Here is a 144,179-nt window from a genome sequence, read left to right on the forward strand (position 1 = left end):
GGTGTGCTGGGGGTTATTTATCTTATGATCCACCTACAATCAACGAATAAGTGTGCATGTCTTCATTGCATACGAACCACTTCGCGCAGGTGGCCATGCACATGAACCTTTTTTGTATGACTTGGAGACTGAAAGACACGTGGATTTGCATGAGCAAAGCATGGTCAAAAAATGATTACGTATGAAAAGGTAAACTTTTAGAGCTTCTTTAAGAGCTCTTTCAGAACTTGATTAAAATGCCAGGGTTTTTTTTAACAAAGTAGGCAAGATTTATTGAAAAAAGAATCTCGTCATTATTGGTTTACAAATAAAAGTATGTTACTCTATATCCTTTTTTAATATACGCAGATATTTTCTCCCAGTAAGGCATTAAATATTCTATAGCGAGATGTGGATATATAGCTTTAAAATTATAATAATTTTTGAGACATTTTCTGAAAATTAAAAAAGTCTATGGTAATAGATCGTGACAACACTATAGGACGCGCCGCTTGCAGCTGTCATAAATGCGTTTATCATAAATCAGAATCGAAGGAAAACATTCATATTTCCAAAATTTTACTACGTTATAGTAAGTAAAATATGACACAACTGTTCTTTCAAATACATTAGTTTACATAGGAAATATTAAATTCTTTTTTCAATTACAGATGCTATTAAAAACTCAGTAGAAATGGACCAGCAATTTTCATTGTCTTGGAATAATTTTCACGGGAACTTAAGCAAAGGTTTCGCCGGTTTGCTCGGAAAAGGTGAATTCGTTGATGTAACGCTCGCTGTTGAAGGTCATTTACTTCAGGCACACAAAGTTATTCTTTCAATATGCTCACCTTATTTCAAAAAAATGTTCCAAATGAATCCTTGTCAACATCCTATAGGTATATACTTATTAACGTCATAAAATAAATATTTTTTTGTTAAACACATTCAAATATATTTGCAATATATCTAAGTTTTTTCAAATATTTGCTTTTCAGTTGTTTTAAGGGATGTCACCCTCAAAGCTATGAAAGACTTGTTACAATTTATGTATCATGGGGAAGTCAGTGTGAAAAGAGAAGATCTCACTAGTTTTATAGGTACTGCAGAGGTTTTACAAATCAAAGGATTAACCAATAAAGAGGTAATTGCACTATTTTAAAAATAGTATGGTGTAAAGTTTCGAAAATATCAAAATTTTTTAATATATAACAATGTAATTGTAATAATATATAACATTAACAAATATGTTAATGTTTAAGACAACATGATTTTGTAGCCCTATTACTAATATAATATACAAAGGAAAAAACTAGTAATTGGGTACATAAAATTTTATTTTTAAGAAAGTAAAGCCTCAATGCCTCAATGAATTCCTCAATTAATTTTCATTGTTACATAGTATAGTTTTTATAGTTATTATGCTTAGAGCCTCATTGTTAACATTCATCATAAAACTGTTATTAAAATTTACATTTATGTACCTAGTTCATTATGTTTCTAGTCAGAAGATGAAAATATTGGAAAAGGAAAGGAATTGCCTAAACAAAGCTTGGGATGCCAAAATGAAAGTCCAGGTCCACAGTCATGTACTCCTGACAATGTTGATTCCAGCCCTAATGAAATATTAGAAACCAATGAACTGGAGTTACTCCAACAGAGACAATTTATAGAAAAGCTTCAAAGACTTAGTCAACTTAAGAGAAAATCTGAAGAATTTCTTCAAAAGACATATTATACGGATATATTAAACTCTGAAAAACGTCCCAAGATCAATGACAAAGTTGTATACAATAAAGCAAACAATCACATGGTACAAAATAGCAACTATGATAATTTGAAGACTGTTTATGATGAACCTCCTGTAGATATAACTCCTACCTTAAACACATCTGTCAATAAACTAAGCACAGAAAAGGAAATTATTGATAGCTGTAAAGAGAAACCAGTAACAACCAATACAATAGAGTTGAAAACAGAATGTGATGATGTAGATATTATAGTAACAGACCCTGCTATTTGCACTACTCCAAAGAGTTTTGAAGGATGCAGAGATGGCAAAAACAATTCATCTATTGCATTGGACTTTCAATCACCACAAGATAGTAAGTATTATAACATATTACTCCTGTACATTGTTCATTTATATGGTAAATATTAGTTAACTTTAGCCTAGAGTAAAATATTATCTTTATCCAACAAATATTTTCTGATAAACATTTTCTTGTTATAATTTTTGCTACTATAGTTTTTTCCCAATATAATCCAAGACTATAGCATGCATGCATTCCTATGGTTAATTCACACTTTTACAGTCTAAAGGTACATTTTAGTGTCAATATACAGCTTATCATTACAAATTAACAAAAATGTATGAAAATACTTGTGTAATGCACATTCTCCAGGGATATTGCGAGAATACAAGTATCCTGGGGTCACTATAACTGGCTGTACCAATGTGTCTATTTTGTAAACAGTTTATCATTAGTCAGAATCAAAAAAAATAATTGTCATTGCTTTGTTTTACATAAGAAGAAATTGATGCTTAGATGTGCTATGACTATACGAGTATGAATTGGCCACAACTCAACAATCTCCAGCTTTTTAAATCTAATATTTGAAATTAGCTTATAAATGCTTATTTCACATTATCATTTGAGTGTCATTGGATTAATGATTGTGTTGAAAATGCAATCCTTTTTAATTTCAATATACTTTGTTGCATATTTTATTTTGCAAATCCTTCTCATTGCACATGTAAACACGATGGCATTTTCAACATTTTTACATCCTGTTTCACCCAATATGTTAATTTATTTGCAAATGTAATGAAAATGCCCATCGTGATTTCAGATTCCACAAGTCTAAACTCATTATTTTTGGACCTTAAAAACTTAGTCAATGGTAAGGTGACTAATACAATGTTAAGAATTAATGCTAATGAGGAATTTCCAAGGCCAGCATTAGAACACCGCCTAATTACAATCCCACAAAAAGAAGATGGAAAGAAGAAATATCCACAACGCTCCTGCAGACTTTGCTGGAAAATAGGAAAGAGACGAGATACCAGATTTATGTGTAATGCATGTGAACTGCCATTTTGCAAGTCTCCTTGCTTCGAAATTCATTTCAATGATGTCTTCAAAGTTTCACAGCTGCAGGGAGACTATTTTGCTACTTAAATGCATGATATTTATATTATATTTACAGTCCCTGGAAAGGCACTATATGTTAGCTGATAAACTATATAACAATAAGAAGTGATATTTGGTTAGAGCCACAAAAAATAAGAGAATCATAGATTCCAGAGAGGAAATTGGGACCAAAATTTCAATTCCTATTTTAAATAAGGAATATAAAACATTTATTTATCAAATAAAGGCAACTATAATAGCACTAAAATACTTAGTATTGATATAAGGATGACAAACTTTGCATTTATACAATATATAAAAAGATAATACTTAATTCTGTGATAGTTGTAATGTGGATTAAGTGCCAATTACACTGTGAACTAAATTGCTTTACTTCTGATGATATCTTTAATTACTACATAAAAATTCACGTCGTGCCATTAACACTCTGCCATATGTTAAAGACTTTTTATTGCTCATATTCTAGTCTATTTATTGTATTAAATTAAGTGTAAAACATTTAATATGTGAAATTACTTAAAGCTAACTAGATAGGTTTTTTTAAATATTTTTTACTGGTGTCTAATAAATATAATGATCTCTATGGCTTAGCAAGAAATTTATGGATAGAGCCAAATTATTTTTTACATTCCTGCAGTTTTGCTTTTGTGTCGGCTTGATTAGAATAAACAACCTAAATACTTGTTAGTATAAGATAAATTCCATATTTTTGTATTTTTGTGTGATGTATTGTATTTGCTTATTGAAATAAGGTGATTTATTTCTATAATAAAATGATTTTTATATAGTTTTAATTCATTTCATTATCCCTTATTATTTCAGTTGTATACACTATTTTAATAGCAATTAAATATATAGATCATAGTCTAAATATAGTTTATTTTACTTGCAGGCGCTCTCTCCCTAGTTATAAACGGATCTTGCGAAAACCAGCCACTGCCCGTTCGTTATAAATACATTTACAGCAGAAAAGGACATAAACAGTTAGTGCATATGAACTTTGTGTACACTAAACATTCTACCACACATGGGAAGACTTCGTGGCGATGTGTCCAGTATTTTTCTTTAAACCGATGTCCGGCCACAGTAGAAACGATAGACTCAATGATATATGCCGTAAATCATCAACACAACCATGAAGATTGTTACGAAAAACTATCAAGAAATAATATATATGAAATGAATGTCTCTCCTAAGTGAAATAGGGACAAGAGTAAGATCATTTAGTTTATAATTAGCAACATTTCATGAAGTCCGCATATTTAATTGTTAGATGTTAGAAAACTTGGCACAAGGCATGTAAATAAATACAACATACATGGATTTAGTCCATTTAAATCAAAATAGCTGATTTTAAATCAAAAATTTTTTAATACTTTTGTTCTAACGAAAATGTTGCTAGTTGTAAAATAGATTTGTAAATTGTAAAGTTCCTATCTTATTTAATACTCTATATATTTATTAAAAATAACTCATGAGTATGTTAATAACATACTATCACAGATATATTGGTATGTACCTCTGTTGTCTGTGAAAACTAGATATATGATTTTTAACTTCGAGTATTTTACCAAGTATTTTTATTATATAAATTATACCAAATTGTTAATCACATTACTGTACCACAATGTCTGTACTGAATGCTGAACTTTGTACTGTAAATAACTCAAAACATTACATTCATTTCTTATTGTCAATTATTTATTTTTTGATTAATATAAATAATTTATGTAGCTCTTACTGTGACTTAATATTCCTATACAGAACAGAGTAAAGACTTGTTCACAGTTAACAAGATACTCACTTTGTATCTATCTAGTCATGAAATGTAAAAAATAGTGCTTGAACGCATAAACAAAATATATGTATAACATTTATTTGTCTTATAAATATATCTATATTTCATAAAAATAAATATGATCTAAATTTTTAGATGTTTTTTTGATTCCGTTGAATCATTTGTACTTAACATAGCTGCCGTTCGCTTCCGTGGCCTATGTTTTTTGTTAAATCCAATACCTGAAAGAAAAGTGTAAAGTTAATTATGATATAATATACAGAAATATCTTTAATTATGGTTAAATCCGAAGAAATGACACCCGTGTTTGGAATTAAAACTTCATTTTATATACTGTATCAAAAACAGAATATCTTTTCTATGCAATAATGGCAAAGAGACGCAAACACGAGGAGGAAATATCGCTTTACATCTGGTAGGTGCAGATGCATTTTCTTGTTCTACTGTTGAGGGTTCCTATTTACCTGGCCTACATGGCAAGATGTCAGAGAGACTCATATAGAAGTATCTTAGGTATAAAACTAAAAGATAAATATGAAACAAAGACCTACAGGGAAGAACAACTCTTATCGTCATCCTGCCACTAATCGATCTTCAAAAATGGAGAAGGTGAACGGAGAGGTGAACCAATAAACGGGGCAAAACTATGATCATCTGGTACTCAAAGGACAGGCTTAGAAAGCGTATTCCAAAAGCCAGAAGATGGGAAGACAAACTTAGAACGACGATAGGCCCCAAGTGGCTCATGGAAACTGCTGACCCGAGGCTTTGGAAGCGGCCTTTACTCTAAGGATAACCGAAAGAATAGATATTTTAATAATAAATTTGTCAAACATAAAATTATAAAAGTTCAGAAATGAATCTATTATTGTTGTTTTATTAGTCTATAAACTCTCCCTAAATTGTAAAATAAAATACATCAATCATGACAAATTTAAAAGTAACAAAATTATATTAACAAGAAAAAAGGTAACAGTGAAATGAAAAGCAAATCTTATTTCTCAATGTTACACTTAAAAAATAGATCTAAACAGTGTTTAATAATCTGTTGTAGATAGACATTATCGATAAATTGATAAAATTAAACAATAATATTGTGTCCCTTAAGTCAAAAAAAATACCTAATCAAGATGGTTCAAAAGTAAAGTGTCTAGTGGAAAACTGTATTAAAGGTGTTATGGGCGGTAATAGAATGAGAAATACCATAACTTGGATATAATGACTAAAATCCAGCAATCAGAATAATAACAATCTTTGTATTAAATTGGATAGAACATCTGACGTTAACCATCTTTTTAATAATTATTTTGGGATCAAGAAAATAATAATTTTTTTCTCTTGTTTGTCATCCACATCCAATTAAATACAATTTTAATACTAATCTATTAATTGCTCGCCTTTGGAAAGAGTAGCCATGTAAACTCATCTTAACATTTCTTTACTATTGAGAACTCACTAGTTTCAAAACTTAATCATATGTCTCTTTCATTTGCTTACAAAAGTGCAGAAGAAGGAGTTCTGTACTAACTCTGTCCAGTGACATAGCATGTCAGATATTAAAATTACTTACGTATATCTACATCAGGTATACTTTTCAAACCAAATGATTTAGCTACAGCTTCCATGTCCAAGGTTAATAAATTAAAAATATGTTTTAACTTCTTTACTTCAAATGCTCTTATATAACCTTCAAATGCTTCTTCTGCTAACTTTTTGACTTCGACATCTTTAAATGCAATATCCAGCTAGAATACAAAAACAATTTAAAATGAAGTATATTTGAATTAACTGTAATAGTTTTGGAGTTTAATAGAACTAAGCCATCCCGATTATGCGATATAAGACCATTGGATCTTTTAAAGGGCTAAGATTAATTAATGAAAAAAGAAAAAAAAATAGTTTATACATATGTACATAAAGAAGCGTTTTAAAAATTTTGATTACAACATTTTAAATTTAATTATTGTTCAATTTTTGTCACTGCTGACTTTTTACTGCCAGAAGTTATTTACCACAGGCATTTGAATAAAAAACAAAATAATGTAAAAGTGAGCAATAATAAATGAACTGATTAGTTTATAATGTACAATACTGATAAATACTACGCTTGCGATAAAAAAATGTTCTTCATCGAATGTTTACTTTCTACAGGATGATTAGAAATAAATGTAAAAGCTATAAAGGTGTTTGCTGGCAATAAACTATATATACACCCCTTTAAATCTTTATATCTACAACCAATTACTCTGTGACTCTTAACAGCATATTAAACCATATCATAGAGCTAAAGCTCATTTGCTGTCACTGTATGGTATGATATTAATGTATGGTATGATTATGTATACCAATATGCTCGCCATAGTGCCAAAACATTACATAACGATTGTCAAACCGTAATCTTAAATGCAATAAAAAATGAATAATTTTTAAAATATTCTTTACCTCTATTTTGATTTTAACATAAAGTTCCTTTTGAAAATTCCACAAATGTAAAATCATATGGCTCTTACATCATCATCATCTTAGTTTCTTTTTGTGAACATTATTGTCAAAAAAAATAACATAATTTAGTAACAGTTTGTAGAATTATTGACAAAGCCACCTTTTTTACCATAAATTGAAAAAAAAATTATGTAAATTACCTTCTCTTGAAGATTAGACAATTTATCCCAAAATTCGTACTTATCTAAATAAACATTAGATTCAGTTAAATATTTAACAAAATCCTTTTCTTCTGGTCTCAACAATAATACAGCATTTCCAGCTGCCCCTAAACCTCTGGCTGTTCTGCCAACCCTGTGAATATATTCCTAGAACAAAACATTTTTTCATTAAATATGTCAAAGATTACAAATTATTAAACATTAAAGTTATATTAGTTTATGTTTAATAAACTAAAGAGAACCTTTTTAGATTCTATTTAATTGAATTTAATATAAAAATGTAAAATTGTAAAAAAAAATTCAAGAAAAATAATGACAACAGATCTTACATTAGCATCCGAAGGAGGATCAAATTGCACTATCCAATCAACAGAAGGAATATCTAAACCTCTTGCTGCTAAATCAGTACAAAACAACGCTAATTTTTCTGCATTATAAAAACTGTTGATTGTGGACGTCCTATCAGCTTGATTCATTTTACCCTGAAATAAAATCCAAAGACATTTTGTCATTCGTTCTTACTGTTTGCTGGTTACCATTTGCAACTTCTACCGATTTCTTGTGATAACTTAATCAAGACATATCTACAATAACTACATTCCGGGAGCAGTACTAACATAATTTATTTCTTTTATTGAGAGGCGGCCAAATTATCTCTATGATGGACCCTAATGGGATGACTATAGGCAAGAGCGCCCACTGGCACAAGGGGAACGGGCACTCGAAACGCATTTAGCATAGGAAAGCCTAAAATCCTAACTCACAGTTAATATGTTGCTTTATATTTTTTAAAATCAAGAGGTTAGTTCCGAAAATGGCTTTCAAGTACATACATTGTACAAAATACTTTTCGGTAAACACTAGACAATTGGATCTGCCATTTGGATTAACAATTTAGGATAATGGAGTAATACTATGCATTGTCCTATAGTCAGAGTATACATAGACCAAATAATTAAAACCACAAAGTCATTAATAAAGGCAGATGAAAACAGCCCAAATAAATCACTTAGCAACTAAAAAAAAATACTAAATAACATGTGTATTAAATATAAAAAATAAACTTATATTCAGAAATTAAGAATACTTCAAAAAATCTTATTCATTAATATATTGGTTTGATATTATAGCCATGTTCTGTTTGAGTGTATTTTTTGTCTTCAGTATCGTTTTTTTTTTGCTTTGTATGTGTTAATATATGTATGTTATTGTGGTGTGAAATAAATGATTATCCATCTAATTAGATTTACAACAAATATAATAAGACTGATAGGCTTTACAATCTTGCAATGTTTATACAATTATAAACAATAAAAAAACTTATTGTTTAATGCAATCAAAATTAAAACAATATTTTAAGTTAGAATCAACTGAACATTAAAACTCACATGTATACACAGCACTGGTAAAGTGCAATATTGGCTAAAAAATACATGATGAAAAACAACTGATTTGCAGCTGGAAAAAAATACCATTACTTTAAAATTCCGCATCTTCTTTAATAATTTATACAACCAACTAAGCCGGTATTCTGTTTCACATATAACATAACTGCAAAAAAAAACAATTTATTGAGGAAAAATTTACACAAAATGTGTTTATAGACAAATATGTTTTTAGTAGTTGGATTAATTATCTGGCAGCTTACAGGCAGAATTTGTTTTTTGTTTTAATAAAATACTGATATTATTCTTTGTAAATTGGTCATTGATAATTTTTAAATATTGAACATTGGGCAAAGAAATGGTGGAAGAAATCTTTAGCAATGCTTCATTGATAGGAAAAATAAATTGTTTACCCTTGTTTTAATCCTTCAACAGTTGCCTTCTCATTACCTGAATTTGTATTAACGGAATACAAATCATCTTTCATAACAGACTTGATTAATGCTTCGGTTGTTTCAGACTGAGTTGCACTGAACAACATAGTTTGCCTTTCTTCTACAAACAAAATCGATACAATTAATAACATCAAAATAATTGTTATACCTCATAGAGAACATTTATCATACATGAATATTCACCTAAAATTAGTGTTTGGATAATACTTTTGATAATACTTAACAATAAAAATACTGAAATGTGTATTGGCAATTGAGATAGACTATATATGCCCATGCCCATAAATAAGGGAGACAAAACATTGAACCTGTTTGGGTAATGGAAGACTCCTAAAATAGTTCCTTTGTTAATTTACCTATTTGCAAGTCATTACAGCTACTTTCATAATTTTTAGTAGTATCTAAGACACAGGCAAGGTCCTGTCTAGATACTAGAGATAACATAATAAAATAATTATACATAATAACAGCTATCTCAACTTGCTTATAGTAATATTGTTAAAATATTCATATTTAGATCACTAAAATAATTCAGTTTTAGTGGTCAATTTCAGTAAAAACTTTGTTTGTTTATTTGAGCTCTACAGCCACGCAATAAATTTATTCTTATTCTTAGTGAAAAGTAATTACATAAATATGCATACAATGATTCAATTACTATAAAGCTAAATATAAACCGAGATTTTAAGCAAATGGAAAGATAATATCAATTAAAACACAACTTACATGGTAAAAAAGTAAATAAGATATTTTGTAATAAATTTATGGCCTATATTGAATAATATAACTAACATAATAACAGGAATAACTCACTGGGAAGTCTTTTAATGATTTGTTTCAGGTCTTCTTCAAAACCATACTGATATATTTTATCTGCTTCATCCAATACCAAACAGTTGACATAACCATAGTCAAACTCTTTGCTTCTCATGTGATCAAATAATCTTCCTGGTGTCGCAACAACTATGTGAACACCTGAAACCACCTTGGTAGATTAAGAGGCTTTATAAAAAGCTATTAAGGAGATTAGCCAAATTTGTTCCTATGTAAAAGAAATAAATTTTTTTAACTCTTCTACTAACCATTACTAAGTTTGCAGCTTTGTGCTTTTCGGCTTTCCCCACCAATGACTAATGCTGATGTTAGTTCTTCATGATGTGATAATATCTGTTGAAGAACATCATAGGTTTGGGTTGCTAATTCCCTTGTTGGTGAGATTATAATGCAGAAGGTGCCTAGAAATATTATGAAACCACATCTAAATATTAAAACTTGTCAGCCAACTACATTACTGATAACAAATATATGCTTGACCACAACATAACTAATGTCCCTGATACATGGCCCTTTTTAAAGTAATTGTGGCAATGGTCACAGCATACTCTATATCAATGTTCCAATATAGTTTTTACTGACTAGAGCATCTGTTTCATTATAAGATAGTTCAATGGCAGCCCATAGCCCGCCATTAATAATCAAGAAAGAATTCATAACCATGCTCCGACAAAATTTTGTTATATACATAGAATAAAGAAAACATGTGTGCCGCAAAGAATATAAATATTTTCGAGTTAAGAGTCAAACAAAGCTGCAAATGTTATAGCAATCGACACTAAAACTTGGATTTTAAACAAAATAATGTCACGAATTTAACACACACCAAAATATCACAAATGTAGATAATTTAGTTTACCTTTACACTTATTTTTTATCTTTATAATTTTTTCTACAGCGGGAATCAAAAATGCCAATGTTTTTCCTGAACCAGTTTTCGCTGTTGCTACTATATCAGCTCCGGTTAAAGCCTTTGGTATGACCTCGCTTTGGATATCAGTCATATTTTTAAAACCCAGTTTTTTTATTGCATCTAAAGTATCTTGTGATACTTCATGCTTTAATTGTTTAAACTTCATCTTTCCAGTTTTTTTTTCCGTTACGAATCTAAATTAATATCACGATTTTCTATCTAAACGTCGTTTTTTGCCTTTGGGGAAAGATATAAAATTTTAAATATATCATTTTATGAATGAAAATTTTTACTTTTATATTAAATTACTTCTTTAATTTTCGAGTTTTTTTTTTTATTATAATAGATTTTTCACCATAACCTATTTAATGTTCTAAAAAAAACTATTCTAATAAAGGTTATATTGTTATTGGTTAAACAAAATGCCAAAATATTTGACAACCATAAGGAAAGTGTGCAATCTATGTTTTTCTAAGAATGCTGGAGTTTTTTTTTTGCTGATCTAAATTAACTCAACATATACAGATTAACATTACGTATCAATATAGTGATTACATAAAAATAATTATAAATAAATGTACTTAAACAAATTTATGAAATGGTATAGTGCCGAGAATAATAAGAATATTTAGAGAAAGAATAATAATAAGAATATTAAAAGTAACCGAGTGCAAAGGAATCTTTAAATTTTTTTGCACTTGTTATATCTAAAAACATTAAGCGTTTAACAACAAAATAACTGTTGGAAATATTTCTAGAAAAATTAATGCACTGAGTGCTGGAAATATTTTTTGTGTGATTAGTATAACAACTCTTTTGTTAATACAAGAGAAATCTAGGAACCTCGTAAATTAAAGATGCGTTGTTATTGTATAATCAAGAATATAAAAATTTGGTCTTTAATAAATTGTAATTGCCTTTTTTACTTTACTTAACTAAATATATATTTTCTGTTTTTGTTTTTAACCAAGTCATTTAAATGGCAACCCTAAAAAAATTTCAAAATTAAAAAAAATATATACTTCAATCCCACGTTGTGTACAAGTATAGGAACACATGTTATAATATCTTACAAAATGCCTACTCCCGACAAAATACTATTACGCAAAATAAAAAAACGGGAAAAAAAGAAATTGAAACTTATAGCTTCGAAAAAACAAAATGATGAAATTGAAAATACTACAGGTAACCTCGGTTTAGATTTTGAAAAAAATTAGCTGCTGCTTTATTCTCCAATAAACAATGACTATTTTTTTGATTTAAGTTCCAGACGTTGAAATAGTTAACAACAATTCAACTAAAAGACCATGTGAAAATTCTGAAGGAGATATAACTATATTACCTAAAAGTAAGTGTCCACATAGTGTATAATGTTCAAAAAAGCACACGAGTTCAAGGTTAAACAAATAATTCTTTTATTTCAGAAAAATCCAAAAAGAAACAGAATGAAGACACAAATTCAGACAAAATAAAAGAAGAAGCAGTAACAAATAATGAAAGCAAAGAGAAAGTTTCGAATGCAACAATTTGCGAAAAACAAGATGACAACAGTCAGTGTAAGTTTCATATCAAAGTTATCGAAAATCTGTTTAAAACCTCTTGTATGTAAAGTATACCCTTAATTACCACCTTTTATTTTCATGTTCAAAAATCCTTGATAGCATCACATTTATGTCATGTTATGAGAAATATTTTATATTTTTAGTACCTGGATCCAGCTTATGTCTTGGTATATTATCTGATCAGAAATTCTCATCTCTGGAAGGAAAAGTATGTGAATCCACTCTGATGGGTATCAAAGATATGGGTTTTACTACAATGACGGAAATACAAGCGAAAGCTATTCCCCCACTTTTGGAGGGCCGAGACCTAGTTGGTTCAGCCAGGACTGGATCAGGAAAAACTCTAGCATTTCTTATACCAGCCATTGAACTCATTTACAAGTTGCAGTTTAAACCAAGGAATGGTAAGAATCCTCACACTTATAAAGATTAAACAAATTTAATTTATGTACAGGATATATTACTTATGGTATTTACTAGTCTACACTTAATTTTTAAGATAACTTTTTTGAAAAGTTAAACACTTTAAGTAACTATTAAATATTTGATTAATTTAATTACTTTGTGTTAGTGACTGACAGGGCCGCTTAAATCCTTTTTATATTTTTTTATAATTTTTATTTTTGACAGTTTGAGTAGCTAAGCATCCTACATGTGCTTTTGTTTTGGGCAGTTTATTGTTACGCATCAATTTACTCTTACCTAGTTTTGTGAAATTATATTTAAATTACTACTATGATTTTAATTTATTTAATCTATTTATACTGTCCACATGTTGGCCAAGTACTTCAATCAAGAAAGTTTGGATTTTTTTGATTATATCAAACATTTTATTTATATATTTTTATTATAAATATGTACAAAATTTAACAGAAAATCTTTTTTGGTCAAAATTTAGGGAATATTATTGTAATAAAGTATTACTTCAATATGGTATCAATATTTAAATGAATTAAACCCTCATTGATAATCCATGAATGAATGGTTACTTTAACAATTTTGTTTATTACTTTTGTAATTTTAGTAACAACCATTTTTGAATTCACTGCCTGTACACATGCACATATAGTTTTTTAAATAACTACTAAGACAAGTAAATAAACTTAACTTTCTCGCTTACTGATTCACAAACTTTTAAGAACTTTGACATAAGTAATAATTTCAACTTTAGGTAAATCTGCATTCAAATAATCTTTTTCATAGACAATAGTGATTACATTGAAGTATTTTTGTAAAATTATTATTACTTGTTATGAAATAAGAATTAGTTTTTGCCTTTCAATTAACATGATGACTAAAAGGCGAATATGAAATAATGTCTCCATACATCCAATAATAATGGGTTATGATGATTAAAAATGAATTGAATCTCCAGAAACCCTGTTGAGGTACATTCATTTTTGATTTCATACACTCAGCTATTAGGAGTATGTTGAGATATATATAATGAACACAGAATGGATATCTGATTGCAAATACCATAATGTGCAAGAGAAAGTTTTTTTTTGTGTATTAATATTATTTAACATTACAAGGTACTGGTGTCATTGTTCTGTCACCAACAAGAGAATTATCCATGCAAACATTTGGTGTATTGATGGAATTAATGAAATATCACCACCATACATATGGATTAGTAATGGGTGGTGCAAATAGGAGTACAGAAGCACAGAAACTCTCTAAAGGTAATACAAATTGCTCATTAATGATGATTATATGCTTATAAATAATCTATTTTAATACATTTTATGCGGACACCATGTTGCTAGATTAGCAAAACTCGAAAATTTTATGCTAAATTTGATATTTAAGTAAATAAAGGTGACTTACTGAAAAACTGAAAATACTTATTTTAATGTTTTTTTTTTAATGTATTGCCTAGAAATATATTTCAAACTGTGTAAAAGTAAACTTACAATAAGTGGGCTGGTACATACAGATAAAAAAACAAGCAACCCCCATTCTATTGTCAGTCTATAAAAACATTTTTTATATAAATTATTACTTTTTATATAATTATGTTTTTCAAATTAAGCCCTTTTGAAATACCCCCTAATTGAAATGCTAAATGCATAATGACTGGTAGCCCATAGCCAAATTCCCTCCCTAACACCTGGTCATTTGTCGCCCAAGTAACCTATGATATCCAATCCACTTAAATGACTTGAGCCCATATTTCCAAAGGATCTATTGACTACAGTTACTTAAGGCTTTATTGACTTTTTGGGTTTTGCCTTCCCTAATCTATGGAAACTGCTAAATGAATGTGTTATTTACAAAGTGTATATCACTTTGATTAGTTATTTTTTTTGCTAAATGTATTATTGCTAAATTGATGTATGCTAAATAAAGACAAAATATAAATTTTCAGGTATTAACATACTAGTGGCTACACCAGGCCGATTGTTGGATCACTTACAAAATACACCTGACTTCTTGTATAAGAACTTGCAATGTTTGATTATTGATGAAGCTGACAGAATATTGGAAATTGGCTTTGAAGAGGAGGTGAAACAGATAATAAGACTTTTACCAAGTAAATTTTCATAATCTAAATTATTTTTATGATATTATTCAACCATTTCATATTATTTGTAATAGTTAATTTTTGATAATTTTTGCCAGAACGACGTCAAACTATGCTCTTCAGTGCAACTCAAACAAAGAAGACAGAGGCACTCACTGCCCTGGCTGTCAAACACGAGCCTATATATGTTGGTGTTGATGACCATAGGGAACAAGCAACAGTTGATTCTTTAGAGCAAGGGTAGGTATTATGATTAATTAATGCACAACATTTGTGGAATACTAATTAAAAATAACAATAATGAAAATAATTATGAATTAGTGTTTAAAAATTGTTCTGTGGATAAAAGAAAGATTTTGTAATAGAAACTTCATGATTTTTTTAATCAAGGCAATACATCTGCTTGCCCCCACAGGATGGGGGTATTGATCAACTTCTTTTAATTAAAATTGGCTATTGCTACTATGCTCTATATTCTATCATAATAAGGCTATTGTGCCGTAAATTTTACTTAGACAACAATAAAATTGTGGAAAGTAATGATTTTTAGTCATGGAAATAGAAAGAACATCAAATCTTCAATAAATGATGGTGATACTAATTTTTAAAATCTAAGTAGCATTTGTCAATAACAGTTTTAAGTGATGCCTTTTAATGCTTTATTAAAAGCTAATTAGATTAGTGTGTTAAAAAAACCTTATTGCAACAATTTACAATTCATACAATTACATTTCAGATACATTGTAGTTCCTTCTGAAAAACGCATGATGGTCTTATTCACATTCCTAAAGAAGAATAGAAAGAAAAAGGTCATGGTGTTTCTTTCAACTTGTATGTCTGTGAAATATCACCATGAATTATTTAATTATATTGATTTACCGGTTATGTCTATACATGTAAGTATTTCATAAGTTATTTTTTATTTTAGACTATGAATAAAGTATACATATGAAACAAAACTGTGTGAAAGACTTTATAGAAATGATGTTATTTGAAAATTAAAAAAAATATATGAATAAAAGTAATTATTTGTTATTTATTGCTATATAAAATTGTCTCAAAGTAATAGTAGTTCACATTGTTTTTTATGTTACTTTTTATTACATGTAGTTTTCACAGCATGTAACTGATTCTGGTCACTATAAGAAATTCTCAATAACAAACAAAATCCTACAGCAACAAAAAGTAAAACTTTTAACATATGCATCCTGCCCTACATTCATCAATAGATGCAAAACATGGCTATAAATATACCTCCATTAACTCAAAACTTGTTAACCAACTTGTTGTCGATGGTAAGAGCATGCTTGGAGGCTCAAAATTAGATAAGAAAAAAGCTAAGGACTTGAGGCAAATCACAAAACTAGATCCTATGTCAAATGCTAGAAAGGTGAAATGGGCATGAGCTGGTCAGAAATTGAGCAATATAACTGATAAGTGGATGCCTAGATGCCACATAATAAGAAAAAGAGGCAGACCCTATAAATGGTCTGATGACTTTAAAAGAGTTGCAGAACCATTGTGTACACGCTTGGCTTAAGACAGGGGTGGATAGAAGCAATTGAATGAGGCCCGTGCGACTGCAAGGTGCACTAAAAAAAAACAAATTTAATATGAAACTGCAATATAAAAATAATACAGAGCAATATAGGCTAAATGAATGAATATACTGTATACTCCTGTATGTTCGGTATAAAAATAATCTAATTTGTTAACAGGGAAAGCAGCAGCAAACAAAGCGTACAACCACATTTTTCCAATTCTGTAATGCAGAAAGTGGTATATTGCTGTGTACAGATGTAGCGGCTAGAGGGTTGGATATCCCTGCTGTGGATTGGATTGTCCAGTATGATCCCCCGGATGATCCTAAGGTAATCCTTATGTAGTAACTGACAATTATATTGTTATGAAAAGAGATAAGATACTCAGATACAAATTTAGGATACATTAAAATATCTCTTGTTTTAATATAACTTTTAGGAGTACATTCATAGAGTGGGCAGAACAGCGAGGGGTTTAGGTACAAGTGGACACGCTCTGCTTTTCTTACGCCCTGAAGAACTAGGTTTTCTCCGATTCTTGAAGCAATCCAAAGTTACACTGAATGAATTTGAATTTTCATGGAACAAAGTAGCTGATATACAACTGCAAGTAAGTTAAATTACAGTATTGAAAATTATTTTATAATTGCTTTTATTCTCATATTGTCTATTAAAACTTATAAAACTAATTTGAATTCGACTTTGAGAGTTGCTTTTTTAGTAAAATGTAATTTTGTTTCAGTTGGAAAAATTAATATCTAGAAATTATTTCCTTAATCAATCAGCAAAAGAAGCTTTTAAAAGCTATCTTAGAGCTTATGACTCACATCATTTGAAAACTATTTTTGATATTGATACAATTGATTTGGCGAAAGTTTCCAAATCATTTGGATTTACCGTTCCACCAGCTGTAGAGTTAAAGGTTACGCCTAAGGGACCTATGCAAAAGAAGAGAGGTGGGGGTGGTTTTGGATATTTCAAGTCATTAAATGCAGGACAAAAGAGAACAGATAAAACTAAGATATACAGACAAAAGGGTAACAATAAGCGAGCTGTCAGTTGAGTGCAAGCCATGCTTATTAATAAATAAAATTGTTAACACTGTTTAATTTTTATTATTTCTACCCCATCATATGCTTTTTTATCAGATTCCATAAAAACCTACAATTTCGAACCATGTGCAACTAGATTTGTTATAACACATTTCTCTGTTAATCTAAGAGATGTCTATTTCCAGAAGAGAAGTCTATTGAACACATTCTGGCATCTGCAGAAGACCAAAATATATTTCAAATAATAAACATGACATCTTTTAGAATACAGTTTATAATACTAATATTTTAAAATTAATTCTATATAGGAATATTCCCCAATTATATATGTATTTCTAATAAAACAATTATGTATCTAACACCAAAATTAAAATAAAATTTCTACACTAAAAGTAACTACTAAATTTTAAACGAATATCGGCGTAATTTGAATCTATTTTAATGATATTTTAGGACATTTTCAAAATGGCCTTCTGTGCATTATACCGTCTAATTTCTGTTACAAAGGAAATATCCAACAATTTCTCAAAATGATTTTATTTTAAAGCTTTATTTGTGATTATGAAGGGTGAAAAAGTTATGTTAACGTACTAAAATAGTATTTCAAAGTGTCAATCCTTAGCTTTAACGCACACTTTTTTTATGGCCTTTTTAAACGGTGACTGTATTAATGGCCGGCCCTGTTTGTTCGAATAGACCGCGGTCGGCAGGATCTCACGGTTATCAACAGACGTTTCAGTGTACCTTTGGATGGTACGATACACAAACATTCGCTTTTTTCAATGTATCGAAAATGTCGTGAAGATGCGCGTAATTAAGAATAGTATAATTCGCTGTAAATCTCACAGTACGGAATTATAACATCAACAGATCCCTGCGTTTTGGACCTGAAATATGACTTTCCTTAACTCACTCCTAGTTGTCAAACTACACTACAATTTGTTCTCTCTCGAAATATTACGTCACAATAGCCCCCTCGGAAATTTATAGACAATCAAAGAAAGATTTTTACGAAAATAAAACTTTAGCGAGGGAGATCTCCAAAATAAACGTATTTTATGAACGACTGTCCGCTTGTAATGCGAGGTATATAAAATCGTATTAAGCCTTTTATAAAATAACCGTGTTATAGAAGGGTATTGTATATTATATATATTTAAACTTTCATTTATTCTTCGATGATTTCAAACATGATCTTTTTCTCATGAAGCCGTTTTATGATATTGGTGTTCTTGAAAGCGCAGCCAGTGGTCATCACACGGCCCCTTGGCAATGAATGGCGAACATTGAACAGGCGTCTGGCTCAGAGACAGTCACACGTACATGCATATACGACGTACAAAAATTGTAAATTATATGTTTTCTTAGAAAAACGTTTTCATCAACATTTTTTCCCTTGAAAGTTCTCGTCAGATATACCGTTGTGCCGTTCTTTTAATATTCAAAGCACTTCAAAAACTATTTTTTGTGATCTCCTGAATTGGTAAAAATCTGTTAACATTACAACTTTTATTTAAGGTCGTCAGAAGACACTAGATGCGGGCGTCTTCAACTGGTCGATTAGAGAGAGGCTTACGTCCTCTGTGACATAAGCCTCCCCCATAGATATTTTAGATAATGTTTTGTATTGTATTTTCAATGAAATGAAAAAAAAAATTTCAATATTATTTTTTGTGTAATTTTCTTGGAGATGCTAAAAATAAAATGACGACGATGAATATACAGAAATTGTCGTTTTGGAAGCGTATTGTATTTACCACAATTACGTGTGATTGAAAAAATGTTAGGTTTGCCTGCGTTTACATATCATATCGGAGGCTATTCCTTTGATACATGTTCTTGTAACAGAGTAGGCTGTTGGATGATTTGGTGAGGGAATGAGATTATGGCACTCACGACGATTTTTTTCCTCTCTTACAAGTGTTAATATGTGATGGACGTAGAGAACCATCGAACCGAAATTAAGTTCTTTTTAAATTATTTACAATTCGAGCTAAAACTAACTAATAATGACACCAATCTAAGTGGATGGTAATTATATATAATGGAGCTTATTATACGAATTTGTACAATGTTTAATCAATTAATTTCTATTACAATTAATAACATTTTTTTCTCAAAATTAGTAATGATTAATTCATATAGTTATAAACAGTCTAAATAAAAAAAACTATGTAAAAATGAGGATAAGTATATTTAATATTATTTATAATGGTGCAAAAACTGCAATAACATCTTCATAGATTACTGTTTTCTTGATGTTTTCGTTTCTTCTTGATGTTAACTGTAAATGTTTATATTAAGGAATATGATTTTATTTTTTACTAAAACCAGGTGTCCGTAATGCTTCAATAATTGCATAGGGTACATAATTGATATTGAAAACGTATGAATGAGCCAATAAAAGCGACAAAGATTAAAAACGAATCATTTGAAAATATTCATTTGTTATTTTATCATTTGTGAAACAGTAGGTTACTTTCTTTTTTACGGTGAAAATATTTTAAAAGGATACGAAAATCAACATGAGGCCTGTGAAGAAATCCAAATGCTTTCGCAGCTGCCTCTAAATCTATGTTATTAATATCAAAGAATTTATTCATAGGGTGTTTCTTATAACACCTTAGAAAAGACAGATAAGCTTTTCTTGCTAATATTTTCATCACACCGTTGTTCTCTATTAAATGTTGTAACTGAAATATTTTTAAATATAAGAAAGTTATTCAAATTAAATTAAATAGTTAATTGAAAAAATAATAACATTTACCATTTGTAATACATCACTTGATGGTTTTTCAAAATTATATTTGTCCAAAAACACATTTTTTGTCTTAAGGAAATCTATAAATCCTTCTTCCTCTGTCCTTAACAATATAACTGCATTACCTGTATTATTCAAACCTCTAGCGGTGCGGCCCACTCTGTGAATATATTCCTGAAATATGAATATTAATTTATAATTATGGTGACTATTAAAATAAAGTTAAGTAGGTAAAGCCAAATATGTAAGTCAAGATTAACAATGAACAAATTGAAATAATCAAGTTATGATTCTAGACATTTGAATGCAAATTTTCATAAATTATTTTTTAGTGAAAAGTTATATTTGTGGTCTAATGGGTAAATATTGAATAAATAAAATGAAATATTTTTGGGATGTATATGCACTCATGTAGACAAAGTTTATTGTTTCTCTTTAAGCAGGTATCGCTAGCTGTCGCACTTGCCCTCTTTCATCCTGAGATATTTTAGACGGAAAAGTTTTTCATTCTGAGCCAACACTTAAAATTTAGGTTATTATGGATCCGTAGATACGATTTTAGGTTTCGATATACCTTCACATCAGTGGGGGGATCATATTGAACTATCCAATCAACACTAGGTATGTCTAAACCTCTAGCTGCGACATCAGTGCAAAAAAGGACACCCTTTTTAGCTTCAACAAACTTTCTGTAGGCTTCTTTTCTGCAGGATTGGCTTAATTTTCCCTTAAACAAAAAAAAGTACTTGCTTTATCTCACCAACGTTTAATAGCGTTTTTTTAAATAATTGCAGATCATTATTTAAAAAAAATTACATTTGAAAATACTTACATGGATGCTTATTATTGAAGTTTTACGTTGACTTTTAAAAAATTCATAATGAAAATCCACAGATTTACATGAAGAAAAAAACACCATCACCTTTAGTTTTTTACATTTTTTCAACATTTTGTTTAACCATGGAATCCTTTCCTCCATTTGACAGATAAAGTATCTAAAAACATTTTGATATATTACTTAAGTTGTTAGTTTAATAAAAAAAGTATCAAGTAGCATTAACTTTTTTAAATATTTACTTTTTCTAAAAATATTTACATTACTATTGTATACTGTTTGACTTTTAGCATCAAGCATTATTTTTTTGTCACACAATTTTTAAAACCTTCATAAGTATCTTCGTCTCTGTAATGGTTTTTCATTTTGCATAACAACATATTCCTTCTCCTGGTTTACGTTTGTGTTGTTACATTACCTTCGCGTAATCATCATCGGAGCAAGTTCACGTTATGTCGGTGTTAAACCGACTGTAACTTACTTAGATTTTTCCATCACCTCTACGTCGAAGGGAGATGGGATTACAATCTACCGGCAGCCGCCTTCGCAGTACTATGGTGGGAGAAATAATCTCAACACTTTTATCATGGAAATGAACGCCAGAATATATCGCACACTAGTTCCAGACATTTTTATCACATTATTATTATTTCAGCTGCAGGACGTCCACAACTGGACATCTTTTATCTCTAATACATCTTTATTCTTTACTCAATCTCGTAGCGAAATCCCAAACATAGCCCTCTTCATGGCTGGTTGAACGACTGTGAACTTGCCAGTGAAGTACGAACTCAATTGCAGCCTTCGAGCAAGATGTCGTTCGTTGGCAAACAGAATACTTCTCGGTTTTTCTATCAGCTCAACAATCTTATCGTCTGGTCTCTAGGTGCGTATATTATGTGTCACCAGGGCCAGTGGTAATTGGGGTAGGTAGCTAGCTCCGCCTGGAGACTGGAGGACTGGTCCTTTTATCTCTCCTCATATAAGGCGCATGCCAATTCTGGACATGTATGCCATGTGAGTTGCCGATCGTAGATTTTTATTACATCAAAATGTGTCTAAGAGATGATGCTGAGACTGATTATCCATAAATATTTTTCCATTAGCCGGTTCTTACAGTAGCCACAGGAGGTGATAGTGCTACAGTACCACCATGGCATCTTCACCTAAATATACCCAATCTGTTACCCAGAGTCCAAGGGATCCAATCTAGGTTTTCTCAACCTCTCATTGCAGCTCTGGTCTTTGGCTATATTACCATATATAATATGAAGATACAGGTTAATTATTGTTCACATCCTTAATATAACCAATGGAATGGACCTACTCATCCATTCCTTGAATAAGTACGTTAACTAATAATTTTAAATATTACCTGTATATAACACTTACCCTTGTTGAAGTCCCGCTACTGTAGTCTGGAATTTATCTTGGACAGAAATTTGCACTGGACTGGTTTTTAATGCCAATCCTGCAAGATTCTTCACTTTGTTGTCCATTGTTGCACTAAATAAAGCAGTTTGCCGTTTCTCTGAACGAAAAGTTTAGAAGGAAATAATTACTTTTTAAATGTATATTTTTTATAAATACTTAAAACTTTAGATATATATATATGTATATCGATGTATCCAAAAATAAGTAAATACATTTCCATACAAGACATGAAAAGGATAAATTTTAATCCAATTCAGTAGATTCATTGAATATTGTCATGTTATCCAAGAAATTCCACAAATAAAAAAGTACATAAGTATATAAAATGAAAACCAAAAATAAATTTAGAAGTAGGTGTATTCATGCCAAATATTGATTTCTTTAATGGATGTGAATTAAATTAACTTGAGCCATTACACATTAAAAGTGCAGTTATTTTGATAACCTAGATTTCTTAAATTAGAGATAACTGTAAGTGATTTATTGCATTACTTTTAGTATTATTTATTAAAACAGACCTGGCAAAATGTTTAAAATTCCCATTATATGCTTTTCAAAACCAGCCTCAAGCAATTTATCTGCTTCATCGAGTATTAAACACTTAAGATTTTTAAAATTAAATTCTGTGTTTTGTAAATGATCCAATAAGCGGCCTGGTGTACTCACTATAATATTTACTCCTGAAAATTATAGGCTTCATTAACAATGTCTTCTTCCAAAGATACTAATTATAGATTGGTACTTTCACCAATTATCATACACAACCAAAACTCACAAAGCTTTCTGATCTTAAAACGGAGCTAAAATTAATAAACATGCTCATAATTTATAAACTGGTGGTTAGCAACTCTTGATAAAGGTTTATATTGAACTTCTTTTGCAATCAGTGTAAGGTGCTCACTCTTAAGTGAATACTACATAAAGGCACAGAACACATAAACAGAATTATTCTATTCGAAAAAGCTTTATAACATTAATTTTTTATTAAAATTGTCAATAAAAATAGCCATTAAAATGTTTGTTTTTAGACATGTGCTTTTTGCTGAGGTTTTTTACAGAATCAAAATAAGTCAAGTTTGATTTAAACTACTCTGAATTATGTAGAATAAAACTTATATAAATAACAAATTAAAGGAGTGGCATAAACAATAACAAACTTTTAAAGAATGCTTTTTAGTTGTTGGTGAACTACACTTTGTCTCCATTCTGAACTACAATTATATCAAGTGCAAACGTAAAAAATCACTTAGTTTATTAAGAATATAAGTATATTATTAATCCAACCTTTTTGTAAGGAAATAGTTTCTTTGCATTTTTTTTCACCTCCTGTTATTAATTGATGAGACAGATCAATTTCGCTAAGCAGCTTTTGTAAAACTTCATTGGTTTGTAAAGCTAACTCTCTTGTAGGAGATATTATAATACAACCAACACCTGTTGAAAAATATTGTTTTGACTAATAATTTTAACATTTTAAAATTACTTTAATGTAAAGTTATGAAAGACAATATATACCATGTTTTGGGGTGAATTTTAATTTTACTAACTTTTCTATCACTGGAATTAAAAAAGCTAATGTTTTTCCACTCCCGGTTTTAGCTGTTCCGATAACATCTTGTCCGATTAATAAATGTGGTAGTATTTTTGCTTGAATTTCTGTCGGTTTTTCAAAGCCCATAGATTTTAAAGAACTTAATATTCTATCATCGATTTTTCCTTTTAACATTGAAAATGTAGACTGAGCGATTATGTCTTTCGTATTCATAATCAAAATAAGTTAAGTAAACGTTAAAAAGTATTTAATATTTTTTAACTACAACTGCTATAACATGATAATACATAAAACCGTATAAATAATTTCTGAGTAATGTATTTCATTAAATTACACTACGTAGAGACATTAAGACCACACTACTGACACTAACAAGAACAAACAATAGAATTAATTGATTTTTGAACAGTTACAGGTATAATAAAACTTTTACTGTCTGTGTCTTACAATACTGTGCGCATAAAAATAATAAATATTCACATTCTATACAATTTAATAAATTGTTAAATTAATTAATAAATATTAGGCCCAATTTTACATTACCATATTAATCTTTTCTATACTATATAATTTCTTTAAGTAAAACTTTGTACAATAATATGAATTAAGGTATGTCTATGGCTCAAACGTCACTCGTAAACTACAGCGATCGGCTGTCATTTTTCTACACGTTCAATTTCTTTGATAGTCGTAGCCATTTACCGGTGTAAGAATTGTACTCTTAAATATTATTAATTCTTGGTGATTTAACAACATGCATTCATTTTTATTAATTATCTTTACATTTATAATATACGCTCAGTCGGATGTACCACGACCTCGCGGTGTTTCTTTATCTAAAGCGTCACTTTATTCACCTACAAAAGACTTTACGTGTTTTGATGGAACTGCGACTATACCATTTAGTTATGTGAATGATGATTATTGCGATTGTTTCGATGGTAGCGATGAGCCAGGAACGTCGGCGTGTTTGAATGGTGTTTTTCATTGCACAAACGCAGGTCATCGACCGGAGAACATACCCAGCTCCCGTGTAAATGATGGAGTATGCGATTGCTGTGATGGAACAGATGAATATGCAGAACCAGACCTCTGTAAGAATACATGTGAGGAAATGGGCAGGGAAGCTAGAGCAGAAGCGCAACGACTTGCGGACCTCCATAAGGCAGGTAATCATTTAAGATTAGAATTAATTGAAAAAGGTAATAAGAAACGCAATGAAATGGCAGAACAACTTACTCAACTAGAAAAAGATAAATCTGAAGCTCTGAAAATTAAAGCTGAAAAGGAAGCTCTTAAAAATGAGTTGGAAGCGAAAGAAAATGAAGTTCTCCAGGTTTATAGAGATGCAGAAGAAAAGGAAAGGCAGAAAAAAGCTGAGGAAGAAAGGGAAGCCTTAGTCAAGGAAGCCTCTGAATACTTCTCTATGCTTGACACAAATGATGACAATTTACTTACACTAGATGAAGTAAAAGTTGTTAATGCTTTTGATAAAAATAAGGATGGAGAAGTGGACCAAGAAGAAATAAAACATTTCTTAGGAGAAAATGAAAGTTTAGACAAAGATGCATTTATTTCAAACACATGGCCATTGCTTAAACCTTTGATAATGTCAGCGCAAGGTGCTTTCCAACCCATGGAAGGTAATGAAGAAGGTGATGATCATGATAATGATGAAATCACTAGGGATTTGGAAAATGATGATGGTGATGCTGATGAGGAAAATGTAGATGAAGAACTGCCACATGATGTTGACCAAGATATAGAAGCTGAACAACCTGGCCAAACTTATGATGAGGAGACACAAAAAATTGTTGATGAAGCCACAGAAGCACGCCGTCAATGGACTGATGCTGAAAGAGCTGTTAGAGAAATTGAATCAAACATTAGAAACTTCCAACAAAATCTAGAGAAAGATTATGGGCTTCAACAAGAGTATGCCACTCTAGATGGGCAGTGTTTAGAGTATGAAGACAAAGAATATGTTTACAAGTTATGTTTATTCCAGAAAGTAACACAGAAGTCCAAGAATGGTGGTGCAGAAGTAGGCCTTGGTAATTGGGGCGAATGGGCTGGAGAGGATGGCAATAAATACTCAGTTATGAAATACACCAACGGTGTTGCCTGCTGGAATGGTCCAAATAGAATGACTACAGTCAATATACACTGTGGACTTGAAACTAAAATGCTGTCCGTTACTGAACCTTATCGTTGTGAATATAAAGTGGAACTTGCGACACAGGCTGCTTGTGATGATTCTATTATTCTGCAACAACCATCTCATGATGAACTGTAGTTTCTGAATCAAATGTGATTTTTCACATTCCCATGTGTTTTGCCACAAATGTAAAATATGAAATGTGTTGTTAAAAATGGATCACTCCTACTATTAGACTATTGATCCACCTATTTAAGACAAAGTGTTTGGATTCCATTTTTCTCATTATTATTTAAAACCATGGCACTATTAACATACTTTTTTTCTTTTCCATTTTATAATTTCCATTACACATGTTATTATTACGTATCATATTAGTGTAATCAACAAAAGCAATACAATGTTTTGAACTAGGCTGAGGTGGCTAGAGTATTAAAACGGTAACACATTCCTTCAGTAAGGCTGTTTTTAGTTCAAATAATAGAAGATAGTAAATCAATGAAGTTGAACAAAACATTGTAAGTTATCAATAAAATATTGTTTTTGATTAAATTCTGAATGATTTTATTACCATTTTGTTATTAATTTGTGTAGGTAATCCCAAGTAAATTCAATATGCCAGTACTAGATTTACCTTTTTTTTGTTGTAATTGCACTTTTTGTGCTGTTTTAGCTAAAGCATCTCCATAAACTAAAACACTGTTAAAGCAAAAATAGTATGTGTATGTGAAATTAACATTTTTTGCAACACCATCTATTCTGTTTTAGCAAATTTTTATTTTATGCATAAATATTCTATTCAATCCTAGTATACGTTAATATCATTACATTAGTAAAATTCTGAACTTAAAATAAACTTTAAAATGAAGAGAGGGTATCCTAAGTTTAAGTATGACTACTTATTATTTGACATTAAAACTTATTAGACCACACAGAAAGCTGTCTAGGTTTATATGTGTATTTCTAGTTTTTTGTTTGTTTGAGATAGAAACATTGCTAGATTTTCATGTCACATCCCCCTGTGCTAATGCGGCAATAGCAACCAACTACATTGTGGCTTGGCTTAAGTCGAGGTCCCTAACGCCCGTTCATTTCATGAAACTCACGCCTAGGCGATCTAAGAGCTCGGCGGCCTCCAAATTCGGTAACATTACATGTAATATAAGAAAGAGGCCAAACCGAGATTCACGACGATAAGTATCGTAAAAGAGATTTAGACAACGGGCAATCTGCGCTCGACTCTCTCAACCAGTGAAATCTGTATATGCCAATAAAGGTTCAATCAGTTATATATACAGAAAGATCTCTTTTTATTCTGTAATACTATAAACGTTGCCCAAGTATTACTGCTGGTAAGTAATTCGAAGCAAGGCTTAAAGCTACGCTGTTTCGTCGTGAATATATTAGTAAAAAAAAAAAACATTTTTTTATTGTACATAACATTTATTACTGTTACTGTGTGTTAATTTAATACATTTATATAAAATAAGTAAAGCTTATTCAAAGTCATCTCCATTGGCCGCAATACAGTTCTTTAAATGTTGAGGCCAGTTATCGATGTTAGCAAACATTCTTCGAACGCTCTCACTTTCCATGGGAAAAGTTTTCACCGCCAATCGTATACGTATATGAGTTCCTCAAATTTTTTTGTACCGTAGACCCCTTGCCATGTTTTTCCGTGTTGGGTAGACCCCCTACTTACCTGATATTGATTTCCTGTATATTTCTAACTGTAGTGAAGTTTAGTGTTAAGAACTTGAAAGTTAACACAAGTTAATTTATACATTTATTAATTGAATTTAAATTAAAACTACTCAAAATAAAATTTTGTATCTGTTATGTAAAATATACGTAACAGTAAATAAACATAGCACTCTCAAACAAAATAACATTGACTCACTATAATTTATGTGATATACTGTTTATATTTTTTAAAATATTTTTCTTAGCACTTTCCTTTTCATGATTCAGGAAACGAATAAACGTTTTTGTCCCACATTCGTATTTATGAGTGACGAATTGAACAAGTCAGTGCAAGGTAGCGAAGTTCTGAGACTGCGACTCTCAGGTTTTTACAAGTTCAAAATGTATTGCGACCACAAAGCGAATACCAACATCCTACAACTTACACAATTTTATAAACATATATAATATTTTTTTTACTTCATAGGTACTTTTATATATATTGTAAATGTTTTGATATTATAAGATATGATGTAAGTAAATAGGTACTATCAGTGTATGTGTTGAGATCCACTATCGGTGACCCCCATTTTCATTTCATGGACCCCCAAATTTTTTTTCGCTGACGTAGACCCCTTGCAGGTTGTCATAGACCCTCAGGGGTCGATATAGACCACTTTGGGAATCACTGGTATACATTCTTTTAGGGACTCGAAATTATCATTTCGTTCGTTTAGTGTAAGCCTTACTCTCTAAAACTAAGCATATATAATAATCCTGATAGGATTATTATTGCAGAGTGCAGTAGCGAGGTAAATAACACTATTAATAAGGTATAAAATAAATATTTTTCGATACAGCGAGTTTAAACGCGATACTGCGTAGAATTTTATCGAAGTGAGCCCTCTTACCAAATTGCTTTTGATCTGTGGATAGATTGAGTTTAAAAAATATAAAGTAGTGACGTACTGTACTTAATTTGTGTTCAGTTCTATTATATTGACAATTGTTGTAGTCCGTACAACTTTTTTCGATAATTTAATATTACCCACTATATTAGAATAATCAAGTCGATCAAGTGTATCTATACATCGGTTACGATGGAAAGACAATTTTATGTTTAATTTCATAATAAAATACATAAATATCACTAAAATAGGACCATCGTTTTTAATGTATGTTTTATACGTCGTAAACGGCTAAAAATACAGTTTACATCGATACAAACAATCATTGCAAAACACTAAACGTTTTGTTGTTGTAATAAACTTAAATTATCTTAAGTTTAAAAGGGTTAATGTTATTTATATTGCAGTTGGTCATGATGATTACAAATAAAGTCGATATCTTACAAAGTAAAATGTACGCATAATGTCATCAATAGTGTTAATGAAGGAAAATTATTAGTTAATGAAAGGTGTGTACATTAAAAAATAAATCAATAATAATTATGACAAAATGAATATTATAATAAGACTCATTTGCCTTTAAAAAAAGTCTAAGCTCTACAATTTTTTAAAAATCTTCGATCAAGTAACCGTATTCCCCGTCACATAGTGTACTACTTCACTACCAGAATACAATAAACAGAATTAATATAATTTACACTGGAGGAAATGTGTGTGCACCTTTTTTTTACTTCAGGTGGGTATAAAAGAAAATTAAAAATAACTTATATTAAAGTAAAAGTAAATTATTATGGTTGTTATAATAGGTGGTACAGTTAGATATTAGTGATGAAACACAGTTATTTAAAAAAATGTTTTGGAAGTTGCAGAGGGCACTTTGTTGATCAAAGAGCGCTGCGTAAGTGCGCCCGGCTGACCGCCGTATTTACACTAGCCATAAATATTTTCATAATTAAAAATAAAGTATTAGAATTTGGAATCTTTCATTTTATACAATTGTTCTGTATGTTTTCTTATTTTTGCTGCAATATAATGTAAAATATTTTGTTATATTAAAATGAAGTGGTAGTAAAGTACTTTATGTAATGCAATCACAGCGATTCGGTTCTCTTTACGATCATAGCTATGGTGCCAAATACAATTTTTAAAGTCCTCCATACGCTTGGTATTAGTCAAATGTTGGTATACCGTGCTATTGATTGGTATATTGAAACGTCTGTTTAATGATAGAAAAAGATCTGACCATCCCCGTAGTGAATTCGAAGAAATCCTGTCGGAAAGATTTTCTCTCAGGAGATGAAGATAACACCTAGAACTATGTCACGTATTTTGAAATTAAATTAGGACTTGTAACCTGTAAGAGACGCACTGGTCTTTTCGTAACTGATAGTTTAAAAAATAATGCGCTGGTTAAAAAAAAACAACTTTTTCAGCGATGAACAATGGGAGGTTACTGTTTATTTATGAGAACATTTTTTTATTTTAAACGCTTAAAGCACTTTATAGCAGCCAATGGAGACTACTAGAGTTTTACGTATTTTAATTGATTTATATTAATGTATTTAATTAACACACTGTAACAGTAATAAATCTTACGTACTATAAAAAACAATTGTTTTTCTTCGTAGCAATATTTACGGCTTGACTATAAGTGTATAAGAGATTTAAGATAAGGACATTTAGCCACCACCTGGTAGAGGGTTAATATGACATTTATTATACTAAATCCTTCATAGGTCCGACTGTTACCATATATAATAAAGTTCTTTATCATATCAGGAACAAGTATATTATTAAATAAACCTTATAACAACATTAAAGAGTTTTTAGTTGATCGAAATATATTGAACTTGGTTTAATTACACATAGTCCGGATCTTTTGCGCAGATACGCATTCCATGCCCAGGGGTTGTCTACTATTTATTTTCTTAAAATAATTAACGATACAAAAGTGCGTGTAAGTGTTTACTTGAATAAATATATTTTGAATTTGAACATATAAATAATAAGGTACTCTCTCAAATCTCATAAAGTCGTAAATGCAGACAAATAGGATTTTTTATTATTCCATAAATCCTTGTTAAAAAAATCGTGATTTCCTTCCAAATATAGTTACATAGCAGATCGGGTAATAAAAATCTAGTGTAGTTGTATACAATTTCAACAAACAATTTCGAAACAAACTTGACCTGAATCTATCAAAACTAGACTACGTAGTCGGTTATCAAGAAGAATCGATCGGAAGCGAAACTATTGCAATGAAATGAGATATTAGTTTGTTGTATTGAGTCTTGTAGATTATTTAAATATTAGGCCATTATTACATTAACAATGGTGACCAATTTTTAATGCTGTATTACTTTTACGTTTTTATTTTTTCTTATCGTTACACAGTTGTCATTTTGTATTGTGTAAATATCGTAATATTGACATTTCTGATCTGTTTCTACTGTGTTCAGATAAATATTTTTATCAACTTGTTTAGTTTGATAAAATAAGTTGCAATCTTGGCCTGCATATATCCAAATAACACTTAATGAGAGATGAATTATTGTGTAATCGAATGGTTATTATTTTACGCCTCTATTATTGAACATTATTATATTGTGTATGTGAGCAGTGGTAACCCAGTTGTAGAGGACTGAGGCTCACGATCGTATGTCGTAGATTTGATTATCGGTTTACAATCTTATTCAATTCACATTTTGTGTATTACTTATTCATGATTTCCACTGTTTACAAACAATACACTAGAGGATGGGCAACAGCGTCCTCTTCGTTCCATAATACCACACCGCGATCGCTAACCCGCTTGTCAAGCATGGAGATTATAGTATATCCCCCCATAGATATCTTTGGTTTGGCTTTGACCTGGTAGTGGGCATCTTTGGGCAGAAACGACAAGTATAATGTGATAAGTGTAATAATGTGAAAGTATAATGTCGCAGGCGTAAAAGGGCGTATTGAAATTAAAAAAAATAAACATTCAACAATAATTCTGATTTTAAACTACACAAAGCTAGTTAAATTTTCATATCTGTTTGTCTCAATATTGTTTACGCTGTAATATAGCAGCGTGAATAATATTATTTTATGCCTTTTTTTAAGATAATCCTTCCAGCTAGAGTGCCTATAGCCGTAATTTCCGGATTAATGTTTCTTATTGGATTGGCATCTAAGTAATTGCCGATTTCGGTTATAGTCCCGCACTCATTTTTAATCTTAATCTTATAAATTTTAGCTGTTCCTAGCTTACTAATAAAATAAATATAATATGCAGTGCATAATCAAACATTTTTGAAATGATTTATTATTATTTCAACACCAATATATATACTCTCACCTAGCTTGTAATCTTGGTGTTAAATCAACACTATTTTACGCAGAATTTAGTCTTCTCTTGTTTTTGTTTGACGTCGACACTGTTAGCCTTGTGATGCTGTTACAGCTGCTTCGGTCGTTGGTGTTATTTAATAGACTTCTTTTAAATAAAACCTCCTCATAATTCCTTGAAAAATTCTGTAGATCCACCCAATCTGCTCGAAGTTTTATGTTAGCCTCGTACTTGTCGTATTCTAATGGTTTCTACATTAATTTGTGTTTTTCCTAACTCCATAATTGTGCTATATTACTGTTAATACATTTCTGATAGCCTAGTACATAACGGTGTTTGCCCGGTTCATTTGTACACGTTCTTTTACATGGATTTTATTTATGCTACGAAAATACTTTAATAGAAAGGAAATCACTTGATAATAAATAATATGATCGACTTATACGGTCTTATTACAAATGATATGTTTTATAAAATCCTTGTTTTTACTCCTTATCTTGAGATCCGAAAAGGTGCGTCATTTTATTCCAGTAATCATTATCTGCCCAAAATAATGGTTTGGCGGCCCAACTACTATACTATAGGACTAACGAAACTGCAGTACTGTGAGCTTGATTACTGTTTGTAAGAGCGTTGCGATCGTTGACGGCGGTTTGACAGAACTAAGCGGCAGATACCTTCCTGTCCCGCCGCGTGGCGTGGAACAGAGATTACCTTAGTACTGTACCTGGATCGCATCTAACAAAAGATACTTACAAGAGCAAATAATTATTTAAAATGACTTTTAGACAGGAGATTATCGTTATATCCTCCGTTTTTGTATACTTCTGGTGCACCGTAAATTGATATTTCATCGTAATCTTTTATAATGATAAAGAGAACTCTGTCTCATATCACATTTATCACGCCTTTCAACTTCGTTTAAGTGTTACGATTTTTAGAATTGCGTTAATTGTTGTATAAACACTCAAAATAATAGTTGTTATTAAAATTGGATATAATCAAATGTGATTGTTGTTGTTGCACTAGCATCATATAACATAAAAAAACAAATTTGATATCCCTAAACATCAGAAAAAAACGGTACCTGTACTTATTTTACTTTGATCTCTAATCTATACTGAACAAGTTTTCTAAGGTAAATCCTAAGTGTTAGTATTTAAGATACTTTAAAAACTACAAAATCAATACACTACGTATTTACATAATAAACTAATAGAGTTTGTACTGGAAATGACATAAAAGTAATTCATTTATATTCTAAGACATTAGATTATCTTAAATGCCCATTTTGAAAATACAAAAATAATAGAAATCACTTAATATTATCGCATCTTATGTTACATTGTCGTATCATGGAAAAATGTGAGTTTAAAAACTGTTAAAAAATACAATTATTTTTAATTCATAAACATAGGTGTTTGTGTAATGTACATGTATATCCGAATAAACGCCTTCAAGAATGCTTTAATATAATAAACTTTATTATATTATTATTAAATCCTTTAAAACTAATTTATAAAAATGTGTTAATCTAAATAAAAGCAAATTAAAATTTAAACGATGTGTTAATTATCTGTTTTCTATAATGTAATACAACACACACAACAAACAATAATAATTATAGTTTAAGGATAATGTTATGCTTATTTTCTACACCTGAACGGAAATATCTTTATAGCATTAATTAAAAGCTTGATTGTTAACATGAAATTTTGTTTTAACTGTCCAAAATAAAAAAGAATGCTTTTCCAATCACACATAATGGAATCGAGCTTAGAGTCATCCCTTAAATATATATTAAACTACATATAAAACAACAATTATGCACTGTACAGCCCGCGTTGACACACAAACCGTTGACAGACAAAAGAAATATAAGAAATATATAATACGATCTTTGGGTTCGTGGCGTCTATTGGCTGAAAACAAGAAGAATAATAATGTTTTTCTATATGGCCACCGTTATTGGGGACCTCACGTACACATCTATCTGGCTTTACTTGTCAAATAAATAAATAATTTTTTTCAGAGTAATCTTTTATTGGTATACTCGTCTATCGTACGTCATAAGATCTCTCTTCCATCATCATTTATACTAAAATTCTATAACATTCCTTTCCAAACCAACTTCCTTCCATACACCGCTTCTCTTCCTTCGCCCCACTCTTTAATTGTCACAGATACTATTATGAATACATCACTTTGCTTTTATTAAAACTATGCTGTGTATTTTCTTATTATAAAATCGTTATCAATTTTTTTTCTCAGCAAGATTTTAAATTTATTACATTACTCCTATTTATTTAATATATTTTATTACTATCATCTTCATTTTTGTTTGCAGTTCCTGTTTTACTTTTATTTTCATTTCCTACCTACTGTTTAACATGCTTATCCGACGTGTTTTCATGTCCTCAACTATGGCCCTGCAGTATTTGAGAAACTCAAGCCTATCTTTATCGTCATTTATTAGTGAGGCGATGCTGTCGTCTTTAATCTTTTTGGAAAAATAAGGAAATGTCTAACAAAATTTTAAAATATTGCAATCATTCACTGTGAACGTCATATTATACTCTTTGTATGTTAGTATACAAACTTGGATGTTGTTTTTAAACAATATAGGTAACATGATGCAAACTAATAACATTCGGACGGCAATAACGAGCTTATACAGGTTATTCGAATGTTTTTTTAGAAAGTTATTAATGTTATCAATAATTGTTTCATTAATTTTAATGCGAGGTCCCTGAATCTGTTCAAACTCTGCCCTAAAAGACTTGTGTTTATTTAGTAAAATAAAGAGGTCTCTTTACTGGCAAGAATACTGCAAATTCATTACCGAGTTTCAGTATGTAGGTGTCTTGGTCATAATATAACTGAAACTATATGGTGTACCATTTTAGGCCGGTTGATCAATATTAAGTAAAAATAACCTCAAAAGGACACATTTTCAAATCCTGGAATAGTATTTCATAACAATTTAAAATCTCTTAACTAAATATTACTAATCTGAAGATGTTAAGAAAATGTAAATGTAATTTGCGACTCAAGAACAAAATAATCTGTGTGGGTAGTTAGTAGCATTATGTGCATTCAGTTGATTGCTTTATTGTAACTCTGATCTGGTCTGATGAGAATATAAAAATAATATTGATATATTATACTTTAAATCGTAATATTAATTCATTTTACGTCTTTTTTGATGTTATTGACAATTTAAATTTGTCATACAAGAAAAGTGAATGAATGTTGAAAATCAGATAAATAAAAAGTTGATTAAAGTTTAAGATACAAAAAATATTGCTATATCCGTTACCGAGATAATAAAAAAAATGTTACGTAATAAGAAAAAAACTAACTTTTTTGATTATAGTACTTACTAATGGAAAATACACATAATAAAACTAGGAAAATAATTTATACTTTGTTTTCCTTATTTAGATCTATAAAAAAGTCCCTGCGTCATTATAAGATATTGAGCTTGAAGTATACTATTATTGTGAAAGGTTATTTGATAAAACCATTTATTTGTTTTCCTTATTTATAATAATAGAAGAAAATCCCGGCGACATAATTAAATGTTATGCTTACTGTTATTGTAAAAGGTTATTTATTTATAAACAGACTTAGTCATATCTTGTTAGTAAACCTAGAACTAAAATATAACTTGCTTCTTACTAGAGTAAGAAGCAAGTTATATTTTAGTATAGATACTACAGTAATAAATGTTTATATTTCAGTTGTATCAATGTTATAAAGATTTTAAAAATATATTCATAAAGTTTATTTTACTTTTTCGGAAGGCCAATACAACTTGTAAAATTAATTGACAAAAAATTTCTTAGTTTTTTTTTCGAAATAATTTATAGCATTTTAAAACTATTTGAACAAAGCGAAAGTCGTTATAAAATATTTCATACACTTTTAACATCTAAAGGTACACTTCTGAATTATGTTTAATCGAAAGATTCGCTTCTATCGTATTTTATTTTGTGGACGTATTTTTAGATTCAACATACGGTAAAAATTGATAGAGAAAATAGAATAAGACATGTAAAAAAGATTACCGTTAAACAGTAATCAAGGTCAAGACTTTTTCCAAATTTGGTTTAAGTAGTAATTAGATAATGCTACCTAAATGATAAACCATCGCCGGTAGTACGAAAAAAAATTATCAATTCATATGTAGCACAGCTAAAATTATTAAAGTATTGTAGTATTGATTTTTCTCATAATTACAACGAAACCATTTAAATATCTTAATTAGGCAATATTGATGGATGCAGTCAAAACGTTGTTAAATACTTGCAACTTAAGTAGCGCCAGAAGTGGGTTACGGTTACGGATAGTTTAATTTGGTGGTGTTTACGGGAAAGCTAACTACTAATTTTAATTTTGATTATTCTAGACGTTTATTTACTACCGAATAAGCAGTCTTTCTATCTACCTTCCTTACTACTAAGTAGTAAGATTTTAGGAATTTAATTATGAAAATCTTTATTTAATGTTCTATAATGAAGTAGCTTTGAATTGTCAATTAAATTAACATTTAATTGTGCATTAAAAAATGTAAATACCTACTTACATAATGACAATTAGAATTTGTAATGTTATCTGTGGTCATGTTGTCAAGCGTCGACAAGCAAATTTTTAATTGGTTACTCTTTAAAACCTTGTTTGTATAAAATAAGAATAAGTATTAAATTGATTTTCAATTTAAATTTAGTCAATGTAAGTAGTAATAACTGTGCATAATTTGTAACGAAAAATTCCTGCTTTAATTAGTCGGAAATGGAGACTATTTTGGAACAGCAAAGAAGTTACCATGAGGAAAGAGAGCGTACGATGGATGCTATGGTTAAAGAAATTTTGCATAAAAAAACCGGAGTAAGTGCATCGAAATAATATTAGTGAATTAAGTAATAACTAATACGCAATGCTTTTTTATTAAATTATTTTTTTTTATTAAGTTAACTTTCTTGTAAAAAGATATATGGAGAGCTATATTTTGCATTGAACACTGCAAATGAAACATAATGACTCTTAAATTATTTATTTTTATAAAATAAAGCAGTTTAATTTTAAATATTGCACTACTTAAATTTGTTTAAAATACCTTTTCACTTCATGTACTTTTTTCATGAATATTGCATGATTAGAAAAGATTGATGTTAATGGTTATTAAATCAGTCTAATAACATTTTTTGGGACGGAAGGTCAATTTTTCCTTCGTTATCGTCATATACACACTACATTGAGTGTGATGTAATGCGTGTGTGTGTTTATGGACGTGTAATGTGTGTATATGACGATGATGTCTTCCTCAAAGACCTCCACCATGGCGGGTCTTGTGCTGCCCGCATCCAACGACTTTTTGCGATCTTAATTATATTCTCGATCCACCTAGGTCCTACTTTTGCCTTGCCCTTTACATTTCCTGTGATTAGAGGTGAATGAGCATTCAGGGTGTTTAGCCTAATGCTCTTATCAGTAATTAAGATTGAGGGCTCAATCCTAGCTTGGGCTTTTAAATTAGATATTTTCTCTCGCGTTCTGGCTCCTTTGCTCATTGGTTGCTATGATGAAAACTCCATGGTACCTTGGTTCACAAAGAAAACTTCAGTTAAGCAATCATTTAAAGTATGTGGAGCAATCCAATTTAGGAGGACATGGATTTTTATTGATGTCATGTTTTTATTTATAGCACCGGGAAACTATTAATGCGGAACATCGATTAAAGAATTTACATGATGTAAGTACTATGCACTTAATATTTTGTTGATGTGTTCATTTTTTTACACTTTTTTATACCTATCATAATATTTTAGAGATATGTGGAATCAACTATACGACTTAAAGAGTTATATGAAGACAAGGATGGTTTGCGTAAAGAAGAAATTGCTGCCCTCTCTGGTCCCAATGAGTTTCAAGAATTTTATGCTAGATTAAAACAAATAAAGGAATTCCATAGAAAACACCCTAATGAGGTATGTAACAGATTATTAATTTACTAGTATATAATCAGGGAGAAGCTTAAAAGCTTTCCAAGTTTTCATGTAAAGCTTGATTGCTGATTGCTCATGATGCGGTTATTATGCATCAATGTTTTTGATGTTTCATTTTGTTCTTATGTTATTTTAAGAAATCCATGTTTCTATATAAGAATCTGTCTAATTTTTCGGGTAAATTTCAGATATGTGTGCCAATGTCTGTGGAATTTGAAGAGTTAGCTAAATTAAGAGAAAACCCTTCAGAAGACTTCACAAGTAAGATATTTCAGAATTTGTGATTATTCATAGAAAGATATCTAAATGATTGCATTGCTGTAACATTATTAAAACTAATTGTTTTGTTTTATATTGTAGCACCTGTGGAGTTTACTGATGAAGAAGGCTATGGAAAATATTTAGATTTACATGAATGTTATGAAAAGTACATTAATTTAAAGGGTATTGAGGTAAAGTAACTTTCCTTTTTTCTTTTTGACGTAAATCATTCCTATTCAAATAATACATTTTCAGGTGTGTTAATTTTTAAAAAATATGCTTTGGCTTGATATTGAAATATTACAGTTCAATGGTTTAGTATCGTAAAAGACTATTTTTTTCTTTCACAGAAAGTGGATTATATTACTTACCTGAGCATCTTTGACCATCTATTTGACATTCCACGAGAAAGAAAAAATAGTGATTATCGGAATTATGTTCGTGCATTGTTAACATACCTTAAAGATTTTGTTAGCCGAGTTAAGCCACTATTAGACCAGGCACAAGAAATGGCAGCTGCACATCAAGATTTTATGAAACAATGGGAAGCAGGGACTTTTCCTGGATGGCCTGTATGTAAATCTGTCTTAACAATGTAATAAAAATATGGTTGTATGAATAATTTTTTTAATATCTATTTATAGAAAGAAACCGGCGGTGCTTTAACAAATGTTGGTGCACATTTAGATTTATCAGCTTTTTCATCGTGGGAAGAACTGGCTTCATTAGGATTAGACAGATTAAAGTCAGCACTCATGGCTCTTGGATTAAAGTGTGGAGGAACTTTAGAAGAAAGAGCGCAAAGGTTATTATTGATATTATCTCTAGCTGTTTTGATTGTATTGTCAATAGTTTTTGGGTCATCACAATCCATTATAAAAAAAAAAAAAACAAAACTTATTTTTCATAAATTCTTATTTTTTTAAATGTTTAATATTTTATTTATAAAAGACGAAAAAAAAGTACGAACAATGGAAATATAACTTAGAAAAATAAATATTCTGTTTTATATATTGCAATACTGTGCACAATATTAATTTAGAATATTAAGTTAGTTTAGATTCTGATATTTTTGTTTTTGGTTGATATTAATGTTTTAAATCTATTAACTAGTTTGTTAACTCTGTGGTTTCAATGAGCAAAAAAAAACTTTATTTTTCCTGTCTTTTCCCAAAGATTTTATTATGTCTCTCTCTCTCCATAATTTTCAAAAATATGACAATTTCGCATAAATTCTTTTATGTATATTATACTGTTAGTATCCTTTTTTAAACAAAATTATGATCTTTACACTTTACATAATGTTTTTCTAGTTTTATAATTGGCAACAGATTCAGCGATTCATTTCCACTTACGTGTTACGGTTATAATTTGATTTTGCTTAATTTTTGCTATTATTTGTATATTTTTAGGTTGTTCAGTACAAAGGGTCAAACCGCATTAGACAAGTCCCTTGTTGCAAAGAAGGGTGCAACTAAGGCGAAAGCTTCCACACAACAACGTCATAAAGATATTGCTGCTATTGAAGCTCAAGTTTATAGGTCAGTCACAAACTATGAAACCAATACAATCTATTGTCTTTTATTCTATTTAGGAAATGTTTAATATGAGATACTTTGTTTTTATACTTTAAACTATTACACTACTTCTACTACTTAATACAAAATATCAACAATAATTATTATACAAAACTTTATTTGACAGACATAATATAAACATATAGCACTCTTTCGACAGCATAATTGAAAAAAGTGAGAAGGATACATGATTTTAGCGCGTGTTATTGATTGCGAAAACATTTAACGATTGGTTTATTAACATGCATACAAGTTTTTAACATTTTTTATGCTTTCAGTAAACAAAAAGTTCTTACCTAATCTTTTTAACTAGGTTTTCCTTTGTTCTTGCCATTGTCCAAGAAACACTCAAAGTCACACATTAAACAGGATTTAATGCAATAACACAAATAATCCAAGGTAAACACAAATCATTCTAAAAACACGCAGGATAGGCTCAACAATACAATCAATGTAAGAGCAAAAGAATGGAACTACTAACGGATTTTAACGTATCCTTAGCTCCATAATCATCATTATCATCATCATTTCAGTCGTAGCACGTCATTTGCTGGACATAGGCCACCTTTAAAGGTTTCAAATAGGACCAGTAAGAAGTGGCCAGCTCCCAGAGTTTTCTGCACCATAGTAAAGTCATCTGTCCTTGTCATGGGTGGATGTCCTATACTGTCCTCAATTTATTATCACTAACTAAAGATATAATTAATTGGTCAATAAAAATTATAATAGATTTAAGTTTAAATTGCAGATACAAAAAAATAACACAACTTTTGAAACGTTTTTTCACAGTTTGTTTATAAATTGATGGCTACATTTCAGATTTGCAAATGTTGTAAGCAATACACGCACAGCAACTATTGAAAATGTCACAAGACGTGCAGCACGTGCTGCTGGTGAGAGGAGGGACGAGAGTGATGACGAAAGTGATGCATCAGCTGCTCCAGATGTTGACTCTGATGATGACGAAGTGCCTTACAACCCCAAGAACTTACCACTTGGATGGGATGGCAAAGTAATTATTAATTTATTATATTTTGCATCTTAAACACTTCTAGCGGCATTGGCTTGCTATGTTAATTGCTTGTATAATAGATGAAATACGTCATCAACGTTTTTGCTAATGATCATAGCTGGACATAGGCCTCCTCCATATATTTTCTAAATGAAATAAATTGAACATATTTCAGAACGATCACTTTTTATTGATTTGATTGATATTGTAACAATTGCTTTTCAATACATATTTAATTATATTTTTTTAAGTGCCATAGTTTAAATTCTTAAAAAGTTAAATCCTTCAATGATCTGAGTGTATGCTATTTAATAAAGATCCATAAGATATCATAGACCTTCCTTTTTTTAATTTTCAAACTAAAATTAAAAGTATGTTATTAAATAAATCATAGAATACAAAGGTTTTTAGTAAATCGAAATATATGGAACTTGCTTTGTTGTCTCATTTACATAGTTACAAGGTCCAATATTACAAGGTTTACATTAAAAATGATTAAATTTCATATAAAAAAAGCAACTGTTAGGTTTCTGTCGGAGCTTCTCAGCAATTTACTATTTCTGGTAGTAGTTAATTGATTATAATGTTTTAAAATATTCAGTGATTCAAATGTGCATGTAATTGCTTACTTAAAGATATTTTGAATATCTTGATATTAAACAATGATTATTTTTAAAAAAATGTTTTCATTTAATACACAGTGAGACTTTGGATGTGATTGAATTTTAATTAGTAATGCATTATCAAACAATAACCATCGCTTAATTGCTCTTGATGTTTTTTGTCTGATAGCATTATAACATGCCTAATCTATCTCTATGATTTGTTTTGAAGAAAAAGTAGTTATGTTTAATGTTATTCTTATTATTTTATATTTTTTTATCTCCATATAAACCTTCCATGTTTTTAACAAAATATCCAAACTGTTGAAGAGTGGTTCTTGCTTTTTGCAAGATATTTGGCGATTAGTTTTTATAGATTATATAGGTCAATGAATGAATTATATGATTTTGTTGTATATTATTGTTTAATAGATTAATATTTGTTTGTTGTGTATTATAGTTCATACTGATTAATATTTTTTTCAGCCGATTCCATATTGGCTGTATAAACTACATGGCTTGAATATAAGCTACACTTGTGAAATATGTGGTAATTATACATACAAGGGACCAAAAGCATTTCAAAGGCACTTTGCTGAATGGCGTCATGCTCATGGCATGCGATGTCTAGGAATACCTAATACTGCCCATTTTGCTAATGTCACACAAATTGAGGATGCACTTGCCCGTAAGTATAACATTTATTACTAAACATAACTTATTATTTAGTAAACATAACTAGTATATGACATGTTAGTTTTAGAACAAATTATTACTTTTGTAATACATAATAGATAAGATAAGACAAGATTTTAAGTCAGAATACACACCATTTTTTTATATTTCATGCCATTACAAATATAATTTGAGATAATTGTATATCAATTCTCAATAGTGCTGGAATATACAAAACATTTGAATAAAAAATAATATTAAATAAATATAACTACTCTAAATGCATACCAAAAGTTAAATATATTTATATAAAGATTAGTATACCACATTTTATACATTAGGAATTGTATAAAAGTGTGTTTAATATGTTGAATAAATATCAAGACGGTATTTCATTTACAGTTTGGGAAAAAATTAAAAATCAAAAGGAGAGTGAGAGATTTGTTGCAGAAAATGATGAAGAGTATGAAGATTCCCAAGGAAATGTTGTCAATCGTAAAACCTATGAAGATTTGAAACGACAAGGGCTTCTGTAAAATGTATTTAATTTGTATTTTAATAAAGATGATGTAAAATAGTCTTAAATGTGTTTTATTATTTTTTTAACTGTTGTTTAAAATAGTGGGTGGTATAATGATATATTTCATCATCATTACAACCATAGGTTCTCCATACAGCTGAACATAGGTCTACTCCATAGATTTCAAATAGGACTGGTTGGAAACTATCCAGCGTCTTCTCTTGATGAGGTCGTGATTTCTAGGACGAGGATATTTTGCGAGAACGTCCTATGCTACACACTATGTAGCAAATAATAAAAATTTTATTAGTTCCCTTTTTAAACTTTAAATGCATGAATTTTTTTATTACTTCTGAATAAATTAAATTGGATAGCAAAATTTATAAAGATTATGGGAAAAATAAAGAAAAAAATCATAATATACATAATATTTTATTTCAAAAAATATTGTTGATACATATCTACATCATTATGCAAAATCGGTTGAAAGCAGCTGACATTTCAATGAAATAATAAAGTAATACAATAAACAAAACAGAGTGGAGTACCTTAATATAATAACTATGACAGGTGAAAATCTCGAAAACAATTATTTCTGGCATTCAAGCAAAGGGGCATGTTACACTTTGAGCATGACCTTTGCAGAAAGGTATTTGGCACCTAAGGTGATTGGAGAAGATAGGCCAATGATCAATGCCATCTTTCCTTACATCCACACTTGGGATAGAATGACTAACATCCTTGGTTTTTTGTCTGCAATTCCTGTTCAAGAGAGGTGTGTCTTGGACATCCTCTTTTTTTACCATTTGTTGATCCCATATTGCAAAGAGCATCTGCCAATTCGTTGCGGAACTGACCAAGATTTGGCAATTGTTTTTTGGGAATGCCTTTTGCAATGCGTTTTTAACAACACCAAGGAATTTATGACGGCTAAATCTAAAAGATGGTAAAAAAGGCTAAGGTTGTAACGTTGCAGATTAACGTCCCATAAATCTTAGTTAAAATTTTAACCAAAAAATATAATCACGAGAAACGTCTCATAAATCGCAATACAGCAAAAAAATTGTTCAACCCTTAGCGGGTAACGGTATATCTCAAGTGGCGTGGGGTCGTGGGAGCGTGCTATTGGTTTAACGGATCTTTGTTTTTATAACAAAAATTCCTATGCGCCCGCGCACCAGCGACAGCAGTTCACATTTGCCAGGCAGAAGGATCCTGGCCTCGGTCGCGTTCACTAGCTAGGTGTCGTCTCACGCACCGACGCACACTCTTTGTGTCGGTTGCGTTCACCAGCTACGTCTCTTCTCACGCGCCGGGGCCAATTAGAATTTACGTTATAAATTCACGCCTTGGTCCTATTCATTCTCCGGGCATCATTTAGTTCACGCCACAACCTTTACATCGTCTCGCATCCCAAGGGGTAAGTGTTGAACAAATATTATAAAGACATCATTATTAAGTAGCCTTTATCTATAAGTTAGAGCTCAACATTTTGTCTGTGTCCATAGTTCCATCATTATGTATTCATTATTACTTTTCAATTTGTTTATTTATTTATCTCTTCTATTTTTGTTTTACATGCTTTACATTTTGTAACTCCGTTCTGACAGTAAACAATCACATCAACTGCTTTCGGTTTCTACCCTTCCTTCATCGCAAGCCATCTCCGGGTTTACTGTCAGCGGAGCAAATTGTACATATACTTATATATGTATATCATAACTGTGACATTTATTCACAGGTGCGAGTTTTACACTGCGACTTTTATACTGCGAGTTTTATACTACGACTTTTATACTGCAAGTTTTACACTGCAAGTTTTACACCGTTGAAATTATATCACCGTGCACCGGAACCGACACATACTGCAACCTATCGGCGCTCCCTGCTCTCGACTTGCTGCCGCTTGACCAGTCCTGGGAGATCGTGCAGCTGCCTACCACCACCATCAGGGGAGTACCGAACTGCGGTGTAAAATTAGACCAGGCCCACTACCCATTTTTATTATAAATATGTATATTTTTCTTCTTATAACGGCACAAGGTACCATTTGCTTTTGACCCTTATGCAATAACGTCCTAAATAACTATCTATAAGGTCCCCTACGCCCATATGCATGTTGTACTCTTATACAATTTTTGGACAAGGCACTTCTACCTAGCGTTTCTGTTTTTTGTATTTGTACCCACCCCCATGTTTGTATCCCGGTTTGTTTGGGAGATATTGTTTTAGGAAATGTGCTATTATGGTAGAACACATTTGCTCATCTATTGAAAGGCGTTGGTCAATTGGTATCAATGAAAACTTTTCATTCAGGTGGTCTATTAAAGGTCTGATTTTATGTAACCGGTCATGATCTGGGTGCTCCTTCGGCAAATGTTTGGTATTGTTGTTGAAGTGTAGCAAGCTTCATATTACCTCAAACCTATTCACAGGCATAACGCTTTTTACAGGATCGTAACCGAACTTTTCTTTCCAATATGAGTCGTTTATCGAACTGTTGCATGTCCTGTTCATGTTCAATGAGAGGCGGGTGGCTGTCTTTTGTAACTGGTTTGATTTCAGGAGTAGGTTCGTCGTTATGTTCGCAATCGTCGTTGGCAACGTCTTCTCTCAGTAAATCCTCCATGATTTTTCTGGCATCATTATAAAATCCTTCCTCGTCATCTAAACCATCTTCAGACACATCCCAAAATAATGAATTCAAAAGCACTGGTTTTGCATGATAATGTATTTATACTTCACTAAATAAACAACAAATAATTTACAAAATACACAATTATTATCAAAATTATAACATGAAAATGTGACACTTACCTTTTATCTTTTTTAGAAACAATTTTTCATTGTTTCTTCCGATACTATTTTGCAAAAAACATTGATTGTAATAGCCGCGGGAACGAGTGCAATAACTGTTTGGCGCCAAATATGTAAAATACGATTTTTTTTAAAAACTTCCTGTCAATATTTGGTTTTTGCGTTCAGAAATCAACATGTACATATCAAATTTATTTAAAAAGTAAAATAAATATAATTTGGGACAAAACGTGATGAGCCATGGGCTATTAAAGCGTGCGATGTAGATCTACGTCATCATACATTTAAGGGTTAAATACTGAAAATGGTTAAGTATCCAAACTAAAATCAAGTTCATCATTTTGTTTTGGGATAATTCACAAAATTTCATACTCCCATACTAGAACTATTAAGCATTTTATTTACAGACTACTCCTTTAATAATAGTTATAAGCTAAAAGTATAAAATATCATGTAATATCAGCTTTGCCGATATACACAACAGTATGATTTTGTATGAAAAGTATCAAAAAAATCTTATATTCGGCTAAAAGTGTAAGATAGGTTTTGAAATAATTTTATCCAAGCTTTAAAGCTTTGCATTTGTGAAGGGGTATACTTGGAATTTCGCTGCAAAATTGAATCAGAAAGAACGAGATCCACTAAAAACCAATGTTAACGATATAATTTGAAGCGTTGCTCGTGTGAAGTGGCAGTCGGTAGATCATATCGCTTGTGCAACCGACGTCCGTGAGGGTCAGAAGAGAAATTTTTTAGTGGCGACAACGAACCGGAATTTTTTTGAACCACAAATTATTACACAAATACGTAAATACCAAAAAAAAAAAATATAGTATAATAGCTTTTCTTTTAAGAGATAGTTAATTGATTTTTTAGTTTCTTTTAAAGAATGTATTTAATATTATTTAACTTTGATATTTATAAATAAATATTTTCCTACAAGATACCGGCCTTTGTTTAGTGTTAATATAATTAAGATAGTTCTGAAAAGCAAACATTAATATAAAATTTTATCAAAACTATATCAAACAGAAATAATACTACTAAAGCAGAACTTTTAATTAAATAACTCTTAAAATAAACTTTAATCAAGTTAGCCAATTACTGACAGCTAAATAGAAGGCAGTAAGATTAACTTACCAATATAGAGTAAATAAATGTCATATAACTGTCAATGTCACATTGTACGGTATGCCAAGCAGTAGTAAATAAAAACACGTGCCTTTTTAAAATAGTATGTGCCTTTAGTGCATTGAAAGACAATTTTTTAAGTGTGTGAAAAATTCGATTACTTTTAAGTGAAAATGTCTGCAAAAACAAGTAGTCAGATTTTCACGGGCTCTCGAGTTTTAGGTTACGTTAGCACTCATGTACCATTTGTCGCTAGATTTATTAAAAGACGAGGTGAAACTTTATTATGTACAAGTGTAGGAAAGTGGTTTCATACCTATGGGTGTGATAAGTTCCGTTTGCTCAGCATAAGTGGTGAACATCCAGGTCCAATAACTTGTATGAGTGGTGATAATTACCATGTATATGCGGCAAGTGAAAATAATATTTATGCTTGGAGGCGAGGATGCGAGTTAAAGCATATATATAGAGGACATAATGCGCCTATTCATAAATTATTGCCATTTGGCACACACCTGATATCTATTGACGAAGATAATATTCTTAAAATATTTGTAATCCGTGAAGAAACCGAATTTTTAGAGTTGGGATTTGACGAAAATAATTTTAAAATTTCAACTATTTGTCATCCTCCCACTTATTTAAACAAGATATTACTTGGCAGTACACAGGGTCAACTCCAACTATGGAATATGCGCACATCAAAATTGGTATATACTTTTGACGGCTGGGAATCCGCTGTAACTGTTACGGAACCTGCTCCAGCAGTGGATGTGGTTGCAATTGGTCTTGCTAATGGAAAAATTATTTTACATAATTTACGTTATGATCAGACCATTATGGACTTTACTCATGACTGGGGAATGGTTAGTTGCCTTTCATTTAGATTAGATGGCATCCCTGTAATGGTAACAGGTAGCACTAAAGGTCACATTGTAATGTGGGATTTGGAAGAGAAGAGAATAATGTCTCAAATACAATCTGCTCATGCATCTAGAGTAGCTGGCTTACAATGCCTTATGTCTGAACCATTGATGGTTACAAATTCTCAAGATAATTCATTGAAGATGTGGATATTTGATATGCCTGATGGTGGAGCCAGGCTTTTAAAGAAAAGGTAAACTTCATAAGTAATTTTACTTGACAATTTAAATTATAAAAGTATTGACACTAAAATGAAATAATACATTATATACAGAGTTATTGCTTATAGGTATGTAAGCTTTATAGGGGTGAATGTATCATGTTCATTTATCAGCGAAAAGCTTTCAAGCATTTACACCTATTCCTAACTGCCCTGTATAAAGTGATCACTGAAATATGTTACATTAATTTCTTTTTTGTACTGTAATGGGACGGATGGTCAGTAATTTCTGGCAGTACAGTCTTTGGGGACAGATAGTAAACAATTATGAATTTTAATATGTAGTAACCTGTATTATTTCTGAAACCGTTGATTTTCAAAAGTATTACACTACATTCACCCCATTAAAGCTTTATAAGTCTATAATTAGTTATTATATATAACAAAACATTGAAATATTTATGATTATTACTGTTTTTATAGAGAAGGTCACTCACATCCACCAAACTTAGTGCGTCATTGTGAACCCACTGGAGAGAATCTTTTAGCTGCTGGTAGAGATAGTAGTCTTCACATCATGAATACTGTTACTGAGACTTTTAACAAGAGTATGGGGAAAGCATCTTATAACAGAAAAATTTCTAAGAAGAAAAGTGAGTGCCCTTTTTAATTTTTTATGACAAGAAATTATTATTTTTTGTAAATTTCTGAGACTTATTAATAAAAGCATATATGAGCCACCGACCAAAAGAAAAAGGCAATAACATACTTTAACAAAAATACAACATATTGGTGTTGTATTTTTGTTACACCTGTTCAACCCCTCTTGCTGTTCAACTCACTACTACTCAAAATGGAGAGTGGACTGCTAGTAACAAATAATCAGTTAAATAATATTCTTATTATTTTTCTTATTATTATCTTGGTTTTAATAAAGTAAATAGTCTCTTGTATTACTAAAGTATTGTTTTCCTACAGCTCAATTAGTCTTCAGAATTTTTAAATGGGTCACTTGTTTAAAAATATTTGCACTAGTAAAATAATTAACTCCTTTATTACAATTTTAGTAATCTGGAGCAGTAGCCCAAGTGGACTAAAGTATACATTCTATTTATATTAAAGTAAAAAATTACAGAGTTGTTGAATCAGTTATTTAAATTTATTTTTACAGAGAGAATTCAGACCGATTATCTTGTATTGCCATCAATAACAAAAATCAGTTCATGCATGCAGAGGGATAAACAATGGGACAGCATTGCTTCTCTTCATGATGGCATGTACATGGCTACAACATGGTCTTACAACAAGATATGTATGGGTCAACACAAGTTGAAACCTGCTGAAATGGAAAAAGGTGTTGAAGCTACATGCCTGACAGTAACACACTGTGGAAACTTTGTTATTATTGGTAAGCTTAAAAGAATCAAATGTATTAGTATAAGACATACAGATTCATATGTGGTATTTACTGTGGCCTTAAGATACTGAAATGTCCAAGTAGAATGTCCCAGGCAGTTGTCGTCAGAAGATGTTATTAATAGATTTTAGTTCCTGTCAATTTAGGCTTATCAGACACTTCTTTAAACATAGAGATGTGATTAACTATATTTGAAAGTGAAAAATGAGGCAAATGGATGAATAAATTAATATTTTCTTGTTATTTTCCAGGTTATAGTAATGGACAAGTACATAAGTTTAATATGCAGTCAGGGTTGCACAGAGGCTTTTATGGAAAAGAGAAAAAACTTGCACATAAAGGAGCTGTTAGGGGTGTGGAAACCGATTTAGGCAATCAAAGAACAATAACAGTGGGTGGTGATGACAAGATGAAATTTTGGCATTTTAAGAATGGTAAATACTATATTTAGTTTTGAATTTTTTGAATTTGATTATTAAATATATATTATACTATACTGAAATCTAAACTACAATTGGTGGCTATGCAGACACTAGAGATTTGTATATACATGTGATTGTACCTTTAGTAGATGCTTAGATCTATTTTCATCAACAAACTATTTATTGGGAAGTTGCTTTATTAAATATTATAAAGTACTCAGTTTATTCTGTCAGATGTTTGTTAACTCAGACCAAAGATGTTCACACTTATAGAAATAAAAAAAACTTGTTATACTTCAAATTTACTTTGATTGTATTTTAAACAGTTGCATGTGTTGGTATAAATTTATACAATGTAAAATGAATACTTTCAGCTACCAGTCCCTTTCATGTCTTAAAATTAGAAGAATCTGTGAGCTTCACAAAATGCCACAGAGAAAGTGGATTGCTAGCTTTGGCCAATGAAGACTTTTCCATTAGTTTGGTTGATATAGATACTATGAAAATTGTTCGAAAGTTTGATGGCCATATTGGGAAAATTAATGATATCGACTTTGATTGTCAAAGCAGGTAATTTATTTAAGAATATAGATTTTATAACAGTGCCAAATTGGCAAACCGACCCTCGCTTAGTTAGCAATAGGTTTATGCTAGGGATTTTTCTGTGAGATCAAATGAGAAATGCAGGAATCTGTAGACAAACAAATGTATGTCATAGCCTAGCGGCTTGGCAAGTTAAAGTGGCTGGGTAAGCACACAAAATAGATGGCCGCTGCAGTCTTAAAGTCTTGGAGAGGTGATCATAGGCCGTTGTAGAACGTCTAACCACACGGTGAATAGACAATTTTGTTAAAAAGAAGCTGTACACAGACCACTTGAACTCGTTTTATTGGAAATATATGGGAGAGTCCAGCCATGGAAGTCCTATGGCTATATGATAATGAGTAATGATCAGTTTTGACTTTGTTTCCTCAGCTGATAGATGCTCATTGCAAGGCATAAACCTCCTTCAAAGATTGCTATGATGACCGGTCTAACGCCTTCCGCATCTAGCAACCTTCTGCCACTTTAACTATGTCTTTGGCCCACCTTATAGAAGGGCCTATCTATTTCGCGTCTACCAGCTCGTGTTCGATACTCGAGAACCTATCTGCCCCAACAGTCATCTATTGCACGCGATGTACCCCGCCTACTGCCACTTTAGACTAGCAATTTTTTGAGCTAGGTTACTGATATTCATTCTTAATCTCATTATGATAATCTCATTGCTGAATTATTAACTTTGTTTATTATTAAACTAATCACAGAAATAGTCATTAATAAGTGATATTTCAGGTGGTTGGTTAGTTCATCTATGGATTGTACTATTTGCACTTGGGATATACCTAGTGCACAGCTCGTGGATATATTTTACGTAAGTAGATTAAGCATATTGAACATGTTTTTTGAATTTCAAAAATATTTTGTAATATAATTTCCTCTTCTTTTAGGTGGAACAACCATGCACGTCATTAAGTATGTCGCCCACTGGTGATTATTTAGCAACAACACATGTTGGAGAACTAGGCGTATTCCTTTGGGCTAATAAACTATTGTATGAACGCGTTTTCCTCAAAGCAATAGATAGGAACACTTTCGCTATCCCGAAATTAAGTATGTTTATTTATTCTGTATATAATTTTTTATTTTGACACATGTCAAGGCGAGTGATAAATAATTCGTAATGATTTTAATTTACAGAATTACCAAACTCAGCAATTGAAAAGCCGGATATAGAAGACATAGGAATAATAGATATAGGCGGAGAAACAGAATACAAATCTCCGGAACAAATTAGTCGAGAACTTATCACACTTTCCGACCAGCCCACGTCAAGATGGTTGAATCTTTTGAATTTGGACATCGTAAAGATGAGAAATAAGCCCAAAACCCCCCTAACTGTACCAAAATCAGCGCCATTTTTCCTTCCTACAATACCAAGCCTTAATCTAGAATTTGATTTAGAAAAAGAAAAAGAAAGCGGTAAAGATGGTAAACTCTTAATACCGGAATCATTATCAACGTTAACGGGTTTCGCAAAGCGACTTGTCGCTAGTAATGATGACGATGAATACAATGAATGCGTGGAAAAACTTAAAACACTATCGCCAGCGGCAATTGAGGCAGAAATAATCAGTATGGCCGTCGATGCAGGCGGTTCGATAGAAGTAATGAAACACTTCCTCAGTTTAATAAATTATATGCTTAAAACGAATAAAGATTTTGAACTAGCGCAATCATATCTAAGTTTGTTTCTGAAAACACATACGAAAGTTATATCTCAAAGTCAAGAGTTGAGAACCGTGTTGACATCCGTTGAAGAATCTGCAGTGCAAGCGTGGTCAAGGCTGCAAAATCACCTTATGTATAATATATGTATTGTTAAAGCATTAAAAGATATGTAATATAAATATTATTTTTCGTTTACCTCCCACTTTAATTAATATTTAAGTAAAAATTAGAATTACAACTTCACTAACACAACACTTACAATACACAAAGTATTTGTAATTGCTGTTGCATAGATAATACGATTGACGCATTTTTGTCTTGTTTGTCGTGCGTCGGCCTTTGGGCACTCTCGAATCGGAATATTAAATATGTATCGAGTGATAGCCCCATGAAGTATCTTCTCAGAAGCCCGTGTACCTGGTCGCTTCATGGAATGTACTTGGTTGGTTATGTAAGAGTTTAGCACCCTGGTTCCCCCAAATCGTTAGGGTATCCCCGAGAACATTTTTTGTAAAGTCTAGCTAAACACCATCAGCATTACTTCTCCAAAGTTGAAAAATTGAAAATGCTAACCTAATTTTTAATAACAAAATATACATAATTATGTTTCTTTAGAAAATACTCTTTCGTCTTCTCAAAGCAAGAACAGGCCTACACAAGTATTATATTTAATTTATACAGATAAAGCTAATTATTCTCAAAGAAATCTGGGTGGAGTCATTTTTTCTACGGGAGATTCAATTAAAATGCCACGGTAAATTGTAAAAAAAATGATTATACCATGTTCCGCATGAGGCGAGACTTAAAAGCTCTGACGCCCCCCGTAAGCTTATTTAGACGTGTAAAGGAGCGAAATACGACGTAGTGTGCGTAATGCTAAGTTTTTTTTTCTGGAACTTCGAAAAGAAAATAAAAAATATAAAGTTAATACATGTTAGTGTTTTACTTTTAAATCGTAATTTGAACTGGAGATTTATATGATTAAAAATTCAATTTATAATATCTCTAAGCAATAATAAAGATTAAAAACCATTAATATGGAAAATCGGAAATATATTGATTGAAATGTAAGAAAAGTTTTGATACCAAAATCATCGAGGCGATCAATTTACTAACGCAAAAAAGATTTTGCGAATAAGTATTAGCAAGCAGTAATAACCACTAATTTGCCAACATGACATGCGTCAACTAACAAACCTTAGGAATTTCTGATGCTCGTACAAAATCATGTATTGGACCGTATCAGTCTTCTTTATATTAATTTATTACCCATTAGGTTAAAACCTAACGGTAAAAACTTGCGCTTAAGTGGTGGATCCAATTGATTAAAGTCACTTAGCTCACTAATCGATGAATAAATAATGTCCTGCCCGTTTAAATGCGTTAAGAATCTGTTGTAGCGCTCTGATATAAAATAACTACGATTTACCTTCTGAGATAACGGTTTGCCTCTTTTTTACCTTTCTGATTCAAGTAGAAAGGCCAATTAATCGTTTTCTTTTGCAGGATACTAACTGTTTATTGATTTATTTATTCTTATTTTTCTTAATATTGCGTTTAATCGGAGAAGAACACACAATAAAGTTAGTTCAATTTGTAGTCTCAGAAGTATCTAAAATCTATTAGTAACGTCAAGTTATTCTCTAGCTTTATTATCTCAAAAGAATAAATACTAAGTAGCATGTAGGTAGAGAATAAGGTTTCAAATTTTATTGATGGAAGAAAGTTATTAAAAATGTGTCAATGAGGTTTTGTCTTTCATGGGTCAGGGTGTGTACAGATATTACATAATAAAGTTCCTCAAGATATATATACCTTCTGTTTCTTATTTTTGAAACTAATATTATATAGTTAAATAAATCATATTAAAGCATTAAAGTTTGATCGATATGTGAGAAACTTGATTTGTTGACTCATTTACATGCTTAATATTATAATGCACACTTGAAAAATTATTAACCTTTATTTCAAACTGCAACTGTGAATTTCTGGCTGGCTCTTCTCAACAAATCAATGTGGTTGCTTACTACTTATAACGTTGAAATAGTTCACGATAAAAAAGCGCAAAGTGCCTAGTTAGATAAGTATATTTTGTATTTGAATTTGAATATAAAATTTGTTATCACATACGCGTAACTGGATAATTTTGTTTGGTTAATATAGATTTAAATGTAGATGGAATTTTACATAGAATATTATATATATTATACATATTTACAACATTCATCCAAACAAAATGTTGAAGTAAAAAATTATCTTGAATAATGTAGATAGTAACATAACTGTTATTTGCGTTATGTTCTTAAGATTTTTTTAAAAGATTAAAGAACTCTCAATCAGAATATATATTGTCACAAATAATACAACTTTTTATAGCTAATTTTCAAACGCAGGTCCATTTTCTAGTAACTAACACTGTTTCCTTGATTTGATTTTTATTTTTTCTCATGGTGCCAAAAGGTGGATGTAATTCGCCGCTTTTCTTCCATCAAATTACTCTTCATGTTTTCTTTTGTAGTAACAGTTTTTTCTTGAACAGCTTATAATAACGGTACTCAGGTGCTGCTTGTTAAAGGTTATATATTTATGTATTTTTTTATAGGAACAATTGTAGAATAACGATAGCAAAATTTATTGAATTGAATTTAAACTAGGAAAAAATGTTTAATTTAATACAGGGAATTTAAAATAAATCAAGTCTTGCTTATAAATACTTTCTGTGTAGTTTGGTTCACTAATAATAAAATGGGAAGTTTTATTTTAAAGAATGTGTTTAAATTTGTAACTAAATTTATTTGGCTGTACTATTTGTATTTGGCTGATTATGACGTCATTAACTTGTTAATGTATTATTTTGAAAAAGGAAATGAGCTATAAAATTTTGTTTGTAATTTTTTATGTAATTGTAATAAGGAAGACTTGTGAATAAGTTCCGTACTTTTTAATAATTATATCAAAAACGCAACTCAAGTTGCGAAAAAATCGTGCACTTAATGAAGTTTCAGTAAAAGTAGGACAAAGTTGGTGTAAGCGTGATAGAGATAGACCGTGCTCTGTTCGCCCAGTTATGGACAAAATGGAGGCCCTATTTGAAAAAACTGGATTCGCATCGGTAAATTACTCCTTAACACCTAGCTAGAGAATTGAGTATTTATGGCAAAATAGTTTCGACCCATTTGAAAAAAGTTGGATGTACAAATGAACTTGATATTTAGGTACCACACGAGCTTACTCAAAAGATACTTGATGAATCGTGTACTCATTTCTTATTCTTTGATGGTACGTAATAAAACTAAACTGTTTTTATAGAAATTCATAACTATTGATGAAAAGTGGATCACATGCTACGAGAGCGTGCAAAAAAGTCGTGGTCAAAAAGAGTCAGTATTCATAGACTGCTGCAAAACCCAAGTTAACTCGCAATAAGGTGTTACAGTGTGTATGGTGGGATTGTTCATCAATAGCTTAAATGGAATGAGAATAAAGCAGAAAAATGCGAGTAATCGGCCGGAATTAATCAATAGAAGAGGTGTGGTCTTTCATTATCTTAACGCTAGGCCACACACAACTTCAGCTTCTCAGCAAAATTAAAAGTTTCGCTAGTAGGTGATAATGCATTCGCCATATAGCTCTGTCCTTGCAGCTTCCTGTTTTCCACCTGTTTCGGTCTCTTCATAATTATTCAAATATTGTTAGGTTAATTAAAATAAAAGATCCAAAATTTTGACAGTAATGGCACCGTGGTAGCTAAACGCACGTATATTTTTAGTTAAATGTAAATGGAAGTTGAAAAAATATTTCTAGAATTTTCTAACGAAACACGAAAGAATATATTCCCCCACCGAATATAATAAAAAATCTGGCTAACATATTTTGTATACAATTATTTCCTTTTTCATAAATTTTTAAAATATATAAATAGCAAAAACTATTGAAAAATAGCAAGAAAATATTAAAAAATAGCAAAAACTATTGCCGCTAACTCGTAAGATTGCTTATTCTTGTCACTTCTTTGGGATCATGGATACAACAATTTGCAGTACTTTGCACTGCTCAACAGATATGTTTTGCAATATTTGGTACATATTTTCTTCTGTAATTGCATTTATCAAACAAATTTAATTGACGATCAATTAAATAATTTAAGTAATCAATGAATACTCAACGAGAGAATTAGTTTTTGTTACAATAGGAATAACTGGAATTCAAATAAAATTTATTCCAGTCAACCTGATATTATTCTTTTCAAAAACGTAATACGAATATTTCGAATGTCGCTGAAAGGATTTCATGAATATATTACAAGAGAGCATATTTTTTTAAATTCTTGCTTTTTTCATTTGTGTGCCACCGTCTCTCGAACTATTTGGTCATCCAATAATATTAAATATGTATGGGAATGTATGTTTTGTTTTTTTGGTTTTGTTTCAGCGTCTCGTGTCTTCGAAATTGTGTAGCGATTGCTAAACTAAAATAACAGGATCAATAACTTAGCGTACTTTTAAAATATAGAATTACCATTTGTAATAATCTATCACAGAGTCAGATGGTTTCATTATGTTAATGACAATATTGTGATCGTGATCTTACACTATCGTATTCATTTAATTATGGCTTATATACGCATATCGAACTATAAAACTAAAGTATAAAATAAAACAAAAACTTTGTTACTGTACCCCATGACATTAAGCATTATATTATTCTTGTAATTGTCTTCAAATAATAATACCGCTGTCCAAGTCGTGTTTGCTTTCTGCTAATGGATTAATTATCTTCTAACTCAACTACATGTAATATGGCCGAGATCACGTTTCATTATTTTAAAGCATAGTCTGAAACCCATGGACATAGCTCCGAACCTTGAAGAAAGTTTTTTTTTTTGGTTCGGTCAAAAGAGGAAAAATAAATGAAAAAAAATGAATATAATCTTTACATTTTTGTTCTAGGTTTTACTTGCGCTCTATTGCATGAAACTCATATTTATGCTAAGTATTTCACATTCAGTTATTGTTATACATTTGACCGTCAGATCAGATCCGGGAATTAAATGTTTTTTTTTGTTAATAAAATTTGTTATAGGTCTAGAAAATGGTAGAAATATTTGCCGTTATTACTATTTTCGGCAATTATGTGTTCTTGTAAAGGTTTAGGTAGTAAAAATTCCCTCATTCATATATTTTTGTCAACTTTATTAACATAACACAAAAACGTTACAATAATAATACGGAAGTGTAATTGGCAGTTTTATCGCAATTCGCGATTTCTTACAAAGAACCTTTGGAAAGATTGAAAAAGATTTATATTTTAATGGGATAATTCGTTCAATTAACTGATAATATATGATGAGATTAATACGTACACTTATATTACGTACGTTATATTTACGTAACTGAATATTTTATTTGAACAATTGGATCTTCGAATATAAAAATATCTAAATCATGCTAATATTAATTGTATACATAAACGTTCTATTTACATTTCAAAATAATACATAATTCGTTTATGCGGTTGAGGAGGCGTGCTTATTATGAAACCCCAGAAGATGTTTTTGATTCGTCGATGACCCAGTTTTGAAAATCTTGTTAGATGTATTTTACTAGATATCACATATTTCACTAGTAGTTTAGAACACAGTTAGGAACATAATATCAGAATAGATAAAATTTATAAACACTCAATAATGAATGAAAAGCCACATTTTTTATAATTACATACAGGTTGTATAATTTTAATAAATTAATAGAGATTATTTTCCGGAGTTTCCTTCTCTATGCTTTCTTACGAGAAAAGAGGTCAATGATGAGAATAATAATATTTATTTTCTAATTGAAGAAATTGAATTGAATCTGTTGAAGATAAGGCATAAGAGAGATAAAGAGGCATAAGTACTATTGCTTAATAATTTTGTAGTCTTAAGTTATTTCAAGCAGTTGTTTGGAGAATTCAATGCTTCGTTAAATACCAATTACAGGCGCTAAAAGTTTATTCAAATTATTTTAGGTTTATAATTAAAACTTTTAAAATAATGCAACGAGTATTGCCTTCTAAACCTATATAAAAATAATTTAAGTTATGTTATATATGTTCTATATATGTTATAATTTCTCGTATTCAGTATACATATGCGTGCAACTAAAATTATTAGAATTAAATGTTTTATTGTCGTTCCTACGTATCAAATCAGAAAAAATAATATTTATTACAAAGAAAGTCAAAATAATCACCTTAAAGATCTCTCATGCGTGATAAAATGAATTATTGCACGAAAGTGTCGAAAAAGCAATTGTACCTTCAGTTCCCATAACAACATATTTTTTATATTGTTGTCGATATTTAACGAGGGAAATCCGGAGGTAATGAAGGGGATTGAAACGTGAAATATAAAGTTTAGAGCAACATCTGTAGTACATACATTTGGAACATCAATATGAGTGTAAGTCCAGATTGTCGTCTCTAAAACGGGTTAATTTTTGGAAGACAAAAGCGAGAATTATTCCAAAACCATCATTGAGTTCAGGTAATTACGCCGATTTAATACATTTAATATGATTTACCCATCCGATAATTAAAGCGGTATATAGCCGAGCTGTACTTCAGCTCGGCTATATACGGCATGAGGGATCCCTCGAGCGTTGCTACCTAAAACGAGGTTAGGCTACTCGCTATCTGCACCCTGTCCTCTCAAACACGCGGAAACTATAAAAGGTTAACAGTAACCACCGTGTAAAAAGAGAACGGGGAAGAGAGTTAAGATATAGAAAAAAGGGCTATCATTAACAATCCCTTTAAACTATGAAAGTTATTGAAAAATTTTGAGACGTTTTGCTGGGCTATTAGATATTCATTAAATTTTTGTTATCTTTAAAGACTATTGACTACTGACTATTGTGGGACAACCCACAAATATTAGCGACCGCCTTACAACTACAGTTATAACTTCTTTTTTTGCTCTTATTTGCTTATGTTTTGGCTTCGACAAAACATAAGTGTCACAGTGTTTATAAAAGATCGCTTTCAATGGTTTCCGTCATAGCCAATATCCTGTCTGTGAGCACCATCGAGCATGGATCCTCGTTTGGAGCTGCGAAACGCAATCTGTGTCTCTGCGACATCCTCCATCCTCTTTGTCTAGAGGGACGAGGCCTGTCGTTCTGCTATGTGTCGCCGTGTAGTTGTTTGCAGCAAGCCCTGTGCTACTTGGGCAGTTTTGTAGTTATGGTTAGCCGCTCTGTGTTCTATCAGTTTCGGTCACTTTATTAGATATTGGTAACCAATTACTTCGTAAGCTGCACAAGTTCGTAATAAACAGATGGATTTGTAAAAAGCATTTGTGAATTGGTGAAATTGTAAATATTACGCGGATCACATACTTAATACTTTTCAATCAGTTAGTTAAATAAAAACACAGTTAGTGATATATTTTAAGTGTATTTAATCACAAACATAAGACACTGTAAAGCTTTATAATTCAACAATGTAAACGTCATTGTGTTTGTCTACCGAATTGTAAATCGAGACGTTTAAGGTCAAATTGCGATTTTTTTCATCGTCGAATTCCAAAAAACAAAATATTGTCTTAATTTTTTGTATTCATTCCAATAAACTATAAGTGATATTATTAAAACTGGAAAATATTCTTTTTCACCAGGATCGCCGGCTGTGATTTTTTTTGTGAGAAGAATAACTTATAAATAGTTTAGTAACGACAGTTGTTATTTAAATGTTACTTGAAATATTTACATAATAATAACTTTGTAATATTAGTCAAGGGAAAGTACAGTAATAAACAATGTGTGTCTTAAAGGTAAGATGGTCTGAATATGAGAGATGCCCCGTTTCATTCGTCAAGCGACAACTGAGACAGGAGTCGCACGACGAATGGAACAGGAGGTATATGGAAGGAACGACAGCTTCAGTGACGAGGATATTTTTCCCGGACGCCATTTCAGCCTACCGCGTGCTTCGCAGTGTCGAGATGGATACGGTCTTGGCCCAGCTCTTCACGGGTCACGGGGGGTTCTCTGAGTACCTTCACAGGTTCAAGCTCAAGGAGGATCCCTCGTGCTTCTGTGAACCGGGCGTGGGCCAGACCGTGGTCCACCTTGTGGCCCACTGGCCGGCGTTCGGAAGACTGCGCGCAGATTCCGAATGCCGGATGGGCAAAAAGATAGAGGAAAGGAGTATCTCGGCCATCATGTAAGGGGGAGAGAGAATGCTTCCTCAGCTACTGCAGGAAGTTGGTGATAAATGCAATAGGTAAAAATAAAACACAGTAATAGATTCAAATAGACTTGAATATGAATAAAAAACGTAAAGCAAACACTAAAATATAGAAATAAAAGAAATAAAGTAGTACCAAAAATAGTGCAATAAACAGTATAAGATGATAATTATAAAGAAAATATGTGTTAAATATTTGAACAATAAATGTAATGTTGCAAAATAAAATAGTAAGGAAACCTAGAATGTAGTGATTGAGGATGGATGTATGGCTAATGGAATGAAAGAGAAAGACTGGGAAAATTGTAGAATTAAAGAAACAGTACGACAGATAATATGATACATGAAAGAGAAGAATGATAATAATAAAAAATATGAATAAATTACTAGAAATAAAAAGTCCCTGTCCCACACGAGATAGGGGAACAAGAGGTCCCCAACAGCGGGGACCATAAAAATAAAAAAATAAAGGTAAGATGGTGAAATTCTTGATTTATTTGGTAATAAAAGTCGTGGTAACATATACATATAAAATTTAATCAATATTGAAATATCAATTGAAATTTTTACGAAAACTTTCATATAATTTTTTGTTTAACATCATTCAAAAGAATAAATTACTTAAATGAAAATACCACTTTTTATATAACATGTAATGATAGTCTTTAATAACGTAATAAATATTCAAGTTATGCAAATCATTCTGTTAATATGAATCAATCGATTATTATCATCCCGTCTTTAATTTTGTTTTTTAATTATTTTTATTATAAAAAAAATGATTTTATCATTAAAGGAGCGAGCCGAGGCTGCAGGCTAAAACTTTGAAGTTGTTTTTTGAAAAGATTTTCTCTTTTGTGCAACTGTTTTCTGTAGGGATGAACACATGTCTCTTTGTTTAATTTTAAAAATATTTCCTACGAAAATATTGTTTGTAAATGTAACATGATAGATGACTTCTGTAACTCCATTTCACCCCTATGTATGTTCAACAATTATTACGGGTTAATTTGTGATTTTTTTTTGACAATATCTGATTCCTTCAGATAACTTATTGATAAAATGTTACTGTTAGATCTGCGCTCGTGAGTTTTTGTTTCAAATTAGCTGCATACTAGTCCTTTTGTATCATATAACCCTAATTAATCATTGCAGTATGAATTTGAAATAATATTGAGATGCGTTTTTCTCCCAAGTTAAATATTAACATTTATTTGAGTGGATGTGGAAAAAAAACATGTCAAAACTTATTTTTCTCTAACCTTTTTTTTTTAAATAATATTCATGTTAAACAATGTAATTGTGTGAAGAAGCGGAGAAATTTCCATATTTTAATTACGCGAATTGCCTACTTCAAAAATGTTTAGTACAGCTAATTACCTGAATATTTGCGATTCTTATCAGTTAACAATTTTATATTCAAAGAGGGTATCAAATTAGTTATACCAATATTGGCGAATTACGTTTACCGATGAACCACGCCTCTGTGTTCTTCAGTTCATCTTGAGTCCATTCAAATGAAGTAGATACATTAAAAAATCCTTTCATTCACAACGGCGTATACATGAATGTACATAATTTCATCAGTAGTATATGTTTTATTTCAAAATGTAAAAAAACATGTCTTAAATAGTTTATTTATAAAGTAATTTAATATACAAATTATTACACACAGAACTTATAATACGTAGAGACCATTTTTAAATTAAAATACTAAGAAGCTTTAACACATTTGTACGAGTTTTGTTTTGTTTTTGTCAAAAATGCAATAATGCTTACCCGTATTCGAACTTTATTTTTGAAGATACGTCACTAAGACGTGATGCTTTAAAATTACAATTTCGAAATAAATTTTAAATGACAAAGTGATAAAAACTAACTATACAACATTTTTTTCTACAATTATTTGAGTGTGCAGAACAAAAGCGTGTTAACCTGCTGTTTTGAAGTATTTATTACTCAGAAGAGTTTGAAAACAAGGCCTATGACTTTATCATTGAGAGGAAATGTGTACAGAGATAGTGAAAATAATCTATATTTGTATTTTTAACATATGCGTAGCAAAGCAGTCGATTAACAAACACAGTGTAACCAATAATTGTTAATCTGATAGAACTATGTATACCAATCCAACCCAAAGTTTATACACATTTTAGTTTTTTTTGCATATTATGAAACAACACTTTATAATTAAAGAGGAATAAAAAAGAAACATAGTGAATTTACAAAAGATAATTTCATTTTAAAATTTTCTTTCTAGCGTTTTCATTGCTCGCCAGTTATTTAGAAGGAATATGCAAAGGAATATGCAAAGATTTGGTCGCTGGGGCATTAAGGTTCTGAAATGGAGAAACTGGACCGGCACACGTATGACGTCCACCGACAAGGTTAACAGATAATCTTGTTAAAATTGTGGGGAAACGCTGGATGCAAGTCGCTTCCCACCCGTATTATTGAAAATCTATGGGGTAGCCTAATGTTCAGTAGAGGACGCTCTACGGCTAAAATCATTATAAAGATGATTGTTACGTGAAGGACTATTATCAATATTTACTTATTAAATCGGCAAGTGAGTAATTACTGATTTCGGTTATAGACCTATGTCACTTCCACTTTTATATATATAAATGTTTTAATTTTTTTATTATATATGATGGCTTCCTATTATAACTTGTAAAACTATCAAAAGCTTGAATTTTTGTAGTAAATTTTTACTTTATCATTAATGTGGGGTATAAAATAAATGTTTTGTTTATTATTTCTCTTAAGGAAAGAATGTAGTGCAAGCCGCCAAATTAAGTGATGTGTATGCTGATGAAGCAATTAAAAAAGGCAATGACAAATTTGGTTGAATTTTTTTTATTACAAAACATGTTGTTATTTCCTGGTTATTATTTTAAGTCATAATTAATATCGTAGACACGTGTTGCAATAATTATTTAATCTAAAAATAAATTATCAAAAGGAATAGATTCGAGATGCTTGTTAACGGTATTAAAAATTTGTTTAAATAATTGATCAAGGAAAGGCGGAGTGAGCATTGCCGTCGCTTCTAAAAGTTTTTCTTGTTTGTCTGATTCGGCTAAAAATAAATATACATCAGTGAAGAAAATATTTCATTGCATAGCATTGTTCTAATAAACAACAAAATATTAGATAAGTTTCGTATACTGTTATTGTATTTTCATAAACACATAAATCAAAATAATTTGATTTTCTTATTAGGTTAGACTATAAGTCACTTAATGTGGGCAGTGGAAGACGGGTTTTCGTGGCGATCTTTAAGGGAGCCCTATATGCTTTGCAGTGGGCGCCTATTAGCTAGTATTTTATATAAATAGGTTTAAAAAAATACTTACAAAGTAAGTTTCCTTTATACATGAAGTTGTAATCAATATTCATTGGTTCTTTTGGTTGACCGACAACATTCTTTAATTTAATAGCCATATGCATTTCACCATCGTTCCCTTTAACTTTTTCAATGTTTGTTTCAATGTCGACAAAATATTTTCCTAAAAAATACAATGCCCTGACATTTTTATTTTATGTTCATTATTTTATATTCGATCAAAGATTTTCTATTCTTATCTAGATTTTTTTTTCGAATTGTTATAATTAAAGTTATCTTTTCCAAAAGTATCTAACATTAAACTCCAGTAAAATTTCCAAAAGGTTCAAAACCATTTTTATAATCACAATAATAAAATCAAATTCTACTTTAGTGTTATTAGTTATATACAGTTCTCATTTATTTTCTTGAATTTAGTTAACAACATTTTGTTACATTAAAAAGGGTGAAAATTTTAAATTCGTGTATATCTAAAATATGTTTTCATTGATCCCAATGGTCAATTAATCATAAATTTATACCTCAACGACTGAGTATCGAGACACGATATTAAGTAATAAAAAACATTTAATTTTTCAGTACTTACCGCAAGTAATTTTATAGTTATCATTTCCTTCTACAGTTACTTTACCCAGCGGACCGGAAATTACAAGATGGCCGGTCACATAAAGCGAAGGACACTCTATATTAAAATTTAATGTATGTGCATCCAAATTCAATCTGAAATATTAATTAAAGTAAAAAACCTATATTTGTAGTTATAAAATTAATATATATATGTATTTATTTGTGTGTGTATATAAAATAATTTGTAATAATTGACATTATAGGAAAAATAAACATAATTAATAGTCAAATACCTTTTTTTATTGGTTACCTCCAATAAAGTAAATAAATAAATGATTGAGTATACGGTTCGATGTGTATATGTAGTTTTTTTAGAATAACCGGTATAGTTCTGATTTGGGTTGAGCATTATGCATGTGACTATTAATGATTTAATTTTTCAATAATTATCATATGAAAATCCGGGATACAAAAGTTTAAATTATGGACACTTACTTAACGTCGTTAATCCTACATTTGCTATATCCTTTAACAACGGATTTTTCAAGCTTATACAATAAATCACCAACTTTTCCTTCGAAATCAAATAAATCGATAGGGTCTATCGGTTCAATATTTAGTGAAGGTATGCCATCAGCTAGATGAGGGACTACGATGTTAGCAGAATTAGTCATACATTTCTCGTCATTCTTTTTACACGTAACGATTACAGAATGTGCGATAAAAATAAAACATTTCGAATTATGGTAAAATTAAATATTTTTGTTAAGATTAAAACGCCTTGGTGTAAAACGATTCAATTATAAAGTGTTAAATAATTACAATTTTCTATTTATTTAATAATTTATTAAGCGTGACTAAATTATTATACCTTTTATTATTATATTTGCTATTATCTAATGCAGCTACGGGTTACTGTTTCTTTGTTATGCTTCATTGAATAAATATAACACTTACCTCTTTAATCTAGTAAAATTATGATTTATTTATAACCAAGAGGAGTTTAAGTTAGCCTTATGAAAATTAATTTAAAAATTACACTTTTGCATTTTATTATAGTGCATATAATTTCATATTTTATCGATGTGTCATGATCACATATGGGGAAACCGTATACAGAGTGGTTGGTTAGTCTTTATTCAGATCGAAGTAAGTGCTGGTAGGTATGCAAGGCAACGCTGAGATTACAGCTGCATTTGTCGAGTGGTTCGAGAAATGATTACTTGTTGGCTTGAAAGTAAGGTAAACGTCAAGCTTATTTGTCAGCAAAAATGCTTTACTATCTTTTACTTTTTTAAATATTTTACTTAATTATTTTACAATCAACCTGTAAACAGTAATCACTCTGAAATATGTTACATTAATTATTTTTATGACAAAAATTTGTACACAAGAATAGTGTTGTGGACCAATTAACTTTTTAAATAATAATTAAATCTGCGCTGTTAACAATTACGATTATACTTTAAAAATATTTTTAAATTATGTATATAATTCAAGTAATATGCGATATACACGCACTACATCATACTGATCTATATCTATGATTACAGATAAATAGGTGTACGATATACTTTATATTTATAAAGGCAGTAACTAATATAATTAGAAAAAAAAAAACTTAAATAATAAAGACATAGGGAAAACCCCAATCGATACAATTTTATTCAAAGGTTTTCAGAAATTAAATACAAAATTATTAATGTTTGTATCAATTTTTTGCACTTACTTATGTTCGAAAAAACTCCGACAACAGTATGAAATAAAAATAGAACTATCAGTAGCGAAGATGCCATAGTGTTGCTTTGTAGATTTGTGTTTAAGGAATGATTAAGTACAGTGTTTTGGTTTCTTATATAAGTGTAATAATCGAATTAAAAAAATAAGCAAAGTTTCGTCTAGGATTAATTTTTTGTTAACTTCGGTTACGTGTTTTGCTCTTAACCACAAAGGATTTTATACCATAGTAGGATTTAACAATCCAAAACTAAACCATTAATGTAATTAATAATTTTTGCTAAAGAGTAAATTACCTACTTAAAGATTGCCGTTTTAAAAACTATAGTATTACAAAAAATGTATCTTATACCATAGTATAATAAATTATTGTAAGTCTAATCATAAGGTAGACAGACGATATTGTTAAGGTGGTCGGAAGAAATTGTATGAGGGCCGCTTTTTGCCGGTGCTATAAGTTATTACTTATGGAAAAAACGCTAAATTCTTGAATTTCATTAATATTAAGAGTAAAAGAGTACTGTAACTAATGTGCAACTAAATAACGAGGTAATTAGTAAAATCGACTGCAGTTTTTCTCGGGCTAACTTTGGATGCAAAATTACAATGGAACTCCATTATTTGTGATTTATATAACACGACTAATTCCGCAATATATGCAATTAAAAATCCAATAATTGACAAATTTAAGCACAGCTTGAATAGTCTATTTAAGTTATTTTCACAGCGGTTACTAGCGTGGGGTAATGCTACTGATATCGATATAATGTTTGTACTACTAAACAGTGCTGTTCATGCTATCTATTACATGAGATCTAGAGATTTTCTTAGATAAAATTTTATTGATTAAATTTTACGACGGTACATAGTCAATATATAGACTTGAAAGTCTGGCCTATTTTACATGATAATATTAAGAAATTTAAGAAAAAACCGTGATATATATAAAGTTAAAAATAATGAAAAACTTATATAACTCTTTTGTGGGCAACTGTATATATTACAATACACTACCATGCAATGTTTCCAAATTATCTTACAATGTATTTAACAAGTTCATAAAAAATTGTCAAAAAATCCTATTATAGTTCGGAGGATTATTTAAGTGATAAAAAAGACTACAAAAAAACTTGACTTTGTTGTGGGTTCTTCTCCGATTAGGGTGCGTTATGAACCGTGCGTGCGTTAAATTGAAGGATGCTTTACAGTTAAATTTGATTGTAGTTTTTAATAAATGGTGATATTTGTAAGTATTTTATAGAAGCCGAGAAACTTTTTCAGGATAAGCGCTGTAACGCATAAAGTAGTCACAAGTTAGTTGTTATATTTGACTTTCTTGATAAGTACAGGATTACGGTACACCTTCTGTAGTTCTTAGCACACACGACCAGAACTTCGGTGAAGTAGCTTCGGCAAGCATTCTGCCAAAAACTGATCAGTCGCTTTGGGGACGTCCCGTGGCCATCGAGGTCGCTCGAGTTAACTCCAATGGATTTTTATGGGATATTCTCAAAGAGAGAGTTTACAATAACAAACCCCGAACTCTCGTGAATTTAAGTAAATATTAAACGAGAAATCAGCTCAATTGAACTAAATTTAACACAGCGTGTGTATAGAAACTATTTGAGTGACATACTCTTTAAAAAATAAAATCCGCATTTCTGTTCTATGATTGAACGCTTTTATTAAATGTATGTGTCAAATATAATTTATTTTATTAAGGTTGGAAATATTATTAAATGGAAAATTTTAAAAAAGCAATTCAGAACTATACTCTGTCTCACTTTACTTCCTAACTACACTCTCTGTCTTATTGGATTAGAAGCCATTCATTTTCAAGTCTTAAAATTTTCTGTTTCATATATTACTAAAAGTCTTTTCTTAAGTTCGTTATAGTCAACGTCGTTTTAGCCCATAGACGCCCACCGCAAGGCATAGGCCTTCCCCAAAGATATCTCTGGAAGGGTATACCATACCAGAGATCGCAATGTGGTAATATGGTACGCAGAGGACGATGTCACCCATCCTTTGTAAACTTGTTTGCGAGCAGTGGCAATCCTATACAGCTAATGCACGAAGCGTGAATTGTACAAGAATGTATCCCATCGACCTGATCGAACCCGCGACCTCCAATCACAAATTTCAATCCTCTACCGTTGGGCTATTACTGCTTCCTTAATGTCAGTTGCGAGTATAACTAGTAATTCTCCAGCTTATTCAGATACATAACGATAATTATCAATTTACTTATATTCTGTAATGTAATTTATGTGTTCGATTTATTGCAACAACATTCCGAGATAGCTATTTTTTTAACCCAAAAGCTGTTATTCATAGCAAATATTATTACAATTATATCATTACAAGTACTTATTGCGCCATGAATGGTTTCCTTGTATTTAGATGGTTGTACCTTTTCGGAGTTATATTGTAGTCTGTTATTTGTATAAAGAAGTAATCATATAATATATTATATAAATATAATAGATGCAAGGTTTACCCTCAACTCCAAAAATTGTTTGTATATCAAATTATGTTCATAAGAAATCAATTAGATATTATATGTTAATGTTCCATCTTTTGAGGTTAGACGTCATTGTATGTGTAATAATAAATGTAAAATGTAAATTTTCAATTTAATAATTCTAATGAAATGTACCTCATGCCTCTTGAGGCATGAGGTACATTTCATCACACGTGCAGAATGATCTTAAAATGACTTAAAAAAACTAAAACGTCATACAGATGCAGAAAAAATGTAGATGTGTACAATTTTCCTTAAAAATCTTTAATTTTGAAAATATTATTGAATACATTTTGTTTTAATCGGCTAAAAGTTTATTTCAGTTTCATGTCGTAATATTACAAAACATGTATATATATCCCCTGGCATCAAAAATGTGTTAACATGGCTGATGATCGCACAAAACCATATGTAATACATGAAAATATATAATATATAAAACAATAAAAAACATGAAAGACTTTTGTATAAAATTTATATAGCTATACAAAACCACAGAGCACTTAGGTTGGAAGGACTTGTCAATTGCTTTTCCATTAAATATGAAAGAAATGGTTATCACTCCAGAAGTAGCTGCAGAAATCTTTCCTTTTATTCTGTAAAGTAGGTCAGATTAAAGGTGCAGTTACTTGACCGCTAAATATAAGCCTATATACGTGCAAAAATACGTGTAAAAAATTTTTCGAGATTCTGCATCATCGTACACTGTGAATCATTCTTGGAAAACTTGATCGTAGTACAATCGGTTTATCAACACTATTATTTCAGCTGTAAGACGTCTCCTGCTGGACATAGGCTTTTCTTATAGATTTACAATAGAATTTTTTAAAAGCGGCCTGCATCTAGCTTTATAAAGTAGTCGGAAGAATCTGTGGGTGCTTGCTTCGCTTGAGGGACCATACAAATCATACAATCCCTTATGACAATAAAAACTATAAAAACCTTCGTTAAAAAGGTATTTAAATAAACATTTGCTATTGATCAAAAATGTAAAAATAAGTTTTTTTTATTAAAATTGTGTTATTAACTGTACCTATTTTTAAATACGTTGTACTCGAATGTAAATTAGTCAGATTGTTTTTGCACCATGAATTTTTTTTACGAATATTATTTTAAACAACGTTATAAGAAACTAGATTTATAAAAACGCTATTAGAATATGTTATAAACAATGCAATATTTTAATTAATTCCATATTTAAATAAGATTGCGTATAAAGTTTTTATCATTTAAAGTATTTAATATCTTTGGGAGTCCGGTTGAACTAACAAAAACTGGATACAATAAAAAATTACGATGTAGTTGACTACTTGCAATTCAAAACAAAGTCAAATTTCAAGGCTTAATTTTTTTTGGTCACGTGCTCGAAACCTGTATCTTAGGCTAATTAAAAATCATTTTACCAGAATTAGTTTTTAGGTATTTATCTTTTGATATATTATATTTTTAGCCGGGTACAAAAATTTTGTTACATGTTTTATTATTTTTTGTCGATGTATATGACAAAGGTGTATTTGTTTTTCACATAACGATATTTTATTTGCCGTTTGTAAAATTATACACAATTATTAAATATGATGATTTTATGTAAATAAAATTCGTAAAGGCTATATGGTACACGTTTAATATAAAACATTCTTCAACAGCTATACAATTCAACAGCATACGTACATGTAACGTTTAAATTTATTTCCAATAACCCAAGTGACAACTTTAAAATATGTTACAATACCTGGCGATAAATATTGCACATCGACCTTTGGAAAGAGAAAATCGGCTAATTTCGGCTTCGTAGAGCGTTATCTCTGTTGCACTAAATACAAACAGTCCGGTATCTATTGGGAGCTGTTAAAACCACGTATCATTTGCTTCTTTTTATAATTATTTTTAAATTTTGTATAAAATACACTAATTTCTCTATAAGTGGTGGCTTTAGGTTGGGGCAAAATACACAAATTATTTGTTAACTAGAGTAATATAATTATTGAATGAAAGATATATAGGAATCAAGGGTTATATAATATAAAATCCGACAGGCCAATAACCTCTGACTATACAATGTCTGCAGGGACGGATATGGAACAGTAATGAAAAACAAAGTAATTCTGGATTAGAGAACCCGGATCGACAAGCGCAGCACGAAACTTCCACTCACAACGTGAAAAGACAACCTTGCTAGTCGTCGTCAAAATCGTCGGAAGACGTTGGCACGGCCCAGTTCCAACCATTCCTATTGGAAATCAAAGGGAAACGTCTATGTTCAGCGGGGATGCCCTAACGCTGAAATAATAATAATAATTATGACACAGTCGTACCTATTATGTGCTTTGCCATTAGAAAGATTGTTAGCTTTAGACTTTGTACGCATGACAATTTAATACCAAGTACATATTTTAACCTATTTTTATATTATAGTATATAAATATCACGTAAAAATATCCATTAAATTACAAATCTTTTGCGATCTTTGTGAACTAAAACGGCCAGTATTTTCAAATATTCGTGAAGTACAATGTGTCCCATAGTAATAATCGCTCCATACCCTTATATTTTTTGTAAGGTATGAGCCGGACATCATACAAAGCCGTCGGGGCATTTTTCCAAATTTGGCGGTCTTCCCAGACAGTGAGGTAGATAATAAATTTATGGTCTTAAATTCTTGCCATCTTATATCAATGATATTTCACACTAGCATATAGTATTCTTTTAAGAAGCTTTACTAACCGAGCCGTCTATCTTTCATACGTTCTTGTTTCTTTTTATTGCCTTTTGTAAATTGATTTGTATAATATTGTATAATCATCGCCATTATTTCCGCCTTTGGATGCCCGGTGCTGGCCTAATCTATGGATTTTCAATAAGACCGGTTAAGCAATCTGCATTTAACGACCTCCGACAAACTTATCAAGGTTGTCTGTCCACCTTGGTGGATGTGCAATATTTTGTTATGAATATTGTAAAGATATTTTATTATTGTACCATTTTTATCAACTGGCTGTATTTATAAGATAAAAATAGGCAACTTACTACATAAAACAATGAGTATAAATGATTGACTCTTACATTCTTAAATGCGTTAAAGCTACACCTCGTTAACGGTTAAGAGAATCATGCGTAATTAATGTCAAATTGAAACAAGAGGAAAAAATGATAATTTTTATATTTAAATAAATTAGTTATAAACGATACGAAACAACGCTCTTGATCATTCCTTTAACAAAACCCGCCTAAACAACACAATGTCATTTAGGCTGCTGGTGGTTCTATATTTTTTTTATGCAGTTGTCGGAGTTTTATCCAATTTCTGTAAGTATTAAAATTTTTAGAAAAATATTATTTTCTGATACCTAAGAACTGTGTAATAAAATAGTACATTTTTTCGATAAGGTAATTGTGTCCTTATATTGTTTTAAGGAATAATTATATTAGATACTGTTTTTTATATTTTTTATTGTTTTATCATTATACGTTAATAGCCTAGAATTAATTACAATATTATTTTTACTGAAATTCGGTTCTTATTTAAAATAATCAATACAGTTTCGTTTTTTAATTCATCTTTTTCTTAGATCACATAATGAGACACAAAATAAAATTATGAAATCAAATATGTGCATTTGATTTCATAATTTTATTTTAAAACTAATATGATATGAATAAAATGTATTAATGAAAATTAATTGTTAAAATGTTTTAGCTTAATTTATATCCTTTATATTATAAACGAATAATATTTTGATTGCATTAAAAAGATAAATATTGTAATTAGTTGGGAAAGAGGTTCTTTTGTATTTGAGATAAATATTTGAGACTCATTTTTATTAAAAAAAATATTTATTTTTACCTTTAGCATATAGATGATGGTAGAAATTTTATACTTGTGAAAATAAGGCAATTATTTTGTGTAAAAGAAATAAGAGCAAAAAATAAGGCAATCTGATACTGCCTTAAGAATCCTGAAATGACATAAACTAATGGAATACGCAAGATTAAGGGTTTGATAAATGCATTATCACCTCCCAACCAAACTCTCTTAATTTTTGCCGAGTGGCTTAATTAAAAATGTGCTCTAGTATTCATGATGAAAGACTACTCTTGGTTAATTATGACGACTTCATTTGGTAAATTATGTGCGATTCCCAACCGTCTCCTTAGTTTTAGCTAAAATATCATCTGTTGTTGGCAGTAGAATTTAAATTCCAAGGTCTTGTCTGAAGGTAAAAGCTGATAATCAACAACGACCTTCCTTTCCTACCTTAATACACAGTATCACCTTCTGCGAGTTTACCCTGATTTTTAAAAACTGACCAATCTACGACAACGATCTTTTTCACACGATCTTGTCGTACGTGATTCACTATTCATCAACAGCTATCAATCTATTCAGAAATGGCTCATTACGTTTCAATAAAGAATTACAATACAATCCACTGTTTATTCGATTTTTTTCTGTGACCTCATGTGGTAGCGCCGCACTTTTTAATTTTCAGGAGTGATATTTCAAAGGCAAAGAATATTTTTATTAGATTCACTTATTTTGAAAAAAAAAGTCAGAATTTTTAACTTTATAAAGTCATCAAAACCAGCCAGACACAAAACATTTTTGTTGCAGATTCAATAATCGTTCCTTGCAAAAAAAATGACGAAAAATGTATGACGCAATCGGCTAATATCGTACTCACTCATCTAGCTGATGGTATACCTTCACAAAATATTGAACCGACTGACCCTGTGCATTTATCAGCTTTCGAAGACAAAGTAGCTAATTTAATGTATAGGTTCGAAAACTCTGTTGTAAAAGGATATACCAAATGCAAGATTGCTGGTGTTAAGTAAGTGTTTTTAATTTGCTCTTGTGTATTCTTCTTATTTTATACGTTACAGTTACAGTGAATAGAGTAAGTGGGATCCACAGTAGCATCAAAATTATCGAAAATTTTCTACGCATGTGAAATCTAGACGCTTAAGACTCGTATAGGGCAAAAGATAGAAGCATTCGAAATGTGGTGTTGGCGCTGAATGTTTTTTTTTTTTTTTTTTTTTTTTTTTTTAAATGACCCCCGCTATTGGGGGCCTCTCGTACCCCTATCTGATTTTTGGGACAGGGACCTTTTCAGCAATATTTTTCACATACGTTTTTATTTTCTTACTCGTCTTTCTTTCTTTACATTATCATTTCTTTCAGTCTGTTTTCTATCTTTCATTCAACAATTCATCTTTCTTTCTCATTTGCTCTATTCAACTTTCATTCTTTCCTCTTTTCTTATTACTAATTCCATTTTATGTTTTTATGTTACCTTTTTTATTTTACAATAATAACAATTTATTAATATTTTACAATAAATTTCTTACTCTATAATTATTTTTCATTTATCACAGGTTTATGTTTCATTTTGTCACTTTATTTTCTATTTTCTATTTGTTTATTATGTTTGCGTTTTGTTAATGCTTGTAGCTTTTTTGACTATTTCTTTACAGAGGGTTAAGAATGAACTTTTGAATTCCCCGCCTATCAGGGAGGCAATCGAGTCCTCCCTGATTTGCACGCCAGACCGGCACTCGAAGTCGTACCGGAGTCCCCCGAATGCGGGACACCGGGCCACAAGGTGGATCACGGTCTGGCCCACGCCCGGTTCACAGAAGCACGAGGGGTCCTCCTTGAGCTTAAACCTATAAAGGTACTCAGAGAACCCCCCGTGCCCCGTGAAGAGCTGGGCCGAGACCGCGTCCACCTCGATGCTGCGGAGCACGCGGTAAGCTGAGGCGGCGTCCGGGAAAAACATCCTCGTTACCGAAGCCGTCGTTCCTTCTACATACCTCCTGTTCCATTCGTCGAGCGACTCCTGTCTCAGTTGCCGCTTGACGAATGAAACAGGGCATCTCTCATATTCTGGTCGTCTTTTACTCTTCAGGGCCGCTTCCTTGGCAAGCTGGTCCGCCCTCTCGTTCCCCTCCATCCCCGCGTGCGCTTTCACCCAATACAACCTTACATCCTTCCCTTTTTCTCTCACTTTCATCACATTCTCCTTCACTCTTAACGCTAAGGGATGGAGGGTGTCCGATCTTGCACGGCGCTGAATGTTAAGCATCCCGTGGGTAGCGCACCGCAATAATTCGTCTATCTTCAAAGAGCTAAGGATCAGGACTCACCTATCTACAGTCAGCTTACGTAGAATTTTCAAATACTTCATCCACATAGCACGGATAATCTGAAAATCACTAGAGGAAGGCTAGAGGACGGTCAATCTTTTCTATATAAACATAATTAATGTTTATATAGAAAATAGTGTGTATGGCACTATTAGCCAAGTCCTAATAACATTACAATGGCAGTATTTCAATTTTTCACTGTTTACTTAGGGTTCGATGAAAAATGCAGCTGTTTTAAATATAAGCCTAATTTAGTTGTCATGGTGCTATTTAAATGTTGATTAATATTTCAGATTAAATTTGGAAGCAATGACATTGAATTTTAATGTAGAATGTCCTTCGCTTTATTTGGAGGGCGATCTAGCAGTGTCTGGCCCACTGGGCGAAGTAACTATAGAAGGAAATGATAAATTTAAAATGATTTGCGGTAAGTACTGTACCAAGACTGAATGAGGGGATGCGTACGCAAATAAAAATAACTGACGTAGCCCAATGAATTGGCTCGATAAAGTAGCAGTGAGAGGTCGCAAAGCGCAGGATTGTTGGGGCTCTAAGTTTGTTTGACCACAGACCAGCAAGTATAGGACATCCACTCATAAAGTCAAATGATCTTGTTAAAACGAGACGCTGGAGTGAGGCCGCTTCCAATCAGATCCATTAGTTCTTGCATAAATACTTATTCTTCGTTCCATTTAGATAGAGATATAGAGACCTTTTTTAACCCTTTATTCCAACTCGGTTTAATATTAGAAAGTTAATAATAAGTCTTAGTAGCCGAGTAACTAGTGTAGAATTTAATTGTATTATTAAGAGGTGAGAGTATATTGTTTTACTTGTAAACAGTATGTATATAAAAATGATTATATTATATATTTCCAAAATGAATATAAATATTTATATATGTATATATATATATTTATATTCATTTTGGAAAGACTATTTTACCTACATAGTCGTTTCTGCTCTTACGCGACCACTGCAAGGGCTAGGCCTTTCCCAAATATATCTATGGGATGATATACAATAATCGCCACGCTTGGCATGCGGGTTGGCAATCGCAATGTGGTACTATGGTACGCAGAGAACGTTGTTACCCATCCTCTGGAAACTTTCTTGTAAGCAGTTGCAATTCTATATAATTATTGCACAAAGCGTGAATTATATAGGATTGTATACCGGCAATCGAACTCGCAACCTGCGTTCGCAAGTCCCAGTCCTTACCGCTGGGCTACCACAGCTCAACTTATTAACTACATGAAAATCACAAAAATTTTAGAAATACGAGGACGTTGATACCATGTTAAAAAACGTCTTGATTTTGTTATGTCTAACATAAATCTTGTTAAGTAATGATGAATAAAGAATAAAAACGGCACGTAAATGTTTTTTTTTTCAGGAAAATATTTAATCACCATTGAATCAAATATTGAAAAGGTTAAAGGAAGCGACGGTGAGATGCATATGTCTATTAAATTAACTAATGTTGTCGGTCAACCAAAAGAACCAATAGGCATTGATTACAATCTCAACATCAAAGAAAATTTGCCTTGTAAGTATTTTAAATCTTTTTAAATAGAAGTCGAATTAGCTTAGTCAGTTTTTTTTTAAATGTACCAACAAGAACATACGATGCACGTCTAATATTTTTTATGTATTAAATACAAAAAAATTAACAGAGTACCTGTTTTAATTAATCGTATTTTTTTTGTTTAAGCTGAATCTGTCGATAAAATGAAGGAAGAAAAACGTTACGAATTGATGTCGACTCTCACCCCGCCTTTCCTTGCTGTAGTATTTAAACAAATTTTTAATTCTGTTAACAAGCATCTCGAATCTATTCCATTTGATAATTTATTTTTAGATTAAATAATTTTTATATATGTATCTGGAGAGTCATTTGACAATTAGAATTATAATGGAAAAATAAAAACGTATATTAAAAACACGTTTCCATTTACATAACCTTTTAGTTATGCGTGCAATCCTTCTTTAATATTTTATTATGAACTTTTTAATATGCCAGCAATGACCTATGTATGAAAAATTAAGAATAATAATAACATAGCAGAATGGTAATGTTATTCTGAAACAAATAGATGCACTGGAAGGAAGAGTTTTTATAATGATATTAACTTAAATTTTTTTTTCTTTTTATTAAGCCTGTATTGTTATAAAATGATGTTAACTATATTTTTTTACTTTTTCGATAAAAACAAAAAGTTTAATTTACATTTTAGTTTTTTGGGATGGTTTGAAGCACAAAGTAGTATCAGATTAACTGTTTTTCGTAACCATGTATCACTTTTTTCTTAGAAAAGAAAACCAGTATCGTGTTTTCCTTTAGTCGACGAAGTTATTACGCTTGAAAATTAAGTAAAAGAAAAAAAAAATTTCGTATCCTTTACGAGAAACATAGTATATAAGTATAGTATTTTGAGATCATAAGTGTACATTTCTACTATGTTGATTCTTACTATGTTGAGTATTACTTCGTAACATCAGGTTCACAGGCGTTAGTTTTGTATACGATTGCCATTCGATATTGTTTGCAAAAATGTAATTTCCACGTTTTACGAAAAAATTATTCAAAACTTTATTCGTTTTTATGATGATTAGCATATTTTAGGTTATTAAAGTCTTACGTTAGATATAATAGAAAAATTTCAAAATCATTTAGGTAATTTAAAATTCACTTTTTGTTTAAGTTCAAGAAAAAAAATTATACGAAAATTTTAATCTCAGATTTACATGTCGATTAAAGTTTATACATTGGTAAAATGTTACCAAGACCTTTATTGTTTCATGTCTCAACTATTTATTATTCATTTATTAACAATTAGTCTGCACCGTTTTGTAAGAGATAATAAATAGGTCTCAGAAATATTTAATCTTGTCTTTGTTACACAATCGAGCTTCTGCTTTCACCCTTTTTTTAATTTTTTTTAGGTGCGGGTAATATTCTCCTTTGGGGTCCAAATATTGTTATAAAAAATAATGATTGACTTTTAAATTCTTGAATGTGATGAAGTTATAAAAAGCTCTTTGACGTTAACACCAAAGAGCTTCACAGAAAATTACAACTTTTCGTAGGGACGGCAGCGGTCTACAATAGCGACGACAGCGTAATAAGTCTTTCTTTGATAAAATGGTTTAATAAATTTTCAATACCGTTAGTAAGTATCTCGAATGTAACCTTTTTGATAATTTATTTTTTGATTAAAAATAATCGCATCGTGCTTATGTTTCTTAGAACTTACATAGTGCACTTATAGTGTGTCAATTGACCTTGAAGATTCTTAAGGTCAATATAAGATTATAGTTAACTGATAAGGACGTTGGCCATCTTTGAAAGAAAATCCTAATTTTTCTCACCCGATTTCGGCAATAATTTTTAATGGCTTTATTGACATATACATCACACAAATTTTGGGCGGCCTAAAGTTTCCGTTTATTAAAGAACGCAGTGCAAGTAAGTAACAAAGCTAAAATATTTGTTTCTGCACTCCATATTAATATTGAGGTAAAAATAAAAACTTTTAGGAAAATCTATACGTCAAACTATTAAGCTGCTTGAGAAGCTAGTCAAGTTAAGTCATTATTTAGTCTTATCTAGCTTACAAACTATTTTTAGTGATACTTTCGAACAAACGGATCACACGGGTTTGTTTTGGAAACACACTATTTATTAGTATTTATCAGATTTGACATTCAAATTTACAATAAAATTGTAACTTCAAACCATAGCAACACTAAATCTTCAAAACTAAAGTATATTATATACAAAGACCGGTTCAACCAAAGGCCTCGTACAGGATGTTTATTTTGGCCCAAAATAAACTCAAGAAGTTTACTATAACAATGTAAAGTCCTATAATTATTAAAATGAAATTCTAAGATGAGTTTGTATCTGTATAATCTTCTGTCAGTCTGTCTAATCTAAATGGTAAAATTTCAAGTTACGGTTTATCCGAAATCGCAAACAAGCGACTTATGATATTGTTTTGTGGTTATGAAAAAAACGGATTTGTTCAGAAATAATATATATAAACAGTTGGTATTATGTGCATTGAGAATATGCCTATCGACGTTAGTATAGTTATCTGCATTGATATCGTGATAAAGAATGGATTTCTGACAATTTTTAATTATACCAATATCAGTGAAATGTCTTTGGTTATACAGCTACCGACAACAGGGCTGTAATGGTCCTAAGGAAAGAGAGGCGAGGTACTGGATGAGGAATAAAGAGCATAAACGGTGGACTAAACTGAATGGGCGATAACCATTTTCTTCCTGGCTTTAATATTATTAAATAATGCGTGTATCACAGTTTTTTTTAATATGAATACATTATAGAAAGGTATTATAGTTAGTGACGCCTAAGAATGACGAACTAATAACTAGTTAAAACACGACGTTGTTGCTTAATAAAAGTTAACTTGAAGTTAACAAAAAAATCATAATTTTTGTTAACTTAAAAATAGGTTACCTATTATGTTTATATATATATATATATATATATATATATATATATATATATATATATATATATATATATATATATATATATATATATATATCCCTAATACCAATACTGATCGAAGTCAGTTAGATATTTTTATTTATTATTGTATTATATTTATGATATGTATTAAACCTTATTTATTATAAGTATATAAGTTATACACATATGTATGTATGTCTATGTATGTTTATGTTCGTTCGTTTGTAAATATGTCTTTTTTGTACACGTAAACTATCCATTATTAGTACTCTTACCTTTTCCATACTATGGTTGTCTGTAATTGCCTTGTGTGATAAGACCACCCATTGTATCTCAACGTGTACAATGAAGAATATTAAATAAATAAATATTAATAAACTATATTCGTAAAATTTTATTCGTGGTAAAATGATGTCTTTATGTTTGTTTTCTATTTGGTACAACACGGTTGTTGCATTGTTATTATTGTTCTTTTATAGGATCCATTGAAATTTTTTTCTAAATAAAAGCACATGCGAATATTGAGAAACAGACACAAGATTTACTTTTTACTATTCAACACACTCTCTTTTTTCAGCCGATAGCCACTTTATAGCTTTTATAGCCACTGTAACCTCCTCCAAAGATCGCCACGATAACCAGTTTTGTGATGACTGCATCTAGCGGCTTTCAGCGACCTTAACTATGCCATTGGTCACTCTAGGTGGGGCGGCCTAATCACGTCGCGTCTACCGGTTCGTGGTCACCACTCGAGAACCTTGGCACCCGAATGACAGTCGGCTGCACTAGCGACGCGCCCCGTCCACTACTACTACTTTAAACGAGCAAATCTTCGAGCGAAATCGGCGACTTTGGTTGTTCTGCAGATCGTCTCATTTCTGATTCGATCTTTTAGTTTAATACCTAATATAGCTCTTGAGCCGTCTTATAATGCCACCGTGGGCGGATAAGTCTCGAATTCGCAAGTAATCACGAACGCCAAAATTCGTAAAATAAGTATATCATCATCATATCAGCAAATAGATGTCCTCTGCGAGGCATAGGTCTTCCGCAAAAATCGTCACTAGGACCGATCTAGGGCTGCCCGCATCCAGTGACCTTTCGCGACGAAGTGACGCGAAGATACGAGTGAGGGGCCTACCCACGAGAAAATAAATATAAATTCTTATTTATCTGTGATATTATTGTAATGTAATTATAAAATGCTTTATTACCTTTCATTATCTAGTTTATAATTAATTTATAATCCATTATTAGTAGCAAAATTTATTATTTTTTGGATCGATTTTATAATAATATGTGTAATTCATCTATCTATTAACGCTTAGTTAATAGATAACATAATTATGGCCATGTAGATGTACATTTACGAAAGGTTATAATAATTAAATTTGTGCAATGTTATATGAAAATGTAAATCATGTTATTTGCGCAGGCGTAATTAGTTAAAATGGATATATTTTAAAATATTAGTATTCCATTGATGTAGGCATTTTAATCTACGGAATTTTGTTTTATGTATAGACAATGGTTTGCGTCTATGATTATAAAAATACTATCGTGATACTTGTGTAGTTAGAGAAGGTGATTTAAAAAATCAATAAAGGAAGAGATATTTCTAATTGGTGGTGATCTATAAAAAGCAACTACCAGGAAATCAGTATTTATTCTTATGAGAACACATCTAGTTTCATTGATTTTTTGCATAAGCAATGATGCCGTCGTTTTGGTTTTAGTTACTACTTTTAGATATTACGTTAAAATTAAGAATATTCTATTCACATCACATCATTTTTATACACTTTTGTGCTAGTATTTTGAACGATTTACTGGATCACGCTTCTGGGATATACTAGTATTTAAATGTACAAGATTTTTTTTAGTTTGTGATTGGGTTTGCGGTTTGAATTTTATTACTAACTGACCAAGCCTTAAGCAGAATGGGTTTATAATTGAAATCTAAGATTATGATTTTTATCTTAGTGCGCCAAGTTTCTTACATAACCATGTCAAACGAACTGAACATACAACGACATTACAATTTTTGGACATTTACAATAACAAAATCAAGAACGGTTGATATAGCAAGCATAAAGACAGAGTGGTTGACCCTCAAATAATCAAAAAATACAAATGCAAGATCGAGTGTGTAAAAGTAAGAAATAAATTGAATAGCATATACAGAACAATCGATTTAACCACAGAGGAATTAAAAAGATTTACAAGTGATAGTCTTTGGGGGTTACACAGTTTAGAGAGGTATGCTTCATCATTGACCTCGAAGTGAGAAGAATTGTTATCCTTAAGCATAAACACCCTATCGTTCGTCATCTAAGAGTATTTACATTCAGCAGAAGAAGCCAAGCCTCGAGCCGGAAAAAACCCTGGTCGGCTCTTTGCAATGAGATCCTTAGATTTTTAAGGCAGGTTTGGGTATACGTCGTAAGCCCAATTGGGTGGTGTCAAGCATTTGGTTTGTTGTGGAACTCTTTGGCTTTTCTAACCAAATCCGGTTTGGTCTAGTGGTCTAGTGATGTGCACATCAATAAGAGATTTGCCCAATTTACCTTTAACATTGAAGATTTTATAAAAAAAATGATTTTTCCATTACTTTACATAATTTTTGACATTATGACATACTTCTCAAAGTTTTATTAGGTAAATACAAAATTGGCGAGCAACTAACTACCAAACTACATTAAATCATTCGCCTAATAATAGGTCTAAAACCAATCATAATTAGAAATAGAGGTAAATAACTAATTACTACTAAAGTTACGTTAAGAAAAACACATATACAATACAAGAAATAAAGAAAAAAGTTTCTCACTAGAATGGCAATATACATAAATATTATAGGTTACATATTATGACAAAAAACTAGCTTTTTACGGCTGTGAATAGCAGGTAACCATTCAGCATAATGTACACAATGCCGATTTTCAATGGCCACCTAGAACATTGGATTTCATAATTTATTTACATTTATCAACGGTATTCTAGGCATATTATAAAGTTATTTCCCTTTAAAATATTTAAGAAATATTCATTAATTTATTAAGAAGTCAATTATTAGCATATTCTTAAAATGAGACATTTTAATTAGTGTTGGTTCAACATATCTTACAATTTACAAGCAATCTACATTTGAGAAGACGTCTTAGATTCGAGATCTGCGAGCTCGGCATTCGCTGATGTAAAATCGGAAGCGGTGTGTCACGAGAAGATTTATTTGATAAATGTTTATTTATATTGTGTGAATAGGATAAGATTTCAATTTGCACGGTAAACATCGTTATAGTGTGTCATAAGTAAAGGAATAGAAATTATGTTTTTGTTTTGTTTTGTGTTTCTTAAAAAATGATTATACCAACAGTTTCATTGTTATCAGAACCATTTTAAAGGGTAAAAGGCTAACCGCAGTACACAACATAGCTTAATTCGTTGCTGCAATAGCAAATCACTGTGTGGAGGCTTGAAATCTGATTACGCTGATTTGTGGCCAGGCGAGGCTGCACCATGTCGTTTCGTGCCGTTTGTTCAAAACAAATAGTCTTTGCGTTTTTTCAACGAAAACTGCGAATTTGACAGTAATTCACCATTGTATACAGGATGATTCAAAGCGACATTGTACACAGGTCTAAAATCTTTAAAGGGATTAACGTGTGGCTCAATTGTCGGCAAAAAGGTTAAAAACTTCTACACTTATTTCCTATCAACTTGTGTAAAGTGATTATTCTTGAAAATGATGCATTATTTTTTTACTGTAACGCAATAGACGTTAACAGTACAAAGTCTGTGCCTTCAAGTTACTAAAAATTTTCAACTAAATACTAGTTCTAACAGTGACTATCCGTAACTAAAAAATGATTATTTACCAAGACTGCCTCTTGATTACCAAGAAAAATTAATTAAATAAATAAGAAAATAAATGTTATCATGTATTATTTAACAGTATAATGTTAGTTAACTATTTCTTACGGTTGCTATATAATTCTTCTATCTCAACCAATTTTAGTTTGATATTTTTGTAGTATTCAATAAAACGTATAAATACCTGAACAAAGTTGTTAATCGTATTCCTTTTCTACAAGACACATATTTATTTTAAGTAATGTTTAAATCATGAATACACATTGTTGTATCTATTGTTTGAATTCCCTTAATATAACCTTTAAATTACTAGTATATATGTTAATAAGAGTTATTGCTTCGTAACTATGTTTTACAGTCGCTAGAGTAAGATGTGCAAACAACTGTAATATACAACATAGTTGTAAATGTAAATCACTCATTAAACTTAAAGTTTAATTACACTTGGTAAGACTATCTACTACAAATGTTTCTTCTAATTATCACAGCGTAATTTAATATGAAACTTAATAATTATTCAATAATAGTTATATAAAATAAAGACAATATTTCTTTGGAATGCCTCAGGAGAATTTTGCGGATATTGATTTTGAATAAGCACCTATGATAATGGAAAAAAAAATTGAAGATTGATTAATCATTCGTACTTCCCGAGATAGTTTGCTCTATTATTTATTTTTATCATGTACATGAATATTACTTTTTACAATAAGGTATTATGCTATATGTTATATGTGAAAGAGCCACTTAAGAATATACATGGCATTTTTTTCTTATTTAGTTTACTTATTTTTAGTCTCCGGACCTTCCAGGTGTATTGCAGGAAGGTCAAAGGAAAGTGTTAAAGAGGAACAAACGGGTTGGATAAACATATAAACCCTATAAAGAAATGACCTGTATGTATAGATATAGATAGTCTATCAAATCTGTATTGAACCGTTACATAGTACAAAAATATTAAGAAAATAAAAAAGGAATATTAAATAAGAAGGTAAAATTTAAAATAAACGCATAATGCCTAAGACAGTAAAAAGCTAAAATTAAGTAATACAAAACATGTAATATCTGTAAAATTCGGTGATGGAAGGCGATGAAAGTAAGGTCATACCTCACCTCCCTCACCAACGAAACAAACAATAAAAAGAAATGAAAAAATATGTGATGAAGAAAATGGAAGATGAATGAAAGATAAGATGGAAGAAAGTAAGGATGTAAGTAATAGAATTCTGGGAAGAAAATATTATTGTTATAACATCCATGTGTAACCAAGACGGGAAGTACGAAAGGCCTCTAAAAACGGGGCCATAATAGAAAAGCGTAAGTTCTCTCTTAAAAGTGCTTTTATTACATAAATTAATAAGATCAATAAAAAAATGTATTTATTATCGCACATATCTATTGCTTGAAGAACGCATCCTTCTCTTGTCATTGGTTGTTTCTGTTTACTTGGCGTTTTCTTAAATTTATTTCTATTGAACTTGTAATTAAAAAAATTACGTACATAACTTTTCTTAAAAAAGTAGCCATGTGTGATAGAATCTTTGTATTTTTGACAAGTAGCGATGCATATAAAATCCATCTGCCTTTCTTTTGGTTTCAAAAGATCTGTTAAAAACGTTATATTACAAAAAAAAATCCGACAAACAGTGCAGTAGACCACTTAACAAAATAATGTTATTTCTTATTTTGAGCGCGATGCACTTGGCTTAAGTAAACCAATCGACTGACCTTATTCTTCTGGAATACGTATCGGCTAAGCGTTGTTGTCTTGAAAGCAATTATCAAGAAAGCCTTGACAAACAAAGGTGGAAGTTTTATTCTCAAATAGTATTACAGAAAGAATATTACGTTTTTTGATATTATTTATTTTTATTGTATGATATTTGTATGTGAATTGAGTTGCGTGGGAAATAATGGACTTTCGACTCTGTATATATATGTATATATCTTTATATATATCTATACATATACATATATACACACATTTATATATATATATATATATGTACATATTAATATATATATATATATATATATATATATATATATATATATATATATCAGAGATTAAAATATGTGTACTGTTTCATTACAATCTCTCTGGAACCGTAAGACTTAGAAACTTGAAATTAATTAGAAATCTTCCTTTCAATGAGTAAGTGAGTCAGCTGATTTTACAAAATTCCACCCACAAAGGGATTGAGCGGCTGTTCATTAAAAATGCATATTCCTAAATTCCAGCCCTCATAGGTATAAAACGTTGTCAAAAATATTTTACGCGTCTTAAAAATTATTCTGAATAAATTTGGTGAAATAACACTCACAAAAAGCAATGTATGTTTCGCAAAGCGGGCGGGGGACAGCTAGTGTATAATACATAGTCTTCCCATAAATGTTATTACAAAGAAAAACTACATTTATTTGGATTGTTTTAGAGACTTCAAATTATCATGGCGCTTAGAGAAAGCCTTACTCTCTAAAACTGACCATAAATCATTGCCCAGTGGATTATAATGAAGACGAGCTGTCGACCAGACTTCAGTTCTGAAATCCGGAACTTTCTTTTCTAACTAAAATTAGGTGGATCAAGCTTTATGACCCGGTGCCGAGACTTGCTGAAAGGACCATTCTTATTAAACATGGTGTTATTAACTTACTTAATTACCTTCTCAAGAATGGTATCTATATACACTTGTGACGACGTTTTGGTACCATTTTCACAAAAATAGTCAAGTCATTCCTTCATAGATTACACCCCAACGAACCATCATTTAAGTCGGATAATGCCCATGTCGTACTCTGTTCACTAATAGGAAAGCTTTTTTAGAGCTTTCAGCATAAATATGGTCATATTGTTTGTTTAAATATTGCTCAATTTTAAAAGATTTTTCTTCCATAAACTGAATTTTTCTATGATCTACCTTTCCGCACCACTTAAGTAGTTGTTTTGGTTTTACCATCCAATTCTTTTTAAATTATCAGTTAAGCATTGAATAGTGCGTCTCTTATAGGCTAATTCTTTCCCTTACTGCTTTGATCGCCTTTTTAGTACGAACACTACGTGGACGGCCATATCTTTTTCTGTCAAAAACAGAGAGATTTCATTATACCTATCGATAGCCTGGTACAAAAATATTTGTCTAATACCAAGCGCGTGGAGAATTTTTCAAGTTTTATTTGGCACTGTACTTACTTTATGTAATGCAATCACATCGATTTGGTTATCTTTATCACAACCTCATTTTAATATTATAAGATATTTTACGATTTAAGTATTTGTAAAAATAAGAAAACGCATAAGACGATCATGTTAAAATGGCAGATTCCAAATTTAAAAGTAATAATTTGCTTATTTTTAATTATAACAGTATTTACTAGATTAAGCATAAAAGTACATAAGAGCTACGCTACACTGTTATACACTTTGATTGGTCATCGCGTACTACATTAAAAAACCTTCCTTTTCCCACACAAACCTAAAAAAATAACGTTATTAACGAAAATCAAGTCAATCCGTAAGATGTTTTTCAAATTTTCCTGATTTACTCTTTCGATAAGTTTCTACAAAATAAGCATAGTCTTTGTATTCTTTTGTTGAAAAATACAATAGCCGCAACAATATTTTTTTATGATTTCAGCGACTAACAGTTTTAATGTTTGAACTTTTTGTTATTTAAATAATAAAAGCGAAAATAATTACTCAACTTCGTTTAAATGAACCGATGTAGATCGTAAAAGCTTTCGAGAGGTGAACATGTGGTACACCCAATCCAAATATTATTTTTTCAGTAAAAATAAATAGTGTCATGAATTAAGGAAAAGTGTTTTCAATTCGTATTATTATTATACTATATAGTATAAAATTAACAGGGACAGCTGTTGATTTTGTACTGTCAGAAGTCATCGGCCTAGCGCATTTTAATAAGTAAATAATAATGTAGCCTATTTAATAGTGATCTCTTTTAAAAATATTACATTAATTTGTAAATAGATATATATATAGGATTTATTTAAAGCTTTCATTTGGTAAATGGTAAATGAGTAAAACATTCACCTCACCCCTTAGCTTGCAACTAATGTTAGTCATCTATAAATAACTTCACTGTAATATCTAATATTATATTATGTAAATATATGCGCAATTTACTGTTCATTGCATTGTGGCAAAGGCGAACAGAGATTGGATAGGAATGAATATTAATAAACCGACCCCTAGACATCGATAAACTGAGTTTAACTTCTTCGCAATTGATTTATCAAAGACGAAGATCAAAGATGGAATTTTTAATCGACACTTATAACTTTTGAGAAGAAATGAGATATTTAGTCTACTACAAAAGAGTAAGAGCGTTTACGAACGCTGATAATATCTATTCATCATAAAAATATACGATCACGTAATATTTGTTCCTTATGTTAAAATTATCGTTGCCATAAAACACTGTTTTCAATGCATAATAAAAGCTAATTCCTTAGCATTGGTTGTAGTTGCATTTAGATTGCCTTCGTTGTACTTTAGAGGGAAATTATATGCAGATGGAGTGGGGTAAAGGCACGTGTTACAATTTACAGGCGTTGCAACCGTTATGATTTTCATTTATGTAAAGAAAATTGAATTTTATTCAATCATGTTTTGATAATAGGACATTAAATCAAAATTTTCGGAGACAAATTTTAGACTTTAGACGATTAGTCAGATTAAATCTTGATTGATATTTGCAGCAGTATGAACATTACTAACTTACTATAATAATGATAATGATATTAAAACGTAACACAGGTATCTTTTGTTTGTGATAAATTTATTTGCGTCTGACATGAAAAACTTTATTTCCCTTCACGTGTGTAAATGAAGACTGTAGCGGATGTTGCCGTCGTAAATTCTTGTACGTAGCGTTTTTCCGCTTCCATGCGGACTGTTGGCCGTAATTTCTCTTCAAATTTATATTTACTGTTTAATTGGTAAACGTGGAAAAAGTTTAATTAATTATACTTGATTACATAACCACCGCGTGGGATGTCGGTTAATAGTTAACACCATTGAATACTTGTTTATTTATAATAACCGCACGGAGACACGTTATTTTAAAATATGTTAGTTGTTTATTGGAAGTGTTAAAAATATGGGATAACAATAATCGTGAAAAGCATTATATTAAACAAAAATCTATTTTTAACAAATTTTAAATCGTACACATTATAATTTTTTGATAACTTGTTTATTACAAAATATCAACAAGGTATGTGTCTTTGTTGTGTTATAGAAAAGGAAAATTAACAAGAGTGCATAAAATGTTGAAAAGCGGTAATTTCTGTACCGAAACAGGAAACGAATGACTGAAATTTACGAGGAACACTTCCGACGTGATTTGCGTAGTCTGTAAATGGAGGCGTCTTGCAGTAATTTGTTTGATTTTTAATAGAACTGTAAATGAATTTTTCTATAGTTCAATTAAAAAGTTTTCTGTTAAATATGACTGGATTAGTTTTGCTTGTAACATACTAGTAGGGCAGGGTTAATATAACACTCTTTAACAGCCCTATTGCAAGCAATACAAAGTAACGACTGAATATAGTAGTTGTCAAAAATTGTAAAGAAATCAAAAATGCATTTATATGTGCAATTTTTCAAATTATGAATTAAAACAAATTGTTTTTCTATTATAATTCAAAAATGATCGTCTTTATCCTCTACTTTTTCTAAGCCGACGCCCACTGCAAGGCATAGGTTGCCATGATGACCGGTATTGCCCTACCAGCATCGGCTGCATTTCGGCCCCAATACCGATCGATTGCACAAGCGACGTGCCCGCTAACACTTTAAGCAAGCAACTTTTTGAGCGACACCGGTGAACTTGGTTCTATTGCGAATCTCCTCATTTCTGATTCGACCTCGTGTTGAAATTCTAAGCATAGCCTTCTACATTACTTTCTGCGTGACGTTGAACATTATTATAAGGCCACCTTGGGCGGCCAAGTCTCGTGTCCGCATGTCACAACAAACAGTGTCAGAGACGTTTATCGGTCTAGTATACTAACAATTTTTAGGTATCTTAGAATAAGTAGCATATGACCAATACACCATGTTTCAATCATAGATTAAATATCAAATCGAGGGTTTTTTTGTGGTCACTTTTACAATATCCTTACTACACTAGTACCGGAATCCATTTCTAAGCTTTATTATGACAAAAAAATAAAAGTTTTTATTAAACTATTATTCTATTAATTTGTGTTAATTTTAATTTGGAAAACAAATAAGTAAATACAAACACTTTTTTATACAAATCTTTTTTTGTGCAAGTTATGTGTAGTAAAATATCAATATGTAAAATAAAAAAAACATGAAACTCAAATGTGTTGTGCTAGACGCTAATGTCACTAACTTTTTTTTGTTTCGTGGAATATCCTGTTCTGCCGGGCTCCTGTTAATATTTTTAAATCTATGGGTAAGTTTTAGCTGAGCATCCTAATTTTAGCGGCTATTACCAAGTGCCTCAACGACTAAGGGTAGAGCTGCAGCCCTCCTGTTATATAGTCTGACATAAAGATGCGAGAAGAATTAGTTTGCGTGCCACCGCTGTGCCAGGGTTATCTCAAAATTCACAAACTTTGTAATTCAGGAGATCGTGGTAACTATTACAACCTACTACGTTATTGATAACAAACTAATGTTATTGTTAATGTTATTTTTTATCTGTTCCATGCATAATACTGCTAATAAACAGTGATAGATATATTTAATATATGTTACCAATTGGCTGTACTAGTTAATTTAAAAATCTTAGTTACTAAAAAAAAGTCTTGCGTATATTTATTTTAAATTTTTCTTATTATGATCCGTACCCTTTTAAAGTTGTGAAAAGCATGCGTCCCAGTAATGAAAAAAAATTATAGCTTGAAAATAACTGTAATGGCTTAGTATTATTTTTATTTTGACACTACTTGTAAATGTTCCATGTCATTGTTTCAGTTCATGGGCGCCCACTTCTAGCCATAGGCTTCTCTCAATGATATCTATGGGGGCATACACCATTATCTACACGCTTGGCAGGAAGGTTGGCGATCGCAGTGTGGCTATATTTCATTATCTGCTTCGTTTTAGTCCATAGACGCTCACTGGGAGGCGTAGGCCTGTTCCAAATATATCTATAGGGGTATATACTATAATCGCCTCGCCTGGCAGGTGGGTTGGCAATTGCAGTGTGGTATTATGGTTTGCAAAGAATGCCGCTGCCCATCCTCTGGAAACTTGATTGTAAGCAGTGGCAATTAATGCGCAAAGTTCGCATTATATAAGATTGTATCTCGGAAATCGAACCCGCGACCTACAATCGCAAATCTCAGCCCTCTACCGATGGGCTACCCCTTTATCACATAATACGTAGTAATGTTTCATGTATTACGAAAGAATTCTTTGGTGCCTAAGATACAGGCTAGTCCTAGTTAAGATACTAGAGAAAACCTGATGTAATCATAATATACGCTTGTATTTTATACGCATTGAAAACATTAATAACTAATCTAACTTTACGACATAATAATAAGTTCACCACTTTAACGATCAATTTTGATATAATGCTTGTTTATCGTTTTAGTTCTGTTGCTACTACGTAATACTGTGTAATAATTCTGTATAATACTTTGTAAAAGAAATTTACGTGCATAAAAATGAAAATAAGTAAGTTCTACTAATAAACTACTCGAATGTGAAAGTATAAACTCTTAACTAATTATAAATTAATCAATTCTAGATCTAGTGCGTTACTCATGATCATTGTAAATTATTGTGTGTACTAATGGCCTTAGTAAAGCGTGCTAATGCGGTTTGGCGAAATCCAGGTTCAAATTAAAGTAGTTTAGTTAATTTCAAGTCACTTTAGTATAATGGCATGGTTTATCTTCATTTAAAAACGTTCTCTTGTGATTCACAGTGACTTATAGCGACATTAACAAATTGGTATACTTCGGAGTAATGTATTTTCGATGCCAATTTCCTTTATTTTAATATAATTGAATACATTGAGAGTAATACAACAAAATCGTAATAAAGATTGATTTTATAACGGCTTAGTGTTTTCAATTTTAATTATGGAAGTGAAAACAAATATACAACAAAATATGCGGAGTAGTGGTAGCACAGCGGCAAAGGACTGAGACTTGTTATCGTAGGTCGCTGGTTCAATTCCCGAGATACAATATTATATAATTCACACTTTGTGCATTAATTATGTAGGATTGCTACTGGTCACAAACAAGTTTCTAGAGAAAGGGCAGTAGCATCCTCTGCGTACCATACATAATACCACACTGCGATCGCCAATTTGCCAGTCAGTCATGGCGATCATACTATATCCCCTATAGTTATCTTTGGGAGAGACTTGTGCCTTGTAATGGGTGTCTATGGTCAAACGACGACGACAACAAAATATTGCGTGACTTCTAATTTGGTTTTTACTTTCTGATGAACAGAAAATATACATATGTATCATCATCATTTCCGCCGCAGGACCTCTACTGTTCGTCATAGCTTGCCCGCATAGATTGGAAGCGGTGTGCATCCAGTTTTTCATTTTTTCTTAGCAAACTCGTCCGACAACATAGATTTAAACAAAAGAAATACTTGTAATAATTTTTAAAAGGTAGTTTTATTTTTATTAAATGGCAAGACGACTGACACTCTTCCCGGTAACTTCCGGTAAAAGGATTGAGAGTGGAGGGGTTAAAACAGCGTTTTGATATTTGAGTCGGGAGCTCGGTCACTCGTTCGATAACCATCGAAGTAATAAGTTGTCTAGTGTAAACTATACTAGTTGGCCTATAAGAGTATTAAAAGTGGAATAAAAGTATTTACGGAGCAGTGAATTAGTGTTTTTCTGATATACTCTTATTAAAATATTAATTAAAATTATATTTTACAAGGACAGAATAAAAAAATAATTTAATCAAATTTAATATCTGAAATAACACTCCGGGTATATGTAAAGTGCGAATATGTATCATTTTAACGAAGCTTTTGAAAGGAGAGGTAGAATTTGTAACACGGACAACCCCTAAAAGGGTTACCTACATCGCTTTAAGTAATTAACATTGAAAAAGATGGGATCCTGTTTTACAGAGAGCAGCGTAACTGTATACGAGGATTTATATAATTTACTTTTTTTAATGTGCAATGATGAATTTTTTTCGGATACTACTAGAATCGTATATATAGCTTTTAATCGGGAAGATCTTCAGTAATGTTTACGATATATATTTGTTAGTAGTCAAAATTTACGCAAACATAAGTATAAATGTTTTTATTATAGTTAAATAAAATATTAAATATTATCTTAAATGTTTTTAATAATTTAACTTCAGACTGCCTTCAATAGTGTCTTACTTTAAACAACTAACGAACCCTACGCATTAAAGTTTTACAAATCTCATTTATAAATCATCGGCGTTATTTTAAGCCACGACGAATTAACAATTTAATTATTAGTTTGGCTAAATGTCAGGTTGCTGTAATTTTCCCGTACATGTACGGGAATAAAGCCGATTTTAGACTTTGTCGATTTATTTATTCACCTTAATTTAAAATTAATGATATTGATATAAAATTATAAACTGGCAAGGATTAACAGGCCAAACTCTTTTAAAACAAATGTTTACGTTTAAGTATACAAATAAATAGTTGTTTGTTATGAGAGGTACGTTTCATTAACGTTGAATGGAATACATCTGCTGGCATGTCATAGGTTAATTAAAAACAAACAGATGTGAGTTTATACTGCCTCTCTGGACGCTCTCTAGCGGCCGCAGCGTTCAAATGTGTGGTTATGTTAACGTCAAAGTGATTCCAGAGTAATAAAAAAACCAAATATGTTCGTTTCCTATGGCACTATTTACATTATTTTAGCGAACATTTTTATTGAAAATATGTGAAATATGTAAAAAAATCCCAATCTTTTTTAATTATATTTATTAAAAGTTTGTACGAAAATTTGTAGCAGGCGAATTTAATACCTTGTGGAATTTTCGCCCAGATAACCTTAGGAAAACTTAAAACTACATCTAGTAGCATTATTTAACTAAAGAAATAAAAAAGTATATAATACGAGTACATAAGGACAAAAATATACTGATAAATAATAAACATATTTAGGTACATACATAATTGCATATAGTTAACATTATATTTTGATTGAGCAGTGGCAGCCCCGCGGTACAGTACTGAGACTTGTGATTGTAAGTAGCTGGTTCGATTTACGAATGGAGATTTATATAATTCACACTTTGTGCATTAATTATATAAGGTTACCACTGCTCACTAACAAGTTTCCAGAGGATGTGTAGAAGTGTCCTCTGCGTATTATAATATCACACTGCAATCGCCAACCCGCTTGAAAAGTGTGGCGATTATGGTAAATTCCCCTATAGATATTTCTTTGCCTTTCAGAGAGTGCCTACGAGCATGATTATACAACGAATATGATTATAATTATACGTACAATATAATCAAATACACATAAAGGATACAATAAAAACAATATTAATATACCGCTGTAAATAAAAACGACTAATATGAAATATCTTATGACACTGACTATACTCTATTATCAATGTTATTCTTTGAACGTATTGCTTTCTAACTTTACAGCAGCTTAAGTTTGTCACGATATGTACACTTGAAACTAATAATTAGGTATGTAACAACAATGACGATACTTTTGTCTATCACGAAATTCTTTTGAAAATTACTGTTAATTTTACATTATTGAGCTATTAATTCCCGTTAGTGCCTAAATACAAAAGTCTATACTACCAATGTCTGTTACCCATGAGGAACCATGGCAAAGAAACGTGATCTTTCACTTCGAAGCTCATTGGAAAGCGAAGAGTGACTCAACCAGGTATAGGGAGGGACTTACTTGGGATTTCTTAAAAAGATTGAATCAGAATTGAAGAGACTCACAGAATAATGAAAGTAACCAACATAGTCCAAAAATTGGTAAATTGAAGTAGCAGTGGGCAGACCCCCTAGCGCGCGTAATAAATGGCTGTTGCGACTTTAAAATTTTGGAGAGAAGACCACAGATCGTCAAGTATAGCGCAGGACGTTCGACCTCCAGGTGGACAAACGACCTGGTTAACGCTGGATACAGGCCGCTTCCAACCCGTCTAATTGTCTAATTGGAAATCTATAAGGTAGGCCTTTGTCAGCAATGGGCGTCCCACGGTGATGATGATGCCACTACCAGAGACAATAGAACGGCGATAATATTAAATTAAAATTTGCATTTTTGACAACTTATGCCTGTACTTTTTAATAAAAATGTTTAATTGATGAAAATTTAATCTCCTGGATTCGCGACACGAGTTAATTGGTAGAGAATGCTGAGAGTCGTTATTTTTTTATCTTTATATGAACAGGAGTATTTATTCATTTTAATTACAGTTAAATGCTCTCAATATTTAAAGCACTTGGAAACATAAGAACAGATAAAGGTATGAAAAGGAAATGAAACGTCATCGTTCCATTTTAATCGCCGTAAATTGTTCTCAGACCATTAACTTTCCAATTTCAAAAATGATCTTGCTTGAATTTAGAATGCTCATAGTTATCGGAATTTATAATAAAAAGTCAAGCGACTTTGTGAGTTTATTTCAAACAGTATATACTGTAGTTGACACCATCGCTCTGTTTTAAGACATTTTTCTTGTAGTACAAGGGGTATTAAAAATAAGGTGCATTGATTGGTCATGTCTTTTGTTTATAAAGTAACGCCTCACTGAGGGATGTCCACTAAATAGTTGGCGATGTGACCATACCAATGTGGCCTTACTCTTTGAACACTGTCACAATAATCTAATATTAAAAACTGTAAACTACTTTCAAATAACAAGCAAAGCTCATCTTTCGGAGGACCTTACATTCATTTAGTTAATGTTAAAAGCGTCCACATCACGAGACCACCTGAAAAACCCAAAAAGGTTCCTAATATAAACACCAATGTGTTATTAGCGTTTTTCCATGAACAATAATCTGGAAACACGCTTAGCTGTGGCTATTTGGCTTCTTGCAAGGAAGATATTTGACCGGTAGATCTGATGGGACGAAATTTGTAAAACTACAAAAATAGTATTTAAAACGTAAATTTGTCTTTCATAAATATCGCTACTTTTTAGTTCTAATAACCTGTAAAACTAGTAATTAATGGATACGGATCCTATAATCGTGATATATGATATAAATGTGGTATGTTTTTTTAAACACTAAAAGTTTTGGGAAAACATTAATGATATCATCATCATTTCAACTGTAGAATGTCCTCTGCTGGAAATAGGTCTTTCCCATATATATGGGATCCATATATATGGGAAAGACCTATTTCCAGCAGAGGACATTCTACAGTTGAAATGAAAAAAAAAATTATTCCTGCCATCCTTATTGGAATATTCCAATAAGGATGGCAGGAAGCGGCTTGTATCCAGGGTCTTCGGACGATCTTAACAAGGGTGAACCTTAACAACCTTGGGTAAACGTGCTAAGCTGCGTGTATTGGTCCATGGTCCCCATTCCAACCATAGCCCCAGCGGCCATTTGTATTGCGCACTGTGTGACCTACCATCTGCCACTTTACCTTGCCAATTCGCTGAGCTATCTCGGTTATTTTCGTTCGTCTACGCATCACTTTTTTTCTGATTTATAAGTTATTTTATTTTATTAATAAGTATAAATACCTGAAATTGAATAGAAAAGTCCAAAATGACTAAGAGACTGAAATCATATACAACGGTCCAGACATTGCTGGAACTGTAATTACCGATTAGCTTTGCATTACATCAAGTAGTGGACCATAATCCATAGAGATAGCTGGAAGACAGATTATCTTCTACGATCCTCAGCAATGAGGGATACGATCCGAGGGGGAGAGAGGTAATGAAATGTCGATCCGTCCGATTTATTTTTTTTTAATTTTTATTTATTGTTACATCATCACATAACATTTTCTGTAAATTATCATATTTTGTTTTAGTTAAAGACTTTCAAGTCTTAAGGTATTAAACTTATATTATTCAAATGTATGATTATTTTTAATCTTTACATTAGGCACGCAGACTTGTATTGTAAAAATTTGAAACACGCACATTATACTTTGATCATTGAAAATTGTCAAACAAAGGTTTAATTATATTGCGACATATGGATATTACAATTTAATATGCAATAGTAACAAGTGTTTTTGTTTATTTTTTATTATTATTGTGTGTTATATGCTAAATTTTGAGAAATGACTAGAAAGTTTTCAGTTTTAAGAATAAGTAAATAAAAAGGTTCAGGGTTATATCATAATTTAGGAAAACTTCAACAGTAACGAAAAATTGATCAATGTATTTCACCGAAAACAATGAAACAAAGATTGTTTCGGCCATTTGTCCTTGACATGAAACCGACATAATTTATTCATATAATCTATTTGAGTTTGCAGCACAAGAACACCGTATAGCAATTGTTTGTAAAAAAAATACATTACATTTAAAATATCTAAAAAAATGCAAATGTGTAAAAAATGTATTAAAATTGACCATATTTTTCATAATCGGATAAGCAAAAAATGCGGTCTGGCGGACCGTCAAACGGAATTTCTCTTATAAATCCTCTCAATTTAAAATAGGTTTATGGTCTGTCACAAATTTTCGAGAACTTGTAAGACTATTAGCGAAAACTAGACAATAATGAGAAACGTATTAAATAAAAATTATCGAAATTAATCTAATTAACGAAATATTTTCTTTTATTATTCAAATTTATTTATTTCTTCTTATTTTTTTTCTTTTCAGCCGGTAGACGCTCACTGCAACGTATAGGCATAACATAAAAAATATGAACCAATGGTTTAAGTTCGCATATTCGTTAATTAAAACTTCATGCATAAAATAGGAACACTAATTATAAAATAATTAATTGGTTTTTCACCTGCAACTCTTAGTAAACAACGGTTTTGAAATAACGGTGTTATTGAAGTCTAATTTTCATAAAGCAATACTAGCAATGTCGGTTCATATTAACATTTTCTCGTGTCGTCAGTGTTTAGTCCTGGACATAGACCTCTACCATGGATTTTTAACAAAACACGTATGAAATTACATCTAGCGCCTTCCGACATCAACAAGGACATCTTCACCCATAAGGAGACTAGACGACAAGGTCGTCTGGTCTCCTTATGGGTGAAGATCCTATGCTGCGCTTGCCGGTTTGTGGTCTCGACTAAACCAGGTGGCCATCTGTCCCGCACTACGTGGCCTGTCCGCTGCCTTACATACGAGTATATTCTAATTCCAAAGTTAAGTGTGTTTTTGTTAAGTTTTCCATGTAAATTATTTATTAGCCATGTATTATTTCTACGAGTATGTTTACCTAAAAGGGTGAAATACATTTTTCCGTTATTGAAAAATAACAACAATAGAAAATGATTATTGAGAATATTATCAATTATAATTAACATCAATTATATTTTTGCAGCGTTTTTTTAATGAAATTTAAAGTAATTACTTTTAAGCAAATATAATGCCAACGTTACCAAGACAAGGAAATTTAATTTCCTTTGTTAATATAATCTTCGTAATATTTCAACCCTTTTAATAATTTTTAGTCATAAATTTCTGTTTTTGACAAAAGTACAATCACAATGTTGTTTAAAAAATCGTCCCTATTTCAAAAATAATACTTTATCTGTATAATTTTTATTTAGTTGATACGAGGGTCAAACTGAAAGTTCTTAGAAAATCAAAAACTAAGCATTCTAGCAAGTTATTAGTTTTATTATAACTTCTCAAAATAGCGTCCATTTACATCAATACATCGCTGCATTCGATGGAACCATTGAGAAAAGCACCTTGCCCACTCGGCCTTAGGGGTCTCTTCGACGGCGTTTTGAAACGCAGCCACTGCTTCTTCGGCGTCCATAAAATGTTTTCCTCGAAGTTTTTCTTTTATTTTCGGGAATAAATAAAAATCGCAGGGTGCGAGGTCGGGGCTATACGGCGGGTGACCCAGTAATTCCACGTCTGAGGTCGCCAAATAGTCGATCGTTTGCCTGGCGGTGTGCGACGAGGCATTGTCGTGATGAAGGAGGATCCTGCTGCGAGGTCGTTTCTCTCGAACTTTTTCCAAGACAAGTGGCAAACAGTTGTTAGTGTACCACTCTGCATTAACCGTTTTCTGATCCTCTTAGACAACTGTCGCGTAATGACCTGTCTTTCCGAAGAACGAGGCCACCATCTTTTTTCCAACACTTCGACCTCTCTTCACTTTAGTTGGCAACTCTTCGGAAGGAAACACCCACTGAGCAGACTGTCTTTTGGTTTCCGGATCATAACAGTAAATCCAGCTTTCGTCACCCGTTAGTATGTCGAACACAGCATTTGAGTCACCTCCGTTAAATTTTTGGATCATTTCTCGGCACCAATCAACACGGCGGAGTTTTTGAGCCTCGGTCAAATTATGCGGTATCCAGCGGGCACAAAGCTTCCTGACCGCTAAATGTTCATGGAGGATTTTGTGCACTTGACTCATACCTATGCCTAGACTTGTCCGAATCTGCTGATAGGTCACTCTTTTGTCAGTCTCTATCATACGCCGCACAACACTGATATTGTCTTCAGTCGTCGCTGTAGAAGGCCGTCCCTCATGCAAATCATCGGTGAGATTAGTTCGACCACGTTTGAATTCATTAAACCAGTTGTAAACTGTGGCACGAGATGGGGCTTCATCGTGAAAAGCCAATCGAAGTCTATCATAACTTTCTTGTTGACTTATATGACATCGAAAGTCATAAAAAATCATTGCACGAAAATTTTCTCGGCTTAAATTCATTCTGACGTGCATAGACAATTTTCAATTTGCCGCCAAATCGTAAAACAAATGACAAATGAATGAAATGTATACTCAATATTATTGGTAAAGAGTTCTATTTTCAAAATTTAAACTTATTTTTTTAATATAATGCTTTTAAGTTGCCAGTTCTAAAAACTTTCAGTTTGGCCCTCGTATCATAAGTATTAATTGAAACTGAAATGTAATGTGACAAAATATTTCTGAGAATACATCGATTAAAAATAAAGATTCTTTGTATTAAAACTGCAAAAAAGAAGAATTATTTTGAGAACTAGAATAGTGTAGATAAACATGTTTGTGAAACCCATTGTCTTTGTCGTTGTCTTTCTAGAACGCATAAATTTTAGTCGATGCGAAAGTATTAAAACCGACTTTGCATACCAATTATACACAATAATTACACGAGGGAAACATTAATGTACTATTTAATAGTTAATGCATGCTTGTTATGAAATATTATATAACTTTATAAATTTTAAATAATGTTATGAAGTGAAAACTAGAGTCAGCAGCTAACATAACTTATCGAACAAAATTTTCATAAAAATAAATCTTTTTATAAAAGAGGTAGAGGAAACCCAGATTTAATAAAAAGTAATGCAGGCCCATTACATTAAGTGTTTTTAACAACGTGCATTAAGGAAAACTTTTGAAATGAATGCTTTGAAAACTCTTTTTTACAATACTTTTTAGTAAATAATCATGTATAAAAATTTTTGTTATGTATCATTCATACTTGAAATATTGTTTTCTAGAATCTACTCAATTAAACATTAGGTCTGTTTATGATTAGGAAATAGAAGATTTAAATAGAACTAATATTTTGTGTTTGCATAAAATAAACTTCAATTAAGGGAGACGTTCAAGTTAAGTTCGGTACATTTAAAACTTACTTGATTAAGTCTAAGTTTGTTTAACAGAAACTTGTACATGTAAGTCAACACAATTTTTAATTATATATGACTTTGTTGACTTTATAACAAAGTTGTGTATATTAAACAGTTTTTGTATTGTGTGTAATAAATTTTATCAAAAGGGAATAAAATGGTGGAAATTATATTTGAAACAATTGACACCATCATTCCGAAGGTTGTGCATTACTGATCATAGGCTTTCCCCGTAGATTTTTACTCGCCTGTGTTTATAGTGTAGTTTACTCGAATACACATTTTAATACCTTCGCTGCGACTTAAACGCGGTGAAAGAACTTGCATGTTGGCAAAGAATTCAAGAAATTGTAAAGCTTGTTAATCTGCACTGAAGGCCGTTTTTTCGTAAGAAACGTAAGGAAAATGCCGTAATGGCGACAAAGGAGGTGGATACATGTGGGGTAGATACGGTAATTTACGTTTTTAATTTGGCTTAAGTTCCTATTTAGGTTACAGTTTCACATAACGTTCAGTTTCTCTAAATTTTATTTAATTAAATGTAGAACGAATATTTCAAATAAATTATTACCATCTGCGACAAGAGTTGATTTAATCACTAAAACTTTTCTTTGATGTTGAAAGTGGCTAACAAAGGTAAGCAATAAATTACCTCTAATGAATAGGAGTCATTATGTTCATAAATTACGCAAACCATTTTCTATTTACAAATGATATTACTTATTTAGTAAGCTTCAATCAAAATGATTGATATAATCATTCCCACAATAGTTCCATAGACTAATAGACGACCTTTTTAAGGTCGTAGGAAAACGCACGACGTAGGTCGCTTTCAACCGGTCTTGTTGGAAATCTATAGGGGAAAGCTATGTCCAGCTGTGGACGTCCTACAGCTGAAATGATGTTAATAGTAAAAACTCGATCTATCACGAATCCAGAGTTCAACATGGGCTTCCCAAAGTTCTTTGAACAAATTCTGAAAATTGTCAATTTTTACGATGCTGTTTCAAAAAATATTGTACTTGCATATCTCATCAAGCGTATCAGCTATTGTAACTAGCTTCGTGTTAATTAACTTTAAATGTTATTAAATATGTGTTTGTGATATTAAAAATGTGAACAAATAGTTATTTTGTATATTTGTAATAAAGTGTATACAAATGTTTTAAATAAGTAATTATTAAATTAATATTTGCAAACATTTTCAATAATTTATTTCAGATAGCGATTTAAATTGAAATGCTTTCAGGCATTTAAAAAAGATACGGGAAATGCATACATTTACTTATTACATATAAATTTATTAGTTGTGTTGATAACAAAATATTTTTTTATGTACACTAATGATGTTAATAGTGAATGATCTATAGATTTCCAATAAGAAGATCTTAACGAGACATGTCGCTCTTGGAAGGGATTTCTGCGCTGAGCGTGATGGTTCGTGATCTTCACTCTAGAACCTTAAGGCCCTAGCAGCCTTCTGTTCTGTGTACTATGGCTTGCCCAAGCCCTCTTTAACTTACCAATACGCTACTCAAACAGGCCTAGTACATAAAAACTTAAAGAAGGAATAACAAACATGGCAAGCATAACATTTATTTTTTTTATCATATTTCATTTAGTGTGAATCCTAAGCTTTGCTACCGATAGCAAAGACTAAACTTTATCATCTTTCGAATATTTGTTACTTGTTAGAAAAAAAGTATTCACCGTATGAATTTACATACATAAGAATTAAAATTCAGGTTAGAGAGACTTTTACGTAAATCGCAGTAAACAGGAAACCTCTACTGGTATTGGTTTACATTATCTTATTATTTCAGATATAATGACGAAAAGATAACATTACATCGTGCCGAGATGTAAACGATTTAGAAAGATTTCGAAAATTAAAAATGGTATACGTCATTATTCTTTTTTTTATTTTATAAAAAGCCTAAACTGAAACTTATATGGTTATATTGAGTACCGTTCGTTAGTGTAAATAATATATTTTCAGATAAATCTTTGTTATAAAAATGTGTATTACCTTTGTTGATGCAACATGCACATCCATTTTAACAATCGTTTTGTAAATATAGGTTATATATATATACATATATATATATTGAGAATTGGTTTAATTTAATCACAAATAAACAAATTAAACTAAACAAGAGCAATATTATCATTTGGAGTAATTGAAAAAATATTCCTAAGTTATAAATATTTTGTTTTGTATTTGAAAGTATTATGAGGGAATTATAATAACAATAAATTTATCCGTAATAAATAGAGATTAAAAAAAAATTAAAATAGTAGCAAAATAATTGAATTTAATTTTTTATATATTTTTTAATACAAGAGGTGTCAAAATACTTATTGGTTTTGTGTGATGAATTCATTGTTTTATGTTTGATAAAAATATTTTTTATTACTATTTGTTATTAAACTGAACGTTTAATATTGTTTCATCTTTTCAAGAGGTTAGGGCTTTACTGTGCTGAGATTTGTGGTCACAGTTGTATCTAATGGTAATAAGAAACGGTTAATAACAGTGATTCCCTTTTTATAATGTAATTGAAGAAAATCCCCCGTCTAATTTTAGGCCAAGAGAAAGAAAAAGTCAGAGATAGAGAAGTTTATAGATAAATAAAAGTTGTAAAAAACGTATTATTGTGTACTAGACCACGAGAATAACCCTACTACTGTATCAAAGTTATTTTAAAAGTGATCAAAAATATCTTCCTGAGATTATTGTGGCCTCTTGTCAGATCAGGATACATTTGTAAACCCTCGTAGCTTTAGATTGTATGCTATTTAGGGAAGCTCAATCTGATCCTAATTTTTAGGACACCATAAATCATCCTGGGTGGATTATATAAGTACATCAATAAGAAAAATTAAGGTTTTTACAAGAATTCAGTTTACAGGTGTTACATTAAAAGGTAGGCTTGATTTTAAAAATATTTGAATTAACACAATGACAAATCATTTTATTAAAAAATGTCCAAAAAAATTTGTTGCTGTATGAAAATAGAAACAAAATATACAGTATGATTTTCATTGAGTTTGGATGGGACAATCGCGTGCCGAATTTTGCGATTATTTGCTGTCTGCAATAGTAATATAATTAACGATAACCAATAATTTATTATTATAGTACAGTATTATTCCAAGCTCGCGGATTTAATGCAAATAATTTGAAATTTATAACTGATTTAGGTTTAGGTATTATCGGTTGTCCGCAAACTTCATGTTGATTTTGTACTCAAATTGAAACGATGGCAAATATTAAAATACGCAGGATATTTATACTTTTAATATTATGAAGCCCGACGAGTTATTTTAGATATCATTCTCAAATTGAATACACGGTGGTAGATTTTTACGATTGTTTTTGACTTTTAAGATTACGATTTCACATGAAGCTACCAAATAACTTCGACAAGCAAACAGCATCATAAACAGGTAATATTTAGTTTGTAATTTTGAGAGATTACGTTTTTTGGTAATATTGTTTTTATAGTTTTTCTTCTTTAATGTCAGATAAAATTAATTCATTTATTTAAATGGGTAATTAGCTTACTCGTATGGAGACATCGACGGCATATATAGGAGTTAAATCGAAAAATCTTATGATATATCGTGGTCATCGCTTTTGTACATAACCAGAGGAGCATTTCCCGACTTATCAACAGTCCCACCAGCGCGCTATCAGCTTACACTATCTCGAGAAACATAAAACTCTTCCTTCAATATGAAAGTGAGCAAAGGCACTGGAGGATTTGAAAGATAACCCTTAAGATTTTGATTTTGGCCTTTCAAATACTCGTGAACAAGAAACTTTCTGAGGCAAAAGGTAAAATGGTTAGTACTTGTACAAGTACAAGCCTTTGACAGGTTTCAGCTTCCTGGATTTTTGGTTTCACCATCAATCAATATTTGTGGTTGTGGATAAATCTTCCCCTCAGCACCATCGCCGTAAAATCGGCGATACCGCTTGAACATTAAATTATCTTTCTTTGGGACTTCATTGCATTTCTTTATTGCAACCCGCTTGACATCAAATAAGTCTCACTTAGCCCTGTCAGAATCGCAGCTTTATGTCAGCAATATGCTTCCGATGTTTATTTAGGTTCTACTTCGCTTCTCTGTAGGCTATCAGAGTACGTCTACTAAACCGATGTCACTTTGTTTTTTATTAAAAGCTATACAAGAATCTTGAGCAATACAATGTAACAATGTTTTTAATTGATAGTTGTAAATACACTTTGTTTCAATCGATCTCCTATGTTTTTATCTGACACTCGGACACCTAAATAACGGTATGAATTTTCCGGCAATCCAATATATTGAATACGTGTAGAAAAAATTGCACGAAATTTTTGTTTTCCGACATATATAAGAAAAAAGGTCTAGTTAAACAGCTAGTTCTTTTTGCCCTCGAGGAACTCTCTTTTATGGTTGGAAGTAACAATATTCAGGCTTAATCCTGAGCTCATTTTACAAAGTTTTCGCAACTGTTAATTGCATTAATGAAATGTTGGAAGCGTGTATTTGAATCGTTAATTTGTGTAACGAGTAAGGCGATTGTTAAATTAAATAAATTGGATAGAAACAGGAAAAAGGAAAAAAGTGTGTGCACTAAAAAGGAATATTTTTGTTATTGTAATTAGAGTATTGATTATAGAAGTTGTTGTACCTTTGTTTTCTTTAATGTGTTTATGATTATGGATGTATATATATTTTATTCTCATAACTGAACACTATGATGAAGCTCTTAAAAAAATTATAACAAAAGTATTATCCTATACCAAGCCAAATATGCTTGAAGCAAGTTGATTTTATTTTATCGTCGGCAATAAAGCGTTACTTCTTAGGATTTTATTTTTCATGTTATTTAATGTGATTTAGGGCAAAGTACTTATAACCAAAATATAAATATATTGTGGTCGTTTCGACAATCTGCTGTTTGATTTAATAGTCTTATGTTCAATCTTGTAGATTAAAGAGGGGTCGAGGTAATGAGGATTTCTTGAATTAAGCTCTTTTGCTGCCCACATCGTCTATTGTTTGCTACATCAGCGCGAGAAACGTTTTTTCCCCCAAAAGATGTTTTATTCAAACCATCATATTAGGCAAGATATTAAAATAAATAAAAATTAAAATCGTTGTCATCGCTGAACACTGTTAACGTTATCAGTAAAGTAGATCGTAATTTGTCATTGTAAAATAAAAAAGAATTCTTTAGTTTTTAAAAAGCACTAGCTTACATAAAATTTTCACTATGTTAATAGCTATTGCCAAAAATGTATAATGTTAATGTATTTATTAATTTCGTCATATTTATATCACTTTTGGTTTATCGTTATAAAACAATATAAATGTATCCCAGTGTGCAAAATAAAGAATATTAAATGAAAAAATAATACAAATTAAAATATGTATGACAAAGCAATTAGGGAACCCAATGAATATTAAACGAAGTTTATTTTGTAAACGAAAAGGTCGAGAAATAGTTAGCGTAAAAGGGTCAAAAGTATTTCGCAGCTTGTGTTGCAATAGCCGTTGCCGAGCTCTAACATGAAAAGTGTTTTTACATTTAATGACTTCAAATGAACTTAGCAGCACGTGTTTACGGTCTGAAATAGACATATATATTCATTTAGTGTTTACGAATTACTTAGTAGGTTGGCCGGAAGAAAAGATTAAGCTAATATTGGCGTACGCTACCTAAATAAAAAGCAAACAATAAAGTTTTTTTCTATTGAGGTATGTTACGTACTTTAAGAATGAAAAATTTTTCAATATTCGTTTCAAAAGTATCAAGAGAGTTAAAAAAAAACTGTTACTGTCAAAGGCATGATAACTGAAGAACTAAATGCTATTTGACGCTTATAAATCATAGTAAATAACAGGTAATGTCAATTGCTGACCTTTTTAAAGGCTGCGTCAATGTTGTAAAGGCTACGCTTAATGAACCGCGCTGAAAATAAATCTAATGGATACACGTACATATTGTTGATTGTAGTGGTACTCACTTATTTTACCCGTTTAATATGTCGCAATGTGCAAATGCAAACGCGAATGCAATGCTGTATTCCTGGGCATACACCTGAACCTTTTACCTTAGTTTTCTATTGCTCATTTCGTTTGAAAAGTATATATCAAAAAGTATCAGCCAACCAAACAAAATTTCGATTGATTTAACTTACTTTGGCCTCACTCATGTTTACAGTAGTATATAGTTCAATGAAAAAGGTATTAATATTTATTTATCGTCTATATCTAAAAAGAAAAAGTTATAAATGCTTTTCTATTTTTATACACAATAATGACTATGAGCTTCATACGGTAATATTGTGTTTCTGCTGAACAATCAGTTTTAAAGAAAAAGTTTCCTTTCAATTTCGTGGTAGCAAAGAAAATTTCTTATAATTAACGAGCTTTTGTATTGTTGCGAATTTTAAATTCTAGTATTATTCATTACGTTTTGTTTCACTGGTTTATTTCAGTTACGATCAAATAAATGATTAGCTTATATTAATAGATTAGATTCGATTATATTATTTACTATATTTTATTTCTATTTTTGCTTGAGTATACTTTTACGCACTTTTATTTATAACTTACTACTTTTAAAGGCTGTTATTATCGTTGTAACACAAAATTATGCATACTATATTTTTACTCGTCATCAGGAGCGTCAATTTTAAATTCAAAAATTCTTTATTCAAAATCAGATGAACACGTGAACCTCGGATCACCTATATATATGCAAAAAACGCAGTCAAATTTTATAGAAAATTTTTATTTAATTTAAATACAAAACAGCTCTTATTTTCAATTTAAATTGAGACATTTACAATGTAGTAAAACTTATTATATACACGTTCTTTCATATTTTTTAATCTAGCACTCGCAGCTTCCTATGCATTATCTTTGATCTGAAATAATTACTAACTCGATGAAATCGTGTTTTAGGCATAAAAAATTTGTTTTGCTTCTGTGTGGGTTTACATTGTCACATTGTCTGGAAAAATCACAAATGCTTTTGTGGAGTTACATTACATTTTAATAAACGCTATCAAAAGATGGTCCGTCTCAAAGAGTAGTAATTATGTTACTTGTTGACCTTTTTAATTGAAATACGGCGATGTGCAGAGCAGCGAAAAATACAGTAATGTTCTAAAATTTATAGTTACTCTATATCGATGACTTTACTACTGAAGATAAGGCGGCGGATCTATGAAGACACGGGATTTACTGCTATCATAGCTAGAATATTATTCTTTTGTTTCTAATGTGAATAGCTTTGCTGATTTATAATATATCAAGTTGTTAATGCTCCGCTATTTGTTTTTGCATTAGATCAGTGAGTATTAACGCAACAAGCTTGACCAAAATTTACTTCTCTTATCATTTAATTTTATGGTTGAAGATGAGTGAAATGTCGGCTCGAATATGGTTATGACAAATCAAAACCGTTTCTACAAAAATTAAATTAAAATTTGACTTATTAGAAACAGGAATTATTTGTAAAAACGATTATAATACTTTTAAAGGAATTTTATTTTCTTTGTTTCGTTTTCATTAACGTTGAACCTTCTTTCAAAATTATCTGAAAATCCTACCGGAGTCTTAGTACGGCTTCCGCAGAAAACGGTCCCTTTGTGACTTTATATTCCCGGTACGAAAGCCCCATAAAAAGGTAGAGAACATTTTTGGTAACTATACATAATTGTGACAATTACTGTTAATGAGGCTTTCTATTTTAATTCTTAGTGCAACAGTGTTTCATTGTGTCTTGAGATATTTGTAAATGAAATTAAACATTTTTGTAAATGTTTGTAAACACAACAAACTATATAATTTAGATACAACTCGATTAGAAAGTTTTGATTGTGTATCTTAAATTTTAATTCGGAACTGAGGATCCAGGAGACGTTCATTAATGTACATTTTGGGGATGCTGTGTTATTGTAAAATGTCGTTATATTCTTTACGAATTTATAACACAAATGCAAATGTTCACTAAGCCGGTATGATTTTGTACTGTTATGTAAATTTTAAGTTTTATTACCATTATATCACCTTAAAATTATACCATAAATATTTTTAATCGTAAAAAAATAAACACATTTCTAGTAAACATCTTATATTCAGAAAGTAAAATAAATAAGTGTCCTATATACCGGGCAAACCGTACGTGATTCATATGTTATTGTATATGCTGATAAATTTTTCAACACAACATTGTTTTATGAAAAAATAATTGTTTGAGTTAGCTATAAAAATAAATATCAGCTAGCTAATGTGAGAAAATAGCAAAAAAAAGTGGAATTCAAAATTGAATATTATTTTAAAGATATATTGTTAGGTTTCGAACGAATATTTAGTTAAATATACATATTTTTAACGTAAAATTTATTTTTGGAGTAAATAAATAACAAGACGAATTTTAAGAGGCTTTTACATTAGTATAAAATAATTCCTTTTTAACTTCGCGAATATTTTATGAAAACGTTATGTTTTCTTATTGAAACAGCTTTGAAGATTTCTGTCTTTTTTATTTTTTATACTTTTGTACCGCCGATCTTTGGTAACGTGGTATTTGGGTGACGAATTATGTACATATGTTAAAAAAATATTACCTTAACTTATGAACGTATGTTTATGTTTGTTGGCTGTTTATTCTAGCGAGTAACTTACACATATCTCTCTTTATGAAAAAAGGAGATATTTTTGAATTTCAATTATCAGCCGCCGTTTTATATGTACACGAGTGAATGAAAATAAAATTGTATACATATAGACAACAGTAACATTTTTTAGACAATATTTAAATAAATCAAATTCACGAATGAAGTTTTTGTGTGTTGAAAATTTTATTTTTAAAATCTATTTTCAAATCGGGGATGTAGTTTTGGTACGTGGATTCGTATTGAAAATGGTTTACGAATCTAGGCCAAAGTGAATAAAAAATAAATTGTTTGTTGTTATTTTAATCATTAAAGTTTAGAATTTACACCACACTGGCATTATTCCAATGTGCAATGCAGGTTAAATAATGAACTTTTAAATAGCCCATACCAATCTTTGTAATATCTACTTTGAGTTCAACTTATTGTCAGACAAGAATAGGCACGAAAATAAACTTAATATAAAACTTGAAAAATTATATGAAATATTGCATAGGTGTTTTAGTAATTGTTTATAGTCGATATTACGATTTACGATATTACTTTTTTATAAGCTTACTTTCTTTTCTTATTCGCTCATTTAATACCTTTACTTCTGTAGTATTTGTTTCATCATCACCATCATTATCACCTGCTGAACATGGGCCTCGTCCATAGAATTCCATTAAGATTGGATTGAAACTACCTGCATCCAGTCTTCCGGCTACATTAATAAAGTTGTCAGTTCGCCTTGTGGGTGGACGTTAGAATCCGAGGTCTTAACTCCAAAATCTTAAAACCCCAGTGGTTACCTGTTTCGCGGTATGTTAACATGTTTATAGTCCTAAAAAATCCATAAGACAGATTTCATTTATGATGATAAGCCTTTTATAACATCATAAATAAGAAGAAAAATCTGCTTTAAAATTTATTGCCTGTTTATATAGTTATTAATCATTTGGACATAATGATAATTCATTTAGAAATAAAACCAAAGAAATGGTTATCTTAACAATTTATTTAAGTATATACATAGTGTCATTACATTAAGAATAGAATTAAAAGTAATGGCGTTAAAGAGGAAAAATTTTCAATTATTGATTTGGAAGCGTAGCTACGTTTTTGTGCTTCGAGTTCGCTCACATCCGGACTGTCGTCGAAAACGTTAATGTCGTTGTATTGTAGGTCTTCGTATTTACCAGAGATTGCTGTAAATAAATACAAATTAACATGTGTCATATAGAAAACAACAAAAACAAAACATCTTCACTTCAGCTGTGGGAAGTCCAAAGTTTGACACAGGCCTCTCCCAAAGATTTTCAATAGGACTGTATCCAACAGGCCTGCATCCGGTGTCTTTGTATGACCTTAATAAGGTCACAACTGCCCAACTTGTCGATGTCCTAGTTCATGGCCTCCACTCCAGAACCTTAAGTTCCCAGCAGCCACCTGTTCTGTGCCCTATGTGGCTTACCCACTACCACTTGTCAATCGTTTCTCTATAGTTCTCTTTACTTCTGAATCGATGTTGTAGATAATTCCCAAGTATTACAAAAATATTGTATCAAAACAGTACTTACGATATAACTTTATTGTGCCATCAGTATCTCCAAGTGAATTTTTCGATATGCAAGTATATGTACCGAAATTATCTCTGCTAACTGTCTTTATTTTTAATTTCATGTCTACTTCATAACCTCGTTCAATTGTTATAATTTCAAACCTTTTATCGCCTGTAAACCAAAAATTATAATTACCATTTATAACTTTCATTATTAGTATAATCTGAAAATAAATAATTATACATACTTTGCGATATAATATGACTATTAATAGTCCAATAATTGATAGATCTTGGAAATGCCTCCGAATGGCATTCTAATATTACAGAGTCTCCTACTATAGCTCCAACAAGTTGATTCTGTATCGTCATTATTGGAGGAACTGTAACAAAAACTGATATATACATACCAGTCAATATATAACAACTCACGAAAATATCAATACCATATACAGACATTGTTGTTGTCGGTTTAGTGTTGTTGGAACATAGCTAGCCTATCTCTGTCGGAGCCAGTACTTGAACTCTCAAAGAGAAGGAATAACTATTGCAGCAATGTTATTCAACGCAGAACTCGAACAAATTTTTAACATTGGCTTTTACATGCAACATACATGTTGATAAATCCTTGTTATTTATCTTAGTTTCATAACATAGACGGTTATGAAGTTCTTAATGAAAAATTATTTTATAAAGATGTAGGTTTACACTTACAATGAATAACTAACATCACTCGTTTGCTCACGGACGGTGGAATTCCATTAGTTGCTATACAGAGGTACACACCCATATTCAACCGTGAAATTTTTATTAATTCTAGCGTTGATCCGCTTATCGAGTGATCTGTAAAAAACTTACTATTAGAAACATTTTAATGTACTCGCGGCTTTTAACCATATTGGCCTAAACTACTCACAAAGGTAGGTCACAAAGTGTGAATTAGTAAGAGTAAGTTAAGATTGTATCCTGAAAATCAAACCAGCGACCTACGATTGCAAGTCTCAGTCTTCTACCACTTCTCACGTATCCACTTATAATGATGGTATTCGAATTCTTTGTTTTTGTGTGATCATACAATATTTAAGCAATTGACGCTGCTGGAAATAAATAAATAATCAAATAGCGGTCCATACGGTAGAACTTGATTTTGATTTTGATGTTAATGTGTGTTGTTAATAATTTAATTTAATAAAATACTGAAATGTTTTGTTAGTGAAATTGGTTTTTCTTTTTTAATCACTCAACGTACAAAACATTAATCTATTATGTTCAATACATTATAAAAGTGTGGTAGTTTGAGTAATCATACCACAGTCGTTACATAATTGTAGAGAAGTTTTGACACATGTATTCAACAAAATTATCCAAATGACTGTAGTCGCACGTAAAAGGTATTGACATTTAAAAAGTAATATAAAGTGTACTTAGAATATGGAATAATTTGTTAAACGTACGTTTATATCTCGATGCTATATAGCAAAACCGAATAACAGAATATTTCTAATTTCTCCAATAATAATTCTGTTAAAAATTATGCTAATTTCAAGGAAATAAACATTTAAATCTTAAAAGTCATACATGTTCATAGATTTTTACAGTTTATTCTATTACCTGCATAAAACCTAGCTCTATTGTGTTACGATAATAGAAACAGGAGTTTCAATTTGCTAAAATGGCAGCTCAATGTAGGTTGTTTAGATGTGGATTCAAATTTGCTTCTAGTGTAAAACGAGCAGTACTGAACCACATATACAGTGTGAATATATTATACCGTATCTTGGGAGTTTACCTACAAAATAATCAATTCATATCTATGATGAAATAATGAAGCATGTCTAAGTTTATCTATAAATGTATATAAAGATAAATAAACATACTTAAATATTTAAAAAAAAGAGTGAACTAAATAAAAATTATAATTTTTAGGAGTATGGTTCTTACTTTGTAGATCACTGAAGTTGGTTGTCGGCAGTAAATCTCCAGATTCTTTTCTCCATACAACAGTCGGCGTGGGCACTCCATGAGCGGCGCATCGCAAAGTAATATTGGCACCTTCCCTAGCCACCTGGTCGCTGCTTGTTGGATAGTCCAAAATATTCGGAGGCACTACATTGCAAATCATAAAACATGAATTAATGATAATGTTGTGTCAACATTATATTTACTGTTTGTAGGACTGTAATAGAATTGACCATTATGTTCTTGTGACTATGACACTTAGGTAAATAAATTAAAAAAATGAGTCAACGTAGGTATATCTTCCTCTGAACGGGTCTTATCATGGCTAAGTAGTAATAGTGACCTAATGTTGAAGCAAGGAGATTTACAATATACTAAATGACTACGAAGCATTTACATGGCCGGGCCAAGGCCAGAGGTAGCTGCCTAGAGTGGGCTCAACAAGCTCAGCGTCTGCCGAGCAGAGATAAACCGTTTCGCGGAAGGAGAGGATTGTCTATATTGCAATGCGTTGATCTCCTCTAATAAACGCGTTCGTACTGCAGATGCGGTGGTGGTGAGATTGTTAGCTTTAATTGTTTGGTTTATTGCTTGCTATGCTCATAGATAGAGACAAAGGGTAGCTTGGGGAAAAGATGGAAATTGATTTCTCAAACCTGTCACGAAAAGAAAAACGTTGTATTGGTCGGCAAATGGCATTAAGCGGTTTGAAAATAATTACTAGACTCTTCGTTTAACTTTCTTTGACTTTCGACAATATTTTTTCAAATAAATCAGTTTCATTCGATGTGAAACATGTGATTAATTTACCTTTTTCTCTCCCTCTCTTTCTATATATAAAAGAAAAATGAAAAAAACCTGTTGTAATATTTTAATAACTATAAACACAACAAATTAAAATTTAAATAAAACGAAAAATTCTATTGCTAGTTTTTTACAATTGTAAGGTCTTTATGAAAGGAAGAAGTCAAACATGTCTTTGTTTCAGATTTAGGGACGCTGTAAGTAATGCTTTGACAGGACTAATGAGCCATATTATGTTATGTGTAAAGATAGTAAACAAAAGCGTGGTGTCATTTATCATTTAACAACCGGCCACTCCTCTTGTTCTTCGCCCATAATCTTATAATAATTAAATAAACAGACTAAAAATACTCAGAACTATTTGTATTAATAAACTCCGACATCGTCATCATATGTAGAAACACACGAGCCGATAGTTGTTTCAATTTATGTTCTTATGTGGCCGGAGAATGCTTTTCTATTCCGGATACCAGCCGTGACAATAACCAAGAAGTAAAAAAATGTGTAAAAGCTTTGAAGGGGTGAATTTATAGCTCATTTGTCAGCCAAAAACTTTTACATCTATTTACTCGTGTATTAAAGTGATCGCTGAAATATGTAAAATTAATTTATTTTTTCTATTAGAATGCGACAGCACCTTCTTAGCTTCTCTCAGAACAATCTCTGTCAGGACAGGTGATAATCAATAATTAAATTTTAATATGTAATAATTCGAATTTTGAAAACGATTTTCTTACTATCATTACGTTATTAATTATTTCTGATACAATGGATTTTTAAATAGTGCGTGACCTGTATTTTGAAACACAATTGAACGGACGAATTTATATTTACAACGATCTAGAATCGTTGTAAATAATTAAAAAGTTTAATAAGGTTAGGAACGTACCAACAACATCTAGGTAAGCCGTTTGACTTTTCATTGGATTCGTATTAATCTGGCACATGTACCATCCACGATCTGACTGTCTCACTTCATATATGTGAAGAAACCAAACACGCCGGTCGCTGTGGTTTACGGCAATTCTGTGGTTTTTTGTGATCACATGTGTTGCGATAGAGAGTATAGTCTGTGTGTCGACGCGGAGCCACGCCACCTATGGACAAAACATTCTTTATCATCATCATTTCAGATGTTTGACGACCACCACAGAACAAAGACCTCCGCAATAGATTTCCAAAAGAGCGGATGGAAAGGCCTGCGTTCAGTTTCTTCTAACGACCTTACAATGTAACCTTAATTTTGTGGTCATTCCTTACCCATACGCTGCACCTGCCTGAATGTGTTCTCCGCATCAGAACCTTACGGCCCCATCGACCATTTGTTAAAATGTTCTTATTACCTATACTTACATAATAAAATGCAACTAAAAACTTAATCAGAATAATATATCTATATAAAAACTGTAACTCTAAATAAGAACAACAACACGTACTGTGTGTTGAGTGATTTAACGATGGTAATTGTGTAATTCGCATTGTTCGCTGCATGCGCATTTATCAGCGGGCTGGCGGGCGGTGCACTTTGTTGCACGACTACCACTGCATGTGCGGAAGTGGCTTAATATTGGTCCTTTTCTTACTTAGGATGGACTTTCGCAAAATAACGCCTGATTCCATTAAATATGTAACTCTAAATATTTTTCAAATGTAAAACTCCGAAACGTCTCGATTAATTGAGCCATTTTTTTCTTCATATTTTTGTTATTTTCTATGAAAAGTTCAAGTGGGGCGAAAAATTGAGAGAAATTTAATTCAGTATAAGTCTTGTTGCTTTAAAATCATAGATTAAGTGTCTACAATATTGTCATCTCAATTCCTAGGAAGTTGCGTGTCAAATGCCAACTGGTATACAGCATTCATTTGTGACAATAAACCTGTGTAATGTAAACGTCTACTTTATTTTTTTATAGTACGTAACTCATAATCATAACATTGACAATTCAAACAAAAATGGCAGCGGGCATATTATGTTTGTAGCAGAGAATAAAGAAATTTCCAACAAAAAAGTTTTTTACGGAAAAGGTCTCCTCAACAAAACGTGTCAAGACGGGTCGTTTATTACTACATATCGTATCTTATTCTTCTTCTACTTTTACCTCGTTATGAGCCCACTGCTAAGTAGGTCTCCCTAATTAATGCTATGCTTGTTAGACGGGTTGCCAACCGTTGTACAGAAAGTTTAGCACAGACACACTTTGTATATTGTATAAAAGCTGCGTACGATATTTAGTTAACAAAACTTAATGGTTTGTTTAATACAGACATTTGTTTTGTGATCATTAAGTATTCGCATAAGATTGAAAATAATTTTGTTTGTCTTGTCATTAGGGTATTGCTGGAGTATCCACTTCTTTAGATAAAATAATATTATTTTTCAATCTGAATTTCGAGTCTTGTTAATGAGGCCAGTACCAAAATAAAATGAAGAAATATTACGTTTTTTTCATATAGAATCATTGCTACTATACTTTATTCGTCCGACAGTGTTTATATAGCTCTAGATAGAAAGAGAGAAATGAAATGAGCGAGATTTTATAATTGTAAAAAAGTAGACGTTTACATGCAGTGATTACTTTTAAAAAGAGGACAAATAACTATATTTTTATAGTCCTCCGGGTTGACAAAAGCGCTTCCCCAAATCTTTTTTGCTGAAATGAATAAAGTTAACAGCACAATGCAAGGACCCTTCTGCTAATTCCACTTCTATGAAAAAAATAGAAATCAATCCAAAACTACGCTGTCGTAGGTAAACATGAAAAATCAATGTAAAGTAGGTGTCCTCATCGATCTTACTTTATCAGGAAAGTTGTGCATTTTAGGTAATTATTCAGTATGGCAAACTCAAAGAGTACAACGATGTATTTAATAGGAAATAAACACCTCTTAAAAACATCCCTTATAGGCACAACTTTCCGAGCTTAATACTTAAAAATGCTAAAATATTTTTTTAATATGTTCTATAAAACTACTGGAATTTAATTAAAATGAGCTGATGTATAAAGTTGAAAAAATGTTTTTTATACAAACCCTGTAAGAACCGAGATCATCGACGATGCATGTAAATATAGCCTCTCTTCCCAGTGCAACAGTTAAGTTGTTTATACTGTTCTCGAAGCGAGGCACATCTGAAAATAATACAGTGTAAATATAAAACGATAACTAAGGAAATGATTCTTCTTCTTTTCAGCCAATAGATTAGCATGAAAATCGGGTTTGCTCTGCCCGCAAACAGCGACTGCTCGCGCTTAACTATTTGAGAACCTTTCGGCCTCATTGGCTATTAGTTGCACGAGCGATGTTTAATAAAATACAATTTAGAACAAGAAGCCGCAACATAAACTATAGTTATGAAAGTTGTGGTTCTAGGAAAACTTTTCTTTTAAAACTATTTTGTAAACGTCTTTTTACGTTTTTCTAAATAATTGTGAACTGTGGACGACCAGAGCGTTCAGCGTCATCGTTGTTTGAACGGTCGCGCTTAAATTCGTGATAGGGATTTAGATGAATTAATTTATCTGATGAAAAGTACCCGCAATGCTTATCGTGGCACTGACAGGCTTCAGTAGTTCTCCAACGAAAAATAGTGGTAAATAATACGAGGGCCAAACTGAAAGTTTTTAGAACTGGCAACTTAAAAGCATTATATTAAAAAAATAAGTTTAAATTTTGAAAATAGAACTCTTTACCAATAATATTGAGTATACATTTCATTCATTTGTCATTTGTTTTACGATTTGGCGGCAAATTGAAAATTGTCTGTGCACGTCAGCGTCAGCGTCAGTTTAAGCCGAGAAAATTTTCGTGCAATGATTTTTTATGACTTTCGATGTCATATAAGTCAACAAGAAAGTTATGATAGACTTCGATTGGCTTTTCACGATGAAGCCCCATCTCGTGCCACAGTTTACAACTGGTTTAATGAATTCAAACGTGGTCGAACTAATCTCACCGATGATTTGCGTGAGGGACGGCCTTCTACAGCGACGACTGAAGACAATATCAGTGTTGTGCGGCGTATGATAGAGACTGACAAAAGAGTGACCTATCAGCAGATTCGGACAAGTCTAGGCATAGGTATGAGTCAAGTGCACAAAATCCTCCATGAACATTTAGCGGTCAGGAAGCTTTGTGCCCGCTGGATACCGTATAATTTGACCGAGGCTCAAAAACTCCGCCGTGTTGATTGGTGCCGAGAAATGATCCAAAAATTTAACGGAGGTGACTCAAATGCTGTGTTCGACATACTAACGGGTGACGAAAGCTGGATTTACTGTTATGATCCGGAAACCAAAAGACAGTCTGCTCAGTGGGTGTTTTCTTCCGAAGAGTTGCCAACTAAAGTGAAGAGAGGTCGAAGTGTTGGAAAAAAGATGGTGGCCTCGTTCTTCGGAAAGACAGGTCATTACGCGACAGTTGTCTTAGAGGATCAGAAAACGGTTAATGCAGAGTGGTACACTAACAACTGTTTGCCACTTGTCTTGGAAAAAGTTCGAGAGAAACGACCTCGCAGCAGGATCCTCCTTCATCACGACAATGCCTCGTCACACACCGCCAGGCAAACGATCGACTATTTGGCGACCTCAGACGTGGAATTACTGGGTCACCCGCCGTATAGCCCCGACCTCGCACCCTGCGATTTTTATTTATTCCCGAAAATAAAAGAAAAACTTCGAGGAAAACATTTTATGGACGCCGAAGAAGCAGTGGCTGCGTTTCAAAACGCCGTCGAAGAGACCCCTAAGGCCGAGTGGGCAAGGTGCTTTTCTCAATGGTTCCATCGAATGCAGCGATGTATTGATGTAAATGGACGCTATTTTGAACAGTTATAATAAAACTAATAACTTGCTAGAATGCTTAGTTTTTGATTTTCTAAGAACTTTCAGTTTGACCCTCGTATACTAAGTTTCTTTCTTATTATCACCTTAAAATTATAAAATGATGGTTGCCAAAATATCAATAAAATCATGTCATATGGGACAGTTGGGAAACTTATTGTCTGATTGTTATATGTTCACTCTTACAATGCCTCTGAATTAGAATGCTATGAATTTAAAAGGTTATTTAAATTCATTATACACTTTAAGAATAAATTTCTCTAACTGCAGTATTAAGCATATTTGTAAAAGTGATAACATTGACAACTATGTTTGCTGCGGGTCATTGTTAAATCAAGACTTATTAAAAACTCTCGTAGCTTCCTAAAAAGCGGGGAATAAAGAGACCAATATAAGGGGAGCTCTCTTTAGAATTTGATTCTAGTTTATATAAAATTGGTATTTGTTAATAACGTAGATTGATGATCAGAAATAAATTTATAATGTAAATATTTACAAGGATAATGTTATCCAGATAGGGGGATCTGCAAGGTGTCTAACGATAACAATACTAGAGCTTACTAATGTTTTCATATTTCTGTGATCAATTATAAAAGCGCTGAAGATAGTGGGTTGAGGATATCGATATAAAATTGAAATTATCAAAATTAATGTTAGGTTTAATGTTGTATTAAACTCATAGTAAATTTGTATTATCATCATCATTACAGCCGATGAATGCCTACTGAAAGGCATACATATTGTATACTTAACTGTGTATTACTTATTAATTTACTTTACACTTGTTATAATACGTATAATATAATTTTATGTGAAATTTCTACTAGAAATTCGCTCATGGGTTATGAGTAAAAATTATAATCGTTCACTTTGCAATTTGTTTTTCGTGGTTACCGTGTAAAATAGCTATTTTTTGAAAAAATGGAGGCACTGTATTTAGTACAAAGAAGAAATAAAAGTTCAATGGAGAGTCGACTTTCATTTGTCAGTGGAAAAAAAGGCCTCGGTATATACATTTTTCAGAGAGCCTTCCAGTCTAAATGCTTTATTACCCTTAACTAATATAATATTTAACAGGCCTACCTTATTATTTTGCTAAAGCGGATTAAAAATAGCCTTGCTGTGATTATGAAAATATTTATCAATTATTTAAAGGTAAGATAGTATCAGATTGGTATAAAAGGAAAGGAAATTTCAAGAATAATAAATTGAAATAATCTTGAAGTACAAAGTTATGTTTTCTGATAATAACTTTTGGTAAATTCAGTATAAATATCTGCGTGTCGCATCGAGGCTGCCGTCGACCCTCCGGCTCACACCTAGCGACCTCCTTCAATTGTTCCTCGTCACGCAACCTACTGCCAAAACTTAAGAATTTCATTTCTTTCTAACCAATCGATCTATGCATATTTTTGAAATAACTGACAATTTTTTTTTGTATAGGACTGACAGTTGATTAGCCGTTTTAGCCTATAGACGCCTAATGCAGGGATATAGGGGTCACCTCACAAATATTTATGGGGGGATACCTTAATGGCCACGCTTGACAAGTGGGTTGACGATCGTAGTATGGTATAATGGAACGCTGCTGCTCGTTATTTGGAATTTTTTACGACCAGTGGCAATTCTGTATAATTAATGCACAAAGTGTGAATTATATAAGATTACTAGCTGATCCCGCAAACGTTGTTTTGCAAAAAAAATTGATATTTTAATTTACAAATAAAAAATAAGGGTTGATCGTAGAGGGGTGAAAATATATGGTTGTATGTATTCTTGTATGCTGTATCATAAAAAAATAAAAACAAAAAATTTCGTTAAAAAAATAAAAAAATGTTTTTAAGTGTGAACAACCTTTATCACTTAGGGGTATAGAAAATAGATAGTAGCCGATTCTCAGACCTACTGAATACGCATATTAAATTTGGTAAAAATCAGTCAAGCCGTTTCAGAGGAGTTCAAGTTCGAACACCGTGACACGAGAATTTTATATATTAGATATCAAGAATAGAATTCGCGTCTTATGGTTACAAGTCTCAGACCTCTACCGTTGCGCTGCCACTGTCTTATAAACGAATGATTGCAATTTTGCAATCTTGTGTTGTGTTGTAATGTAACCTTTGTTAGTCTAAGGTATTTGCTGGTAATATATTACATGTTCTCTAAAAGACACTTATATTTTTATGATGTGACAATTAATGGATATTTCATGTATAATAAATGAAAAATGTAACTACAAAAATTTGTAATTACAGTTCTCTGCTTCGGGCTTTAAACATATCTACGCTGAATATGGATAAAATCAAATATGGAAAGGCTATTTCTAGATAAACTACTCCATATAATTAGACGTAGTACGAGGGATGTTACTGAAAGGATTAAAGAGTCGAAGTAGTATGCGTCTATGGTCACTTCAGCTCTCCGGTGAATACTTTTCATTTCCTATATATTATAACGCTTACTTTGTTAATAAAGTAACATCATTAAAGTGATTAAAATGACTTGTATTAATCCATCGGTGTCTACGGTATTACGTAGTAATTATTTCAATACTAGTATTCTCTTAGAATTAAGGTTAAGGTACACCATATTTTAACTGAATTCTTTATATTCTCCATCTGGTCTCGATACTTAATCTTTACAAAGTTGCCTTATTGATCTCCGAAAGTTTGTTTATCATTACTGCTAAACTTTACAAAGAGGCGTTGTGTAGTAAGTGAATAAAATGAGCTATCTCTGGCATGCAGGTACTACGCTCAACCTCGTCTTCGTCTGCTATCCTTATAATTTTGGTTAAAAATAATGCACAAGAACAAAAGTCAGATTCAGTGTTTTATCGTATCTTTGTCGTCTACCATTTATTTTTGAACAAATGAATCTCTAGATTTAACTATTTTTCAACCTCTAGACATGGCCGGTTGCTTTCGTAAGTTACTTGAAAACTGGTTGTTATTAGTCATTAGTCTTTGTGATAGATGGATAAAAACTTAGTAAACGGTTAGTTAAATGATAGATTTTGAAAAAGATTTTCCGTATTGGTTCCACTACATATCCAAGTTTGTTTACAGTAAAAATTTTAACATCCGAGACATCAAATTCTCTAATATGATAAAACTCAATGTGAAATACACGCTATTTCTGTAACGCCTATAGTATGCCCTACCGTAAATATCGACTCCGAAAGCAGCAAATCTTTAAGTAGCAGTGTTTTATTTTTATTGTCTCTTTGCGTCTTATGACTGACTAGAGTCGCTGCCCTTGGACAAATTAAACGTGTATTGAACATTCATAAAATATAATCACTGCGGTTGTGTCCAAAAGGAAAAGTCATAGCTAGTTGTACTCCTAGGGGCTCAACTAGCTTTATGTCGTACGATTACAAGTGAAACAAAGTCAAGTCCTTCAGTGTTACTAATTGTGGAAGCTGGACCCATTTGTTTTTCTAAAATAACAAGCCTAGTTGAATAATGGGTCTGAGCGTAAATAAGCTATTGCTAATGTGAGCAGATAACTTAGTAAGAAAAAGCCTTATTCCAAATAACAAAAAGAATAGTCCAAAACTTTGTTAGGAAAACTTTAATATTTTGTTTAATTAAAATTCAAAGTATGTATTATACCATGACATATAATTGATAACAGTTATCTTTTTACATTTCAAAAATAGTAATACATTGGAAATACGTCAAAAACTCATTAAAAAGATCTTCTATTTTGGGCAATACTTACTATCCTACTACCTCAAGGGTATTTTAATAAAAGCAAAATCGACTTAATTGAACTATGTTACTTAATGTATGTATTAGATAGTAGTTTACTTTACATAATAGGAACTTGAATATTAAGTTCGTAATAAATCGATACTTGTTCTATACACAAGTCTTTTATTCTGTATCAAACCTCTAGTTAGTAGACAACAATGAAATAATATTAAAGCAAAATAACATCCAACACACTGGTATTATGAACATGTATGTATCGAATTACGTAATTTTATCTTTGTTCTCTGTTTAATTTAGTTGGACTAATACAATCGCGTGGTTGGATGTTATATTTAATTATTATCAGTCTGTCATTTTTATCTTAAAGTGTTCATGATAAATAAATATATCTCATTTAAAGCAAAATAACACTTACATCAACAAATTCTATGAAATATGTGATAAAAGTTACCAACTGAGAGATGTAAAAATTAATTTTGTGATTTGGCGAAAAATATTTATTTTGATACATAAGTAAATAATTTATTTGAAAATAAATCACGTAGACAATACTATAATTTTTGACATATATTTCTCTGAACATCTTTTCTAAATGATACTATGGTATTCATTCATTTCTATTGAATACTATCAGCAGTTTTGAAACAACTTTCACTGATAAGGAGGAATGTCCACTGTGGGCTTCGCGAATATATTTGACATAATAGTTTGTGCTTTAACTTATTTAATAACATGATGTCTTTTTAAAAACACCGAAGAAAATTAATCAAAAACTTTCTGCAACTAAAGCCGCGGAGAATGATTTAGGGCAGATCTTATCATTCGACGGTAAGCGCTTTGCCTTTGGTTAAAATTTGCAAAAGGTTCCTAACGGGAACATTCAATACACGCAATAATGTTGCTTTATTATAAGGTTTAATCAAATTCTGCTTTTGACAGTGTTCACAGGTTATTTTAACATGTTGGAGTTGCTTAGATCTTTTATGTAATGTATGTCGATTAATGCTTATTTCGGAAAACATACTCAAAATAAAAAAAATGATAATAAGAAGTAAGCTTCCGTTTTTTTACTCATTGTAATGAATGGTTTTCACAAAAATATCTAGCTATCGTTTTATCTATATTTAACAATGTACCCGCGTTTTTTAGTTATATGTACGTTTCTTCAAAATTGTCAGTTTTTACATACGTACAATACTTATATTATACATTATACAATATTACATTATACAATACTTACATTATACAATACAATACACCACTTACATTATACAATACTTATATATATTGACAAGGTACAACACACCATATTTTCAGCCGCAGAATGTTCACTGCTTGACATAGGTGACACTGTTAAATTTACGATTAGACCAGTTGGAAGTAGCCAGCGTTCGATTTGTGGTCTCCACTACAGAACCTGTAACCTGTCCTTTGTCACTTCAACTTGTCAATGCTCTGTTCTATATCGGTTTCTGATTAAAGTTAAATTTAATTAAAATTTGTAATTTTAATTAACCACCAGTGGTCCGTATTTAAATGTAAATGTATTTTGATTCATTAAAAAGGTAGGATTCAAAAAAAATATAAAACTTTGAGAAGGAACGGGCGCGAGAGAGTTTTATAGTAAGAGACTACAGTTTACGATTTAACTTTATAATGTACGCCACCATAACCATTAACAGATATGATAAATTATCGTGAGAAAGTAAGAATATCTCATAGAAAGAAACGTAAAAATAAATAAACAATTTTGAAAAAAAAAAGAATCAAAAACATAATAATGTGTGTTACCCGCGGGGACTCATGGAATTGAAACATGGAGAGTTTCTAACTCGGCCTCATTGACAAATTCACAGTCTCTCAACGAACCAAGGAGAAGGCTATGCTAAAAATTTTTTTACTGGGTCGAAACAGAAATGACTTGATCCTTAGACAAATGAGAGTAAATGACATAGCATATATATATATACATAGCATATATATATATATAGCACATGCAAGTGACAGTGGGCGGGCGACATAATACCCAAAATAGATGTCGATGGAGCCTTTATGTTCTTACGGAAACCACGGACCAGCAAGTACGAAGAGAACAAGAGTGGATGCAGACTGCTTTTAACTGGTCTTATTTTAAATTTAACAATGTGACCTATGTCCAGCTGCCATGTGGATATTTTACGGCCAAAATTATAGTGATCAATTACCTAGTTAACATAAAAATACGAAGGCAAAAAGTGAAAATTTTTAAGAAATGTAAATGTAGAAATTTTTAAGCAGACATTCAGCCTTGTTATGGTCATGGGAAAACACTAAAAGCAGACCGCTTCATTCGGCCTTATAGGAAATCGATGGAGTATACCTTTCTCTAGCAGTGGACGTAAATTTAAGGTATTATTTATATACATTATATAAATAATACTTTTAATTTATGTGTACAATAAATATTGTAATTTAAGTAATAAAAGGGTGTAAGCATTGACTTCACGTTTTTTTTGTTCAAAAAGTGTTTAGGCAAGCACGTTGTACGTCACCATTGAATCAATTTTATTTTAATAATGTTATCGTCAAAGTCGTAATATTAAGTTGACTAGTTCATGCGATCGTTAAACTAGCATTTGTATGTCATCGGTCAACTGTAATTACATGGATTACGGAATTAAACTTTGTATTAGATTTTGATTAGACTCGGGACATTAAGTCGATACACATGAAAATTGATCAATGGAAATACGTTATATTCATTTATTTCTCAATTAGACTGCGATCATCCAAAAACAAACAAACAGATAAAAAATGTCTGCAGTACATTTACAAATGGAAAATTTAATCGGACACATTAGCAAGGCACGGCCGTTGGGGCCGAAAGATAGTCGAGTGACGATTACGAGCCAGTAGATGTGGCATGTCTTCCCTTTACTAGCTGGACCGATGACATAGTCAAGGTTGCGAGAATTCGATGTGGGGAGCGCAAGATTGGTATGCATTGCTGTAGGCGTCTGTCAAGTTTTTGTACTTTTGTTCTAATAAACGTGACGTAGGTAAGTAAGTAATATAGTTTTGGCAGTTATCTCTTGATGTTAACCTAACGCTGTAAAGAAATTTGAAGAGACTAAAACAGGTTACGTTATCCCCTCCCACTGGCTGGGATCATCAATTTATTCAAAAACAGTTCGGTTTTATTTCTTCCTAAAAATTACAAATGACTACACGGTTCATTAAGATTCTCTAAGTGAGCTCGTGCGTGGTATCAAAATATGGAGCTTTTTTTGTACACCTAGTTTTTTTAAATGGGTAAAAACCGTTTCGTGGTCAATTTTATATTCTTCTGCAACGTCTTAACACTTGATATCCTGATTTAAGATCCAATTTTATGCTGCTCTTAAGCTCAATGCTTTACGGCCATAAACGTCACCAATTTTTTCGCGGCTGGCGTTTTTGTTTATTATTTATTGTAAGAAAAATTTTGAAATGTATAAGATTTCTTCTTTAGATTCACCTATCACGACAGAAAGGAAAAAATTGCTCGATATTAAATTTTGCTAACTAGTTCCTTAATTCAAAATGTGTCAATGTTATTGTTGTCATTAAAACCAGCCAGACACAAATTGTACAGTCAAAGAGAATTTATGACATGTTTAAACATCATATTTGCGGAAAAACGTCTCCCTTGAGCTAATACACAATATTTACGAAAATAATTATTTCTCTACTTTATTATGATATTAATTCTGGTTTGAAATAATACTATGCAAGCATTGTTATGTTACGGATCAAAGAGCCTTGTAGCTTTGATCTGTAAAACAATAATCTGTTAAAATAAATAGCTAATAAAAATTAAATTAATTGGGTTATAAAACATATTTAATATCAAGATGACAATTGCAAGCGTAGCCTAGATCAGATTCTGTTAACTAGAAGGCTGTTATGGTATTTTTTAATGTAAAATGTAAAGAAAGCTTTACCTGTATTGAAACAGTGTAGGTTTATAATTTATTAAACAATTGAGGCTTTTGCAATCTTTATGTTGTATTCTACCCTGTACAAATAAACATACAAAGAAACTGTATAATAATTTACTGTTAAGTTGTGGTTGTTAATTGTCGTTGTTCTCGTGTCAATTCTTGGCTATTATTTAAATAAAAAGCATACGTCAATAACTTATATATTATATGATATTAATATAGGTTTAAAACTAGCTAAATTAATATTTACAACTTTAATAAGAAACATTTCTTGTGTTAACGCCTTAAACAACTTTATTTAATTATCATTACTTTCATTTGAAATTTAAAAAAATTTAAATGTGTTAATTACGTGAAAAACATTAACATTAACCAAAAGTAAAATCGAATTGAAATACGTATTCTTACCAACAATATCCTTTAAGCAAATAACCGCGTGAAAAGCAAGTCCGATATGTAAACACCACAAAAGTTTTCGAAACAACATATTTCAATTCACATCTCAATCCGTCATTGATTTCACTAATAAGACGACATTATAATATATAAGGTAACCGCAAACGACAATTTTAAGTATTCAGTTCTAACCGCGTAGCGGCGTAGCGGTGTGCTACGTGTAGACGCCGAAAACGGAGGGAGAAGACTGCCTGAATGCTCGGCCGTAGGCGCTCTTTTTCACAAATTCGTAGTTCCGGTGCACATGCGCCACTGATATAACGCTATGATTTAAATTTGATTTTTATTTATATAACAATATTTCTAATAAGTTATTTCAGCTATTTACGTGTTTTCAATTAGTCTCTTAAATCTTTTTATTAGTTAATATATTGTACATAATAAGATTAGGCGAAAGTACGAAACAAATGACAAAGAGCATGACTAATATACAGAAATAAAAGTTTCATTCATGGATGGTCTTAACGGTCTATTTGGATACTGTAGTGTTCGTTAACAAAAAAGTGGATTATTGTTTATTACTTAAATATTATGTTCATGAGAAAATTCAACATCAAAAAAGCTATTTAAATAGCACCAGAAGCATAAGTAATAAATAAACAAACCACTCTGTAGTAACAAATTTGCTAAACGAATATCACCAAATATAAAATATATGTTTGTACTTTTGAATCACCAATTATTTTAACATTATAAGTAGCAAGCTACCATCGGCTCTGGATGCTGGTTTGCTGATAAAAGCCAAAGTTTAACAATTTAATAATTTTCGATGTTAACATTAAACACATCAACCATGTAAATGAGGCAACGACTCATTCTACGTCCTAACAAAGTTCCGTGAATTTTAATGAACCAAAAATTCTTAAATGCTATTGTTATATTTATTTAAAAATATACTTGTAAGTTTACATTTAAAACTAAGGAACCGAAGGGCTAAAATATCTTATATATACGTTCAGTCATACCTATGAAGGATTTGTTAACTTTTTGAAGGCGATATTTCAAGTTGACGTGTTCATTTTTATGTTTTTTCTTTTAAATATAATATATGAAGAAGATTGAGAAATACTGTTTTAAATAAGATTTATAATTAATTAAGATTTAAATTATAGCGTATAAATTAAATGTTATTAAGTAAGTATTAAAAAGCAACCGTTCGAATACTAATTTCTTTTAAAAAATGTACCAGGGAATCTCCAGTTGTTAAGTTATGAATAGCCTGCTCAGCTCTTTTTTGTAAAATAAACATAGAATTAATTTCAAATTTAAAAATAACATCTTATTTATATTTCATAAATAACAAAAATATATTTATACGTATATCCGCTTACTTGGATACGGTGTTTAGTTATAATTTAATTAGACGTGGGTACTCCATGACAAGAGCAACGGTAGTCTAGTAGTAAGGACTCTCAGACTTGCAATCGACTTGCAGGTTCAATTCCCGGGATACATCTTATTATTTACTTAATACTTTGTATATTAATTAAACAGGATTGCCACTACACACAAACAGGTTTGAAGAGGATACGCAAACAGCTTCCGATTGTGGTATCTTCCCCCGTCGATATTTTTGTGAGAGGCTCCATGGCAGACACTATTGAGAGAGAAATTAATTGTCTTGATTTTATGAAGCCAAGTCAAAGTTAATACAAGTATAGTAGTACTTAATTTCTTCTTCTTCTTTTCAGCCGATAGGCACCTACTGCAAAGCATAGGCTTTACCCATATATTGCCACGATCACCGATTTTGCACTGATCGCAACCATAAAGATGTCGTTGGACTACCAAATGAGGGCCTACCTACGACGCGTCTGACGAGTACCATGTAAATGCCTAACCGTTCGGAGGCTCTACTGCAATCATCGAGTATTTTATCCAGGTCATCTATGGTCTCAGGCATTTGACTATAAAAGCACGGCAAAACGAACATCGCATTTTTGTCATTTTTAATAATATGCACATACACAAGATTACCAAATTATCATAATTTTTTTCTGTACAATACGTTTCTCTTAAAAAGCTAAGTATATTGAAATTTGAAGTATTATTTTATTAAAAGTAACTTGTAGTAATATACAGTCTCACGACTTCACAGAGTGCAAGTTTATTTCAGTTAAATGATGTTTAAATTTATACTCAAATATCCATTTTTCGATAAAAATCTTAAAAAACCCTTGAATTTAGTTAATTCGACTCAATAAATACTTAAATAAATAATTACTTAAAATATACTTCTGTATTAGTATAATACTGTAAAAAAACTTCTTTATAGTGCAAAGTTTGTATAACAAAAGCCTAAGATACGATCAATCACAGGCGACTAAATCACCAGTCATTAGGCGAACTTGACGCTTTTTAACGCCTTCTTACCAGACTTGTAAATAAATAATAATGTATTTACCAGTAGTATTAAACAGCTTTGAAAAATATAGTATTTTGTCATAGTATTCTTCTTTATTAATATACAAGAATGGGGTATGGCTAATTGATTGAAGGAATTAATAAAAAATTGTTTTATTATTATTTTGATAAAAGTTTAAAATGTGTCAAATTTTTTTATTACATTCATTTGAAGCAAAAAATATAGATACTTATGATACTTTTTCTTTTTTCAAAATGTCATTATTTTAATGGTATTAAAACCCGCCGGATACAGACAAAAATATCTTACAATAACTTTTTATTCATAAATCATGAAAAACGTTTTTTTACTAACCTAATGTATAATACAACGCAACTGCGATGTGAAAACTAAATATTGTGATAAATACGGCACGCAGCCGTGCAATTAGTATATATCATAATAAAATTGTAAGCATTTATTTATTAGTGCACAACATGAAAGCATTTTGTTATTGGTGTGGTTACTCTGTTTCATAATTTATGACTTAAAAACTAATCCGAAAAATTTGTTTCCGAAAATATTGTTTTATATATCAATAACAAAAACTTATTAACAGAGTAACAAAATATTATATTTCTATTACGGTTTAATGGACTCAAAATTAAGACCAGGCTCTCCACAACATGTTATCAAAAAAGTAGAGGATGAAAGACAACGTAGTCGATCGTTAACCCGCTGATCTGATCAAGTCAAATCATTAACTGGACACTATAAATACTGTTCTGTAAGCAGAGGATATTATGTCATGGAAAGAGCTTGTCATCGATTTCGTTGCGGCGTTTCAAAATAGATTCGACCATCAGAAATGAAGAACAATTGTCAAGAATAATTAGAAATTTTATTGTTGTATATATTTAAATTTTATTGTTTTTTTTTTTTAATTATTTCTTTAATTTTTTAAATATTTATAGCTGAAAGTATTTTAAAACACAATAACAATGAAACCCTAAACGAAGGAACATTAACATCACGTTCTTTTTTAAATTTCACATTTAATTGAACGCATTATGTCTGACATGTGAGTAAGAATGTAATTGAAAGTATATTCACAAATCTGGGTCATTACAGATCTGTTTGGACTGTTACATAAGACTATAATTATTATCAGTAACGCGAGCAGCGATAGATGAGCGGTAGAAGATTGATACTGCGATCGTAGGTCGCGGGTTCGATTCCCGCGATACAATGTTATATAATTCACACTTTGCGTATTAATAATATTGGCACTGTTTAAAAATAAGTTTCCAGAAAAGGAGGTTTTTTTTAATTTATGTAAGGATTATTATTAATTTGAGTTATTAAATCAGAAGACTACCAACTGTCGGCTGTTGACAAAAATAAAATGTACTGAGTTTTTGGTGGCAGTTTTGATGAGATTTGTCTATTTTGTTGTAGAGCGTCTCCGAGATCGCTTGCCTTCCACTTTGCCTTGTTCGATGGAACGCTCCATTGACTCTTCATTACAGGTGACGTATCCAAAGAACTTGAGTATTTGTCAGTCAATAATAACGTCTTTTTTATGTTGAGTTCTTAGAGCATCAGAACGTTTGTGCGGTGCGCCGTTCACGGGATTTTGAACGTCCGTCTCCAGCACCACATTTCCAGGGCGTAAATTTTCCGACGATCCAGAATCCTCTGCGTCCAGGTCTCAGCTTCTTATAGAAAGATTGGAAAGACTGAGTTCTGAGTTCCTGAGTTGAACCTTTCTGTTTCTGGTTATTATGCGGTCTTTCCAGATTTTAATGACTTTTTTTAACTCAGGATCTGGTCATAGCGCAAAATCTACGAGTCTCATCGTTGCAACCTTCAGCGTTGGTGATAGTGGAGCCCAGGAAATACATTAAATCATAATTTACGAACTTGGAAAATAATAATAAAGTACAAAGTTGAATCATGAGAATATTTAATAATAAAGTTATGGCTCTGGCCCAGTTTTTGTTAGAGAATTATGACAGCAATGTGTCAAAATCTATTTGTTTATTATGATATACCTCGAGACGAAAAATCGCTTTCCTCTTTACTTAATTCATGTTTTTAAAACAGTCAATAATACTAAGTGTATAGATGCTTAACACGTATTATTCCGTACTGATTGTTCCTACGCTATTACTATTCACAGATAATATATATGTGTTTTAATTCCTGTATTAATAATTATAAAAAGAGGTCCTATTTTAACATTCATTTTTAAATATGGCAAAAACTATTCCAATTTTGGGCGTTTTTATTGGAATTCACATTATTTAAATTTTGTAACGTAGCTTGAAGTTATATGTAATTCATGTCTAGTATGAATGACAATTCAACACATATATTATATATACATTTCCTACACGATAAAATCAGTGGAAAGCATTGCATATAAAACCAAAAGGCGTGATCTGAAATTTTTAACATACACGGTAAATATTATTCAAGCATTTACATTTTATATAATCTTATGTTATTGTGGTTTGTCGGAATAGGCTTCGATATGCTTTTAAAATTTACTACGGGTAATGTACTCATTTTATTGACGCATTATATTTTTCAAATTAAAAAATCACCTTTTTCCAATAGCTTAGTGAAGTTAATCTAAGAGTGTTATATATTATAAAAAATGACCATGTCAAAATGTAAATTAATGACATTTGCAGCAAATGAATAAAACAACAAAGTATTTTATGTACAACTTACGACTTGAGTTTCAAAGAATAAAAACGTTTTTACGTAAACAACAATAAAAAGGGTGAAGAGTACTAACATAACGACGTCTCACAAGTTCCGAGCCGTTAGAGCATCATCCAATTTTGCATTCAATCTACTACCGCAAGAATTGCTTCTTTTTAGATGACCCGCCACTTTTACCCCTCGTAAAGCGTGACCTTATCTTTTTTACGCGATTCATGCCGTTGAACGCAGTACGCTTTAACAATTTCAGAAAAATCATAGCCTGTCACAAATTTGACAATGTTATAAATGTTTCCCCGAAATAAATTCTATTTATTTGTAAAGAAGTAACTATAAATTCTCCAAAAAACGATGCTTAAGTTAAACAATATTTTAACCATTTGACGAAGTATGTTAAATGCGAAGGATGTTTAAGACGATGATCAAAATATTATTTTGACTTTCTTCTCAGTTATAGAATTAATTAGTGACTTTTTGTCAATATTTTAGTATAAATAAACAAATTTAATAATTCTAACAAACTTCATTATCTAAAAGTATTTAAAAATCGTTTTTTAAATCTAATCAACTTATAAAGTGTAGAAATGAACCGACCTTTTTAGAAACATAGGATAATCTTTTTTTGGAACCCTTTGAAATTTTATACATACATGGCTAATAAATTTATTGTCATAAAAGCATTTTTATGGCAATTTTTCTGCTATAAAAGTAATATCTATTACATATTATTTAAAATTTTATTAACTATGTATAAAGCTAAAACAAATTTACAATTTTTAAAGATAGTTACCGTATGTTTCTAACTAAAATACGATTCTACACACGTTAATGAATTAACTTCTTTTCAAAGGCACGTTGGCTTGATTCCAGGACCTACGTTTTAGCGATATTGCTTTTATGATTCTTGAATTAATATGAAATGCTGGTCTAAAGCTGAATCTAAAAGTCAATAATATTAAAGAAAATACTGGTTAAAAATATTAACAAACTTATAAAAATAAATAAACTGACGTAAATAAAAAAAGCAATCAGTAAATCTAGGGAATCTAAAAAGTATGACCTTTGATAATAAAAAGGAAAAAAAAACGACACACAGACGTGTCGTTGTTGTTTGTTGTTAGTTCTTTTCAGATTAACTAGAGGGGTTTTAAGTTAATGGATTCCATTACAGAAACTTAATCTGCTTCTAGTTTCTATTAAATTTGGCTTTTCAGCCATTCTTCTTATAATGTATACAAGTGGTCACTTATAATGTACACACACAAATCCTACAAGGACAATAATATGAACGAATGAATAATTTTTTAAAATTTTTCTTCACTTAAAATTTTCATGAACTATTTTCGTTTACGTAAAAGAATTTGCAATAAGCATTTTGCTGCCGGCTTTTATTAAAACGAAAAGGAATGTAGTATATAAAAATTCACAATTTTCGGAAGCAGCATATGATTTAATTCCACCCAGATATTGCTTTGTACTGAATTCAAATTCACCAAGAGGAAATCAACATAGCTCATAGAAAGCAATCAAGCCTGGTTATTGCTTACAATATTTTGTATTTTGGCAAAAACGTTCCGTCCGTCTCATAATTATAATTAGTAGATATGATGGTAACACAAATGTAAAATATATTTTGTTTTATTATGGTAATTGTTATTGTATCGTGAACTAAGTAAATTTCGCATTAACATAAATAATGCGAATACGTGAGGGAATGTCAAAATATGGGAGAATAAAGTTGACTCTGCAAGTATCATTGTTTTATTAGCAGGATACCCCGGTAATGAGTCTCGTAAAAAGCGGACGTGTCTCGACACGTTTATTGCCATAGGTAATTAAACGAGTTGCGGGAGGATGTCTACAATTCTTGAAATGAATAAATTTTTAAACTCTGTTTATATTAAACTTGAAAGAATACCCAAGTACAATTACTGTTGACGGCAAATTCCTTATGAACGTATTATTAAAATTTGTAGTAGTTTTTTTTTAAACAGTATAGTTTTGTGACATTTCATATATATATATTATATAATATTACAAAATGTTCTAACAAGGCCCTATTTATGATAAGTATACTTAATAATCGCGTTAATATCTCAATACTTGTAAAACTTTTTCCCTTTACAAATATAAATTTAACCATAATAAAATGCAATCAAATAAGTTTATACCGTGTATTGAGCTCGAACCAAATTATCAGATATTTAAGTTTATGCTCTATTTAACGTATTTCGTTCTGTGCGCCACGGATTTTAACCTTTTTTTTTAATGTGCGGTTTACTGTATAACTGCAGAGGATTTGTACTACCAGAGTTTGTTTAGCATTTTTTATGCGGCATTGGTATATGATCGCTTATTTCTAGTTTTTATATTCAACTACATGTTGTAACTATTAGCATACGTCCCGTCACGTCGAGTCGCGTCACGTCAAATCATCTTCTATTCCATCAAATCTGACAAATAAAAAATAAACGCGGCCTAAAAATATTTTTATTTCGGCCATTAGCTATGACGAATTTTGTGTCATTGGTAATGATAGTACATTAGTAGTTACCGATTAGACGACATATTAGACAAACACATACAATGTGTTATAAGTGAGAATAATATGTATGTAAAGTGTGTATGTAAATGTATAACTAGGAAACAATAAACATAGTAGTTTGAATTATTACTTTTAATTGAGTTAATCTAATGCACTTATTTTGTTACAAATAATTGTACAATATCTAAATTGTGTGATATTTGGCGTAAAACATTTGTTTACTTTAGATATGGACAAAATAAGCAGATTGTTTGTGTGTAATAGAATTGTTTCCAATAATATTAACCTGATTTAGAAATTGTGTCGACATAAAGTAAAGGTATACCTTGAAAGTACTAAGTAAACTACCTTTTTAAAATACGCTTATGTATTAATAAAACGGGAAAACTTCTTGAGATGATTGCATAACATTTTTATAATAAAACGGCGCAGTATGTGAACCATTTACTTTGTTAAACCTTAGTTAGATATTGGTATGTTTCTAAAAAAAAATACGGTTGCATTTGTCTTATACAGGGTGATTGATTATGGGTTTAAAAGCCTTAAACTAGTGAATTGCTCATTCGCTGTCTATTAATGTATGGTAAATCCCAACCAAAAAGCTAGTTTCAGAAATAAAAAATAACCTAATGATAATATAGAGAGAAGAAGCGTTGTTAAAATTAGGGTTGCTACATATCATTTATTCTTTTTTACTATTTGTCCCTGCAAACTTTGTACTGCCAGAAATTATTAGCTTGTCGCATTCCAGTAGAATAATTAGAAATAGGTGTAAGATCTTTAAAGATTTTTGCTGAAAAATGAGCTGTACGTTCACTGCTATAACCAATCGTCGTCGTTGTTTCAGCTCATAGGTGCCCACTGTAAAGCTTAGGCGCTCCAAAAAGATATCGTTGGGGGATATACGATTAACGGCGGCCTTGGCGATCACTGTACAGTATTTTACTAAGCAGGGGAAATTCATCGGTTCAAGCTCAAGGAGAGTCCCTCGTGCTTCTGTGAACCGGGGGTGGACCAGACCGTGCCGCATCTTGTCACCGGCTGTCCTGTATTTGGAAGGCAAAAAATGGATTACGAGCTGGAGATGGGAAAATGAATAGAAGGTGAAACCATCGCCTCTCTCTTGGGCGACAATAAGTCTCGCTCGCTATTGCTGAAATATTGCGGAAAAGTTATTAAGGAGGTAATCCAAAAGAACAAATGACTGTAAATGGTAAGGTAAGACCATAAAACGTCAAGTACAACACAAAAGATCCTTAACAAATCAAATAGCAATAAAATAAAAGCAAATAAACAAGTAAAATAAAATAGAAAATAACGGAAAGAAATAAATTGTCATACAACACTATGATAAGCTAAACTAAATAAAGTTGTAACAACTAGAATAGGAATAGAGGAAAGAAAGGCGATGAATAGGAGAAACAACAAAAATAAAGGAATGATAGACTATGAAGGACGATAAGAAAAGAATGAATAATCATACGAAGAATGGAAGAAGACTAATATGTAAAAAAAAATCAATCTGAAAAAATCATAAGCCCCGAAATGTAATGTCCCTGACCCTCACCAGATAAGAGTGAACAAGAGGTCCCCAATGAAGGAGGCTACAAAATAAATACGCAGAGAACGCTACTGCCCATTTGGAAAATGGAAACCAATGGAAACTTGTTTGTGAGCAGTGGCAATTTTATATAATTATTGCACAAAGTGTGAATTATATAGGTTTGCATCCTGACATTCGAACCTAACTACGATTACAAATCCCAGTCCTCTACTACTGAGCTATCACTGCTCAGCTACTCTGTACCCAATCACTCTGTATAAATTTGGCTAGTAATATTTCTTCATAAAGGTACAATAACATTGTCACCAAGTGACGATCTTTAGGAGTAAATGTTCGCAAACTTAAAAAGTAGATATCCGTCAGTCGACCGACCCCCGGGATCAACTCATTTGAACCTCGAACAAATTTACACGGGGCAATCTAATCTGAACACGCACGTACGGGATTGGTACGAGGTCTATTGCTTTAATTTAGATAGTAGAAACAGTTTATTTGGGAATTGCGAGGTTATCTCTAACCTCTTATTACTATGGTAATTAATCTTCCAGGACAAAATTTAGGTTATGATGATAAATAACAGTTTCATTTAAATATATTCTTTAATACGAATATTGTATTAAATTTAAATTACACAATTCTTTTCCATATAAGTATATGGTATAAGAAGTAGTTGGTAATTTTTAATCATCAAAGTTTTTAATAATTTTCATATGACATGGATTACAGATAACCGTTAATTGTAATCAAATTCAACGAACAATATAACAGACATGAAGTTCTTTAATTAAACCAAGTAATTATTAATATTTTTTTGTAAATTGGTAAACACAAGCATAAAATATGTACATAGCTAAACTTAGGTATTATTATATCACAATTAATAAGAGGATTAAAGAGATCAAATTATGACTGAAGGGATCTTGTTCTTCGACAAACGAAGTAACTAACCGATTTCAAAGCCCGTCGGATTAGAAAGTTTAAGGAGTATCAGTTGTATTATGCAAAACAGATGGCTGCTGACTGTTTCTTGAGTGGAGAATACTAAACAGTAAGTGCAGTGTACGACGTTCACCTGCAAGGTGGACAGACGACGTTGTTGAGTTCGTTGGAAGGCGTTGGATGAAAGCCGCTTTCATGAGTTTATTGGAACACTGCAGTGATCCTCCTCTGGCTTAATTATGTTGATGTTGAAATATAAATGGAAATATTGTCTTAAACTATTGTGTTTAATTTATTATATCGATAACACTGTCAATTAAAAACTTTTAAAAGTTTAATGACTGTGAACCGGAGCAGTACTTGAACTATACGGACCAAGATTAATTCCTGTGAACGTTTTACGTTCGCTTAGACTTTTTGAAAGTTGGCAAGCAATTTCTCGGAAAATTATTGTGAAATAACAGCTTATTTCTGTCGTATTTCTAGTGTTATTATTAAAGTAAACCACAAACTACGATCCCAATTACTAGTTACAAATACTACGTTTTCTAATACGTAGTCGTTTCGGATTACTGGCTGTTTGCGATTTGGTAATTATTGTTTATAAATTCCATTTTAGAATATTTGTTACAATATTTATTTTTATACATATTTATATATTTTATCGTGTATATGAGTTTAAGTGCGTATTGTTACAGTTTTTGCTGGTGTATATTGTGACAAAATAACTAAAAGGTAGGGTTCTCTGGTTTTCACTCTCAGATTTCACTTGAATCTGTACTACATAAACAACGTGTTTTGTAGTTCACAAACGAGTATAGTATAACTGGTTTTGTTTTGACAGAAGGAAAATTCAATACCCGAAACTTTGAAAATTTTCCTTCGATTCCGCCGACAACACTAGCAATAATTGATTCTTATTTCACTAACAATAATAAAATAAAAAAATACAAATGATTTTAATTTGCATAATACAATTATAATCCATTTTCATGTCAGTTAATTGAGTTTGAAGCAAGCGTAGTCTATTTTATTTACATTTTTGACTCCGAAATCTTTATAAAGGGGAAATATTATTATCTGATAAAATATTATTGTAAGCAATGAACGATTTCATTTATTTTTATTATAGTTTTTTATATATTCCAATAATAGTCAAACAGAATTTTTATAAATAAATTTGGCTATTACTAGCATCAAAGTAGAATTAATGAAAGAATAAATCATGTTAAGCTATAAGTAAAATTTTAGTAAGGGCTTGAAATTTCTTCGGGCGCCTCCACTTGAACTTTGGATATTATAACATGTTACATGTTAATATATTCGAAGGTAAAGTTAATAAGACGAAATTTGAAACTCACGAAACTTTACAAAATTATTGGAGTACTATATTGTTATTGATTTAAAAATAAAACGCACAGTTCGTTTAACTTTTCCATGTAAAAATTATATAATTACATATTATAGTACGATGATTACCACAACGTTTGTTTTGTTTTGTAGAATATGCATATACATATATGTATGTAAACGTAATGATTATATTTTAGCCTTATGTTCTTACTTATTTGCTGTTGCATATCATAAATTTTGTAAACATCTTAAATAAACAAGTGCATCAGAATTTTCAAGAATAAAACGCTTAATTGTATCATTTTAATGCATCTGCTTCTGATATACTTTTCTAAATAAATAAATAAATAACAACACATACTTGCAATGACGTTATTAGACGATTTTAGCGTAAAAACATAAACTAAAATATATAAACAAAGCGTAATTACTGGAGCCAAGTCTTTAGTACAGAGTAGGAATAAAGATAAAAGAATTTCTAGATATTATTGTGCGCATGCAGCGAATCACGGTTTACCTCCGTTCATGGATGTTAAGTCTTAATGGAACCTTACCGGCGAATACAATTTATTTTTTAAAACGTATATTCCATTTGTGTGCTTACAGTGCTAAATTTATTATTGGGTTTCAAATTAAACTTTCAAAAAAAAGATGAACTCAACTCCGCAGTTTAACATGTTTTCGATGTATTTTGAAAAAAGGAACTTCAATTTGTAATAAAAATTAACGGCAAGCTTTTGACGTTATAATCAAATCTAGTTTTCAGAGGAAGTCAATATTCATCTAAATCGGGCGTGCTAATAAATAAGACTGTCGTCGCCTAGCTGCAAATTCTAAATTACACATATTTAATTCGACGAACGAAGTATAATAAAACAACAAAAGCTACATATGACCTCCTTAAAAGCTTTCAAAAGATTTTTAACTTTTCTTGCTTTAGGAGATAATTGGCAAGTTACGTGCTGATAGGAAGGCCACAGAGCGCAAGTAACAGTTGGCTCCTAGGGCCTAATAGATCTGAAGCAAAGAAGACGAGCCGCTAAGCGCAGCGTAGAGCGCCCACCGAGATGGACAGACGATATTGTTGAGGTCGTTGTAAGACGCTGGATGCAGGCTGCTACCAACAGTTCTTATTAAAAACCAATGGGAAAGGTTCATATTGAACAGTAGACGTCAAACGGTTGAAGTGGTGATGTTGATTTCAACCTTATTCCCTTGATAAACAAAGGTAAACTAGCGTCTAGAATTTCGATTGATCTGCAACGGTTACACTTATATGTTTTTTATTATTCGTTGCTGCCTTAATTCTAAGTTATAATAATTTGATTATCGCGAATCTCTTTAAAAGCTAGTGAGTTTTTGAAACATTTTAAATGAATTGTTCTGGTGTTAAATCGTTTTAGGGACCGTTATGTTTTGCCGCTATGTCTGTAATTGTTTAAAAAACTGCCATTACCATTTTAGTATTTGTTAAATAATTCATGTAACTTTGTAATGCAGCCTGTATAAAATCAGGCACACCTTTTTCTGTAGAATTTATTTTTAAAACTGTGATAGTAAAATTTAATTTCAATCTTCAATTCAAATCAACTTCAATTCAATCATTCTGTGTATTACAAGGCTTATGTTTAATAGTTACATATCTATTGAGCGCATTAATTTTGATTAAGCGTTGAATGTAGTTTGACAGTTTGCATGCTCTGTGTTGTTTAGCGATTCCATTTGTCCAATATATTTGTAATATTGTCAAAATCATTGCATGTGAAATGTATTGACCGAGCGGAGGCGAGTAACCCCCCCCCACCCCCAGCATATACGTTTAGCGGGTGGAAGTGAATTACACCCAAGCCGGTTAGCGAGGAAGAGCCAAGAGTGAATGAAGAAGGCAGCGTCTAGAATTTTCGCAAAAAAAAACGTAAACAAAGATTATTTACTATTTATGGAACCCTAATACTATGGCTACGACCACATCACTGATGGCATCAGAATTCAAATCAGCACTATAATTTAAATTCTAAAGGGCAACAATGAAAGTCTTGTCGCCATACTGGCCAGCGATAGAGAGCGAAAACGCTTTATGTATTTCTATATATTTGCATAAACACTCCTGTGAAAGAAAGTAGATTCAGATGTTTTTGATAACTATTCAACAGCAGGAATTCTAGTTTTATATCCTTAGCTTATTAATAAACATTCGTCATGAGAAGGATAATAGAGAAGCCTAATTTGATAGAAACTAGAATCAGATTGGGAAGTCATTATGGATACCTATCTCATAAGCACCTCGAAGAGTCCATAACAAACTTAGTTTTTTTTGTAGTCAGAATTTCCTTAATACAGTAGCGTAATAGCAATTCATTCGCAAGCTTTTTTATCATTTAAAAGGTAGTTCACACTGAAATAGGATTTATTTTGTGTAATAAATGTCTTAAATTTATTACAAGATTATTCAGAGATACAGTGCGTTTTATCACAGTTGCTTACTAAAAACATAAATTTTATGAAGCCTCGAGAAAAGTATAGCATGCATATCTTTAATTTTAGTGGTAATATTATGAATACACTATGTATGTAATATTATGTGCACTCAAGAATTAATCTATATTTGGTCTGTTTTATTTTATTGCTTTAACATTTTTGGCAGGATTTTTTTAAAGTGTTGTAGTATTTAAACATTCTTATACAAGACAGTGATTCGGTAATAGGAGATGCATAATACTATACAAACTCTCTAGCTTTTATACACAAAACTGTTTACTTCAAATATTTGAAAATTTTAGAAAGTACATCTTGTTAAAGTAAACATAATCAAACTAGGCACTTTTTAATTTTACACCATCATCTTTTCAGCCACTGATCGTTCACTGCTGGATGGTTGGAAGCAGTCTGCGTCTAGTGGATGAAGGTCCATAATCTTCACTCGCGTCCACTGTTTATATATTTATGCTATTATTTACATTAATATATTCAATTATATAATAATTAAAACTATTAATAATGAAATAATGGGTTAATAACACTCAGAAATATATTTTACTTACCTGTATATATGCAACGGCTTCGGATTTTTCTTATTTTAGGGAAATTTAGGCACAAAAAAATTTTAAAAGCATAGAGCTAATTTAGGTTTAGCCTTCATGACGTGAAATATTCTCTGCGGCACTCTGTGGTAAATACGGCATTAAGATTTTCTTAATATTTCATTTCACTTGCCAAGGCCACCGCAGATTCCGCTTCGGAATTCAAAGTTGAAACCTCTATATAAAAAGAGAAAATTTTCACCTGTGGTTCTTTTCATATGCAGCAACATTTGAAATGACTTTCGCTTATATCTGTTGAAGTTCGCTGTTATTTAAAAAAATAGGTGCACGAATGGGTGGTATAACCAAGAAAATTATTAAACGAGAATCGTGTATAGTGTATATTAATATTACTTTTAATAAAAAAAAATAGAAACTACCTGTACTTTGTGTATAGGCGATCACTCAAAAGGTAGACAAACAACCTTGTTAAGGTCATTGGAAAACGCTGGATGTAGGCCGCTTTCAAGTTGTACATCAATAGGAAGACGTATGTCCAGTATTATGGTCAACATTTTGGTCATAGAATGGACATCCTATGGCTGAAATGTTGACGATGATATGGTCATTTTCAACTAGACACTAAAAATCCACTGGCAGATAGAACATTATATCCTTTTCTGGCTTAGATTGAAGACGGTTTGTGTAGCAGCCGAGCCGATAAATAATGAAAAATAATGCAATAAAAGTTTCATGGCATTGTTTTAAACCAATTTCTTAATCCGCAATACACCTGGAAGTTATTGTCTTTGGATGTTAAGGATCTGATGTTTTTTTTTTATATTTAAATAGAAACACTGATTCAAGTCATCAATAAATTTACGATAGAAATCTAGTTTCAAAAAAATATGGTCCAAAACAAAATTGCAACAAAAAAAATGAATAAATATTGTTACTTTACTGTAACACTTTGTCAAATTTCTGACTTTTTAGATATTCCATTTACGTTCTATCCAGTTTTTTTGATTTGTTTATTTAATATTCATAGGCGTGTACGGATAAATATTAATTTTTTTAACGATGTGGTGTTCGAACAGTTTTATCTGACATTTATATAGTCTAAGTCAGTATTTAACATACATATAACATACTTATGATGGTTTTGTGTGCAGTTAACACATTTAAAGTTTTTCTATTTCTTTTAGAAGTATTAGTAGTATTTTATGGACAATGTTCATACAAATTTGGCCAAGAAAAAAGATTCTATAAAAATCGCTGAAATATAATCGAGCGTGCCAATTGCGAAATAACCATTCATTTAATTCTGTTATTTAGTACATAGAGAGATATTTGAAAAAATATCGTTCTCTTAATTTTTTTCCAACGATCAATAAATTTATATTAACAGGAAAGTCAACTGACTAACAAAACGGAACAAAAATACTAAAAGCCTATTGGTTTAGGGTACGGTCTGCAAAAGTTATACTGTTTGTGGTTTGATTGAAATATGAATACATTTATTAACATTTTGAAATATCAGTTAAAATGTAATACTTATACAGTAATTCATTAATGAATGTTAACAGAATAATAACCATTTATTAAAATCATTTCATTGTATTAAGCACTGATATAGTCAGGGGTTACAGAGTCTCGAGTTAAGTCAGTCCAGCCGAGCTGATCTAAATGGGTTAGCGATGCTGTGAGAATCTAATCATTAGTCATATCTTCATTAGTGAAAGCAACATTATTGTTAAATAACCTAGTATAAATGAGCCATGTCCAGCCATGTCCACAAGCAATGCGAAACTGGAACACGTCAGACTGTATCTTGATAGTTTCATAGCAGAGTTTTTTAATCAGTTAATAATAATTTACTATTTGTCGAACAGAGCTAATTATAATATCAATTATATGAATGCCTCTCTTTTGTTTATATTGTATGAATTAAACGCAAGACGACTGTTGACAGCCACACATTTTTTACTGTATAACACTGTGGACTAACGATTGCATGCGTGTTAATTTTGATATGAGACGTTCACGACAGCCGTGCCATGAATGGTGATCCACGAGTGCGGTGTAACTCTTCGCTTCCATAGTATCTTTAGAGAAACAATTATTCCATCCAGTCTTCGTAAAATAGCGTCCGTCCTACGGTGCTTCTTTCAGCGTGATCATTAGGGCGACTATCATTCGAACATCTGGAATAAAATCATTCCGTACTATAACATTCATTTATGTAAACATTTATGTATATATGTTTACATAAATTAACGCTGTAAGATATGTAGGAAGTTAAAAGCCAATGGTTCGTATGTAATTATAACTAATGTACTTGTTATAGCAAATGTACATTGTGAGTAAAACAATACTGTTGTAAACAAGAGCGGCGTCCTTTATCACATGTGGGTCAAAAAGCAGCATAAAGTGGTGCCGACACATTAAATGCCTTTGTTTCTATTGTTTCAAATACGCAGGTAATCAGCGTATATACATAAACATTAATTTGAATATATCTATACATGCATATGTGTACACGAATGAAGTAATTTTATACTCATACGTGATTTATGAGCATGGATAGGCTAATTTCAACGTTTCTTTTCATTTTATATTATTACGTAGTGAATTTCTACGCTCGTAAACGCGTCACTAGTGGTCATTGAATATTTTGCGTTGTTTTACTTCGCATTGTGGTCACCTAGCAATTACGGCCGTCGCAACCAGTCGTTTTTATTCTTTTGTCGCTTTATATAAGCTGTAAATACGCCCTTCCCCTTTTGAAAACGATAGATATGTCCTTTGAAAAGCGAGCAAAAAAATCTTATAAAAAACAACAACGCAACAATAAATAAATATTACATAAGTGTTTTATAAAATAAAAACAATTCATTTTTATTACCATATAAGAATTCAATTTTGGTAAAAATTGAGTCCTTAAGTACAAAACATTCAAAAATACCAATTACAAATATTAATAAAAACCGATTTTACAACTATTCATGAGTGCACAGTTATTATGTATCGGACTAAAAATGCCATCATCAGTAAATACGTAAAATGTGTCTAGCACTACTGTTAAGTTTAAAGGACTTTGTTCATTATTAGCGGAAGAGTCGTCGTCCAGCAAGCATTGGTAATTTAGCAGTAACGGACAGAGGTCGCGTAAAGGAGTGGGTCGCTTACCGTATCTTACATAATTCACATTTAGTGCGTTAATTATACGGGATTGCCTCTGCTTACCAACATGTTCCCAGAGGATAGGCAGCAACGTCCTCTGCATACTATAATACAACACTGCGATCGCCAACCCATAATCGCTGTGCTTGGAGCCTGTCAAGCGTTGAGATAATGGTACATCCCCAGAAATATATTTGGGTTCTGTGGGCTGAAACAACGAATTTGGTTATTAACGGCTATTGTTGATATTTGTTGTTATAAATGTTTATATAATGTTTTTGATTGTTGCTTATGAAATTCTTGATATTAGGCTACACAAAAATAAAGATTACTTTTAAATTTTAATTCACCACCATGTACAAATTAAAAATATATCTAAAGAATGTAACGTTGTAAGTTAACGTCCCATAAATCTTAGTTAAAATTTTAACCAAAAAAATATAATCACGAGAAACGTCTCATAAATCGCAATACAGCAAAAAATTGTTCAACCCTTAGCGGGTAACGGTA

At 31.2% G+C, this 144,179-nt stretch overlaps 9 protein-coding genes across 11 annotated transcripts; 5 read left to right on the forward strand and 4 right to left on the reverse strand.

Moving 5' to 3' along the window:
• The first annotated feature begins 511 nt into the window (after positions 1-511).
• LOC137923733 (uncharacterized) lies at positions 512-3,924 on the forward strand. Its single transcript, XM_068766994.1, has 5 exons — positions 512-571; positions 651-878; positions 978-1,123; positions 1,484-2,084; positions 2,833-3,924. Exons 2-5 carry the CDS (start codon positions 674-676, stop codon positions 3,159-3,161), a joined length of 1,281 nt encoding a protein of 426 aa, XP_068623095.1. The 5' UTR covers positions 512-571; positions 651-673; the 3' UTR covers positions 3,162-3,924.
• Positions 3,925-4,850: 926 nt separating this feature from the next.
• Positions 4,851-11,551, reverse strand: LOC137924472 (probable ATP-dependent RNA helicase pitchoune). Its single transcript, XM_068767860.1, has 9 exons — positions 11,129-11,551; positions 10,518-10,670; positions 10,249-10,410; positions 9,394-9,535; positions 8,984-9,146; positions 7,925-8,077; positions 7,575-7,742; positions 6,503-6,677; positions 4,851-5,153 (listed from the first exon to the last, which is right to left on the reverse strand). The coding sequence occupies exons 1-9, from the start codon at positions 11,346-11,348 to the stop codon at positions 5,056-5,058; spliced, it is 1,434 nt and encodes a 477-aa protein (XP_068623961.1). The 5' UTR covers positions 11,349-11,551; the 3' UTR covers positions 4,851-5,055.
• A 658-nt stretch (positions 11,552-12,209) lies between these two features.
• Positions 12,210-17,934, forward strand: pit (pitchoune). Of its 2 annotated transcripts, none has more exons than XM_068765559.1 (11): positions 12,210-12,367; positions 12,447-12,530; positions 12,607-12,738; positions 12,888-13,148; positions 14,280-14,429; positions 15,116-15,280; positions 15,370-15,511; positions 16,008-16,167; positions 16,990-17,142; positions 17,252-17,422; positions 17,555-17,934. In XM_068765559.1, the coding sequence occupies exons 1-11, from the start codon at positions 12,259-12,261 to the stop codon at positions 17,873-17,875; spliced, it is 1,848 nt and encodes a 615-aa protein (XP_068621660.1). In that variant the 5' UTR covers positions 12,210-12,258; the 3' UTR covers positions 17,876-17,934. The 2 variants fall into 2 exon arrangements, with proteins under 2 accessions (XP_068621660.1, XP_068621668.1); XM_068765567.1 differs by having other exon boundaries at positions 12,453-12,530.
• Positions 17,935-20,060: 2,126 nt separating this feature from the next.
• Positions 20,061-24,799, reverse strand: LOC137924345 (probable ATP-dependent RNA helicase pitchoune). 2 transcript variants are annotated; one of them, XM_068767743.1, is made up of 9 exons: positions 24,410-24,799; positions 24,179-24,328; positions 23,413-23,574; positions 22,853-22,991; positions 21,458-21,620; positions 21,200-21,352; positions 20,632-20,799; positions 20,380-20,557; positions 20,061-20,148 (listed from the first exon to the last, which is right to left on the reverse strand). In XM_068767743.1, exons 1-9 carry the CDS (start codon positions 24,657-24,659, stop codon positions 20,102-20,104), a joined length of 1,410 nt encoding a protein of 469 aa, XP_068623844.1. In that variant the 5' UTR covers positions 24,660-24,799; the 3' UTR covers positions 20,061-20,101. The 2 variants fall into 2 exon arrangements, with proteins under 2 accessions (XP_068623844.1, XP_068623851.1); XM_068767750.1 differs by lacking the exon at positions 23,413-23,574.
• A 287-nt stretch (positions 24,800-25,086) lies between these two features.
• On the forward strand, positions 25,087-27,174 carry GCS2beta (glucosidase 2 subunit beta). Its single transcript, XM_068766871.1, has one exon. The coding sequence runs from the start codon at positions 25,201-25,203 to the stop codon at positions 26,740-26,742; it is 1,542 nt and encodes a 513-aa protein (XP_068622972.1). The 5' UTR covers positions 25,087-25,200; the 3' UTR covers positions 26,743-27,174.
• Positions 27,175-37,160: 9,986 nt separating this feature from the next.
• On the forward strand, positions 37,161-43,236 carry noi (splicing factor 3a subunit 3 noi). The gene is made up of 11 exons (XM_068767137.1): positions 37,161-37,419; positions 38,237-38,284; positions 38,361-38,519; positions 38,726-38,798; positions 38,898-38,989; positions 39,149-39,370; positions 39,443-39,603; positions 40,211-40,339; positions 41,195-41,387; positions 42,476-42,677; positions 43,067-43,236. Exons 1-11 carry the CDS (start codon positions 37,324-37,326, stop codon positions 43,198-43,200), a joined length of 1,509 nt encoding a protein of 502 aa, XP_068623238.1. The 5' UTR covers positions 37,161-37,323; the 3' UTR covers positions 43,201-43,236.
• Positions 43,237-47,200: 3,964 nt separating this feature from the next.
• Positions 47,201-52,499, forward strand: LOC137923903 (WD repeat-containing protein 36). Its single transcript, XM_068767161.1, has 8 exons — positions 47,201-48,249; positions 48,700-48,869; positions 49,388-49,624; positions 49,885-50,067; positions 50,430-50,625; positions 51,391-51,469; positions 51,546-51,708; positions 51,796-52,499. The coding sequence occupies exons 1-8, from the start codon at positions 47,306-47,308 to the stop codon at positions 52,497-52,499; spliced, it is 2,676 nt and encodes an 891-aa protein (XP_068623262.1). The 5' UTR covers positions 47,201-47,305.
• A 10,992-nt stretch (positions 52,500-63,491) lies between these two features.
• On the reverse strand, positions 63,492-65,177 carry LOC137926923 (uncharacterized). Its single transcript, XM_068770667.1, has 4 exons — positions 64,964-65,177; positions 64,488-64,621; positions 63,912-64,064; positions 63,492-63,634 (listed from the first exon to the last, which is right to left on the reverse strand). The coding sequence occupies exons 1-4, from the start codon at positions 65,140-65,142 to the stop codon at positions 63,492-63,494; spliced, it is 609 nt and encodes a 202-aa protein (XP_068626768.1). The 5' UTR covers positions 65,143-65,177.
• Positions 65,178-109,730: 44,553 nt separating this feature from the next.
• LOC137926932 (protein amalgam-like) lies at positions 109,731-126,019 on the reverse strand. Its single transcript, XM_068770681.1, has 8 exons — positions 125,941-126,019; positions 116,044-116,141; positions 113,903-114,110; positions 112,192-112,356; positions 110,965-111,093; positions 110,499-110,633; positions 110,270-110,422; positions 109,731-109,897 (listed from the first exon to the last, which is right to left on the reverse strand). Exons 1-8 carry the CDS (start codon positions 126,017-126,019, stop codon positions 109,731-109,733), a joined length of 1,134 nt encoding a protein of 377 aa, XP_068626782.1.
• Positions 126,020-144,179: the final 18,160 nt, after the last annotated feature.

This window comes from Battus philenor, unplaced genomic scaffold, assembly GCF_028537555.1.
Source record: "Battus philenor isolate CCGP_79_NKW_IND1 unplaced genomic scaffold, ilBatPhil1.0.hap1 SCAF_10, whole genome shotgun sequence".
In the NCBI taxonomy this organism is placed as follows: Eukaryota; Metazoa; Arthropoda; class Insecta; order Lepidoptera; family Papilionidae; genus Battus; species Battus philenor.

Coding starts and splice junctions, on each gene's coding strand:
- LOC137926923 (XM_068770667.1), bottom strand. CDS start 65,142: ATGACTAATTCTGCTAACATCGTAGTCCCTCATCTAGCTGATGGCATA. Junction 64,622..64,963: donor TGTAGGATTAACGACGTTAA/GTAAGTGTCCAT, acceptor TTAATATTTCAG/ATTGAATTTGGATGCACATA. Junction 63,635..63,911: donor GTATAAAGGAAACTTACTTT/GTAAGTATTTTT, acceptor ATTTATTTTTAG/CCGAATCAGACAAACAAGAA.
- LOC137926932 (XM_068770681.1), bottom strand. CDS start 126,019: ATGTTGTTTCGAAAACTTTTGTGGTGTTTACATATCGGACTTGCTTTT. Junction 112,357..113,902: donor GGCTTACCTAGATGTTGTTG/GTACGTTCCTAA, acceptor TTTGCAATGTAG/TGCCTCCGAATATTTTGGAC. Junction 110,634..110,964: donor AGTGATGTTAGTTATTCATT/GTAAGTGTAAAC, acceptor TTTTTGTTACAG/TTCCTCCAATAATGACGATA.
- LOC137924472 (XM_068767860.1), bottom strand. CDS start 11,348: ATGAAGTTTAAACAATTAAAGCATGAAGTATCACAAGATACTTTAGAT. Junction 10,671..11,128: donor GATAAAAAATAAGTGTAAAG/GTAAACTAAATT, acceptor TAATATTTCTAG/GCACCTTCTGCATTATAATC. Junction 9,536..10,248: donor AATCATTAAAAGACTTCCCA/GTGAGTTATTCC, acceptor TTTTGTTTGTAG/AAGAAAGGCAAACTATGTTG.
- LOC137923733 (XM_068766994.1), top strand. CDS start 674: ATGGACCAGCAATTTTCATTGTCTTGGAATAATTTTCACGGGAACTTA. Junction 879..977: donor TCCTTGTCAACATCCTATAG/GTATATACTTAT, acceptor TTTGCTTTTCAG/TTGTTTTAAGGGATGTCACC. Junction 2,085..2,832: donor CTTTCAATCACCACAAGATA/GTAAGTATTATA, acceptor TCGTGATTTCAG/ATTCCACAAGTCTAAACTCA.
- LOC137924345 (XM_068767743.1), bottom strand. CDS start 24,659: ATGAATACGAAAGACATAATCGCTCAGTCTACATTTTCAATGTTAAAA. Junction 23,575..24,178: donor AACTATTTCCTTACAAAAAG/GTTGGATTAATA, acceptor TATAATTTTCAG/GAGTAAATATTATAGTGAGT. Junction 20,800..21,199: donor ATCCCCCCACTGATGTGAAG/GTATATCGAAAC, acceptor TTCATATTTCAG/GAATATATTCACAGAGTGGG.
- GCS2beta (XM_068766871.1), top strand. CDS start 25,201: ATGCATTCATTTTTATTAATTATCTTTACATTTATAATATACGCTCAG.
- pit (XM_068765559.1), top strand. CDS start 12,259: ATGCCTACTCCCGACAAAATACTATTACGCAAAATAAAAAAACGGGAA. Junction 12,739..12,887: donor ACAAGATGACAACAGTCAGT/GTAAGTTTCATA, acceptor TTATATTTTTAG/TACCTGGATCCAGCTTATGT. Junction 16,168..16,989: donor TACCGGTTATGTCTATACAT/GTAAGTATTTCA, acceptor ATTTGTTAACAG/GGAAAGCAGCAGCAAACAAA.
- noi (XM_068767137.1), top strand. CDS start 37,324: ATGGAGACTATTTTGGAACAGCAAAGAAGTTACCATGAGGAAAGAGAG. Junction 38,520..38,725: donor ATAGAAAACACCCTAATGAG/GTATGTAACAGA, acceptor GGTAAATTTCAG/ATATGTGTGCCAATGTCTGT. Junction 39,604..40,210: donor TTAGAAGAAAGAGCGCAAAG/GTTATTATTGAT, acceptor GTATATTTTTAG/GTTGTTCAGTACAAAGGGTC.
- LOC137923903 (XM_068767161.1), top strand. CDS start 47,306: ATGTCTGCAAAAACAAGTAGTCAGATTTTCACGGGCTCTCGAGTTTTA. Junction 49,625..49,884: donor TGGAAACTTTGTTATTATTG/GTAAGCTTAAAA, acceptor GTTATTTTCCAG/GTTATAGTAATGGACAAGTA. Junction 50,626..51,390: donor GACTTTGATTGTCAAAGCAG/GTAATTTATTTA, acceptor GTGATATTTCAG/GTGGTTGGTTAGTTCATCTA.